This window comes from Scleropages formosus, chromosome 10 (genome assembly GCF_900964775.1).
Source record: "Scleropages formosus chromosome 10, fSclFor1.1, whole genome shotgun sequence".
In the NCBI taxonomy this organism is placed as follows: Eukaryota; Metazoa; Chordata; class Actinopteri; order Osteoglossiformes; family Osteoglossidae; genus Scleropages; species Scleropages formosus.
Genome location: NC_041815.1, coordinates 19,460,182 through 19,578,067, shown reverse-complemented (window position 1 = coordinate 19,578,067; position 117,886 = coordinate 19,460,182). Strand labels below are relative to the sequence as shown.

The 117,886-nt window shown below is 42.0% G+C and overlaps 8 protein-coding genes across 9 annotated transcripts in view; 5 read left to right on the top strand and 3 right to left on the bottom strand.

The window, feature by feature from the left end:
* Positions 1-921: 921 nt before the first annotated feature.
* Positions 922-25,530, bottom strand: gjd1b (gap junction protein delta 1b). Its single transcript, XM_018742785.2, has 2 exons — positions 24,725-25,530; positions 922-1,765 (listed from the first exon to the last, which is right to left on the bottom strand). Exons 1-2 carry the CDS (start codon positions 24,793-24,795, stop codon positions 922-924), a joined length of 915 nt encoding a protein of 304 aa, XP_018598301.1. The 5' UTR covers positions 24,796-25,530.
* A 7,043-nt stretch (positions 25,531-32,573) lies between these two features.
* Positions 32,574-37,990, bottom strand: nop53 (NOP53 ribosome biogenesis factor). Its single transcript, XM_018742746.2, has 12 exons — positions 37,772-37,990; positions 37,132-37,208; positions 36,372-36,459; positions 35,290-35,492; positions 35,029-35,084; positions 34,489-34,584; positions 34,268-34,369; positions 33,999-34,160; positions 33,590-33,765; positions 33,398-33,464; positions 33,022-33,098; positions 32,574-32,669 (listed from the first exon to the last, which is right to left on the bottom strand). Exons 1-12 carry the CDS (start codon positions 37,975-37,977, stop codon positions 32,609-32,611), a joined length of 1,371 nt encoding a protein of 456 aa, XP_018598262.2. The 5' UTR covers positions 37,978-37,990; the 3' UTR covers positions 32,574-32,608.
* A 2,608-nt stretch (positions 37,991-40,598) lies between these two features.
* On the top strand, positions 40,599-43,700 carry LOC114911627 (histone H3.3). The gene is made up of 4 exons (XM_029255547.1): positions 40,599-40,704; positions 41,742-41,885; positions 42,068-42,221; positions 42,401-43,700. The coding sequence occupies exons 2-4, from the start codon at positions 41,758-41,760 to the stop codon at positions 42,527-42,529; spliced, it is 411 nt and encodes a 136-aa protein (XP_029111380.1). The 5' UTR covers positions 40,599-40,704; positions 41,742-41,757; the 3' UTR covers positions 42,530-43,700.
* Positions 43,701-45,505: 1,805 nt separating this feature from the next.
* h3f3c (H3 histone, family 3C) lies at positions 45,506-49,070 on the top strand. The gene is made up of 4 exons (XM_029255548.1): positions 45,506-45,644; positions 47,283-47,425; positions 47,610-47,763; positions 47,949-49,070. The coding sequence occupies exons 2-4, from the start codon at positions 47,298-47,300 to the stop codon at positions 48,075-48,077; spliced, it is 411 nt and encodes a 136-aa protein (XP_029111381.1). The 5' UTR covers positions 45,506-45,644; positions 47,283-47,297; the 3' UTR covers positions 48,078-49,070.
* A 22,907-nt stretch (positions 49,071-71,977) lies between these two features.
* LOC108928716 (homeobox protein otx5) lies at positions 71,978-75,536 on the bottom strand. 2 transcript variants are annotated; one of them, XM_018742780.1, is made up of 3 exons: positions 75,427-75,536; positions 73,169-73,331; positions 71,978-72,616 (listed from the first exon to the last, which is right to left on the bottom strand). In XM_018742780.1, exons 1-3 carry the CDS (start codon positions 75,534-75,536, stop codon positions 71,978-71,980), a joined length of 912 nt encoding a protein of 303 aa, XP_018598296.1. The 2 variants fall into 2 exon arrangements, with proteins under 2 accessions (XP_018598296.1, XP_018598297.1); XM_018742781.1 differs by having other exon boundaries at positions 73,169-73,320; positions 75,440-75,536.
* A 17,486-nt stretch (positions 75,537-93,022) lies between these two features.
* Positions 93,023-96,745, top strand: dmac2 (distal membrane arm assembly component 2). The gene is made up of 6 exons (XM_018742745.1): positions 93,023-93,056; positions 93,616-93,809; positions 93,924-94,004; positions 94,121-94,260; positions 94,687-94,849; positions 95,708-96,745. Exons 1-6 carry the CDS (start codon positions 93,039-93,041, stop codon positions 95,889-95,891), a joined length of 780 nt encoding a protein of 259 aa, XP_018598261.1. The 5' UTR covers positions 93,023-93,038; the 3' UTR covers positions 95,892-96,745.
* A 2,256-nt stretch (positions 96,746-99,001) lies between these two features.
* Positions 99,002-104,288, top strand: sirt2 (sirtuin 2 (silent mating type information regulation 2, homolog) 2 (S. cerevisiae)). Its single transcript, XM_018742722.1, has 16 exons — positions 99,002-99,158; positions 99,388-99,434; positions 99,651-99,705; positions 99,807-99,917; positions 100,286-100,327; positions 100,480-100,586; positions 100,768-100,824; positions 101,130-101,198; positions 101,291-101,420; positions 101,723-101,782; positions 102,228-102,283; positions 102,423-102,499; positions 102,624-102,675; positions 102,778-102,845; positions 103,220-103,286; positions 103,452-104,288. Exons 1-16 carry the CDS (start codon positions 99,143-99,145, stop codon positions 103,593-103,595), a joined length of 1,158 nt encoding a protein of 385 aa, XP_018598238.1. The 5' UTR covers positions 99,002-99,142; the 3' UTR covers positions 103,596-104,288.
* A 920-nt stretch (positions 104,289-105,208) lies between these two features.
* The window catches only part of rinl (Ras and Rab interactor-like), a 15,974-nt gene continuing 3,296 nt past the window's right edge, over positions 105,209-117,886 (top strand). The window contains exons 1-10 of the mRNA XM_018742686.1: positions 105,209-105,524; positions 106,451-106,595; positions 107,240-107,393; positions 109,993-110,101; positions 110,630-110,702; positions 111,096-111,184; positions 112,873-112,949; positions 113,103-113,343; positions 113,828-114,475; positions 117,732-117,886. The exon at positions 117,732-117,886 is cut by the window's right edge and continues 163 nt beyond it. Of these exons, the coding sequence (XP_018598202.1) occupies positions 106,546-106,595; positions 107,240-107,393; positions 109,993-110,101; positions 110,630-110,702; positions 111,096-111,184; positions 112,873-112,949; positions 113,103-113,343; positions 113,828-114,475; positions 117,732-117,886 (1,596 nt within the window). The 5' untranslated portion in view covers positions 105,209-105,524; positions 106,451-106,545. The remainder of the gene's footprint in view (positions 105,525-106,450; positions 106,596-107,239; positions 107,394-109,992; positions 110,102-110,629; positions 110,703-111,095; positions 111,185-112,872; positions 112,950-113,102; positions 113,344-113,827; positions 114,476-117,731) is intronic.

The window sequence follows — 117,886 nt, the reverse complement described above, 5'->3', positions numbered from 1 at the left end:
AGTCTTTCTTTACTTTCCCCTTGCATGGTAAATTTCAGACTCATTAAAACACTCTTACTGCAGCAAGAGATCAAAATTCCAAATTCAGGGGAAATCATCGGAAGAGAGAGCAGGCTTGAGAAAGGGGGCACAATTTGTGCTGAGGTATGGATTTTCAACCTTTTTTCTGAGTTGCTTCAACCTGTTTTTGTTTCCATCTCATGTTGAGTCAGAGGAGGAGAAAAGAAGTGTCTCTACTGTTCAAGTGCCTCATTGCAGGCCCTACAGTGAGACCACTGGGAAAAAGAAAAAAAACACAAAAACAAGGAAAATTGAATCCATGTCTGGTTTTGTGTACGCTATCATTTTTTTCTGGCAGTGAAAGTGTTGCTACCATTAGCCAAGAGGTGCATGTAAGCAATGTTTTTACTGGAGCAATTAAAGACTGTGAAACTGCTCAGGGGTTTTACTGGAATAAACTTCGGCTCCTGCCTGGGGTTTTTGACATGTTTGAACCGGCAAATGACAACAACTGTGTTTAAGTTCTCTTCCGAAGGCCAGGGCAAGAGGAAGTTAAACAAATTCTTCCCTCTACCGTATGACTTCACCACTTAGAATCAACATCATTCCACTTATAACAGCTCTTTGAGTCTTTTGTTTCATTTTGTGCTTTTTAAGTTCTGCAGAAGCAGATCCTGAATAATTGCACCTCTGGAGAAGGAACCTCCTTTTGAACCCGAAAAATTGCATTCTTTCAAAGATCTTCCAGAGAGCCCTTGAGAACTGAGCAAAAAATTTGTGGTATTTACTTTTAATCCTCCTCTGTAGATAGTTACCTGCTTGCAAGGTAGAATGACATCACATATGAAAACAGATGGCTCCCACGGGACTATAAGTCGAGTACTCCATAGAAGCCTAACTGGCTGCCCTAGCAGATGGGCGTTAGACATAGGCCGACTCACTGGACTGGGTCCTGCCCATGTTAGGCACCTGTGAGAGGTGAGCCATGTCCTTCTTGCGCACCTCGCAGATGGACTTGCGGCGAGCCTGCACCCCACGAATGGCGGTCTTGATCTTGCGCCACCCAAGGTGGTTGAGCTCTGCCAGGTTGAGGACCACGCAAATGCCGCTGACCGCAAACATGAAGACGAGGAAGACCGTCTTCTCAGTGGGACGCGAAACATAACACTCCACCTCCTTGACACATGGGTAGCGGTCACACTCAAAGATGCTTGGCACATTGAAGCCATACAGGAAGTACTGGCCCGCCAGGAAGCCAATCTCCAAGGCGTTGCGGAACACCACTTGTATGATGTAAAAGCGGGAAATGCCTTCCTGCCGCCGTACCTTGGAGCTCTTGGAGTGGGTGAGCCCACGCGGTGCATTGGGGATCTCCTTCACCTCGAGGCAGTCTGGCTCCTCCTTGCCCCCGCTGTCCGGGTTCTGGACCAGGATGCCGTTGATATTGCGAACCTTGCGGGCGCCTTCGCTGCGTCCGTAGTCCTTCTCGAGCAGTGGGTACAGGAAGGAGTAGCGGCGGTCACGCTGCTTGGCTGACTGGTGCACTGAGTAGGTGATGAAGCAGAGGCTGGGCGTGCACACCAGAATGATCTGGAAGACCCAATAGCGGATGTGTGAGATGGGGAAGGCCTTGTCGTAGCATGCCTGGTTGCAGCCTGGCTGCATGGTGTTGCAGATGAACATGGTCTGCTCATCCTCATACACTGTCTCACCCACAATGGCCACGATCAGGATGCGGAATATCACTACTACTGTCAGCAGGATCCTAGAAGACAAGTACCAGAGGTTATTGATCAGAGGCTGAACATTATTGATCGGAGAGAAGGAACAGCAAACAGAACTATAGATATCAAAGAGGAGCCAGAGTGAGAGAAAGAGAAAATCCAGGTATGTGCGCACAGTCCATGCAGTTAATGTACATCAAAAGGATATTAAGAAAAGTCATCATGTGCATCACATCATCAACACATTGAACTGCATAAAAATAACTTCACATAAATTTGGAAAAAATAATTCCACTGAAGGCAGCACTGTGGAGCAGAGAGTAGCACTGCTGCCTCACAGCTCAGTCCATGTGGAGTTTTCATGTTCTCCCTTTGCTCTTGTCAGAATTGGAATCAGAATCAGCTTTATTGGCCAAGTATACCTGAGCATACAAGGCATTTGTTTCCGGTTTGGAGCAAACCTACAGTGTACATTCACACATACAGGCTACATACGCACATCCTAAACTAGACATAGACTAATACAAACATGATTACCGATAATGCAGCAAACAAGAACATAGTATAATGCAGACGGAAGACAAAACCATGCAAACATAACACAACTAAATGACCAAGCATAGAAAAAAAGTACGCGTTGACCTGTAACATGAAGTGACATTTTAATGCCGTGATTGTCAGTTATTTAGAGAACATATTGCACATGGGTATGATATTGCACAAAAGATATAAGGAAACATATTGCACATGATGTTGCACAAAAGAAGTGAAGTGAGTTTCTTTTGGGTGCTCTGGTTTCCTCTCACAGTCCAGTCCTTGTGTTTCAGGTTAATTGGTGACTGAATTTCCCTTAGGGTGTGCCTGTGTGAATAAATGTGTGTGTGTGTGCGATTGCCATGTGAATGAATGGCATCCCATCCAGGGTGTACCCCACCTCATACCCTGTAGTGCCAGCAGAGCCTCCAGACCACTGCAACCCTGCATTAGATGAGTGATTACTGATCATAGATGACTTACGGGGCAGGGGCAGCTGGTAGTATAGTGGTTAGAGCAGCTGTCTTTGGACCCCCAGCTGTAGTACCTTGAGCAAAGTACTTACCCTAAATTGCTCCAGTAAAATTATCCAGCTGTATAAATGGGTAAATAATGGTGACTAGTTTAACACTGTAAGTTGCTTTGGAGGAGATGATGAGCTAAATGTCAATACATCCTAGCTTGAAATAAAGGCCGGAGAAGTGACACTTTCCTCTTCCTGCGGAATGACTGTTTTCACTTCTCATTGTCTAATTTCAGCAGTGTTCACAGAGTCAACTGGAAGCATTTATTTTTAAGTGGATTTTCTAACATTTGACATTCCGTCTTTCCATTTTTATCTTATTCCCTAGCAACAGATGATTGCGTACCCAGAACGTGCAGCCTCACAAGCATACATGTTCTATTTAAGCGTGCGTGCGTGTGTGTGTGTGTGTGTGTGTGTGTGTGTGTGTGTGTGTGTGCACTTGCATGTAATTATGTGATGCAATCTCCTGTAAACACAAAGCGTGTTCATCCCTGGGCACGCAAGCTTGCGTTTCACTGGGCTGAACGCTGCCAGCGAGGTGTGGAGGAGCTGTGCTCTATAGATAGCTCTCCTGCGTGAATTTATTCCTGTCTAATGGGGATCCGGAGGGGGAGACGGCCGTGTTGTTGCTCGCACTAATGGTGCGGGCAGAGTTGAGGTGAGGGAATGATGTGGGTGCGTGTGCGGGGCAAGGTGTAGCTGGGGGGGCTACGGGTCTACGGGGGGTGTCTGCGAGGGATACGGCAGAACCGAGACAGGGATTAGCCCCTGCGCCGTTCTGCTCCTCCGCTCATTCCCAGTACCATCCTCCCAGTACAGCTCTCCCGCTCAGCCCTGGTGCCTTCATTCATTGTTACTAAAAGCGAGGAAGACCTCTCGCTCATCAGCTCTCGAGTGTAAAAGACCTGTTCCTGCCCGCGTATTTAGTCCCTCTTACACAAAAAGTGCAAGTACACACATGCAGGTTTCACCTTTGAAATTTAGTCTTGAAAGAGTAACACATGCTGAAATTGTATTTGTGTTTTCTTCGTTCTGTTTTTCAGTGTGCCTTATCATTCCGAAGCGCTAACATTAGAACTAACACTAATGAACTCTGTGAACCCTTCCCCCAAACGCTCAGATTTACCCCTGGGCAAATACATTGTAAAGGATTTTGTACGAAATAAGATTTGATTTGCTTAAACTTGGAAAGGATGCTCTCGTTATGGTCTCATTTGCATAAAGCTGTTATCAATGTAAAGGATCAAACACTATTTAAATGAATCTAAGTCTGCGAGCGATTTGACTAATTTTCAAATAAAGATTTTCAGCGGTAACCAAAAATGTCTTTTATGAAACCAGTTTGAGTCCCGTACAGCTGCGGAGGAACAAAGCACATGCGATACAGAAGGCACGCGTGATGAAACACCACTCGGATGCTGGAACGAGGGAGCCTCTGCCCAAACAGGGTGTCTGTGAAAAGCTATTAAATGTCAAACCTGTCAGGGAACGTGACGGTGAACTTGGAAAGCGTCAAATTAGTTGTTCAGAAGTGCTTAGCAACACAGTGCCGAGCCTGCAGGCACTATTTTCTGAAGATTTTCCTTAAATTAGAAAATGCACAAAATGTAAAATAAAAAAGCGATGAGCAGACAATCTCATCAGAGAGAATGAATTATATAATATTCTCCACACGCAGCCCGTAGCCTTAATCTGCACAAGGGCCAGTGGAGGGATTCTTGCATTAGCAGTTTTTTAATCTAAAGCCTTTCGATGGCATTATCTACTGTGCCAGCCAGTCCCTTACCCTCTCCTTCCTTCATCTCTGCTCCTTTATATATTTCTTTATATATCCACCAATTAACCTTCCATTTGACCCCATTATCCCTGCTTTCTGCACATCTTCTCTCTTTCTCCTCTTTAAAAATTTATTTTCATAAATCACAGATTCGATTAATCACAAATAATTTACGCTCAGAAACGACCTTCATGGAATATATTAAAGAAACTTAATTGAATGAAAAGAATGAAAAACGAAGTCGCACATTTTGAATAGCCAAACCATACACCAATAAGTGGGGTTTCACTAAACCCTAATATTCAAACGCTTTTTTGATTTTCAGATTGTAGCTATTACTGTCCAAATGCATGTGTACTTCTAGAGGTCACAAATATCACTTATAATAAAGAGCCAATAAAAGTCTTGATACCACTCAGCAAGAACCAGCTTAAATCCTCAGGTATCACACACTTGTACAGCCATGCTGGCTGATGTGAAAAGGGAAAGCTCTTTGTTTATTCACTGTAACCAGGGCTGCCACACCCCCATTCCTCCTCCTAACACAGCCACATGTAGTCCTTTCCTCTCACACCCATCTCTCACTTGCTCACCACTGGTTACCATGGCAACCGCATCCTTAAGCATCCCCACAGAGCAATTCACAGAGAGAGACAGGGAGAGAGAGAGAGGGAGGGAGGAAGGAAAGGAGTGTTTACATAGGTTGAGTAGAGAGATTTTGCTTTGTGTTTCTGATATTGGTACAAAACAGTGATTTATCCTATTAGGATGAATGCTTCAGCTAAACAGTTAAATAAAGGAATGTAACGTGAGAGACAAAGGAAGGAACAGGTTGTACAGAAGGTGAAAAATGAGCAAGAGAAAGAAAGGGCAGAAAGAAGGGGAAGAAGAGGGGAAATAAAGACCTAGGAAAAGTTGGACATGTGCAGAATAAAAGAGACTGGGGAAGTGAGGCTGAGAGCGATGACTGAGAGAGGGATACGAGGGAGAAGAAGATACAGAGCTTACAGAGAAAAATGAGGCAGCGGGAAGCAGCTGTGAACAGTGTGAATAGCAGGTCTAATCACAGTAGGTTCATTTCGTACTCACGCCATCAAAGTCTGACACTTTCCGCTGACTGCGCCTGCATCTGTATGTGTGCGAGTGCCTACATTACGCTTGGCTTTAACGTCTCCAAGTAACCGTTTTTGCGTGTCAGTATGCGCACGAGAATCTGTGAGTCTCAAAGTCACATTCGTACATAACATCATGCACTTGAGACAAAATTCATCCTTCAAATGAAAAATTAATTCCAGGACCACGTAGACAGACAGCACTGACATGGTCTTTCCCTTGACAGTCCTCATCAGGAGGACTGCCAACCAATTCATTCTCAGAAACCTGTGATCAGTACATTCAACCTTTGTTTCTCATGGCAAGGGCTCTTTCTGCCTTTTATGGCTGATAGTAACTGACCAGCAGGAGGCCAAGCGTTGACGTCATCTGCAATCCAAACAATTTAATGTGCTTATACCTTGCAGTCAAATATGCACTGGGTACCCAACCAGTTCTGTCACAGAGAAGGTTGAATCCCCATTTTGCTTGCTGTCATCAGTATTGTCTTTGATTTCTCCATGCCCTTCAGTGCTTTAGCTGTCTTTGTCTTCCTCCTTGACAGCAGGTCAGGTATGGTCTGTCTTTATGCCACCACAGAACGCAAAATCAACATTTTACTGCCACCGCAGAAAATTGTTAAGGCTTTCAGCTAAAGTATTATTCTCCCACAAGCCCATTTAAAACACAAGCATGTGGTTTTTTGTCACTGGGCCGGTTACATTTTATTCAGAGAGCCATCAGACTGGTCCCATAATGCCTTCGAGCTGTGTGGGACAATGGTCATCGTGAACCGCATCAGATGCTGGATTAATTCCAGTGAGTTATTAATCATACATCCTGTGTTGGGATTTTTATTCAAAGCATCAAATGATTCCTGTCTCATTAACCTGATTGTGTTAGATGTCATTATTTTAAAGTGGAACAGTATTAGTAAAGGAATATCTGTATTGCAATGAGAAAAATGTAACGTTGCTGAATATTTCTATTTTCACCTCTGAAAATGCATAACATTATCACTTCATCTGATCAGCAATTATTGCACTGTTCTACATTTTTGCGCTATTAAATAGTAAATGATTGATTAAATAAACTTTGTTTAAATTTCTTGGCTAAATGAAGCATTTTACAGCGTAAATGCATCGGACTGCTATTTAAATGGTAATTTGGTTGAACGCAAAAATATCAGTGTGTTCTCATTGAGTGCATTTGGATTAATGCATTGTGAGTTCTGCCATTCATTCAGTCAAAATCAAAAAAAAAAAATTAATAATTGGCGCAATTAAGAACTGAGCTGCAACCAAAACTCACGTACCCAACAACCTCTCGAAACCATGATTCCTCCCTCCTATTTAAAAGACTCATTCAACAATGCAACAGACATCGTGAAGTAGCCGTACATGAATGTGCCGTTTTGAGACATAATTACTGTTTTTAAGGAGGGAAAATAAGAGATGTATCCAAGGTTACGCCTTCAGATGCTCTGTTCATTTTTATTTGAGCATTGAATAGTAGCTTCACAGCTTTGTAACTAACTGAAGCCTTGTTTCAGCACCACTCACATATTCTCTTCTAGTTTATATGAATTTCTCATGGTTCCTTTCTTCACAAGCTATTCAGCTTCAGTTGTGAGTCTAAGTTACCATGAAAGGACCATGTGCTCCTTTCAGTGTCAAACTTACCTTATACCGTGTTTCACAGGACTGATTCAAGTCATCACAATCATAAAAGGATAAGTGACAGAAATCAAATGGATGCAAATGGACACTGTACAGCTGTGGTATATAGACTAGTAATGAGTTTATTGCCACTACGGAGTAAAGCATCTGCCAAATGCATAAATGTAATTTTGTTAATCTATTTTTCAGTGATGGCTATTATTGATTCCAGTTCTTTGCATTTTACTGAGCAAAGAGCGTTTTTTTCAGAATGATAAAAATACTAAGTGAATTGCATTTTATTGAGGTCTTTATAAATATTTTAGTTGTTATGAATGTTAAAAAACCACTCTCGGATGCTCCTGTGATGATAACCTTCTCTGATCAAATTTGGTGCAGATTTATGGTCTCCGAGAAATCAGTTCTGACAGTTCATTTTTATGAGCTGTGAAACAGCCATTGTTACAGAAATATAAGTAATTGTTTTTGTAAATGAGGCACAGGTGTTTGCACTGTTTATTGGTGACATCTGGGCACATTTCCATTGTGTTCTCCATAACTTCCCCTGGGAATCTGTGTATGTGACCATTTAACAAGTCAGACAACTCTAACTTGGGCCTTCTTAGGCATGAGTGTGTACCATGAACAGATCATGCGACACACACTGCTGGTCATTAATTCCTGGATGCCATCATTTCGAGGCGAGGGGAGGTGGCGCTTGCTTTGAGCTGGTGGAAATGACAGTCACATAGCTTTGGCATGCTTTCCACAAAGCCGTTTGGCAGCCCTCGACATAAACGGGCCGATGTCCTGTTTCTGGAGTTGGCTGAACAGAACGTCAGCATTAGCAAGTGAAATAAATCCAAAAACAAATCGAGTTCCATGTACTCAAACAGTCACAGAAATCCAGCCACCTCTCAAACCTTTGTGGGATTAAAGACATCAATGTGTGAAATTTGTGGGAATTGCTTGACTGTCTTTGCTCGTGATTTTTCTTTTTGAAAGTAGTGTTTTCTGTCAAATTGTGAAAGTTTCTTTACACCTGCAATATGGAGACTCCATACTTCTCAGTTTCGAAGTCCTCTCAATACTCTATACAGGTGGTCCCCGACTTACGATGGGGTTACGTTCCGCGAGACCCATGGTAAGTCGAAAATATCGTAAGTCAAAAATGCGTTTAATACATCCAACCTACCGAACATCATATCCTAGCATACGTGCGATGACCATTACAGGCTTGCCACCTTTATGCTGAGCAGTTATCTTGAGTTTCTCCTTAAGAGTAATTGCCCTCCTCTTCTTCTTCCCAGCAGTAGCAGGAGTCACAGATGGGTGTTTCTGTGACATTATGGATGCACAAAACACAACGTAGATACAGGGGGGTACCTGTATAGGAACCGCGTGAAAAACTGGGAGATGCACTGCCCAGCATCGCTCACCCAGGAAAAAAAAAAATCGAAGTACAGTTTCTACTGAATGTCTATTGCCAGCTCACCATCGTGAAGTCAAAAAATTGTAAGTCGAACCATCGTAAGTCAAGGAGCATCCGTACATTACTGTAGCACCAAGGTTGAAAAGCCTTTTTCTGGAATTGTTTCTTTTTGTCTAAGAAACAGTACACAGGAAGAACTGCTGTGATAAAATGTTCAACATTTTAATAAACTAACCCAAATTGAATGAAAAAATTACACGAATTCTGTTCCCATACTTCACATGCCTTTCGAATGTATCTGTATTTACTGGTGAAACACAACTGTTTGACAATCCAGGCGAACTTCCCATTTGTCTTGTCTTTGGAAATCTGCTTGTTGTGTTAATATGAACCCAGCACCTTGCCCCAAACAGTACTTCATACTACATACTACAACTGTCTCGTTGTGTATGTTTCCATTCCTGGGTATGTTCAACTCACTCACTCACTCACTCACTCACTCACTCAACAAGGACAAGGACAGCGGTGGGAAGACTGGTGCAATCCGGATTAAATCTGCAATTTTGGGACATCCTAGCCCCAAGAGTCTCACCCAGCCAAGCCCCTGCTGGCCTCACACCTTCCAGCACATGCTCACAGTGCTGTGGTGCCTGTGCCCCCTCCGCTGTCCCCACCCACACCACCTCACGCATGCTGAATCACCCATCATCATAGGAAACGTCCACTCTCTGCGTTCCAAAGACTACTGTGGCCATGGAAATGTATAATCCTAGAGGAACTTTATTTGAATATTAAAATATTGCTTACAAACACCTATTTGTCCATAATGCTAATGTGTTGTTTTAATTTGAAATTCTCATGACATACTGCATTTGAATATTAATGCCTATTGGTGAAATTTTATCTGCACACAGTGATGTCAGTTTAGGTGGTACACACACATTTTCAGAACCGCTTGTCCCATACAGGGTCACGGGGAACCGGAGCCTACCCGGCAACACAGGGCATAAGGGACACACCCAGGACGGGACACCAGTCCATCACAAGGCACCCCAAGCAGGACTCGAACCCCAGACTCACCAGAGAGTAGGACTGTGGTCCAACCCACTGCGCCACCGCGCCACTGCGCCACTGCACCCCCTTAGGTAGTAAGTGTTTGGTAGTAAAATATCCAAAGTATTTTCCGTGGGATACAAATACACTGATTTCCAAGCACAACTTGGATCAGAAATCTGTAACTCCAAAGTCAATTGTACCACATAGTCATAATAAGTAACAGCAATACAATACAGATGTCTCTCATTTTCTTCACAGTGTAGGTTCTGTAAAAAATGTTCCCATGGGTGTTTATTCCATGTTTGATTTGTTGTTTTTGTGTTGTGTAACTGTTCCGCGCTATTAACTGGGTCTGGTAGTTTTGATGTTGCTAATCACCTATGCAGTGTTGACTCCATAGTGTGTTGTATTGTCTGTTGTGTCTTAGTCAAGATGACATGCAGGACAAAAAGATGGAAGGAGCAGGTGGGTTAAGGAGGGGTTAATTGTCTTCAAAGAAAGTTTATGGAAATGGACCATGTGGATTACACTACATAGGACTGGAGCACTATGGAGTGTTTTTGTATGAAAATTGCATAAGAGTGAATATATTTTTCATGATCTGTCATTTGGGGGAAATTTTTGGTTCTTTCTTGTACTTAAGTTCATTTATGTTTTTATGTTGTGACTGTGAACTGTTTAATTTAATTTAAAGAAACACAGGACATGTATTGAAGAATGACCCCATAAGAGGCAAACATGCCATTGTACTGAATAAGTAACCGTGTTATGCAAACATTGGCATATATTTACAGAAGCCATTGTAACAGGTTATTTAATAGAGTTTAAAGATAGTAAGTGAAAAGGTCTATGGAGCAACTTACATCCAAATAATGTAAGGTCATTATGAAGTGGTTCTGGAAAACTGAGAATCTACTCAAAGTCCAGAGGTGGTGGCAATGTGAATTTGCAATGGAATCTCCAACACAATAGAATGGATTCATGAGAAATATGAGGCCAAAGGTATGGTATGAGGTATGCACTGAAGCAATGATGTGGAAAACCCTGCACATCAGTGAGTACCACCTTTTGTGCCACGGTGTTGCAAGAATTCACATGATCACCAAAGAAATCCATAAACCAACATGCTTGTGACTTAGAAATTGGCAGAGCAAGTGCACATTGGATTCTGAAAAGAGCTATGTGGAACGTTTACATTCCATAGCTGTTACACACCATGAATGAAGATAATCATGATCATAGAGTGGAGTTTTGTGAATGGTTTCAATAAAATAGTGTTCAAAGAAGTAGAGTTTGTAAAGAAGCTTTTTTGTCTGGTGAGGCTTCACTTAGGCTCAGTGATAGTGTGAATTTTCTCTTATGTTTACTGGTCTCCTAAAAATCTACACTTCTATGAGGACAAGGCGATGATTTTAGCACAGCTCTCAGTCTGCTGTGCAGGGCTTTCCTTGGACTGTTCTTTTTAAATAGAACAGTTTCTGGCCATGCACACCTCCACATACTTTCTTTGTGCCTGCCTTTAGTCATCAGTATGGTTATGAAGAATTTTTCTTCCAAAAAGACAAGGTACATCTACTTTACCATTGAGATATCAGGAGTTACTTCTATGAAGCCTTTCCGCACCAAAGAATAGGATGCAGCGGAAATGTTGAGTACCCCATGATAGCCTGGTCAAACCCTTTTTGGTTCTGGTTGTATTTGAAGGAGGCAGCAATACTGGAAGAATTAGGGAAAGAAACTGAAGGGTCGTGTGCAGCCATCCTAAATGCAGCAGACTTAGCGGATGGTTTTGGCACTCACTTGCTACTGAATTCACAAATGCCAAAATATTAGTGGTGAACATTTCAAACACCTGGCCTTTTTCAACATTTATCACAAACCCTCCTTCCTTTGTACATCAAATATCTGCATCCAATAAATTAAGTAAGGACCATTTTTTGTATGTTACTGTATGAATACATTTTTGAGGCACAAAATTCTGTCTTCATTTTAACATTTTTGTTATCTTTGGGCTACATTCAACTCAGCACTACTGAAAACAAAAATATCTTTCCTCTACAAACCCCTGCTCAGTGCTGATTGTTGACGGATTCATCCGATGAACAAGTGCACTCTTTGTCTTCTTATTGACCAAAGCTTATGTTGAATTAATCAAACTAACAGTTGATAGCGGATATGAAGGTCAAAAAGACAGAAATTTTAGAAAATGCAACATTAAATAAAGTACATTTAAAAATAAACCCTGCCTGGGACAAGTGGTTTTAATCAATGTGTGTGTGTGTGTGTGTGTGTGTGTGTGTGTGTAGAGTATTAAATTATTATTTTAATATAAACCAAATTAAAAAAAAAATCTTTGAAAATACATAACTCATATGTTTGCAACATGATGTGCCAGTGGATTAGATGATATTTTGTGTCTTTCTGTGTAAAAATACTTATGGTTTCCTTGAAATGTTTGCTGTTCTGTGTTTATGTCAATACAAGATATACTGTAGGCACCATACATATGCAAAATAATAATCAATGTTCTCTGCGGAGTGGTGGGGGTGCAGTAGCGCAGTGGGTTGGACCGGGTCCTGCTCTCCGGTGGGTCTGGGGTTTGAGTCCCGCTTGGGGTGTCTTGCGATGGACTGGCGTCCCGTCCTGGGTGTGTCCCCTCCCCCTCCGGCCTTACGCCCTGTGTTGCCAGGTAGGCTCTGGTTCCCCGTGACCCCATGTGGGACAAGCGGTTCAGAAAATGTGTGTGTGTGTTCTCTGTGGAGGCACACCAGAACAATTTACTGCATTAGCTTTTTTAGGGTTTTTGTTTTGGTTTTTGAGTGGCTCCTCATCACTGTTTTTTTGGCTAGGTGTCTTCCAGCACTTTGGTTATCAGAGCAAGGAATGACCTTGGAATTCTCTCCTTGGTTGGCAAGACACAACATTACAGTTTTAGGGCTTTATGTTTGCACGCCAAGTATTTGTGATCATGTATACTATATAACATTACATAATTTCTGGTATAATATCTGCATAGTAATGCTGAAAGGACACCACATTTGGCGCAATTTATTTATGGGAACTGGATGGAAAAAGATGTTAATTATTACTGCAAGCTATGTTGGCAACATGCATTGGTCTCTAGTAATGTGTGCATAATCACACTTTTCCCATGGCGAGCTAAACACATTTTGGCAGTGTGGATATGTGGGTGACAGAAACACTCTCCATTGACTGTACATTTCAGTTTGTTTAAAAACGGGTGCTGTGTGTGTATGTCTGTGCCTGTGAAAGAGGATGCTGAGATCACTGGTATCTGTAACTGAGTGGTAGTCTGTGTGTGTGTGTGTGTGTGTGTGTGTGTGTGTGTGCTTTTCGGAACAAACTTAAGACGGGGGAAGACCAGGCATTCAGTTAGTGGGTAGTGCACCTAGTGTGAATGTCTGGCAGCATGCGGCTGGTGAGTATTGAACCCAGCATGGACTGCTTGCAGTGCGTGTGGTTGTCGGTTCAGGTGGAGAACTGTTGCTTATTTCACTCTGACTCATCCACACAGCAGCTGCTACAACCAGGCCTGTGAGATCACAGGGCCAGGCTCCAGGCACACAAACAGATAACACACACACACACACACAGAGAGAGATTCAACACACTCTGTCAAAGATATCTATATGCACAATGTTCCACAACTGCAACAATGATACCTCAGGGGGACAAGCTTCAGTCAGTGCAGGTAGCATCCATTGTGTCTTGGATGCTGGACTACCTGTATGTCAGAAAGAACTGTAAGCAATTTGGAGAGCCCTCAAAGAACAGTCTGGGCTTCTTTCCTGTTTATCTCAGTACACCTTAGACTTCAGGCATGATACTAGGCTGTAGAATCTGCCAAACATCTGCAGATGTTCTCAGATGATACATTAATACTGTAGCAGAATGTACTAGGGAGCGGCAGGATGATGAGTACAGAGGTTTGGTGAAGGACTTTGTCAACTGATGCAGAAGGAACAAACTGTAGCTCAACACTGGAAAGACTAAAACGATGGTGGTGGAGTTCAGGTCCAGGAGTCCAGAGTATTCACTGGGAATTGATGGAGAAGAAATGGAGGCGGAGGAGACGAGTACCTGGAGTGAACTTGGGCAGTAGACCAGAGTGGTTGAACACTCATGTTCATGTGTAAGGACAGAGTTGTCTTTATTTTCTTAGGGTGAGGCCCTCGGCGTATGCACGTCCCTGTTGATGTTCTACTAATGTGTTGTAGCCGGTGCAGTCTTCTGTGGAGCAGTATGCTGGGCCAACAGCATTTCTACAGGTGGTGCCATTGGACTGAATAAACAAATCAGGAAGGATGGCACAGTACAGGGACTTAGGTCAGGCTTTTTGGAGTTTGGTGTATGGCAAAGGTCTCTATAATAAACATTATAATAAACCCTTATGCTGTCAGGGTAGTAACCTCTTAATGACTGACTGAGTGGTGCTGAGCTTCCTCTATATGTTTCCTGCAAATATATGCTTTTATATATTTATTTCCTTTGTGTGTTATTTTAGTCATTCCAGTCTTTGTCTAGTATCTCTCTGTCACTGTTTTCTTTTTCTTGCCTGTCATCACATCACAATATATTGTATGTTTCTTTAACCCCATGCTGTTTACCTCTGGGATTCATTCATTCATTCATTCATTCATTCACACTCAGGCTAACAAATGCCATTTGCTAGCATATATTAAAATATAAAGACAAACACTCATGCACTAAAGCTGACAAGCATATTTCTGCTCATCTGCTCTCTCCAACCAGCCAGATTTTTTTTTCATTCAGACCAAACTGACATAACATCCAAAAATGGGAAGAGAAAAAACCATCTGAACGATGGAAGTGCAAGTGAAATAATGTGTATGTAATACTGTGAAAGGTCTTGATTGATCGTTGCTTTTTTTACTTGAGCCACTGGTTGAGATTCTGGTGGTGTGGGAATTTAGGAGATTTAACATTAAACACTGAACAACAGGTTCTTTGGCAGGATGAGTGGTTCACATAGTTCACCTGTCAGAGGTGATACCTGTTTTAGCATTTTGTCTGCATATTTTCCATTGCTATTCTTTCCCATTCATTTGTTGTACAAGGGGACCTTTCACAACTGAACTAAACAAAGGATACTGATGTATGAGCTGCACCAAAGAGTGCTGAGTACAAAGTGGCTGAAGAGACCAAAGTTTGGGTGGACTTCATTTATTCTGTGCTGTGGGTGGTTCTCCGTTGGTGGTCTGGTTGCTGCTATTAATGTGATTTATTACATACACATGCGTCCTTACAGCCCTGGTGGAAACGCTGACCTCAGACAGTTGCTCTTATTTTTTGATATTTAAATTATTAGTAAAATGAAGACACATACTACATTCCTGATAAGATGCAGAATTTTAATTTTGTCACTTTTTTTCCAGATCTGTAGGTCCTGCTAACTTATGCAAAATGTACACATGTCAATTTCATCTGACAGCAAAATTCAATAGACCGCATGTGCCTTGAAGGGGCGCAACCCAAATGATAAAAACATGCAATATTATGATTAGTTATTCATTCATTGCTTAGCTGATACTTTTATTCAAAGGTACTAACAGTGCTTCGCCTATTTAAACAGCCCGATATATTTAGACGAACAATTCAGGTTTAATATCTTGCTCAGAAGTAAGTGGGAACATCAGCCATGACCTGCTACGCTGCCTTTTTAAGATAGAAAGGATATGAGGCAGTATGTAACGTTTACACAGCGCTAAATGTATGCAATCTAGAACCGACACACATTGAGACACACGCACTGGCTGAAGCCACTTGTCCCAAGCGGGGTTGCGGCGAGCTGGAGCTCAGCCCGGCAAGACAGGGCGCGGGGCCAGAGTGGAGGGGACACAGCCAGGACGGGACGCCAGTCCGTCACAAGGCAGCCAAAGCGGGACTTGAACCCCAGACCCCCCAGGGAGCAGAACCTGGCCAAAAATGCTGTGCCGCTGTGCCACCGCACCCCCCCTTCAGACACACTACAGACACACTACACCTCACACAACATCATGGTGCCGTGTTCTGCTACGAGGCTTTTTGTAACACTAGACTGAAATAATGGGGGTTAATGTTCAGAAAACAGCAGAAAACAGACAATTGCTTCTCTTATTGAGGCAGAATATGCTATCTTTATGGAACGGAATGGTACAACAACTTCTGTACCTGGAGTTTCTAGCACGTGTGGATACAAATCAGTGGAGGGTGAGGATAAAACGTTCTGGTTTTCTCTTAGCACGCTTTGTTTTCTCTGCCTGTTTAATATCTCTCACCCATTCACATCTTCATCTCCGGTTTTGTGCCCACCTGCTGGATGTTACGTTAATCATGAGTTTCATATACACCCGTATCTATGGTGACCGCTGGTTAGCGCAAACCTGCATGGAGGGGTATGCCTGTACGTCACAGACGTGTTTGTCTCTGCACGCTATGCTTCTGGAAGTTTTTTCAGCGTTACATTATAATGTAAAGAGCATTAATGTTTTCGGTTTACTACCCTCCGTACCCGTGTATCTACGTAACATTTTTTGTGACCTATCACTATGTTTATCACAGTGTGTTTCTGTCGCTATGTTTGAAACTGAGACATTGCTACTGCTGCAGTATCTTGTAAGAACTGTCAGCAAAACCCTCAGACTTTGCCGTTTTCATGGTCACACAGTGAATGCCTACAGCGCGCGCGTTTGGGAGCGTAAGGCGACATGAGCGAGTCATTAAGAAGGACTCGTATCTTTGCTGTCGCCTGCCATGTTTCCGGTCGACTAACCGCGGCCTGAGAAGTTCCTGCACAACACGACCCCACACGATCCTCTCCCTTAATATGTTTATGCGCACATAAGACTGTACAAAAACAAGGGCCACCATTTTGGATTAGAAATGAATGCCCCTCCCCCGCCGCAGCTTCATTCCACACGCAAGTACTCAGCTTGAGCCCGTCACTGCATGTGTAACAACGATGGTGCGCTGGATGACTTGATAATGGATATAATGCAAATTCATTAGCGTTTACGTTGTTTCATAATAAGCCGCAGTGCTCTTGATGTAAGAACTGTTTCAGGATAATAAGAGCAAAGAACAATGTTCTCAACTCCAGTAGTCGGTCTTCAGTTTAAGAGCAGGTATTAGGGATAAAAAAGGGCAGCGCTCGCAAAGAGAGAATAATTTTAAATATATCTTGCGGAGGCACATTGTACCAGTAGAACACACTCCCTGTTCTTTCTCTACTCTTCCAGAAAAGCTTCCTTGCATTGGTTAAGACCCAGACAGCCTAGTTACATCAGCCCTTGACAGGAGAACACTGTGCATTTGCACAGTACAATTCTTCTCCCTTGACCTTGTAAGGCTTTTTAATACAGCATTCATTTAGCATGCAGTTCATCTTAGGGTCCTCCCTCATGCACCAAGGAGCAGTTGCTGAGAACTGCAGCGTGCACGGTGAATCACGGAAGAAACGTCTGTGAGGTGAGACACACTAAGGGCTGTTGGAAGCATAGCGTTAAAGTCCTGGATTTGTTAACTCAAGTCCCGAGAGGGATTCTTCTCCCATACTCTTGAACGAAATGTTTACTGCACATTGCCTAAGTGAAATGTCCTGCTTTACAAATTCGTAATGAGCTGAGCTGGTTTCAGCAAAAGTGCACACTCAACCGCTGAGAAACCGAAGACAAAACAGAAGACAAAAAGGGACGAAAGAAAAATGAAAGGGCAGAGGTCAGCTGAGAGATAGAGGAGAAACAATGGCAGAAACATAGAATTCAGCCACAGCTTTCTTTCTGCTGGAAGGCTGAAGAGTAAGCCAAAGTACCAATTACATGCATCGCTTAGTAATGTTTTCACTTAAGACAACTAGATAACGTCTATTACTTTTGTCATTTTTACTACCACCATCACTTGCCCTCTAATATAACAACTGGTGTGGGTGTGCACAAGTGGTCATGTTTCTTCATATGGTTTCCACATAAAAATTATAGTCATTGAGTGATCACACTCAGGGTCCTGTTGTGGAAAGTCTTTGATTCTTCCTAGCCTTATCTGTTTAACTTTATAATATGTGACCTTGATTCATGTACTATATATACTGGTGTTTAAATGACTAGCTGAACATCTGGTAATGTAATGGTTAGAGCTGATGCCTTTCAACCTAAAGGGTGTGGATTGGATTCAAATGCTAACTGTACCCTTGAGCAATTTCATTACAATTTCATGGAGAAGACTCATTAGTTTACTTTTGCAATAGAGAAGTGAGCCACAAAGGAACGTGCCTTCATTCCCAGCTGGTGTGCCTGACACAAGTGACACTCAAACTTTGCTCTGTTTCTTTCAAACTCTAAATCACCTGACCTTATGTTGAACAACCCACAGTGCTAAGACTATAGAAAGATAGCTTGCTCACCTTTTTGTCATGGAGAAATGTTCATTTGCTCACTGTTTCCCTTTGCTAACAAATGCTCTCTGACATGTTAAGACAATAGTCTGTTTTTCGATACTGTGCAATGAAAATTAACTTATGAAAATATTTTGCCTTTTCAATAATGGTTATAATTGTTCAACAGAATTTTTTTCCCATTATGCAGTCATTTTACTTCCACAAAATGCGGAAAATGAATTGATATAAGAATGAAGTGACTTGACATAAGAATGTCAGTGGCCAGTAATTTGTGTATGTTTTAAAACAATCAATTCAGTCCTCAGTACAACACAGTTGCTACATGGCTTTCAGGCTATATATTGCATAGTGGTTCAAAACAGTTCAATGAGCAAAAAAAAAAAAATCAGAAAAATTAATAAATTAATTTAATGAAAGTCAGTTGTACATATTGTGTTATTTTAACCAGCAGTTTTTTAGAGAAACCAGTTCACCCCACTAGAAGCGCAGTTGCTGAGCAGCTTTCAGGGCAGCTAAATAAGGACAGCTGAATAAAAACAAAGTTAAAACATTAGAAGTGTAGTCTTTAAAAAGAAATGTAAGAACCTTTCTCTTTGTGCTTTGGTACATTTCTTCTGCTAATTGTGTCTGTAGTTGTGTTATTTCGTTTACAAACACTACATTCTCCTTGGACGGGTGCTGAAATAACGTTCCCAAAAATTCAGTTTAAAGTGAGTTAAAGGGGGTGTTTAAAAACCAGATAATGCAGATACTATGTTGTACAGAAAAGGATTCTTTTGATAACATTGCATTTGTAATTCAAAAAGGAGGATAACAGAATGCTCACAGGCAAAACAGAGAATATCCCAGTTAAAACACAAGCTGTCCAGGAACAGGTTAAAACAGTTTTCTTCAAAAAGTAGAAAATAGAAAAAGGGGATAAAAACCTAATGAAAGAGGCTTTAAAAAGACACTTGTTTGCTGCATTGTCAGTAAGGGATTTCCTCAGTGGAGTAGTTCTTTCTTCATTGTCATTCAGACCATGCTTAAAATATCCTAAAAATATAAATATTGCACAAACAGTAATTGAACAAAAATTAACAAATTAAAATATAATTTTAAAAAACAAGTTACAAATAAATTTTGTTAGAAATATAAAAAAATATAGAAAATGTAAAATATATCAGTGTTACCACTGTCATGAACAAAAACATCTTTTATTTTTGTAATTTTAATGGATTTTAGGTTGTATTTTTTTCATTCAGGAATAAGTTATTTTTTCCAGAAGAAATAATGTAATTCACCTCCATTACAACAGGTTGATCACTGAACTAATTAACCATTTTTTTTTCAGGTGTGTGTGTATTATATAAATGCATGTAATATCTGACTGGTTCCCCTTATTCTTATACAAGTAAAACTACCGTAGGGTAGTTTCTGTTTCCGCAACAAAGACTATTTGACCTAGCCCAGCCTGTCTATCCCTATGCTAACGAAATTAATTTAGTACTCACTTAAGCCGGGCAAAGTCATTTTCTGTCAATGTCCTTAGCAATGTTGGCCCTCCAGTCCATTAGATGATTGGCCAGCATAGGTCAAAAAGATTCCCTATCACACCCCTTGGAGTATTTTTACAACATCAACAGAACTTGACTTTAGTGATGCTGTGTACTCATGTTGGTTAACTCTGTGATTACAGTATATATGCTCAAAACTTAACACTCTGGCTATAGCTAACAAGGCCATCAACGGATGTGCTCCCCAATACCTACAGAAGCTGATCGTTCACTAGACACCGGTCCGATTGCTATGCTCCTCCACCTCTGGCCTTTTGGTAGTCCTACACACAAGAGGTCCAAAATCAAAAACCCTAAAGTCATCAGTTCTGGCTCAATTGTAGCGGAATGAGCTCTCTCCTTCGGTAATGCTGGGTCCCTATTGACTTTCAAGAAGGGTCTCAGCACACATCTCTTTGAGAGCCCCTTTCTCTGAATACCTATCTACTCCATTAACCTGCACTATCTGTTTAAAACATGTGCTCCCACCAATTTTATATGCAGCCACAAGCGTAAAGTACGCTGCTTAAACTGCGGCATCAGAGAAATCGACTGTTTGTCAAGAATCACGTCTGCATGTATTTCTCCATCTGTTGGTGAAATGCACTTCTGTTTTCTTGAAGTTGTACTGGTGTCAGAGAAGTGTCAACTAAAAAAAAGCTGTAAATGTACTCTCACTCACCTTCTCCCTAGTTCTACTATCCAAATCCAGAGGTAAATCTAAAAAAATTAAACATAACTCTAGGTGAGACTCTTGAATGTTGTACGGACACAGCTAGGTGAGGAAACAGTGATTATTCAGGAAGACTACAGATCCAGTAGTCAGAATTAATGTCTGTGAGGTGAGACAGACATTACAGACTAATCCCTCTTAGCTACTTAATAAACCAATTGATTAATTTATAAATAGGAGACAAATGGGTTCATCTGCAAGCACAAATTAATTAACTTAAAATTGCACTGAATGTTAATATTCCATTCAACGAAACAGAACAGGAGTGAAGTACACATCGACCTGATATGAGCTCCATGGAGAAAGTTAATTTTGGTGGCCCACAACTGTCAAGAGTTGTATGGGTGGAAAGCATTGCTTTGCACATCAAGTCAGCTCCCGAGCAAGCGGACAGGCCACCGCTCGTGCCGTCCCCTCGTGGCCCTCTGTGTGCAGGGAACCTCTCAGGATCACGGCCCAGTTTAATTTTAGCCTTGTTATTTTCGGTCCTGCTGGGAGGGCCAACCCAGGCAGAGTGGAGCATGTTGGACAAGGACCGGAGGGTACAGAGGAACAGAATAACATAAAAAAAAACTTCCAAATATTACAACACATGCAGCTGGATACATGGACTCGCACAGTGACATACACAGAAAGAAAAATACCCTTACACAAACTAAATCCCCAGTATCATTAATAATAACCAACATTCACAAGTTTGTGTCACGATACAGTAGGCCGTTCCTACTAGTGGAATTTAAGAGGTCAAATCTGGTGTAGAGCAATACCTCAGTGTGTAAACCATCTATTTCCACTTCTGCATGATATCCATTTAATTTGTTTTTTTAGATCTTCCGCAAAATTATCAAAACTGACATACCTGTCCTGATCCAACAAGTGGGTTTGTACAAAGAATATGGTCGAACTCTGACTCCCTGAGGTGATGTGATCGGTACAGGACAGAAACAAGTGTATCACTGCTCTTCTTAAACACTACAAGACTCCAAATAAAAAGGCCTGCAGCATCCATAAAATGTGTTGTCAAAGTGACAAGGACGTGCACTTTTAAGAGTGAAAAACTGCTATTTGTTTGAACAGCCATGCCCTGAACTGAAGGTCCTGACGGGGCTCTATTCTTAAATAATCAATCATGTGACACCTTCAAAAAGTAAGACAAAACCCACAAAAATTAAATTCAATGAAATTCACTGCTAATATGCCACGGTACAACTCAGGGTCTCTGTGAGAGTGAGATATGGTCAAAGAGAAGGGGACAGACAGAAGTAACTTCTTACAAAATCCCCTGTCTCTATGAGATGTACGTCGTTTTGAAGAAAAGTGTCTACTAAATGAATAAATGTTAATGTAATTATTGTTGCTTGAACAAACTATAATTACGAGCGCTCCTTTCTCTAAAACTGTGAATTAATTGGACATTATAATCTGCACATCTGTCAGCTGACCAAAAAAAAAAATCAATGCTAAAGACCTTTTTAGAAAATCATCTCATGAGCTCGATGGACTCCGCGAAGAATAATACAAGATTCTTCTTCACTGATCAGCCCAATACAGCTTTTCCTGTCTAATAAGTCACATTTCTCTTACAGGCATTAGGTGATTAACTGAAACAAGTGAGAGGATTTCTGAATGATAGGCTGTCATTTATAACAGAGCCTGCTGCCAGACTTTGAAAATCTACATGTGGGAGTACGAGTGGTGTGTCTTAGTTCAATAAAAACAGCCATGCAAAACAGAAGCCTCACTTGCAGAAAACAATCACAACAACACATTGACTTTTATGTTTCTTTTTTATTTTTTTTTTTCGTAGAGAGGAAATTTGAATCTTGGCTCCAGAACTTCCTCATGGCTGTCCATATGCCTGCGCCATGCCGAAAAGCCTCCGCACATGCCTTTTGGAAGCCGACCCAAATGCCTGCTCAAGTGCTTGTCCAGACTCCTATCCAGGAACCTACTCCAAGGGGGCTGCCCAGGTGGGACTTTCATGCCCGTCACTGCTGGCAACCCAGGGGGAAGACAGCTCAGCAAGCGGTTGCCCTGACTCTTTGTAAAAACCTTGGTGAAGAAACCCACTATTTCCCTTGTTGAGCCAAGGCTGAACACAGCTGGCCAGGTTGTCTCCATAGAGAATTCAGTGGAGTGACCCAGCCAGTTGTGCCCATTATTCAACTTGATGCACATGGAAGCTATTTCAAATTAAATACTGTGGTCAGTATACAGTAGAGAATTAAGACCTGTCCCAAAACATTCTGAGTATCAGCCTGGTGCTGTGATGTACCACTGCCCACTTCCTGTAATAACAGCAATCCACCATGGTAAAGGCCAGCACAGAAGAGTTCCGTTAAAAATGTCCTGTATTCATCATAAGCAGCACTTAGAAACTATTTGGAGACACTGTATCGGTCATTTGTACATCGGTCTAAAGCAACAGACACACATATGGAGAGACCATCAACAAACATGTCGTTATTGGAATAAATACTACTGAGATTGTGGATGTTGCTGAAGTAATTAAATTTTGATTGTCCACCTGCACAGTTCTTAAGACAGTGAATTCTTAGTGAAAACTACAGTGATTACTCTTGGTTGTCACATGTTACAGATTATTGTGTTACTATAACGTTATTTTTTTATGATGATTAAGTATTATAACTATACATTCTTGTATAAATTGTTACCTGTGCGAATTCGTCGTGCATTACTTTATGTCTCGGAATATCCCATAGCTCCTGACTATGTTTACAAGATAAACTCTCTTTATCTTGTCATATGTGCTTGGCTATACATACACATAGCCACATAATACAGTGTGGACTCTACTTTGGGGCACTTGACTGGTATTTAATAAATCGCTACAGTAATGAGCAAAAGGAAAGGAAAACCGATGCATAAAGATGAGTTGTTCACATCCAACATTCTTTTCATACAGACTCTGTAACTTAAATGTTGTACTTACATTTATTTAACAGATGCTTTTCTCTAAAGCAACTTCCAATGAACTCTATGTAGTGTTATCAGCCCACACACCTTATTCACCGTGGTGACTTACACTGCTAGATACACTACTTACACTGGGTCACTCATCCATACATCAGTGGAACACACTCTCTGTCACTCACACACTATGGGGGAACCTAAACAGCATGTCTCTGGATGGTGGGAGGAAACCAGAGCACCCAGAGGAAACCCATGCAGACACAGGGAGAACATGCAAGCTCCACACAGACTGAGCAGGGATTGAACCCATATCCTCTCACACCACCCAGGCACTGTGAGATAGCAGTGCTACTCACTGTGCCACCCATTTACAATACCAATAAAATTTTGTATATAATTACATCTTATATCTTGTATGTCTGTTGCAACCTATACAAGTCTCTTTATTTTTCAAAATAACATCATATAAGTTATTCTTGCTGATGTAAGAAGTAAAATTTGCATCAGTTTTCCCATACTGAGTTTTTTATTTCATTACTGACATTTGATCAATTCAGCGCAAATTTTATGACAGAGTATCTGATTACCTTTCCACAAGCAACACACCGTGTTTACAAGTGCTCTCAAAAAAGCGTGGACATTACAACATTCCTTTAATGTATTATTACCATGTCTAGCACTAGCTGCAGAGAAGAGGGACTTGCTATCTTCTGCTCATGGACCAGAGCTGACCTGCAGTATATACAGCGCAAGATTTCACTTTTCTCTGCAATCAATAGAGATAATAATTTAGACAACATGCCATCTGAGCTGGCTTTTACTAGTTGTGAGCTTAGTTCAAAGGTAATCCAAAAACCTGTAGAACACCATCTCTCCAGAAATGGAATTGCTCTTTGGGCTGAAACTGCTTGCAACGAGCCCAGCGCAGAGAAAATTGTTCCTGATAATGATGGGGATATTATAAAAATAAAACCCTCATGAGAAATCTGTATGACAGAAATTAGTTGTGGAAACTGAGTTGTACCGCAGCGCTACTGTAGTTTGCAGTGCCACGGTACAACTCTGGGCTTCTGTGAGAGTGAGATATGGAGAGAAGGAACATCCCACAAAGTCCCCCGCCTCACGCTGTCCAGCAGAGACAGCTGGTGTGCTGCTCAGCCAATAGTGTGGCCAGGATAATCCGTTGCCGGCCGTTCGATAAGAGATTTGGACCAAAAGGAAGGTTCACTCCTGCGTGACCCATAACCCCACCGCGTGCAAATCCCGTATCCCACGGTGCCACTCCCCCGCGTCTGAAGAGAGCCCGTTACCTTCCGATCATGGTGGAGTGCTGCTGGACTGCAGCTTCCAGCAGCCGCTCCAGGATGGTCCACTCCCCCATGGCTCAGCGCGGAATGCATCCACAGGCGCAGGATGCTCGGCTGAGTTGGACACTCCTCCTGGGGCTCCCGGCCCCTGAGCTGCACGTGGGTCTGTTGTGGTGTGGGGCTCGGTTACCAGTCAAGAGAAAGCCGGAGTACAACTCCTGCCCGGCCGCCTTTTCCTGACCTCGGGCTGCGGATGGAACCCCTTTCCATGCAACTCACTGGACCCCCACGATGCCGTCTGTCTCGGCCTTGCTGGAACCCCTCCGACCTGCCTGGGTTTGCTCCAGCACCGAGCTGTGCAGTTTGCAGTTTTCCGCTTCACCTTCCCTCTACCACTGTCCTCCAGCACTGGGAACACTGTACCTCGCCTACTGTAAGCCTTGCACGCTGCTTCCACGCACACGCCGGGACACGTGCTCAGGCTTCCCCGCCTCTCGAGCTCTTCCCCTCTCCAAGCCCGTTCTCTCCCTCGACCTGCGGCACACCAGCTGCTCTCTGAGAGTTGCTCCTACCTGATTCTTGCGGTACCCTCTTTCCCGCTGCCTCTTGTACCGAACTGTTCCTCCTTTCCACACCTTCTATCACTCAATCACTCAAACCAACTGACCAGCTGCAGGTCCCCCTACTGCTGTCTACCATACACTACACACTACGTGCTCGCACTGTCATTCGGCACATCCGCACACTCCTCACACCGTAATCCGCTTGCCTCATTTACTGTACCTGTTCCAGCACTGACCCCTGGTAGCCCAACCAGCCTGACCCACAGATGCTCACAGTGAGAGCTACACGGCACTTGACTTGATGCGTATGTGTGCAGCGATCCCTCACTTATGTACACTCGCACACCACAGCCCGGCCGTTCTGTGTTCTTGCTCTCTTAAATCCCCATGTAACATGTCTATCAACACAGTCCTATGTTCCTGATACAGCAGAGATCAGCCTCTATCATGTCTCTCCCTGTGACCATCGCTCTCTTCCATCTCTGCCCCTCTGTGACTTCCCGGTGCTACCGTCCCTTTGCCTCTTGCGCTGATTTTCTGCTTTCCTCCCTGTCTCCTCTCTGCTCACGCTCTCCGTCACCCTCTCCAAGCATGCCACCCTCCCTCACTCGGCTTCCCCCTCTCTCTCTCTCTCTCTCTCTCACTCTCTCTCTCGCTCCCCCGTTTGCTGTCGCTCACTCTCCCCCCGGTAGAAGCGTGCTTGGTTCCTCCTCCACCGATTGCTGCTTCATTGGTGCTTGGCGCTTACAAGATACCTCCTCCCTGGCTGCTCTCCCTCTCTCTTGTGCCAGGGAGTCAGAGCAAGAAGCTCCTGCTGACCTGCCTCCTTTCTCCTGCACTCATTTCCTCCCTCTAACACTCTGACTCTCTCAGTCAAGACCTTCTCTACCACCTGGTCTCTCCCGCTCGCTCTTTTTCTCTGTCACTCACACACACAGGCACGCGTGCACGCACAGGCTCCGGCGTGTGCCAAGAGGATTACAGAAAAATCATGGTTCTGCCCCTCCTTCCGTCTCTCTCTTCCTTTATCCCCCCTTTTTCCCATTTCCCTTATACTCTCTTTCTGTTACAGTCCAGAAACTAGACTTTGACCATTCATCTCTCTTTATCCCCTCCTCATTTTCCTATTTCTGTCTCTTGGCTAAATTCCAGAGACCTGTCTTTTACCACGCATCCCTCTTTATCCCTCTGTTCCCCTCTTTTTCTCTGGTTCTCTTGTCATCTTCAAATCAAGAAACCGAATTTCCACCATACATGCCGGTACATCCTTCCACTCTTCCCAGCCATCCTTTGGTTCAGTTTGTGTGCCTCTTAATGTTAATTTCCCACCCCCACGACCCAGTGGCTGTAACACAGAGAGCCACCTGCTGAGTGTCCAGTGACTGTCCTTCACCAGCAGCTCAGCGAGCACACGCATCCCCTGCCTTGTACACTCATGATGAGACAAGAAAAGAAAAGAAGCGGAAAGCGGGAGACAGAAAGCCGGATGCTTAGCGTCAAAATATTTTATTCACATTTTGCTTGTTTGAGACACATACAAAACAAAAAAATAAGAAAATTATAATAATAAAAGAGTAGGAATACAAAAAAAATCTCCTGGTGGTTTCTTCAGGTCTCTCTGGGGTTTCCCTATGGAAATCTGGGCTTCTTTTGTGGGTCTACATATCACCCCCCAAAACTCTGTATTGCCAACATCCTTGAATCTTCACTCTGAGGTGAAGCAGTAACACCTACACGTGTTATTTATTTTCGTTCCTCCACATAAATCCCGCTAGGGTCGGAAATTTTTGCACTATGAAGGTGAGGTGAGAGAAGCGAAGGTTCATGCCTCCACTTCACTGAAGGTTGGTCGATGCCTGATTAAATCATGCACCTACTCAGTTTCAGTTTGGAGAGGGTGAAGCCTGTAGACTCCATTGAGACGTTAAGATGAAAAGTGGGGTCTTTAAGACAAATGGGCGGTAATCTCATGGAGGTATAAAATGATCAGAGCCATTATCTCAGTCCTACAGACCATTTTCTAGACCTGGTCACCAGAGGAATTCCAGTGGGCCATCCTGCTCAGCTGCCACAGCCTTACATTCACATCAAATGTGCCCGGCTCCTTGAAACAATGAAGGAAGGTAGACTGACCAGAGATTTATTCAGTCCTAAAACCATTTAATCAGGCAGGAATATTCAGGGGTGTGGTGGCACAGTGGGTTGAACCAGGTCCTGCTTTCTGGGGGTCTGGGGTTCAAGTCCTGCTTGGGATGCCTTGCGATGAAGTGGCATCCTGTACTGGGTGTGTCCCCTCCCCCTCCAGCCTTACACCCCGTGTTGCTGGGTTAGGCTCCTGCAACCCCTGAATGGGACAAGTGGTTCAGACAGTGTGTGAATGAGTACTGAGTGTTTGTTCTTAGACTGAATGGTGTCACTGTCAAACTTTTAATGACAGGGAAGTGTGTGAAGTAGACACTGAAGCTACACTATAAATCTCTACATTTAATGCTTATTCGAGATACTGTTAGTATCATGCAACTGCATTGCTTTTAGTTTGTGTATTTTTGTGATGGCACAACACAATTTAAATATTTTGTTTTGTAGACAGTGAGGATGACTGTTACAGACATAAGAGGGAATTGACAGTACGCATGTGCCATTTGCCTGTACATAATGACACTAATGGTCCGATGAATGTTTTTGTTCCGCAGACTGACCGTAGTGAATAAACACCACCCAACCTTAGCCTTTAAGGGCTGGAAATGGGAGTGTGTGTATTTCAGTCGCAGTCCCGGAACAAAGGGACCCACACAATTCTGTGATTAAAAGACCTGCCATTTAAGATCCTAATGAAGAATGAGCTCCTACTCAAGTCTCAGTGGAACTGGAGAGCACTTGATAGTCAACAGGGTCTGAATTTTTTTCAGTAGGTCTCATCTGTTCAGTTAGTGTTGTTTATAAGAGGGCCGGTGGCACGTGGCTGACAGGATTAGCAGGTGCCTGGAATTATCCCACAGGACTGGCACAGGGTCAGATGCGGTTACGGGACGGTCTTAAGGTAAAGATTACATTGCTTTGCAGATTAAGCAATAATCAGCTTTGGTAGAGCATGGTGAGCAGGGAGAGGCCCATCGTATTCCCCCAGACAGGGGTAATTAAAGATTAGGCTAATGGGGTGGAATCAAACTATCAGACAATGAGCCTGTGTCTGCCGCTGACTCCACCACCAAACCACTTCTTGCACCGATGGATCTATATTGTCCCCCAAGCTTTATGCTTGGGATGTGGAGAGAAGGGAGGCAAAGGGATGGTGCAGTACTTGCTGTTTTTCATCTTCAGCCCACGTGAGAAATGATTGGATCAGTCGGTGTGATTGATTTGTGAATCTTTTGTGCCCCGGGAGACAGGTTGTTGGCAGCGGCAGAAGACAGAGAGGGCACGTGTTGAAAATCAAAGCACGGTATAGTCACAGAACAATTCAGAGAAAATCCACTATGAGGACATCCCAACCCATCCCACCTCCAGGGAAAATTGCACAAACTGGGATTTTCTCCATGAAAATCTTATTTAATCCCTATTCAGTGACCGTGGTTATTTAGTCTCCAACCAGTGGCGAATGGCACGTATGCTAAGAAGCTAGCGCCTTTCTTCTATAGTTCAAATAAACAGCACTTGTTACCACAAATATGAATGCCTACCGCTCATAGTTAGTTGCATTCTTGAGTGACCTCGGAACACTAACAAACGGACGTCATAAACGTTACAAGCCCCAGCTTGACTCGGGAAGCTATGTCCTTTCAGACGGTAGCTCCCATGACGAGGATTTGGCTCTGATTGCTTTTTTCGAGTTCCCTGCTGTTGTCTCTGAGAAAAGCTCATGAGTCATTCATCTCTGTCCAAAAACACTCTGTGGTGCTCACCAAACTGTCTGTTCACATACTTTTTACAGCCACTGTAATCATACATTGCATCTTGCTCTAGAGAAAAGACTCAAGCTGGAGTCCTTCAAAATAGGTGACTACCATGATCTGCACTGGGCCTGCAAAAACGTTTGCCTTATAGCATGAGCTCTTCATTTGTATCATCTTGTATTTATAACTGATAACTTAAATTATAGCATACCTGACAAATTAATAATTTGTCAGGTATGCCGGTGAATACTACGATAGGGTAACCTGCCATCATTCTTCACTAGCAGGCACAGGTGCTCTAAATAACTACTCCAATCTAACAGATTCAAGCTTTTAGTTCCTTTTTACCATAAATATATTAGACTCATAAGATACTCAGGCAACATAGCTTTACATTTCTTATCTGTTTCTTGTGGAACATCGCTTTATATCTCACCAGAAAACCCACACCAGCCCAAAGGCACCATTTCATATAATCCCTAATCTGCCGGAAAGATACAACATTTCTGACCATGTGCAATGTACAAATAGGATATATTTATAAATAAAATGCTCATAGCAATATGGCAGAAGGCCATTTTTGGTGTAGATTAGTGCAAACACCTATGGCACTAGTGTGCAAGCAGTATGCAAGCAAAACTACGGTGGTGTAGTTTGCATTTCCACTACAAAGACTATTTGACCTCTCCCAGTCTGTCTGTCCCTGTGCTAATAAGATTCATTTAGCACTCACTTAAGCCTGGTAAAGTCATGTTCTCTCATGGTCTTCTGCAACACTGGCCATCTAGCCCACTGGATCATCCCAGCACAGCTCAAAAAGATTCCCCATCAGATCACCCACCGGAGCATTTCTGATTAAAATAGAATTTGAACAGAGCACACTGCCAGTTTGGGCTCTACTGTTAGTCTATTGTGGGTATTTCATTGTCAGAAAACACAACACACTCTGCATAGCCATTAGGCATACGGTGTATTTACGTTGATTGCCTGAATGACCGCAGAATATACTGTACATTCTCCCTATCTTCTCACCGGTACTTTCTCTCACTCCCACAGCTGGAAATGAATGAGTGAAATTGAAATTTTGGAAGAGTAAAACAAAACGTAGCTCTAAGTGTGTCTGTTAAATGTTACATGGCGAGGAAACACTAATCACTCACCGCTAGTCAGAAATGGCGTAGGACAGCAGCGCTATCTGCCGTGCCACCTCGTCAGCCAGGACACATTCATTCTGTTTTTCCATGCTCATTGTTGTGCTTTTTCCATCTCAACTGAAAATATACACAAACGCTAAGCCATCATAGGAATCCATTGCTGTTTGGTAAAATACAAATAGTGCCAGCTTTCCCATAATATCAGTACTTTAGGAAACATATTAGTGACATACTTCTCAAAAATCTATTTCTACAAATTATATAATGAGGGAATACAGGGCCAGTTTTTCTCCTAATTTTTTTCTGTTTCCAGCAGCTTCTTAGATGGTTTTTGGAGTTATCAAGATTACACCGCTCCAGGATAATTACCTCGTAGAGAAAAATTCATGTGGAGTGAAGTAAATGCAATGCAATGCAAAACGCATTACTAGAAAATCCCTAATGCAAACATCAAATACATTTTTACTTTTATGCAAATGTAAAAATTAACTTTACATGATACCAGTGCAATGGACTGCCATTGCACCCAGGGTGTTCCCCCTCCAGTTCCCCCAGTGATACTGGGATAGGCTCCAGACTGCCACAACCCTGACCAGGACAAGCTGTTAACAAAAGTGAGTGAAGAAGTGATGATACCATAAATAACTGAAAGTGCCAAAAATAATAAACTTTCTTTCTATTGCATACTGTAAAATTTTTATGTGCTTGATGCCAGAAATTGTCTGTACAGTTGTACTTATGGAAGAAATTTGACTTACATCCAAACCGTTCAAGCACTTTAATGTTATTGCAACCATCGTTGTTGGTTTAACGCTAAATTTATAGTAGCATTCAGTTTTCCACAGTGTATACAATTTCTTAGTTTCAGCATATTCAAAAGATGAAGGTTCTGCTTTTGTTGAAAAAGATCAGCTAAATTTAGCCAAGTGACATTTAGCTAAAGTTAACATATAACTGAGTACATAACTGGTATGATCTGAAGTTCCACTGTGACACCTGGTCCTGTCAGTGGTGAAACATTTTCTCAATTTCTGAGGAACCACCCTGGCAACTTCAAATATGCATTGTCAGAGGACATACATTAGTTGTGATACTTAACACAAATGGTGCTTGTAATGACCATATAGGCATTTTCCTACTGCATCACTGAAAAGATCAGATGCTGTGAATAAAAGAGGGGCATAAGAGGCTGTTTGGAGTCCTACACAGCCCCTAGTCCAAAAGCCTTGACAGAGCCCCCTTTCTGACAGGTGATCACAACCCGAGGAGAACCACTGAGGTAGACTGTCTTTTTCACTAACAATTCAACGATACCTCTCGCTAAACCCTCAGAGTGGGACAGCGTGTCAATAGTTTCCATCTGTCCACCATTGCTCACACTGTCCAGAGTCCCTGTATGTCTTCTGACAGCAGCCCTGTTGACTGACAGCTAGGTACCCAAAAGATTGTTTCATGGCTGTGCATTCCAGAGAAAAAGGTCAAAGGATTTGTAGTCATAAGTTTGATTAAATACTAACGCTTTTAGCATAATTGTTCAGTCATTGCTGTTTCATAAAACATACAGTACTTCAGTGGTAAAGTTACTGAATTTGCAATAAATTGTACTGTAAGTTTCAAGTAAGACTCCATTCAGCATACAGTAGGTTTATAACTTTGACCCAGTAAAAACTGATCATCATTAACTGTTTATCCATTGTAGGGTCATTGTGGTCCGTCCAGTTTCTACTCATATAACCTCACATCTCCGCAAATGTGCCCCAATTCATCAACCAGTGAACTAATGGTAAACATTTCTTAAAATCAAATAATGCTGTAAGAAATTGTCAAGTGACAGCAATTTTGATTTAGACTTTGATATATATTTTTATAATAATGCTATTACATCTTACTTTAACCTACATACTTTTTTAATCTGATGTAATGACTATATTTAGCTTACATTTATTCATTTAGCTGATGCTTTTCTCCAAAGCAACTTACAGGGTTGAGGTTACTATTATTTACCCATTTATACAACTGGGTAATTTTGCTGGAACAATTTTAGGGTAAGTACCTTGATCAAGGGTACTACAGCTGGAAGGGAGGCTCAAACCTACGACCTTTGGGTCTAATGACAGTAGCTCTAACCACTATGCTACCAGCTTAATTTCACCTTAAGGCTGAATCCAGTAAAACAGAACACAAAGAAGAATACTTAAAGAAAGCAAGAATTTAAATGTCTTTCAAAATAGATATCTGATTTTTAATAGGGGTATAGTCCAATCAGCCAGCACCATCTTATGTTATTGCTTTGAATGCTCTCTTCTCCACATATTTCAGCTTGTATTTCCTCTTGAATCTATGTGAGGGGTAAAGTTGCATACTTTAGATTAATTCAAAAGGCACCAAAGAGGGATAAACAGCTGAAACTCCCCTTTCTGCTCTATGAAATTCTTTAACAAATATTACAGCTAAGGAAAGCGTTTACAACAAATGTAGACTGCCTAGATCTCTAGCATTATATGAATACAACTTTACATGAAACAGTGTGGGTTGGGGAAAAAAGTTGCAATACTATAATAGCAAGAGCAAACTTTAACAAAGCATATAGTTACATGGCCAAGTACATCAAGATCTACGAAGACATTCAAAGCTGTCAGTTGTTCAGAACTCCTCGTGTGTCAGACTGCAAGGTACGAAGGGATACTTACTTGGCTCGTTCTCTGGGTTCAATAAGATTCCTCTTCTGTAGACTTTTGAATCGATCTTTGAGGATACTGCCCTCTGGCTACAGTACAAAAAATTACATGTTACAATCGATTACTGCCTTTACGAAGTGACAAGAATTTATTTAAAAAAAAAAAAAAAAACACTTCAGTAGACAGCAGGTTGTAGCAAAAGCCAAAAAGGCCTGCATTCCAAAGACATGAGAAAGACTTCATATGATATCCAATTTAAGTACAACAAATGCAAAGTCTGCTGGAATGTAATGTTATCCTCAGTAATCATCCAACAAGCTTCCATGTACTGCGAGTTGCAAAAAGTTTTAATAGACACAGCAAGTGCAGCACCATAAAAGGGACTCACTTTGAGTGTGCGCAAGGAACCAGAAAGTTCATCACTCAGCTGCACCTCCAGGTCTGGAGTCTGGAATCTGTCACATAAGACAGATAAAAGAGTGAGACAATCACATACAGGAGAACTTAGTCTACTATAAATGTTTTACTATGGTAACAGCAGATTTCAGTATGTAAACTTCCAGTAATACAGCTGACTAACTTTAATCTCCCAAGACGCCGGGGTTGGAACTTCTGGGCCTCCTTTTTGGCCCTTCGTTGGGCTTGTCTCTGCTTGGCTGTAAGATCACGCTTGCGTAAATCTGCCTGAATAGAGCGCAGCTGGAACAGCTGTTGCCGCCGGCCCACTAGTTCACGCTGGACACGTTTCTGCTTCTCCTGTAGAAGAAGGAAAAGGTAACTAGGTTGAAATTAAGTATACAAGCATACAATTCATAAAGTAATCTTTATAAATACATTGCTGGTCAAACAATTAGCACAATAGTTTAAACATAAAAAAATTTAAAAGTCAGTATTAAAGAACAGAATCAGAACTGATATTAAGGTTAACTACCAGCACACAGAAAGCAAGTCAGGAGAATATTAGCCAGGGTTATTTCATCATTTCATACCTTTTGTTTCTCAGCTTTTTCTTTCTTCCTCTGTCTCTCTGTTTTCTTTTGAGTTGCAGTTTGGTAGGCAGAAGTGTTCTCTTTTGCCATTCCTTCTTCTGTAGGCTCCTCCATCTCATCTTCCTCCAGTAAGCCCTCAACCTGCTCCTGGAACACTGTCTCCTGCAAGCACAGGTAAGGGTGCAGGGATGTGTCAAAGAAAAGCCTAGTCAGACATTGAAGGAAAGCAACAAGATGACTGGAGATAATTAGGGCGCCCTGGACAGTACCTCTGTGGCAATATCCTCCTGCTTTACAGCCAACTGTCGCTCCAGTTTCTGCTCCTCTTTTTGCCTCTTCTCCTCCACTGTATGGGCCTGGAGCAGCAAGGCCTGTAGACAAGACACTTGACATTACACAAACACTTTTCCTTGCTCTGTGCAAACACATACATCAGACTGGGATATAGTCTTAAATTTTTAAAAATTTCAGAAAAATGGTTGAAACTTGCCTGATGGTCAAAGAAATCAGGGTTGTAGGAACCCCCTGGGGCAATGACTTCGACAGCAGGCAAAGCAGAGGGCTTCTCATTGAGCCTGTCTGGACGCTGAAAGATTATGCAAGTTTCAGCATGGAAAGGTTTTCATTATATCTGCAAAATCTTGCTCAAGAAAACTTCCTTGGTTCAACAGAAATGCATGTAGGAATAGATATTTTTTTTTAAATCCTTAGTTATATTCTTAGCTTTTAAGAGTGCCAGTGCAAGAACATTTCTTTATGCCAAAGACTATAACCCACCTCCAATGCACCCTCCTACTTTTTTCATTACAGCCTGGCATAGTTTCCCCTTCTCTAAAACACTCATTACTGAATGATAAAATGAAGAAATTGCTGGCTTGTGATGACCTAGATGACAGAACCTGCATATTATCTACAATATATGAGCTGCCACAAAGTAGCATAGTGCCTAAACAAGCCAGGATTGTTCCATTTGGGACATTCCAAAACAGCACTTAAGTATTCAGTGTCATTTAAATATTGCTGTCCTTACCTTTACCAACTTCTTCTTTGTTTGTTCCAGGAACCAGGGGTCACTGGTTTGTTTTTCTGCCACAGAGAGCATTTAAAAAAAATATATATATATATATATTTGTACTTTATTTTTAACTGACACTTTTCTCAAAAGCAACTTAATGTTAAGCTACTTAGAATTATTTTGAACCATTTGTACAGCTGGGTAATAAGGCAGCAAGACGGATATGAAGGTGAGCTGCCCAGAATGTTCCCTGTAACAAAGTCAATCTTAACTCACCCTGTTGACTCCATAAGTCGTAGAAAGGTTGTTTGGGGTCATTATTCGGCAAGATTTGCTCATTGGAACTTGTTACAGCTACTGCTTTCCGTTTCTTGAGCACCTTCTGTTTTTGAATGAGTTTGCCCTTGGTCCCCAGTTTCTTGGTCATTTCAGACTTACGACGCAGCTTTTTGGCATTGGGCTTCTGATGAGCAAGAATGCTAAGAAAAGTTGAGAACAACTGTCAAACAGATGGACAACCTAACTGTTTGGTCAAGCTGAAATTCACTGCAGATCTGACTATTACTGCAGATGTACACATAGAAACATTCCTATAAATATGTCAACATGAAATGTAAAAGGAAGATTAATTTGGAATGTCAGTTTTAATTAATAGAAGCACTACATTTCCTTGCACTGATGACATATTACATACATGAGTGCTTTTTACCCAACGAACACTCAACCCGAGACCAGGTAAGATTCATTTACATCCATGCATTTGTCAGGTGCCTTTCTATAAAACAATACATAGCTCAGAGTAAACAAAAGTGCATCTCACAACAGATACAGGGCTTAGATACATACTCATTATTACTGAGGCACAACTTATTTGATACAGCTATTGCCTTAGCGCACATATGCCAGTATCCACTGACTTAACTGTTGGTCGACCTATAAAGTACATGGTCGGAGACCTTGCATGTTACTGAACTGCACAATATAAAGAGCTCTGAGTAAGAACATTCCCTGCCAAACCAGGCTACCTGGTGTGCCAATATCTGATTCACAGTGTGAGAATTCATGCCCTCAGTTACCCAGGCACTTGCCCACTTGGCAGTGCCTAAGGCACCTTAAGTGTCTTCACATTCCAGTAGGAATACTGTGAGCGCAAGGATGAAATCATCATTGGGCAAGGGCTAACAAAGTTCAGACACTGGGACAAGAATTATGAATGCATTTGAGATGCAATGCACCACTGACAGAAGTAAAAGGTGGACAATAATAATCAGCAGAGATCCGGAATAATATTCGAGTGCTAAACAGTGGGAAAAAATAGGCTTTAGGATACAAAGCAGGGATCAGAAGCTGACACTCACTCTTTGGGTGGAGGGACAAGGGAGTCATGTTGCAGGATGAGGTCAACCCTCAACGGCCAGGACGCTCTCTTTTTCTTCTGTACATCCTCTGCAAAAACAGAAAACATATCAATACGACCAGCACAGAAAATATCAATAGGAAGACAATTTATGCAAAGCAGAAGCTGATGATATAGCAGCAGACATAGGAGAGCCGTGTTATGACATCACTGATTTGAATCTCAAGAGTGGCGGTATTGTAACTTTCACATTCAAGAATGGTCTCAAAATACATCTTTTCTCTCACAAGCTCCTAGCACTTTCAGAAATTATCCCAACATCAGCTACTAAGGTTATTTTCATATTCACCATTTCAATGTCACTTCTACAGACAGCTACTAGTGAAAAACATACTCAAAAAAGTGGTAGCATCAAACAAACAAGCTGTGCTTCACTAACTGTGTGCATCTAAAGCTTTTCATTCGATGTGGGATACTTTACTCAGTTGTATATCACTCTGCAGAAAACTAGGTAATTTTCAGTAAAACATAAATTTATTCTTTTGTGTATATTTTGAGCAACCCAAATAGTCACAGTCCAAGCTCCTTTTAATATTTATTAATTTAGCTGACAGACAGTTTTCTCCAAAGTGACTTACAATGTTAAGTGACCTACAATTATTTACTCATTTTTATACCTGCGACCTCCGGGTCCAACAACCCCCCCCCTTTTTTTCTTTTTTAAATTTCAATGAAATTTTAGGAAAGGTAACAACTCTTACTCTCTGGGATTTCCTCCTGCTGGTCTCCAGTGTCGACAAAAAACAGACTGTCATTTGGTTTCTCCGATACAAGCCCCCTAATATTTGAACACACAAGATGAACAGAACATTAGATTACGATGAACGGTACGAAGACGGTCATTCGCACTTGAAAAGATGCATTATGCACCTCTATTGTCAAAACTGTCATTTAACAACAGGACCATTTCACGCATGTTTTGACACAAGGTTGAAAAATATAAGCAGTAACATTTATGTTGCAGCACATTGATTGACAACTTACCTTTATTCATTTAGTTTCTCAAAGCCAAATTATGTGTTCATCTTATTAATTCATTTTGTTTTTTGGTTCTTTTTTTCTGCTGCTGCTGCTGCTGATTGAGGGTTGCTACATAAAATTTCATTGTACTTATTATATATGTATAATATATGAAAATAAACTGTATCTTAGTACACAATGATGTGAATCATGTTAAGCTAATGATTTCCCCATACACCTAGGTAACTTTGCAACTCTCAGTAGGTTAGGCTCGAAAGTGGACTTATTATACATGATTTCATATATTCTTACAGATAAAAGTTCAGTGTATTTGGTTTTTTAACGATTGGCTGGGAGCAACACCACGTCTGACTCACTCACCCTGTCGCTCTCTCCTGTAGTCTAACGTCTTCCAAAAAGTCCTCGACGTCCTGAACGTTGCTGTATTTGTTCCAGTTCTTTTTCTTGTTTTTGTTGACTCGCTTTCTCTTACTGACACTCGGCTCACTTTGCTCGCGTCTCTGGTCGAAGCGCAAAAAACCGGGCTGTGAAGCGGCCACGCGCTTGTTTCGCCTTGCCGCCGCCATGCTGGAAGCTCAAAAGAGTCGCACTTTAATTGCGTCATCAACTGGCGCGCGTGTAACAAAAGTGTAGGTTAAGTATGTCACGGTATTAGCTTGGAAGTAATTGTACTAACTGGTGTGTGCCAAATATATATATACAGTTGTGTACATATATATACAAGTGGTAATTATAACAGTAATACACTTACTTACTTCCCCCTTCCACCCCTCCTGGGGCATAGGCCTTGTTGGCATTTCTGTAGCTGGCAAGGTTTTTACGGTGTTGGGTAGCTAGCCCCACACCCAGCCCTCCTCCTTTCTCAGCTGGGCTTGGGAACGTCCATGGCGGATTTAACAGTAATACACATGTTCAGTTAAGAAAGTTTCAGTTTGGGCAAACTCAATGGATGAAACGAAGTTTCTCAAGGTTGTTTCCTCAAGATTTTTCCATGTACATATTTAAGTGAAACAGTAAGAGGAACTACGTGTGTCAATTTCAATGAATTAATGAATTTGAACATCACTTGTAACTAAACCTGTACTACACAATGATCCTAACTGGATGTGCTTTTATGTCAGCTTATGAACACTACTGGGGCCAGAACTCGGTTCATAATTTCTATCACGATCAATAAAAGCTTAACAAGACAACTACAAACTTTTATTTACGGTTTTGTTAAAAATATCAGATAAAGCTAATAATGAAACCGAAAATGTCTGTATACTTTAATTACGTTCATTCTGTTTTTGTGAACAGCTCATACAACACATGGTTTCAGTATTCTTGTATCCTGGGAACACTGGGTGTGAGACTGAACTTGTGGACGGGTCACCAGTTCATTTTATTATCATTCAGTAAAATTAAAATGACTGAAAATATGAAATACATAATCTACACAACTTTCTAACCACTGTGTTCTGGTCCCTCTTACACATGAGACAGAGCTGTGTTCCTCCTGTGCATCATGTGCCAAAGAAAAATAAAAATGTGGCATGAAGAAAGCAGTGAGAGTGAGTGAATTAAAGAACATATTAAAAAGTGTTTCACTTAAAATATCGTGTCTCTTTTTTAACACAAAACTGGCAGAGTGTATTGACTATTTTCAAGAACCACCCATCTGCATCCAAATCACTCCTCCTGTCGATGTAATGCACTTTTTCATTTGTTCTCAGTGATCTATGCTGTTTTGAAGAAACATGTCTGGCTAAGGGGGTGCAGTGGGTTGGACCAGGTCCTGCTCTTCAGTGGGTCTGGGGTTTGAGTCCCACTTGGGGTGCCTTGTGGCGGACTGGCGTCCTGTCCTGGGTGTGTCCTTATGCCCTGTGTCACCGGGTAGACTCCGGTTCCCTGTGACCCCGTATGGGACAAGTGGTTCAGAAAATGTGTGTGTGTGTCTGGCTAAATGAAAAAAATCTAAATACTATTAATCACAAAAACATGTTTATTAACCTTTTAGCTTCAAAAAACCATAACAATACACACATACCACTATTTTTTGCTGGGTATTTTCTGAAAAAGTTTCAGATGTTGCTATAATAAAAATATGATCATTGAAATCTACCTGGAGAAATTAACACTGTCTACAATAATCTGCCTCCAGCTACCTGCTTCCTTCATCTTTCTTTCTTTGCTACTTCCTTTTCCCCTTCCCTTTATGAAAGTGTTTTGCTGCAGACTAGTTTTCCATTTTTAAACATCAGAATGGTGAATTTGGTGCAATGAAGTAATAAATTTAGAAACATTTGTATATTCAAAAATTCTTTACTTGGATATTCATAGTACAAACAAGGAACAAATGTAACTGGTAATGGACAGAGTGAAGCGATTCCTATCGAACAGGGAAGGCTAAATCTAAGAAAAATCTCAAAATTAGAACTCAGTGATACTTAAGACCATTGCATGGAATTGGAGCAGTTACCTTGGTTGAAAACCCTGTCCAGAAGTAAATACAGTACAAAGACTGATGTAAATATACAATCTAATGAGCTTACAACTTCTGTAAAAAGGGCAACTTCAGCTTATATGGTCAGTAGTCTTCTGTTAATTTGGTTTTGATTTTAAGGAATTGTTTAACTTTTTCCATTAGTTCTGATTTTGTATTTCGGGTGTTGGTACTTCATTGGTTTCAGTAAAGTTGGGAGAGGGGTGAAGTCATCAAGTGTCCACAACCCCTGTAGAATATTAACAGTAACTCCAAAAATGCATGGAATACAGGAAAATTTTATTTTCAATTATCAGTTTAAAGACAGAATGGATTTATTAGGTTTTATGCATATAAAGTATGACATAAACTCACATTTTACATATTTATATGATGCTTGGCTAAATTCCAACACAAAACATTCTAATCTAATGGTTTCCTCAAATAACGTCTGCTGCAAAGTTAAGTATTAAGACCTGTTGAAGACACAAACTGAAGTACCCAAATGTTTCAGTCATTACTTTTAGGAGTTTTGTGGGAAATAATCCAGTTAAAATGGTGATTATCCCAATGCGTATATGCTGCTTACATTAAAGAATTCCAGTACATTTGATGCAGGAAAAGCCGACGAGGGAAACTCGAGGACGAAAACTTAAGATTGTAGAAAATGGAGTCTATGGTTAAGACTGGTGCATCATGGGAAGGTGTCTGACACGGCAGCCATTTTCCCGTTGGACGCCTCGCACCCATTGTGTGAACCATACGGTAAATACAAACGGCTAGAGACGCTAAACATAAATTTCTCTCTTCACGACTGTACAAAATACAGGTAAGTTAGTACAAATTACTAGACTGTTTTGCTAGTATTTTCGTAGTTTATTTCAAATATCTAATTTCAATAGTTTAAATCTCTCTTAAAAGCATTCTTATTCGCATAAAATAGAAAACAAACACCGCGGACTGACGAAACGGCTGAAAACAGCCTACTTTCAGAGACCTGAAATCGAATTCATTTTGCTGAAGGAGTTTCGCATCGGCTAAACACGGCCGCTGACAGTCGTTGTCTGTTTTTATGCGGTTTGTTGAAATCCTCAAAGTGTCTATTTTTGTTTCCACCGCTTGTATCTCAAAAAAATGAGAGTCTTCTTTGTGATTTTACAATTTAAAATAGCGGTCGGTATAGCTGGTATTGCGCAGATGTCGCCCGGCTGCGTTTCAAACGGCGGCCATAGTCTTCTCTGTGTTCATGGGCGGTGCTTGGAGGATGGGCGCTACTCAATCCCGCCCATTTTCTTTTTTTTGGATATTTCTATTGGTTATGAGAGGTGGCGGGTTGTATACGATTGGCTGCAGGATAGACTCTATGCCGAAAGCGTAGCCCCGCCATTTAGTTTTGACTGATATTTCTGCTGGTATGGCGGTTGGTGCCTCGCTGGAGGTGTTAGAAGTTTCGTTTTGGTTTTTTGTGCGCAGTTTTCCAAACTTCTGAAAAAACCTCATTTCAGTAGTGCCCTCGAGGTTTATTGTCAAAACTGATGTAGACTTGTGTCTTTAGATTTTAATTAATAGCAATAAAAATTAGAGAAATAATTATTAAATGATATATTTAGGAAAGTGAAAGAAATATGAAGTGTTTAACTCACTGTTTGGGGATGAATATGTTAGTTTTTCTGCAGAAGAGATGTCAAGTATATTTAATAAAAATGGTCAGTTTCAACCGATGATTTTTTTTTTTTCACAAAAATGTGATCCAGTTATTTTATGTTCATATGGCAATAACAAAAAATGATCTCCCTTTGATGGTCGCTTCCTTTTATGGTTTCCCGGCCATACATTCATATATAAAGTGACTCTTCTAAAACTCAGGTGACCTCAAGGTGTCATGGCTCGTACCAAGCAGACTGCCCGTAAGTCTACTGGAGGCAAGGCTCCGCGTAAGCAGCTGGCCACCAAAGCTGCCCGCAAGAGTGCCCCCTCTACTGGTGGGGTCAAGAAGCCCCATCGTTACAGGTGATGTACAAAGTACAGACTCGCTGTTATACGGGGTACTTCCCTGTAAAATTCTATAGGCCCCTATATTATTAATATATTACATGAGCTTTAATACAGAGCTTTTGATTTTAAGGTGTTGGATTGACCTCCAGTGAGGCACTGCTGTTTTATATCATCGTCACTTTTTACATGTCCAACAGGCCGGGTACCGTTGCTCTGCGTGAAATCCGTCGGTACCAGAAGTCTACAGAGCTGCTAATTCGCAAACTGCCTTTCCAGCGGCTTGTGAGAGAGATTGCCCAGGACTTCAAGACCGATCTGCGCTTCCAGAGTGCTGCCATTGGTGCTCTGCAGGTCAGTGTGTGAACTGCTTGCTATGCAAAACAAAAAAAAAAAAAAAGAAAGTTGTAAACTGTTATTGGAGTGTTACCTGTTTGGCTGCTACAATCAGTATCAAAGTATTCCCTTCCTCCAGGTTAGCAACATTGCTTTACCATCTTATTGTGTTTCTGTGTGTGTGTTTGTACGTGCAGGAGGCCAGCGAGGCTTACCTGGTGGGCTTGTTTGAGGACACCAACCTGTGCGCCATCCACGCCAAGCGTGTCACCATCATGCCCAAAGACATCCAGCTGGCCCGTCGCATCCGTGGGGAGCGTGCTTAGAGACCCCCGTGTTTCTCCTCTCTCTTTTCCACCATGTCAGTCCGTCTTCCCTTCCCCCTCTCTAAACCTCACACCCCCTCTTCTGTTTGTAGTGCTTAGACTAACAATGATTATGATGACTATAAAGTGTGTAGTTGTGTCTTTCTTAGTGCTGTCTGCAGCAGACCTTTAGGGTACCTTTTTGTGCATGTACCAGCTTTGTGCTGATCAGACACACACACTTTCACAAGAATGTTATAGTAGGTGCCCTGCTTAGACAGCTTGTCCCTGGTCAGGGGGAGTTTGAGTTCTTACAAGTTCTTAAAAGTAATGTGGTACTCAGTAGTGCCTGGGTTGCAGATGGAGTTTTGGCTGGGTGGGTGAAGACACAGACAGGAAGATAGAACAGGAGGGTAGAGTCAGGCTTTATCTGCTGAGGTGGTGAGAGCAGGGTCCTAGAATCAACTTGACCAATCCTTTCTGCCCCTCACTACCCCTACTACCATGAGTGTAACAGAGGATCCAGGTATAGGGGAGTACACTTGTCATATAGTGCCTGAGGGTTAGTGTCAATTTCTGTCTGTGTGTGTGTGCATAGATCAGCACAACAAATTGTATTTATCTAAAAGCATCTCTTGGTAGAGCAGTTTATTACAATATTGATGATTACTATTGTTACGGTGTTTTTTTTAAAGCATAGATGTCTTTCATAGATGCAGAAAGAATTTTAAGATACATTTTTACATGTTACAGTGCAGAACAATATTTTTATTAAAAGCAAGCCAATAAATCTTTCCCTTCAATTTACTGCTCCTCCATTAGTACTTCATCTTTCATCATAGATCTTTCTTTGACATGGCAATATTTTTGTTAAATTTTATTGGCATAAAATGTTGCCAAATCATTTAAAATTCATAGAAAAGGCCATATGTAGCAAAAGTTTCCACATGCATTAGCTTCATTACTTCTCGTTGCCTCTAAATTTGTATTTTTTTCCTTTTATACCCTTTTCTCTCTATATCACCTGTTCTCTTCAATTTTTGTTAGCTTTCCTTTATTTCTCAGGTTGGTGTGACACTTAAAATTTTGTCATTCTTTATTTTGATTTTTAAATGTTAAAGATGTTTAAATAAACTGATCTTTGTAATTTCCATATTTCTCATACAAGACTGTAATAAATGGATGTTACGCAGTTTTGTCACTGTCTATCTTTTCACTATTTTTTTCATTGATTGACAGTTTTGCACAAAACAGAGTTAAAGGGAGTAATACAGGATAACTACCTTACTAAAAATTCTTATAACATAGTCATGGAACTTATGCCAGCAACCCTTATTCAGCATCACCTTTCATCCCTCCACAATACCTCACTGTTCTGGTTTGTCCTTTTTCTAGAAAATTCCTTCATTGCTTGTGTTTGAAATGGGAATTATGAGATAAAGTAGTGCTCTAGTCTACATGATTTCCAGTTGAAGATACTGCTTTCAGAACTTGTTTCAATAACAGGCCTTTTGCACAGCTATTAGGGATGCTATAGTCCCAGTAAAGTTCCTGTTACGTTACATGTTTGTTTTGTAAATTTTGCTAGATGTGACATATTTTGGATCTGAATCGCAGCAAATACTACATCACTGAGATGTTTCAAACACAAGGCATAGATTAAAGGAATTATTTTCACAGAATGGGATGATAAATAAATTTGATAAAATCTTACAACCATTTTACAACCTTTCCCTTAATTGAATATGTCTGTGATTCCTAGGTATTCATAAAATCACCTAACTAGATTGCTACATGTGTGACCCCCTGGTTTGTAGTGGTTTATATTGAATAGTTTCTAAAAATGATTTGCTATCTATAAACCCACCAAATGTAGGTTATGCATGAAAGCACTATGCATCAATTAAAAACAAACATAATGTAAAATATGTCATGACTACTGAACTTGCTGGTCATGTTAATTGGTTACAGATTTTGTTACTATTTTTGTTGGCATTTGGGGCTAGAGTGAGTTAGTAGGGAACTATAATTATGAACAGATATGAAGTAATGCATCAGTGCTGAGAGACAATTCACTACAGATGGCAACAACAACAAATTACATAAATGCAGAATATGAAAAAAATCTTTTTCCAGTTAATGTGTAAAAAATGAATCTGTCCAGTAAAGCAAATATATTTGAAATTTTAATGAACTTTCTAATTCTATATATACACAACACACACATATCTTATAAGTGTACGTCATGTGCTGTGTGAAAAATCTCAATTTCTGAACATTGTAAATATGTTCTGAAAGACAAAAGGTATTATGTATATAATATGTCCCTTTTCTGATTTGTTGCTCATTACATGAACTGCAAACCTACTGCATTATAAGTACATGTGGCTATATGTGCTTTTCATTAATTTACACATGATGACATGTACTGTCTATTTTTTCACGATCTTAAAGGCAAGTAGGTGCACGTTAGGACAATCGACAACTAAACAAGTGTTATTACTGTGGTAATGAAATGCCGCAATTTTTAATTGTTCACCTGAAACTTTTGCCAAAAAGGCTACTAAGCTGGTCCGCACTTTTAAATCATATTTCGTAAAGTAAATATGTAGTTTAGGTGTTCTGGTCATATACCCTTACCAGATTTTTTAAAATTATTTGATAAGTATAATTTGTCTTATTATTCAGAAACAATCATTAGCCATTTATATATAGTTATTTTAAAATTTACGCAAGTAACTTTTAAAAAAGTGTCAGAAATCCGCTATGCAAGTATACTATTACTAGGCTATATGTATACGTTTCTACCAAATTCAAATTTAAGAATAAAAACCTGACTAGTTTTCTATATTTTAAAATAGCTTTTCCTCAGTCATATTGGACACAAAACGCTGAACTGTTTCGTCTATTAAAATTGACACTACTGTCAAAGACTCAATTTTGATCAAATTCGCTTTCCTTGAAGGTAACAGAAAACGACTGTCGAATGCGGTGCATTGTGGGAAATGGGTGATTGACACGGCGGCCATTTTCCCGCTGGACGCTTCGCTCCCATTGTGTGAACGAGACAGTAAATACTGACACGGTCAGACAAGCTAAACATTTATTTCATCCTTTCATATTGTACTTTTACGAGGTAAGTAGCCACAACCAACGGTTTATTTTGCGCGCAATGTTTTTCACCTTCTTTAAAAGTTTGTGTTTCAATTAATCTCAGTTTAATATATTTTATTTTCGTCGCTGAAGAAAAAACAAACCGAGCGCCGAAACGCAGGAGGAAAAACAGGCTTTCTACTTCAGAGGAGAGCGAGAATATCCGTTTACATTTGATAGGATTTCGCTTCGATAAAACCCAGTTTTTGTACACTCTTACGGGTCTTTAAGAAACTTTTTGGCATCCTTGGACTCTCAGCTTTAATCTCCGCCAGGTGTTTTCTTGAATATATCTACCGTTTTTTACATTTTTTTGAAGTTTCGGACCTACTGCACCGCTCGCAATGCATAGGTCTTTACCTCGGCTGTTTTTCAAACAGAAGCCATAATCTCATGGGTAGGGGCGGGCCTAGGAATGGCAGGAGGGGAGGGCTAAGACCCGCCTACTTGCCACGCCATGTGTATTGTGATTGGCTATAATCGTGTTGTAAAATGGGATTGGGCGTGAAAAATTCTCTGACCCGCCTCAACATAGCATTGGACGCATTGATTGGTTGCATATTTTGTTGCTATGTTTTTTGTGCACATTCGGGCTTTCAGTGAGTTTGTATCGAGCTACATTTGTGATTTAAGAGTAAATGATGTATTGTCAATTTTATATGAAGCATATAGGTTTATTTAGGTAAATTTTCTATAGTTTAAATAATATAATTTTATTTCAAGTGAAGTCGTTGTAAAAGACTTCTTTTCAGAGATTTCAGATGCAAAATCAAATATTTGTTCACGTTTGCAATCATCATGTATTGCAGCTGAACAAGATTCAAGGTTGAGGCCAGAAGTCTATTTGTAATTTGTTAGTAGCTCATTTTGAACCCTAAGTAACAGTATCTAAGATCTTAGTTACTTAGTCCTGCAGATGTTCCTTGAATTGTTCATTGTTTAGGTTTTGTAGAGTTTGATATCGCTATAAATTATAATCAGTAAAACTATTCATTTTATTAATTCTCTGGGCTGTATTTAAATTAAAACTAGGTTAAAATGACTAAGAACTGGGTTCCCTTCTGTTCAGTCACAACTGTTAGCAGTTCACGCCATAAGTATGTGTACTGTTTGTCATCATCTTGCCACTTTCAGCTTTGTTTAGTATTTCCATTTTGGTCTCCAAGGTAACGTCTCTGCTTGCTGGAACTATTAGAATCCATAACACTGATGAACACCAGCTGTAAACACAGTGGAAAGGAGTTGAATTAAGGAGGTCCTACACTTAAATTTGTTTTTTTTTTTTTTTTTTTTTTACAGTTAGCTCAGTGGGTAACTCACAGGCTGCTTAACTACAAACATAAATTTTACAACATGGAAATGTGAAGAAAATATGTAAAAACCTTTTTAGGAAAAAAAAGTTTCAATTTTTGAACTGTTTGTAATCTGAGGAGCAACCCTACTAGAGTATTAACAGAACACATACTATTATGTGCAGTTTTATTTTGTTAAATGACACATGAAATTGTATTTGATATTTCTGATAGTTGTAGATGTTGGTTTTGATACCTACATTTCAGACAGATTTTATTGAAAATATGTATATTGATCATTTGAATTTTGACTGTTCCTGCCATTCAAGTGATCTCAAGGTGCCATGGCTCGTACCAAGCAGACTGCCCGTAAGTCTACTGGAGGCAAGGCTCCGCGTAAGCAGCTGGCCACCAAAGCTGCCCGCAAGAGTGCCCCCTCTACTGGTGGGGTCAAGAAGCCCCATCGTTACAGGTGATGTACAAAGTACAGACTCGCTGTTATACGGGGTACTTCCCTGTAAAATTCTATAGGCCCCTATATTATTAATATATTACATGAGCTTTAATACAGAGCTTTTGATTTTAAGGTGTTGGATTGACCTCCAGTGAGGCACTGCTGTTTTATATCATCGTCACTTTTTACATGTGTCCAACAGGCCGGGTACCGTTGCTCTGCGTGAAATCCGTCGGTACCAGAAGTCTACAGAGCTGCTAATTCGCAAACTGCCTTTCCAGCGGCTTGTGAGAGAGATTGCCCAGGACTTCAAGACCGATCTGCGCTTCCAGAGTGCTGCCATTGGTGCTCTGCAGGTCAGTGTGTGAACTGCTTGCTATGCAAAACAAATTTAAAAAAAAAAAAAAAGAAAGTTGTCAACTGTTATTGGAATGTTACCTGTTTGGCTGCTACAATCAGTATCAAAGTATTCCCTTCTTCCTGGTTAGCAACATTGCTTTACCATCTTATTGTGTTTCTGTGTGTGTGTTTGTACGTGCAGGAGGCCAGCGAGGCTTACCTGGTGGGCTTGTTTGAGGACACCAACCTGTGCGCCATCCACGCCAAGCGTGTCACCATCATGCCCAAAGACATCCAGCTGGCCCGTCGCATCCGTGGGGAGCGTGCTTAGAGACCCCCGTGTTTCTCCTCTCTCTTTTCCACCATGTCAGTCCGTCTTCCCTTCCCCCTCTCTAAACCTCACACCCCCTCTTCTGTTTGTAGTGCTTAGACTAACAATGATTATGATGACTATAAAGTGTGTAGTTGTGTCTTTCTTAGTGCTGTCTGCAGCAGACCTTTAGGGTACCTTTTTGTGCATGTACCAGCTTTGTGCTGATCAGACACACACACTTTCACAAGTGTGACACTAATGGGTGCCCTGCTTAGACAGCTTTTCCCGGTCAGGGAGAGTTTTTGAGTTCATCTACTTAAAAGTAATGTGGTACTCAGTAGTGCCTGGGTTACAGATGGAGTTTTGGCTGGGTGGGTGGAGACACGGACAGGCAGATGAAACAGGAGGGTGGAGTCAGGCTTTATCTGCTGAGGAGGTGACAGCTGCCTCAGCAGGGTGCTAGAACTGCCCTGACCGATCCCTTCTGCCCCCCGCTACCCCAGAGTGAGTGTAAGAGAGGACACAGGTTCGGGGGAGTACAGTTTTTCTAATAGTGCCTGAAGGGTGATGTTGATGTCTGTGTGTGCGTTGTGTGTGTGTGATGATCAGCACAGCAAATTGTGTTCATCTACAAGTATCTCTTGGTAGAGCAACTGTTTATTACAATGTTGATGATGATTATTATGGTATCCTTTTTTAAAAATGCATATGTCTTTTCATATCTGCGGAAAATACTTTTTAAGGAACAACAGCAATATGGGGTTTTGCAAAAGACAAAAGTAATCATTTCAGATTTTAAGATGTTAATTTACACTGGCCACACCCGGGGGTTATTGTATAAATGACTCTGATTTTTTTATTTTAATTTTTTTTTTTTTCCTCCCTCTCTTTTGCCTATAACCATGAAAAAGCTTGTATTCTCTTTTTCATTTATTCTGTTTCTGGTATGAAATTGGCTTTAATGGCATAACCAGTGTGTTGCCAAAGCATTGGAAAGCCTGGAAAAGACGAGCAAAGAGATTAAAATTCATTACGTTCGCTCTGTGTTATAGATGTATAGTCAGAGATCAGACCATCACTAATCGTTTTCAGAATCACTCAGAAATGCATCAAATGTTATACTGTGTCATCAGGTAGTTGCAATTTGTTACATGTCAAAGGGTGTGCTGTTAAAGCCACTGTGAATTTTTGTGAATTGTTCACAAGCCAAGGTGAGTAGTTCATATGTTTCTGTTCCTATTTCTCTTCCACTTCACTGTTCCATCTTCCCAACCCAGCATTCACGTTCCCTCCTACTTGTGGTTTCTTTTTTCTCAGGTTGTGGTGATTACTCCTATATCACTTTAACATTATCATTACTTTTTGATTGAAACATGTCCAGTTGTTAAATTAAGCTGATCTTTGTAATTATCAGATTTCTCATATTAAGATGGTAATAAATGTTACACAAATTTTGTGTTTCTTATTTGCTGTTGTTTTGTGTGTACAGTTTTGACTTCACTACACCAAGGGAGCACAATGAGGTTTTGCTGGGTTAAAATCAACATATGCTTAATCTTGACTGTACAACGTTCTTAGATGTTCAAGCTGTGATTACTTCCTTTAAGCACCCCACATATGGTGTACCTTCTCCTGTGCATCTCCGTAACTATCTGCTTGCAAACATTTCTGACAAATCCTGCCACATTTTATCAGTGTAAAACTGTAATAATCATAATACTCACTCGTTTACTTTGTGTTGTAACCGAACCAACGTCCACAACAGCTTGTCCCGAGTGGGGTCACAGCAAGCCGGAGCCTTACCCAGCAACACGGGGCGCAGGTCGAAGGGGGAGGGTAGGGTATGGCAGTCTCCCACAAGGCACCCCAGGCAGGACTTGAACCCCAGACCTGCCACACCAACACAAGAACAACAACAACACAACCACAGCCTGCCATCACTAGCCGGTGAATGAAAGGTATTTCACACAAACATAACCTGTAGTTTTAATAACGCACAGCTACCTCACCATAGTTTGTTTTGCTTAACCCCATGTTACCACTTTTACAAATCTAGGTCCAACAAAACCTTACCATATTCAAGCATGTTTCACTAAATCATTTTGGTGGTTGGTTCAGGAAAAAACAGCCAGTACAGTAGATAAACTGGCATTGTATAAGCCTTATACACATGTATGTGCTCCATAGGGCACCTGCAAAATATGAGATTCGCAAGAAAAAAAACGTCGAGTAGCATGTTGAACTTTTTAGGAGACACTTTTGTATGAATGAACTATGAAATAAGATTTCTGACCTGCCAAAAAGTTTATATCACACGCTAGACAGAATGTAGCCTATGTACACTCCTCAAAAAAATTAAAGGAACACTTTTTAATCAGAGTATAGCATCAAGTCAATTAAACTCCTGGAATATTGATCTGGTCAGTTAAGTAGCAGAGGGTCAGTGTCACTACTGGTAGCATGAGGCGATACCTGGACCCTACAGAGGTTGCACAGGCAGTCCAACTCCTCCAGGATGGCACATCAATACGTGCCATTGCCAGATGCTTTGCTGTGTCCCCAGCACAGTCTCAAGAGCATGGAGGAGATTCCAGGAGGCAGGCAGTTACTCTAGGAGAGCCGGACAGGGCCGTAGAAGGTCCTTAACCCATCGGCAGGACCGGTATCTTCTCCTTTGTGCAAGGTGGAACAGGATGAGCACTGCCAGAGCCCTACAAAATGACCTCCAGCAGGCCACTGGTGTGAATGTCTCTGACCAAACAATCAGAAACAGACTTCGTGAGGGTGACCTGAGGGTCCGGAGAAGCCGTGGAGAACGTTATGCTGCCTGTAACATCGTTCAGCATGACCGGTTTGGTGGTGGGTCAGTGATGGTCTGGGGAGGCATATCCATGGAGGGACGCACAGACCTCTACAGGCTAGACAATGGCACCCTGACTGCCATTAGGTATCGGGATGAAATCCTTGGACCCGTTGTCAGACCCTACGCTGGTGCAGTGGGTCCTGGGTTCTCCCTGGTGCACGACAATGCCCGGCCTCATGCGGCGAGAGTATGCAGGCGGTTCCTGGAGGATGAAGGAATTGATACCATTGAATGGCCCCCACGCTCACCTGACCCTAAATCCAATAGAACACCTCTGGGACATTATGTTTCGGTCCATCCGACGCCGCCGGGTCGCACCTCAGACTGTCCAGGAGCTCAGTGATGCCCTGGTCCAGATCTGGGAGGGAATACCCCGGGACACCATCCGTCGTCTCATTAGGAGCACGCGCCAACGTTGTCAGGCATGCATACAAGCACGTGGGGGCCATACAAACTACTGAGTACCATTTTGAGTTGCTGCAATGAAATTTCAGCAAAAAGGACTAGCCTGCCGCATCGTTTTTTCACTTTGATTTTCGGGGTGTCCTTGAATTCAGCCCTCTGTAGGCTGATAATTTTCATTTCCATCAAACGATGTGGCATCCTTTCGTTCCTAACACATTACCCAGTCCATATCAGTATAGATATCCAGCATGATTTTTTTTTTTCCCCATTGAGATCTGACGTGTTTTCAAAGTGTTCCTTTAATTTTTTTGAGCAGTGTATATGAAAATTCCCCACATTAGCGCCAGTAGCGCTGTATCGAGCATCACCGTGTGCGCACAACACACGCTGTCTGTGTATCGGAGGCGAGCGGCGGAGAAGCGCTTCGCCCTGCAATGTTGCGCCGCCAGATGGAGACACTGTCCGCGTCGTCAACGGCCGAGCGCGAGACACGTTTCTCGTCACCCGGAAATTGCGGCGCGTGTCAGCGAAGTCTCGTGAATTCCTTCGTACGGAAATACGTTCGGAAATGTTAAAGATTCCCGTTCGGCTGCTAATGATGTCGGCAACTGTAACAATGTAACAATTCGCTTTATCTGACTAGAACAGTAAACGGGCTCGGATTCCACTTATATTAGTACTCTTGAAAGGTACACTGTTAGATTTGGGATAGGAAATTGTTCATAATAACAGAACAAAACTAAATTACCTTAAACACTCCGTCACAAGCAATAAAAGTTTACTAATACAGACGCGGGTCAGTTTCTGTAAAAACCTCGAGCATAACTGAAATTTCCACACGCACACAGATTCCCATAGACACATATATATTTAAGTTGGAGCGGCATTAAAGTTAATACAGATTTAAAATGAGCAAAAACAGAAATATGTCGTTCCTCACTTTTCCGGTCTCAGTTTTGATCTCCACGGTAACGATCAATGTCACTTTGACAATATCTACAGCTGGTAATTGAGTTGCTCCTGTGCAAGCAGAAATTTCACAAGATTTTTGAAAAAAAACTACAAAACTTTCATATTTCGAAAAATGGGCTATTTGTTACCCTGGAACAAGTGTACACAACCTGAATTGGTATATAATACAGTAGAATTCCTTGCTACAGAAAAGTTCATAACTAATTATTAGCGTCTTGAACAAAGACGTCAGAATGATACAAAGAATACACTGTTTACCAGGCCAAGTATTCATAGACTACACAATAAAAATGCCTATTTTGACGTGAGAGTTATTGCTTGCGGTTGCTGAATACTCGGTAATAATTGTATTGTGTCCAAAGTGGACCCTGAGGGGGTCGAACCTGTGTCCTCTACGAATTTCTTCTCCTCAAATATTTCTTCAGATGAGCGCAGATGCAGCACCTTATAATAAGGAGGCTGCGTTTAAAATGTTTCCTTCGCCAACATTTATTTTCACGCGATAAAAAAGTGAGATACATTGATTGACTCGACTTCCATTGTCTCAAGGTATCGTTTTAACGTTTCAAGTGATAAATGTTACCCTCATTTTTAGTACGAACTGGACGAGAACATGAGGAGAACATTATTTCTCATCTTTAAGAAAATGACTTTCACATTTTTAACTACTAACAATCAGAAAAAATGACCAGTGAGGTCTTAACATAATAAAAATTATGGTCTTTATTAAATCATTGTTGCTGTGTATTCAGATTTCACAGTCATGTTTCTAAGTCTGATAAATGTAATGGTTGAGAGACGGATGACATTTTTTAAAAATTAAACCAATTATTTTAATTTTAATGTCTTTTTTTGTTTTCAAATTTGTTTGAAAACTAATTTTACTTTATGGCATGAATAAAATATGTGCATTTTGACTAGACCTTAGCATCCAGCTGCCTGAATGTAAGCAACAAAACCCTCGTCCAGGTACCTGAAGGCTTATACAGTGGTAATTACCTGAGTTTTGATTCTTGCAGCCGGTCTGGGGTGGCACAGTGGTGCAGTGGGTAACAATGGTGTCTCAAAGTGCCTAAGATGCACATCCCGGCAGAGGACTGGCACAGGGTGTGCGTGGAGTTTACATGTTCTCCCCATGCTCACGATCCAAAGACATGTATGGAAGAAGTCAGTTGTTAACGACTTCCATACGTCCCTTACTGTGAAAACCATGCGAGTTATCACCATGTGTCAGTTCCACTCATAAGGACCCTATTCCCCAACAAGTGTCAAGAGTGTTTTCACCTTTCGGTGTTGTCAGCATAAATACTGACCCAAATTAAAACAGCTTTTGAGTGTCATTTAGCTGGTCTTTCTTAAAATGAATGAGTATTGTAATTTGCAATAGATCGAAAAGGCGATATTTGGTTTGAGAAGCATGCAGTGATTTGCTGATACTGGAAAGCATACATGTTCGTGTCCATGTACTGTACACCGGTCAAAGTGTACCTGGTGGACCTCCTGAATAGAGGATGTGTTTTTTGTGTGTTGAGTCCGGATGCTTTTAATGTCTGGGGAAAATCTCAGCAACAGTTTTGCGCACAGGAGTGCTTGTGTTCTGTCTGTGAATACCTCCGCGTTGCAGCTTTTGGCATCTTGAGGAATAGGTTTTTGTGTGTCTTAGACAGCGTGCCGTTGTTAGCAAGGAGAAACCGAGTTTGTGTGTTCTGTACTGCGTGTGCATGTCTAAGCAGGGATGTTGTGGGGCTGTGTTCACCTTCCCCAAGGTCTGCATAGTGCCCGTCCATCTGTGCTGCTCTGGGGGATTACAGCCAATCCGTCTGTCTGCGGCTCAAAGTGCTGACTGACAGATCACAGATTAGTACTGTGCTGCACCCAGAGAGAGAGGGGGACAGGGAAAGAAAGAGAGAGAGAGATTAACAGAGCAATGTACTGTGGGAGGGAGGGAGAGAGAGAGGGAGGGAGGGAGAGAAGAGAGATTAGCATAGCACAGAGGCAGTGAGAGATTAGTACAGCATAGCACACAAAAAGGATGGGGGGGTGTGGGTGGGGTAGAGGGGAGACCGGGACTTGGCCTGGTACAGCGCCTGGGGATTAACCTTGTGCTGCCACAAGCACAACCTGGTTCGCAACAACCACACAATTGCATACGGAACCACACACAGAGACAGACAACAACACTTCGCCTCCAATATATACATTATTATGTGCACATGAAAGCCATTATGTAGAGCTTTCAAGAGCAACTTGGAGATATCACAGCACTTTGAAAGCGCGCCTGCTTTTTACTGGCCATAACTAATTTGTGGAGGTGCATTATAAGACTGGTGCAGTAATTGCATGTAACACCAGCCAAGTATCACACATAGTTTCTGTGTTTTGGATAAAACTGCTCCACTGAGCAGGATGAGGGTGAAGGGTCAAGAATGGCAGTGTGCATGAGCTTTGAGCTGCAGCTTATGGCGGGCTCCGAGGTATCTGCCTCCCTCCATGCGTTCCACGGTACTTCTCCAAGGTTACTCGGCTTCCCTCTCGGCTTCCCTCTTCCTCACAACGCCGAACTGCAGCACTTCCCCAAATGTCAGTGGTGACATTTCAGAAAAGAACAACAAGTGATCGGATGTGTATTGGATGTGACTGGATGCGTATTTCATACAAACTGTGATCCCTGCTAAATAAAGACTACCTGGTTGTGTACAACATAACACTCCAGTCTGGCAACAATATCACTAATCTTTGCTGTTCATTAAGGATATACATTATGAACATTATTAATACATTCAGAGCCTTAAAAGAACAACTATATTATCAAAGATCATTAAGGTCCCAGTAGTTCATATAATGTTATTAAAAATAACTGTTTTTTACTCTTTTTCTTCTAGGGCAGCATGCCTCATTTAAGATATTGCACAAGTAGATGAAAATGAAATTTGTATTCCATGGAAATTTTGTCATTTTTAGCATTAAGAATGATTTTACCTTTTCATATGCAGCATGCAAAATCTCTTTAAAATATGATAGATTTCATTTAAGTTTATTAAATTTAAAGAAGCAGGAAGAAAGAAAGCAAATAAGTTGTTTTAGGTGTATAAGTGTATAAGTTTAAAATAAGTGTATGTACCCCATTATGGGTTGTGTTCTGGGTGGGTTTCTAAGGATTTTTGCAACTAAGAATTTTTCTATAGTTTCTAGTCTCTGTAACTATTTTTCCCGTAAGTAATAAAACAAAACGTCGTTATTGAGGACCTGGAAATGCAGATTTTCCCTGATATGGCTCTAAAAATCTTTACCAATCAGTACCCAAAATCTTAAATTTAAAAAAAAAAATTTCGTTACTTTTATACATTTTTGGATTATTTACAAACTAAAAGTAGTATTTGTGTTTTGTATGAACATTTTCATACCAGCGGATCAAGCACTGCTGTGGCTGTAGAAAACACATTAAGAACAGTGGTTTATTCTAAACAAGCAACTTTAAATAAAAATATAAAAATGTTTTTCATGAATTTTAATTCCTGCCATACATTTCAGTTGGCGTTTTCCTACAAAGAGACTTAAATTTTTCAATTACTTAGAGTTGTAACATAGGTGGGTAATTTTACTAGATATCAGGGTAATACAGTCAGAGGTGGGATTCGAACGTACGACCTTTGGGTCTAAAAGCAGAGGCTCTAAACACGCAATATGTCTTGTAGATACCCCTGAAAACCCTGATTAAGTGTCTTTTGTCCAGACATGGATGGACCCTCCATATACAGTGACGAGGGGGGGGGGGAGGTCCTGTGGCTTAAACTTCTGGTTTATTTAAGTCCTTTCGAGTTCACTTAACACTAAGGATTTTTACGGTTTCCCGGAACAACAGAAGGTTTAATACTAGGAGTTCAACTCATCAAATGAACACTTTAGCTACCGCACGCTGTTAATAATGTCTTTTCTACTTCTCATTAACTTAACGTGCTTGTTTCTCCCTTACTTTTAATAATCGCAATAATTCACTGAAGAAAAATGTCAGAATTTGAACCGTGATTTATTTTTTGGTTTCGTGCGTCCAGTGTTTTAATGGACTATGCAGTATTTTTTTTTTTGCAAGGTGATTCTTCATTCGATCACCTCCTGTCGAGCATTTCATTGATTAATGTAAGTCCTCAATCAATCAATGCTACTGATAGAGCATCACTTTAGTTATTTTCCCTTCTTCGTAATCAAACAGGCTGATCACCTATGGCCAGTTACACCTTTTGTAGCCTATTGGTAGAAATGGAAGAAAATCGGTTTATTAGTGTTTTATCAGTATTTCCACACATGATGAAGTGCAGTGAGTGATGACACGCCGCCGCAATACCGACTGCGCTCAGTCTCACCAGCTTTATGCTCGAACTGGAAATGCTGCCCTTAATTAAAGTAAAGTAACGTAAGTTTATCTGTCGAGTCTTATGTGTTAGCTTTGAAACGTATAAATAATAATTTAATAATTTGATTTGCAAAACACAGGCGACACATCATTCATCGCCAGCCAGGAGACTAAATGAGACGTTACTTAGTGTCTTTATTTAAGTATTTAAAATACTTTATGATGATCGTGTTCGTGTCTCATCCGCTCACATTCAAGAAAGACTTCCGAAGAGAAACCCACTAAATCAGCCTCCGCCCAAACTTACTCCTATGTAAGTATTTATTTACCACAGTAATTTTCCACGTGCATCTTTTTGGCCACGTGTTGGTTTGCCGGTTAAGTAGCCTGGGTTCCACATTAACACTGGCACGTGCTGTGTTTTCCCCTCCGGCTACAAATATTAAGACATTTTTAGTTACAACTTTTTTTTTTTTTTTTTTTTTTCTCCCCCCTCAGATTTAGATTTATTGTCATTTTGTGCAATGCGTTCTCGTGTAATTTACGGAATATACAGTACTGAGCAGCAGTGAAATTGCTCTTTCTGTAAAAAGGAAAAAAAAAAACGGAGAAATTAAAATGCTAAACGTGTCTTGTACTGTCCAGCAGCTAAATGTGGTGATAAGACAGACGTGCTTCTTATTTTTCAGGAGTTTCACATGATTTATTCTTGCTTTCTGTGCGTTGCCACACAGCAATACCGTAATATAAATAATAATGCTTCCAAGCCGGTAATCCGAGGACATACTGACACATTGCAGCTCTCTGTAAAATGACACTGTACTTATCATGTCTTATTTAGATACATATACAGTGAAATACATTTTCTCTCCTGTGTGTGTTTTTTTTTTTTTTTTTTTTCCCTACCTAGGTACAGCTGAACAGGAAAACTTATTTATTGGAAAATAGGGTTATGCTAAACAAAGAGTCCCCCGAGCGGAGCCTTATTTATTCTTCCACTTCGCTCAGTCACTCGCTGTCACACCACTGGTCACAGGCTCACGTGTCACATGTGTTTGCTGTGGAGATACTCGTGTCGTGTTCGCCGTGGAAAAACGACATGACATGATGATGATGAGAAAGTCACAAAACCGCACCCAGAGAGAAGATGCTTCGACACGCTGTGCCGGATTGCGCAGCGCTGCAAACATGCTAGATGACATTTTAATTTTATTATTTTCTGTTTACTTCAAACTTGTCTGTCCTGCCTGGCTGGACTTAGATCGGCCGAGTGCGACCTGCTCGTAGACGGAGCGAAAACGCAGAGCGGAGCAGCGAGGCTCTACCGTTTTCATGCTTGAAATACATCTAGTAAAATACTCAATAACAGACAACGCAGTGCTGCAAAGTAAAAGCGGCATCATGGGTTATGGAGCCCTAAACTGCAAACCAAAGGCTGTAATTGTGAGCGAAATTAAAGTGGAAATGTTTCTGAAATAACTCAAAGGCTAGGGGAGTTACCGCCTCGTTCAGTCCCGTTCAAACCGATTACGAGGGCGGCAGGGTGGCGCAGCGGGTAGTGAGCGTCCTTACAGGCCTGGGCTGTTCCGGCATAAGTTTGAAGGCAGCTCGGAGTGTGTGGCGCGGGTTTCCTTACACTCTCCTCCACACGTTTCAATGGGCCACGTTTAAGTGTGTGTGGGAGTGTGTGTGAGGGAGTGTGAACTGAAGAACAGCCTCTTTTCTTGCTGCGATGGACTGACATGCCGTCCAGGATGTCCCCTGCCTCACTCTCTGTTGAGACGCTTTGTAATTAAATAGACCATCCGACTGTGATACCATGTTTTTAACCTTTCATTATTGACTTTCAGGAGTCATGTTTGTTAATGGTGAAATAATCCTGTAATGTAAATGAACCTGAAGTGTTGGGTTATTTTTCGTTTTTAAATTTGGGAAGGTCATTTTATGATGATGAAGGGAAGTACTGGGCGGTGTTTTTAATTGAATTGATGTGTCTTGCTGGGGGGTGCGGTGGCGCAGTGGGTTGGACCACAGTCCTGCTCTTCGGTGGGTCTGGGGTTCAAGTCCCGCTTGGGGTGCCTTGCGACGGGCTGGCGTCCCGTCCTGGGTGTGTCCCCTCCCCCTCCGGCCTTACGCCCTATGTTGCCGGGTAGGCTCCGGTTCCCCGTGACCCTGTATGGGACAAGCGGTTCTGAAAGTGTGTGTGTGTGTGTGTGTCTTGCTGGGAATTTTAATACTTTAATGACGACCTCAGATGTGCCAACATGTAGCTAGAGATGTGTATAAACATGTTTTGTATAAAAAAATTTTATTCATTCATTATAATTGACTCTGCTATTTGAGGTCCATTTTCAGAATAGGACAGATCAGAGGCATGTGATGATAATAATGGTGAAACTGTAAAAATATATGTGTTTTTCATCAAAATGGCAGAATCACAAAACCGAACTTTTTTAGACCGCCTCCGAAAAGCTGTTAATTTTTACCACCCACATCTCCTGCCATAATTTTATTTTCTGGTAACTAATGCATGGTGTTTGAGTTGAGAAAGGTTAGTGTTTTGGTGATGCAAGTTTTTTTTTTTTTTTTTTTTTTTAAATTCCCACTCCAAAGTTGATGCATAGATTGAATTATTTGTACTACTATGTGCAGAAAATCTCTTGCTCCTTGTCTTGTATCCTTGTTGCTTTCCATATGCAAAATTAAGATCATACATGAGACAGGGATCTTTATTGCTATATGGCTTAGATGGATGAGCTGTTGTCCTACTGCAACAATGTATGTGTTTTACAAAAATTTACACACACACACATTCCCTTACACTGCTAAATGCAGTCAGAGTGTTTGTGTCCATGTAAACAATGTGTGTGGTTATAGGTGAGTATCACAGTCCTCAGAGAACACCAACTCAGACACTGCAAAATGCACAAGTCTTCAAAGAAAATATGCTGGATTTCAGCACAGAAAACTTGTGCTGCGAAGCCAAAATGTTTCCTGTACAGACATTGCAATGAAACAGTAAACTAATGCATATAATATCAAAGAAATGGATATGTCCTGCAGTGCAATATTCTAAATGCACAGATTCATTATGAAAGAAATGGGTTTTGAAATAAAGATGAAAAATTTTACAAAGTATAACACTCTTTATGGATACTTTCATTACAATGACAGCCATATTTACATCCTTGTCCTTTGCAGTTTACATGAAAATGTTACTAAGGTCCAAGTGTTATATTGTTCCTTGTATGCCTAGGCTATGGAAGGATTTAAATTACAGCAAACAGATTAAAAAGCTGAATATTACAGACAGAAAGAATCCTGAAGGTTACAGAAATAAGAGAAACAATTTTAACATTTATTCATTATTTGATTTGAAAATATTTTCTCTCATGGGTTTCAAATTAATTACATTACTATAATTAAAATCACATTGAGAAAAAGAGCAGATATAAAATTAATACTAACACATGGGACTTTGCAAAAACAAGAAAATGTGTTATATGTGGTCTTTTCTAGTTTGTAGTCTTAAACTTCACCAAAAAGTACCAGCCTTCAGTACAAGACTAAAATGATCTATTATGCTTTTGAGTTTGATGGTCCTCTGTGAACCTACAGTTCACTGCTGCCTCAATCAGCCTTGGCTTTTCACATTGGCTTCCTTGAGCAAAAGCCCTCATGCTTACTTTGTGCTTCACAAGTACTTTGCTTGTTTCTCGCTAGCTGTGCACAGAAAAGTATGGTTGTGATGAAAACAACTGCTGCACTTAAGAGGACAAAACACTTTCGCCACATATGTTTGAAGCTGGAGGAAACAGTCCAACCCCTTGTCCACCTTCGATTGGTTCACATCAGTGTAGCAACATAGATTAAGATTTTTTTTCCCTCATATAACCTCCCCTTTCTCCGTTCCCATGTCACATGACCCATTACATCACTTGTTTAGTGATTGAGGTCAGTGGTGGATTAGGAAATTGCCCCTGGAATGGAATTATTGTGAGTCAGGGGAGGGTTGGGGTTGGGGGCAGAAAGAGAGTGGCACACATAGTAGGAAGGCAAGCAGAAAGAGGGCAAAGGGGAAAGATGTAGACTCAGAAAGGGAGGTATTGCAAGCACAAAACCAGAGTGCTACCCAACATGTGTACCTGTAAAATTTTGGGAACATCACCAGCACTGGAGCAAAATAAAACCATTATAGCAACTCCTCTTATGTGTTAATGGACGATAAAAAGAATAAATATGATCCCTTTGAGTATGTGGTTGCATTCTCACCAACATGCTATACATACTGTGTGTAATGGGGATGAGGAATATGGTTTATCATATCTGAGATTAGGGAACCAACCCCTTAGAAATGATTTATGTGTCATCTGCCCTTTTGGTAATACATATAATTCTACATCAATGTCTCTCTTTCTGGGTTTGACATTTTTATTTGTTCATCTGTTTGCTTGTTTTTATTGCCAAATGGTCTATTATATTCTAGTCTAGGGAAGTAGGGATAGTTTGCTTTCTCCTGAGATTTTTATCCTTTCAGATCATTATCCTTTTTTTACTCAGACTAAAACTAGACTGAAAATTGTTCTTGTAGGCAGTGATGCAAAATCCCTAGTATTCAACCATCACAGTGAATGCAACACATTACCTGTGTCAGGCTCAATGAGAATTGCCGGAGGTTTATAATTACCTGGTAAACAAGAAATTGTATAGAATAATTTGTTGAGCTGAGTGTCAGTGTTGCCATACCAAATTTTTTTTTTATGTTATACTAATAAAACCTGACAATTCTTAGGTAGTTCAAAAATTCTTATAAAGCCTGTATATGCATCAGTAAGTTATCATGCACACAACCCTGCATATACCCAAAAATATGCATTATGGCTGCATTAAAGAATGAGATGGTTATGCCAAATTTCCAAAGTTAACCACATTTCAGTGAAATCCTTCCACACAATCTACAAACTCATTACATCCAATTCCATTTAATCTTCTGTTTGATCCTAGAAAGCATATCCCCAATAACTTTAGTTGATTAAGTTCTAGGAGGCCAGAGTCTTAAATCTCCAAAATCAGTGCTAATAATGCTTGAAATCAAATAACGCCAAACATTTGAAATCAAATAACTTTAATTTCACATCTTTGTCACTCACACATTCAATAACAAAAATGCTTGATTAGAGGATCAGGAAGGTCTGGAACCTGTTCTGGAAGACAATGGCAGTAGACTAAGTAGGGCACATGTTGGATAGGATACCAGTCCCTGGATAACAGTTCTTGTTATTGTGGCAGAACCTTTTCCCTCAGAGCTACAGAGGTATCCTCACATATCTCTGCATGCCTCTTGGACATCTCTGCTTGGATGACTGATCACCATCTAGAACTCATCCTTCTTGCTTCTGCTATCAGACTTCTCCAGCTGATATAGCATTCCACTGTATGAGATGTTTGACCTGCCAAAGTGGTCCCATGAATCCACCCTTCTTGTGTCTCGCCATTGGCTTCCTGTAGCTGCCTGAATTGAGTGTAAGACTCTGGTTACAGCCTCCATTCAAGAATCTGCTCCAGGACCTGTTCCCTTGCTACATACCAACCAGACTGCTAAGGTCCATCTGCCTCTGCCATCTTGGTAGTCTTGCGCACAAGAGGTCAAAAATAAAAAAAATTTAAAACCCCCAAAAAAATAAAAGAAACCCCAAAGGCTCCTGCTTCTGGCTCCAGTGTGGTGGAATGATCTTCCTCTCTCAATCAGAATTTCTGAATCTCTCTCCATGTTCAAAAAGGGTCTCAAAACACATCTCTTTCAGAGTCACTTCTCTCGGGAGTTAATTTACATTATATCCATACATCCATGCATTTCCCATAACCACTTGCCTTGAGCAGGGTTGCAGTGTTATGTTGTTTGCCAAAAATAGCTACGTATTGCTGTCACTCATGTAATGCACACACATGCACATTTTCTGAACCGATATCCTACCAGAGCCTACCTGGTAACACAAGGCGTATGGTCAGAAGGGGAGGGGACACACCCAGGACGGGACGCCAGTCCGCCGCAAGGCACCCCAAGCGGGACTCGAACCCCAGACCCACCAGAGAGCAGGACCCGGTCCAACCCACTGCACTACCGCACCCCCTCGCTCATGTAATGTTTACATTTATTTACTTAGCAGACACTTTTCTCCAAAGCAGCTTACAATGGATACTAGGTAGTGTTATAAGCCCACACACACACACACACACACTGACTTAGACTGCTAGATACATTACTTACACTGGGTCACTCATCCATACATCAGTGGAACACACTCTCTCTGTGTCACTCACACACTATGGGGGAATCTGAACAACTTGTCTTTGGACTGTGGAAGGAAACCAGAGCACCCAGTGGAAACCCACGCAGGCACAGGGAGAACATACAAACTCCACACAGACTGTGTGGGGATTGAATCCACATCCTCTCGCACCACCCAGGTGCTCTGAGATAGCAGCACTACTTGCAGTGCCACTATGCCACCCATATGTTGTTATTGTTAATGTTATTTATCTTAAAAATGTTGTTCTCTCTACCAATTCAACATGCAGCTACCCATGTACTCTGCTATAAACAAGACTGTTCTCACTAACCATTCTGACTGTTCTTTGAGAATCAAATGTCTCCATGTATCTCTGTCTGTCGGTGAAATGCCCTTTTGTTATCATTGAGTCGCTGAGTGTTACTTTGAAGAAAAGCACCTGCATTTTAAATGAAAATGAAACTGGAAATATTTAGTCAGATGTTAAAACTAACACACACACACATACACACACACACATTTTCAGAACCGCTTGTCCCATACGGGGTCACGGGGAACCGGAGCCTACCCGGCAACACAGGGCATAAGGCCGGAGGGGAGGGGACACACCCAGGACGGGACGCCAGTCCGCCGCAAGGCACCCCAAGCGGGACTCGAACCCCAGACCCACTGGTGAGCAGGACTAACAATAGTAACAAATAATTACAGAAACAATTAACCATTTATTTTTGTCCCAGATGCAGGTACAGTTTGTGCAAATTGAATATATTGTTATGGTTCTGTAATTTTATGCTAACTGTTATGTAAAGTTGCAGTCTCCTGTGGCAAGCAAGATGTCATATCAGTAAAACCGCACTATCATATTAGGGTGGCATAGTGACTAAGCAGACAGCACTGGTGCTTCAGAGTGATCTGGATTGAATCCAGCTCAGTCTGTGTGGAGTTTGTTTGTGTTTGCATGGATTTCCATGCAAAGTTTCAGGTGAACTGGCGACTCTGACGTCTCCTTGGTACGTGTGTATGTGCGACCGCGTGAGTTACATCGCTTTGCCTTGCTCGAGGGAACTACAGACAGACGTGAAATTGCGAACAACAATTACTTATAACATTCACAAAGCATCATGCGAACAATCTGGAAAATTACACTGAGATGTGTTAATGCTGCTGTATTAGCAAAACCGGCCGGCTTTTCACAAATCTTTGTGGGCTGAACAGTTAGCAAAATCTCTTACAGAAATAAAGAAGATCATTAGGTCGACGAATGAGTTTTTCTTAGATACTTAATGGCATTTAGTAAGAGAGTTAAGCAATTAATTATGCAAACGAAGGTTTTAGATGAAATGTTTCAACTCAAAATTTGATGGTTTTCTAATGCAATACACTATGAATGTGTTTTACAAAAAATCATTTTTATATTCATCATTGTTGTCCTTTTTCATTTTATTTCACCTCAATGTATTAACTGCTGCACTGGCCTCTGTCATTCTGGCTATATATATACAGTATGTTATTAACACAGCAAGTATACCAAAAGCTTACATTGATTGAATGAGTAATACCTCCTGTACAGCCTGACTAATTCTTATAATGAAGCAAGTACTTCAGTAGTTAAATATTAAAACTTGCAAGAACTTTCTTTTAAAATAGCAAATATACCATGTTCAGGTAAAGGCACACACACAGAGATAAAATGAAGATTAAATGTAATAAAATCAGACAAAAAACAAAAACATTTTTTCCTAAAAGCTAATGCAATTATTATAGGACTTGATATAAAATTCCATATTTAGGTATATATTAATTTATTTGTCAATGCCAGACTGACCAGTTTTACTTAATTTCAGTTTATAGCAGCATCCTGACTACCCCTAACTTTTGCGGATCCTAACTAAACATTTTCCCACTAAACCAGTTCTGGCAGCACCACCATAAAATGTGTAACTAATCTTAAAGTACCTCCCGTAACCTACTGTTAAATGGGCTTGTTCTTGCCTACTGAAAAGACCTTTTAATCCCGCATAACCCAACACGACTCCTCTATTAATCAGGAATCGGCCACTGTTTGGAGCCACAATGAGAGCAGGGGCCATAGAGAAAATGTTTCAAAGAGTACCCTGTCTTGTTTTCCCAAGAGTTCTTCCTTGTCACCGTCGACTCTGCTACGCTTGTTAAACAATGTTTTTCTTCTCTAGAGGAACTGTGCAATCCTTCAGTACCATACCATGTCAAAGAGGATCTATTAGCAATGAATAACTAGGATCAACTCATTTGAAAGCAAGCTCACAACAGCACCGATTGGCTTTTGTGGAGCCTATTGTAGACATACATATTGTGTACTGTTATTCTGAATCCAATAAAGAACTCCATCAGTCTTTAATTAATTGGTGTTTGATTCACTTTACATTATTTTCTCAATGCTTTATGCCATTATAGTTGCTAGTAGCCTACGTTACACCTTGCAGTCTTTCTATTATTACAGCTGCTTATACTTTCATTTACATTGATTGTTGTAAATTTCATTATTTCCCGCGCTGTCACTGCATTTTGACTTTATTAATACTGCACCTGCCTGTAATAACTTTTCTTAGTACCGCATAATATGAAGCACTCATCAGTGATGATGAAAGGACTGACTCAAATATATGATGATCTAAAAAGTGTCTTGCAAGCATTAGCAAAGTGCAACCTAGAACAGGAGCTGTAAGAAAGTTCAATTAACATACTGTGAATTACTACAAATTTTGAAGTTTATTTTTCCTTCTTGTTGATGAGGATGCGTGTCTTTTTCCATGCTTGCAGAGTGTAATTAAAGTTTCTTTGCCAGCATGCCACCAGTTGCGGGGGCAGCTGTCATGGCTAATGTTGGAACCAATTTGTCATCTAGAAAGAAAAAGACTGTAATCCTGACTGTGGCAAAGGAGAAGGGCAGCAGAAAGCAGCACAGAGAAGGAGAGAAAAGACAGAAAGAAAGAGAGAGAGAGAGAGAGAGAGAGAGAGACGGAGAGACAGAGAGACTGTAATCCTAAATAATTCACTTAGCGTAGCGCTGAGGGGGCAAGACAGTAAGAGGATTGGGCCATTCTCCAAATTAGATCAGTAAAAATAACAAACTGCAAGGAAGACTGGAAGACAGCAATGGAGGGGGACCAGAAGGAAACAGGACTGAATAGGGGGACAGAGTATAGGAAGACACTTCTGTGATGAACAACTGACTGAATAGCTCTCCTAAAGTGTTGCAGCTAGTAATATTCCATCAGTCTTGCACATTCTTAATCAGAAAATATTAACCATGGATCAGTAACATCCAGCCTAACTCTGATTCCAACTTCAGCCCTAACTCTAACACCCAGCTGACTGTGACCCTAACCTAATGCTGACTAGATGTACAACACAAGTACTTGGATAAACTGTAATCCTGACTCTAATCTACACACTCTCTGGCATGAACCCTGAACATTAATTTGTACTTTTGTAGTTACTTTATATGTAGAAAGTTCCACTGATAATTGCACGGGAGGTGCGGTGGTGCAGCGGGTTTGGCTGGGTCCTGCTCCCTGGTGGGTCTGGGGTTTGAGTCCTACTTGGGGTGCCTTGTGATAGAATGGCATCCCCTCCTGAGTGTGTCTCCTCCCCCTCCAGCCTTGCGCCCTGTGTTGCCGGGTTAGGCTCCGGCTCCCCGCGACCCTGCTTCGGAGAAGAGGTTCCAGCCAATGTGTGTGTGTGTGAGATAAGTGCACTTCAGTTCTGAATTTTAGTTAGTGGATCAATAGAAAGCCACAGTTATAAACAGTATTTCTGATCAGCTACCGACAGGACTATCTGCTGCTCTGAGGGAGTGCACAGTAATGAAAACCAGCGTGTAGGAAATCCACAGTGGAATTTGAAACTCCTGGAAGTTCCTGATGACCAGTTATCAAATGACCTATTTCTGTTGAAATTCTTAGAACGAACCTTGCAGTCAGAAGGTCCCACATTTGAGTTCTTGCTGTAGCACTCCTTACCAGCGTACTTCTCCTAAATTGGAGCAGTGAAAATTTATCAAGCTGCATAAATGGGTGAAACATTATAAACAACTTCATAAACAAAACACAAGTTGCTTTAGACAATGCAGTCTAATAAATAAAAGCAAACTTGTGTTAGAACAGATCACACATCACCCTACTGCAATAAGGCAGATCTTTACAGCAACTGTTAAGCACATTTAACAACCACAGCAATACCCATTTTCGGATTTGACCCTACAACCCTTTAGTCTTCTACAGGAGTATACAACTGAAGGATTAGTGGTTTTCTGTCAACCTCAGCTTGTAATTGCTTCATTGATGTAATTAATTGGATAGTTATTCACCTCACCTTACCATTAACAGGTGCCAATTGTAATCTATTGCCTAAAACCTGGAGGATTTGAAGATCGGCCTTGCGCACCCCTGCTGTAGCCCCAAGCACAAGTACAAAACAGCATTACACAGTTTTCCTGAGATGCTATAAGTTATATAATGTGTGGTGACATGGTGTGTCTGTCACAACAGAGCAGTTCTGTCTGCATGGGAGTGCAGGAAATTTCTGTCTTTGAAATCAAGACAAAAGGGCTACATTATAAGCACATGAACTGCCAGTAAATAGTACATAGATGATCATACAGATGTAATCAAATATATTTAAGATATTTTGCGCTGACATTATTCCTCTGTGTTTCTGGTTCTCAAGTGCCCTGGAAACAAAGCAAAGGCTACCAGAAACTGGGGACCTTTGGAAAGTACAAAACTGTGTAACACCATGACAAAAATAATCAAAATCAAACTCTCAAACACGGTCCTATAATCTCCAGTTTCCTCTTCCATATAGCAACTTGTTTTTGTGGATGAAAGATGTAAAAAAAAAAATAAAAAATTTAAAGTAACTATTGTTTATTTATTTAATTTCTTTTTTTTAATAAGTCTGAGTTAAATTTACTGGCTGTATGGCAAAACTGAAACTGTAACACCGTAATGGTAGGGTGACAGGCAAGGTACATACTGGACAGGGTCACGATTTATTTTAGTTTTCCTTTAAATAACTTTAATATTAAAACTTATTGAAAATCACAGAAAATAAAAAAATGTAATCTCCACAGCATTCTGTTTAACCCTAATGACCGACCGATTCATCCCGTAATTATTTCCAGTGTTATCTATTTTAAAATGATTGCAGATGAAAAATAGTCTCCACAAAACAGTTTCAGTTGTTGACCAATTCAACTGACCAATTCATCCCATAAATATGTGTAACATTTATAATGTTTTTTATTCATCATCAACACAGAGGAACAGCAGACACGGAATGTAAATTCTGGAGTTCTTTCTCGGCACTCCTATTCTCTTTGGGTGCATTTTACTGCCAACTAATGGCTGAGAGTGGAAATGCAGCTTGTTTTTTCTTCACATTAAACAGACATTTCAGAAAACAAGTGAAGAAAATGCAATCCATCTATCCATTGTCAATAACTGCTTGTCCTGAGCGGGGTTGCGGCAAGCTGGAGCCTTCCCGGCAACATGGGGCTCAAGGCTGAAGGGGTTGGGGGGTACACCCTGGATGGGACACTAGTCCATTGCAATGTATCAAGCAGAACTCGAACCCCAGACCCACCAGACAGTGAGGCACTGGACAAATCTGCTGCACCAGAAAATGTCATTTAAAATAAATAAATAAACTATGAAAATGTATTTTGAAAAATTCTTAACTCTGATGTGTATCAAACAAACAAACAGTAATCACTGACAGCTGCAAAGAAAGCGATTCAGGCAGTTTACCCTGAAAATGGCAACACACTAAAAATATTTTTTGTACAGAAAGTGCAGGAAGCTTTGATCGTAAGGGTGTTAATCAACATATTTAATTTGTCATACTTTATCACAGAACTCAAATCTGTGGCACTTTCAAAACCAATTAAATCTCTTGACCATTGGTGGACCTGGTGGATTTCTTGAAAACTGCAGGTCACGGCAAGTCCGGTTACCTGTTTTGAGCAGTCCTTTACCATTTTCTTCCAAAGAGTTTGGTAAGGGGGTCTTCCCATCTTAGGGCAGTCCTACTAGTCTAATTTTAACAAAAGCAAAGATTCAATAAAATCCCCACAGGAATTTTCTCCCTGATGATTTAAAACAAACAATGGATGAAAGTCCACTTGCATTTCCATTCTTCTGTTTTCTCTGTTTTTATTTGCCTTGCCTTATCTCAAGACATGAAGGTCTAACGTCATCTGTTTTGTGACAAAACTACATTCACAAAAATTTCAGTGCAGCTGGAATTAGGAAATTTGATTACTTTTTTAATGTATTTTTTCTGAGAAGGGGAAGGGGTGGGAAATTGGGCTTAGGGATCAATTAGGAGGAAAATGGAGTGGATGATTACAGTATTTATGGAACAGCCCGGTGGCCAGCTTGCTTGCCAGGGATTAGGAAAAAGAAATGAATCATATTTTAGGTCCTGAGTGTATCTGTCTCCCACTCCATCTCTGTGGTTTAGAGTCCATATGTTGCACTCAGGGATTATCGAGCAGCGCTGAAGCAGAAGGGATTCTGTAATTCTTCTTCTTCTTCTTCTTCTTCTTCTTCTTCTTCTTCGTCGCCTCTCTCATTTTCTTTGTTTCACTTTTTCTTGGTTCATGGCTACATTGCCTTATGAAATTAATGCTCAAGGTTATGCTCCACAATGAGTACTAGAAATATATTATACTCTAATTTTATACATTTATTCATTGTAAATATATGACAAAATAACTATACACAGTGTGTAAATTGCTTTGATGGATGCTTATACAAAATCAGATGATATACATTATACCTTGATTGAGTTCAGGTCGGGGGGTGTGTGGTGGTGCAGCGGGTTTGGCCGGCGCCTCCTGTGTGGCGGGTCCGGGGTTCGAGTCGTGCTTGGGGTGCCTTGTGGCAGACTGACGTCCCGTCCTGGGTGTGTCCCCTCCAGCCTTGTGCCCTGTGTTGTCGGGTTATGCATCAGTTCACTGCGACCCCATTTGGGACGAGCAGTTGTAGTGATTGTGTGTGAAAACGATTTTGCTCTGTCACAGGGGTCCGACTGGCTTTTTGCTCATCCTTTCCTGTCGGTCTTCGGTTTCTCATTCCTGCTTCATTCAACCCATTGCAAATAAATGGAGGTGAAAGATGCAGATGTTAGGGTTGCTGGTATAAAGATTAGTACTGACAGGAAAGAGACTATAAAAAATGTGATGATAAAAAGTCATACACAGCGGTGTCACCTATTTTCACTATTTTATTGTTTAAACCCCTGAGCTTGAAAAAACAGTTCAGAAAAGAAGATTAGAAACCAGAATACAGAAAAATAAAAAGTTGGCAGTGTTCTACACAAGAAGAAAATATTCAGTTAGTGTTGTGTCTGTCTGTGTAACATATTGTTGGGTACCAGACATGATTGCATTTTCAAGTAAACTTTAATATTTACAAAATGAAACAAAACAAAATAATAATAATAGTATTAGAATTAATAGTATTAATAGTAACAACGACAGCAATAATGATGATAATATGGACTTCAAACAAATTACCACAATTTTACTCCAAAGAACTCACAATTTTAAAGTAACACAAACTGTTTAAGCCTAAAAAATAAGATTAAATAATACATTAACACAAAATGGTACCCCTCGCTCAATTGCAGGTAGTTGCAGAGAGAAATCACACACTTCCTGTGCAAAGGGTGATGCCATAATTATGCTATCTTGCCCTTTCCCTTTCCATTAGTAGTCTTTTCTCTAGCAAATAATTCAAAACAGAAGTATCCAGCAGTGGGGTAACTTGCGCCATTAAGGATAAACTGAGTATTTAAGAACCGGCTGGATAAAAGTAACGAAAAACACAATGAAACAAGAGTGTATGAAGTGGCTGTATCGTCGTACCCACATATCCCAGGGTGCCTCGCTCCATATTTCTTGTGCCTTTTCACAGTGAGTCGTGTGGAACATTAGGATGCCTACATTTGCTTCCATCAGACGAAGGCAATTCAGCTACCAGCACTCTCTGCCGAAGAGTTTCTCAAATTTCGTTTCAGAGTAGAGCCTGTCCTCCACCACCCTGCACTCCAGTCTCTCTGTGTAGGACCACAAATTTGGCTCAGAGCTCTCTCATTTCAAACAAGCAGCTTATTTGCAAAAATACCAGAAAATAATGAAACACATCAACACATTTTGAAAACTGAAATATATCAAAATGCTGTAGACACTTGAATAAAAGCAATACTGTACTCCACCTACAGAAGATACAAATATATGCTGGTTGTTTTAATGCAGCAATCTCAATCTTACCATTTGCCCTGCTCTCAAAGTAAGCATCTACTGTAAACTTCCGGTTGTTTTGTTGAGCAATATTGTACGAAGAATTTCCTGTGTTCATTTCAATTTTCATAAAAGCTAAACCTGCTTACCAAATAATTTTCCTAATCTTAGCTAGTGAGCTAAAATCTCCCCATCCAATAACTTCATGTTTGTGAATTTTGAGTGGGATCAGTCTTCACAGAATCTGAAGATGTGATTTTTTTTTTTTTTAAATCAATACTTGTATTTATAGCTCTGATCAATAAAAATCCATAAAACCTACAAGAAAAATTCAAGATAATGTTTTTTTTTCTTTTCTGCTATTGCATTGCTGTGTGATTTTTCTATGCAAGCAAAATAATTATACAATTTGCAAAATTTTTGGTCTGTTTTGACTATCTACATAGATTTTGTTGTAGACAAAGATGTATCCAGCTACACACCCCTAACATTCATTGTCCAAGGTCAAAGCAATAATTTGACACAAGCAATCAGTTTGCTCATTTAACGTGTTACTTTCCCCCCCTCTTGTACTATGTCAAAGTTTCAGGCTTCAGGGAGTTAATTTTTAAACTAGCTCACTTAAATCAAAAGCAAACTTGGTTTATAATGTTCTTGGACTGAATCGATTGATAGAGCTTCGCCAGTGTTCCAGATCTTTTCTTCTTTTTTTCTTCTGTAATCATCAGGTTTTGCTTGCCACACCTCTTTCTACAAGACCTGGAACTTCCAGGAGTTCTGGTCTTTGTAGTCTAGGCAGTCCGCCGCGTTGAAGTTGAGCTTCCAGGAGGCAGCTTGGTCCTTGTAGTCCAAGCAGTCGACGGCACCGAAGCCCAGCGAGGCTGCAGTGTAGCCCTGCGAGGACAGGGAGGCTGGGGACTGGCTAAGAGGCCCCCCCATAGAAGAGGCAGTGATGGGACTTAGGGCGCCCCCAGTGGCAGACAGCTGTGGATGCATGGGCGAGAGGTAGGAGCTGCAGTCCAGGCCAGTGAAGTAGGAGGACGAGCCAGCGTAGCTCTGGGTATAGGCTGGTGCCTGGGTGTAGGTCATGGGGTAGGCAGTGGAGCGCTGCATGCAGGGGGTGGTGGAGGCCGACAGCGGGTCAGGCAGCGGGGAGATGGACGCGGGGCTCCAGATGGACACAGTGGCACTAGCACTGCTGGAGCTTGGGGTAATAGCAGTGCCTGGGGGAGGGGGCGCTGGGCTGTAGGACCCATTGGTGTTGGCATTGGGCTCTGCGTTGGCCTCCCGAGCTGGGGAGGCCTTCTTCTTGGGCGGACGAGGTTTGGACTGTCCACTGCTCTGCTGTTGTTGCTGGCGGCACTTGGCACGGCGGTTTTTAAACCACACCTGGAAAGAGGAAAAGAAAATGACATCAGACTTACCGAGCTGAAACTGGGGTGGACAGGCACACAGGAGTCACGTTGATATTGCAACGCAATGCAGATAGTGAGGGGGTGCGGTGGTGCAGCTGGTTTGACGAGGTCCTGCTCTCTGGTGGGTCTGGGGTTCAAGTCCAGCTTGGGGTACCTTGTGATGGCCTGACATCCCATTCTGGGTGTGTCCCTCCCCCTCCAGCCTTACACCCTGTGTTTCCGGGTTAGGCTCCGGTTCACCACGAGCCCACTTGGGACAAGCGGTTTTAGTCAATGTGTGTGTGTGTGTGTGTGTGCAGATAGTGGTGTCCAGTACAATCAGCTACAATATATTACTATATCATCAAGTGAGTTACTATAGTCAAGTCAACATCAATCACAAGAGATCGCATATCACACGAGAATTTACTCGGTTCAACGTGTACTGATGAAATCAGCCATGACAGAGAGATTAATGCATTTGTGGCGTGATAAAAAAGCAATTTGTTTAACATGCTGCAGGGGAGGTGAGGATGCCCGTTTTCACCTGTACGCGGGACTCTGGAAGGTTGATTTTTAGGGCCACCTCCTCCCTCATGAAGATGTCTGGGTAGCGGGTCTTGGCAAAAAGTGCCTCTAGTATGTCCAGCTGGGCCCTAGTGAAGGTGGTCCTCTCTCTGCGCTGCTTCCGTGGTGTATCTGAAAGACACAGCAAATTCCCCAAGATCAGACAAACCAAATACTTCTCTTCCTCTTGTTCCAGATACCTTGCTGCCTTAATGCTTTATATTTTTCAGATAGTGTAGCAATATCTATTTAAATGTCTTTAACATCTGTGAATATTATTTAAAACATTGTCATGGTGAGGACAGGGCAGGGAACATTTGAGAACTCATAAAATGGGTTACTTTTTAGCTGTGCTGAGAAAATATGATTTAACCAAATAGCCATCACATGTTGCAGTTTTTTTTTGTGCAAGATAATGCAAAGTGGAATATTATAGTATAATATAAGAAAAAAATAAAGTAATGTATTATTATTATTTATTATAGTTATGTAGAAGTGATATTGAACTGGACCACATTGGATTGAACTGGCAGTAAAATAATAATAATAATAATAATAATAATAATAATAATAATGTTTTTAACTGGAGTTTGTTAAACTGAAATTGTGGCGAGCACGTTTATATTTGCAAAAGACAAAACACGCAAACGGTTCCACAGCCTATCATACAAGATATGTGTCTGAGCGATTAAAAAATAAAACAAATATTATTTTAAACAAAGTTATTAATATTAACTTTTCACATCCATTTTGCTGTCAGGCGTCAAAAGTTACATTTATGATTTTGCACCTTCGAACACGAAAAGTTTGTTACAAATAATTGTTCCGTAGGACAAAAATGCAAACGTTTTTTTCTGCATAAAGAAGTTTTGTTCTTAAACATTTAATTAATACAAAGGTATTTTATTCGTTGGTTAACTTACCAGACACATGAAATCCGGAATACATTTCAAGGGTCGTTCCACTATAGTAAAGTAATATAGTAATTTATGTAGTTATTGTTATGCTTTTTATCATTTCTCTAACCAAATAGTTTATTCAAATAGTAAAGCTTTTCTTACCGCAGAACTTTTTCCTCTTACATTATTGTAGCGCAAATAGAAGTATATTTCAGTTTTCGTTCTGTTAATTAAAGCAATTTTAATCATGTGACAGAGATTTGTCCGTTTCTCAGGTGCAAATAACATTAGAGAAGTACGTACAGAATGACGGGAAATGAGCAGCCAGCGCAGTGCTCACTTTTTGTGTTAATATTGCTATTCTGATGATTTACATCATTAGAACACATCAACACAATAAGACTGTTCATTTTGCTGAACCACACAATTTCTGGTGAAAATAATCATGAACATTCTGTTATTTTATCTTTTCTTAGATGCAGCCAACTGACTGGACCGTTGTCCAAATTTACACGAGAAAATGATCCAAAACATAAGTAACATAATTCATTCATTTAACGGACTTCATGTTTTATTAAATGCAATAAATTTTGTCAAAATGGAGACTTTTTAAAGATGCAAACTAAGCATTCTTCATATAATGTCGTTCTGAGTTTCCCCTCCTGTTCTTCTCTGTCTCACACACACACTTCTGTTGAGTGTATCTTTCTCACATTGGTTCGTTAGGTTGTAATTTATGCGAGTCGCACGTAAACATAAGTCTTCGTGGACAGGTGCCTAAATAAACAGAGGATGGCAAATAAAAAGAACACATCATTAATTCCAATTGAAATTCATGTTAAGTAGAAACATAAGTTCCCATAATGCTGAAATCAGCGTATCCAGTTTTTCAATGTTCAGATTAAAATAAATGCACAGTTAACAGGCAACGGGCAATATAATGTGTAAATGAAATAAAGAAAAGCAAGAATGAAGACGAACTTATTCTGTCAGGAAACCGGGGCAGCATCACACTCACTTGTGTGTCTCTGTCTCGTGTCGCGACTGAACGAGCCCACGAGCAGCTCATGACCCCCCCCCCCCCCCCCCCCCCGCCCCCCGACTCCTTTTCAAAGCTTACGGATGGATTTATTGCCTATGGAAAATCAATTGACATTTTGCTTGTTTGTACTGAATCTTTTTTACGCGTCATTACTGTACCAACAGCGGTAACGACTTGAGTCGTGGTGGTTTGACAGAGCAGTTCTTTTTGATACAGTTACTCCCCATGAAAATGCAACTCAGAAACGTTACTAAACTTTACTGATGTCGATGATAGTAAAAATGGTAATTTTGGTGAGAAGCGCACTTACTGGGGTAGCCGACGGCGGAGTGTAGCAGGTCCATGCCCGGGCCGGACAGAGTTAACCCGTTCACGGCGTAATGAGGCTGCTTAATGTAGGACATCATGCCTGAGGCGCCTTTAAACGCTCCCTCTCTCTCTCTCTCTCTCTCTCTCTCTCTCTCTCTCTTTCCCTCTCCCTCTTTCCCTCTCCCCCTCTTTCTTTCCCTCTCTCTCTCTCTCTCTCTCTCTCTCCGACTCGCGCTAAGGGGCCGGATCTCCCCGCTTCCTTCGGCAGGAGACTCTCTCACTCTTCTCAGTCTTTCTTTCAGATTTTTTTTTGTTTGTTTGTTTGTTTGTTTTGTTTGACTTTTCTTCCCGTCGGGCTTCAGTCAGGTTTGTCACGCGGATGCCACGGACGCGCTCTCGAGCCTAAGTCTTAGACGAGTGCCGGATCGGATGTGATGCCGCGCGCCGCCCTCCGTCCCCTCGCTGAGAGAGAGGCGCGTCCGCCGACACCTGCAGATTTTCTCCGAAGGCAGATCAGATCTTCGTCGGTCTTGCGCTGCTGCGCGGATCCGTTTGCCGCTATTTCGCCCCCTCGAACGACTTCGCAAACACCTGAGCTGCCGGCTGTCTGCAACGGTTTCGTGCTCTAATGTTCAGAGGCTGGCGGGGGCGCGCTCCATCATTCCTTGCTTGCTGAGGGAGAGAGAGAGCCGCTCGTCCTCCTCCACTCGCTCCCTGAGCGCTCCTGCCCAACTCTGTCCCTTCCTTGTCTCCTGGAGGGCCGGGTTAAGATGCGCTTCCTTCAGCGCGTGCCGGTGAGTCGGGCTGAGACCGCAGGACTGAGCGCATCAAGGAAGGGCTTGGCTAATTAGAGACAAGTTGTTACTGAGAGGACACGCTGACCCCTCCCTCTTGCTCTCCGTGCCCCTCTCTCTCTCTCTCTCTCTCTCTCTCTCTCTCTCTCTCTCTCTCTCTCTCTCGCTCATTCCACCTTCTCGTCTCCTCGCATTCTCCCCCTTGCTCTCCATCCTGGTCTCTCCTCCTTCCCTCTCGATCCTCCCTTCTTTTGCTCCCCTTGCAGTGCAACTTCTTGCGCACACGAAAGGTAAATGTGCGCATTTTTTTCCTGGAGCCTCACTAACCGGGTCAAGTCTCCTGACCAGCCGGCGTACGCTGACATTCCGGTGTGTCAAAGTGTCTACATATTCGTAAACCTAGAAACTCTCTTCCCCAAGTACATTTGAAGAGATATTTCCCCTTCAAAAGGCCAGTGTATTGAGAATGATAAAACTAGGTACCCTGTGGTACCCTGGAAAAAGGCACTCCTTAATTGGTCTTTCCTAAACACTCAGTCTTATAAACGGAGAAACAGTATCATACCTCTAACACTCCAAAATGTTTGGACAGATGTATTCGCAAAAAAAAAAAAAAAAAACATGATAATAATAATAATAAAGTATTATTTCCTTAGGATCTGATACTCAAGACTAATAAGGCTATTTTATACTGTCTGAATACTGTAATACATCTATATATCTGAATTATACAATTTATATAAAAAAGTTGGCCAATATGACTAAATCAGTATTTATGGAAAATAATCTTACTGTGTGTAGCTCTTTGCAGATGGTCTGTGTCTGTGTATGATATGTCTGTATTACAGGCCTAAAAGGGGGGTATCTGTAACAATGCTCAGGCAAGCCTTGTGCCCCCTTTATATATTTTAGTTTGCTCGAGACTCTCATGTCTGCAGCTATGTCTCCTTCTCTTAATGTAATGCATAAATTGTACTTTTGCTGAGATGTACGTCGCTTTGGACAAAAGCGTCTGCTAAATGAATAAATGTAAATGTAAATATATTTCTCTATAACTCCATGTAGTACTATTGATAAAGTTTTTGGTTGCCTGGATTCATTACAACTTACTATGCCCCTGGTTTACATTGTGTTTTGTCTCTGTATAACCCTGTAGTACTTTAATGGACCCTCAGTATCGAAATAATGACAATAACAGACATTGTCAGACAATGTAAACTGAAATGTATTTATTCATTTGAATGTCTAGACAAGTCACGTTTTGTAGCGTTTGAGTGAATAAAATTTAGATAAGGGAAGCTGGGACTCATTTCAGACTCACCTGTTATAAGCACATGTTCCACCCCCCAAAAAAGTGGTTAAAATAGTTAACAGTATTAGTTAATTAACAGCATTTCATAATTTTTGTGCTTCTTGGCTCTGACATGTTAACCTCGATACCCTCATGTATCTTAGAGAACTGGTCATATTCAGTTTGTTTCTCAGATACCTGTAAATGAAAGATAAACACATAGAACATATTACAGACAAATAAACAAAAGAAAATGCAAATGGGAAGAAAAATCAAAGTCTGTTTATAGTAACAAATTTGATTGCGCACACTGCCTGATCTTATATCAAATCAAAGCGTATTAATGGAACTGTCAAAATCTGGCAACACACTTCCCACACACAGAAAAACAACACAACTGAAGGAACAAGTTCAATTTACCACTGAGACCAAAGTTTGGAGTTTGGTAGGTGGTGAATTTCATCATGGGTCTTTAATTAAATGTACCTCTCTTGAAAAATGGAGAAGTAATTGGGCAGTGGAGTCTGGGTGAGAGATCACCGGGCCTGGGAAGGGAGACTGGGTTGGATTATAAACACACAATGGATGCCTTGTTGGGAATGAAATCCCTGACTGATCCTGTCCACACGGTCTACCAGTCTCCCACTCCCCCTCCACTAACTCTTTTCTTTAACTAATAATAATAATAATAATAATAATAATGGGTGGTGCTGTGCTGCAGCGGGTAGCACTGGTGCCTCACAGTGCTTAGGCAGTGGTTTCAGATGTGCATTCAAAGCTCATTCAGTCTCAGCTGATTTTACAAGTTCTGAGTGTTCCAGAGGGTTTCCTCAAAGCGCTGTGGTTTCTTCACACAGTCCAAACACACGTGATTCAAGTGAACTGGTGACTCCGAGTTGCCCCTAGTGAGTGCATGTATAAGTAAATGAGTGTATGCGATTGCCCTGCGATGGACTGGCATCATGTCCTGGGTGTACCCTGCCTCATGCTCTAAGCTTCCACAGTGGGCTCTGGATCCACCATGACCCGACAAGTGGTTATTAATAATGGATGGACACTTATTTAACTTTTGGCCCATTTCGCTTAAGTTAAATTGCAGTAACAAAGTAATGTAGGTGAGAGATAGGAGAAACTTTCTCACATCCATTGCCTAGTAGAGTATATGTGTTCTTCTAACTGAGCTATTTCTGAAGTGTGGTAATCTAGTTTATTTACACAAAAAAGAATACATAGCAGTCAAATAAATCAGAGGACTTCCCTGAACACAAAGGAAATACAGTTGAAATTAAATAATGAAGGCAACAGCTGAAGTTACATCTGTCAGAGGCAGGGATCAGGACTCTGTCTGGCAAGAATAGATAGAAGAATAAAAAATGGAAAGATATTTTGTCAATGCTTTTTACTGTTACTGATTGCTCACTTACTACAGTGGCTTATTCAGTACATGTATTAGTAATATTTGATTGTCTGCCACCAAGATGTCAATTGTTGCCTTTCATGTCTTCTTTGGGTTTGTGTTGCTTTCCAGGGGGAACCAGTGTTTGTACCTGCTGTACACTCTGCAGGGCACGGCATCAAAGCGCAACAGGGGGGGGCAAAACAAATAAAAGAGCAATTGTCCTCCCACAGTATGTTGGTAATGAGTTTACATTTTTACTCATATCTGTAGTTATTGTTTTTGTAAGTGCTCACACTTTTTTGGGAAAAAAAACCCTATGGTTTGCTATTAATTGCTCAGTCTTAGTGCACTGTTTTATATTTCTATATTTCTTATGCCACATTGCCATTTAAAGGTACCTGTGCCAAACAGACACCACATGATTTACGGCAATTTACTGTGGGTCACCTAGTATGGAAAGCGACTTTGCTGCTTCTTTCCAGTGCGTGGGAGCCGGTGTCCGGTGCCCGGTGCCCGGTGTCCAGTCAGTGTCCAGTGGCCAGGCCGTCTCTCCAGGCCGCTCCACGGCGGCACCCAAAGCCGATTCTCTGCGCTTGTTAATTGAATCGGATTTCTTGCAGTTGAAAATCCACGCGGACCCACGTAGGGCCCAAACTGTGTAAGGGGTTTATCGGAATCTGCAAAGCCAAGGCGGAGATATAAAGAGAGAGAGACCGTCGTCTCTATTCGAACATTTTAAATCTCAAATAAATATCTTTACCTGAGGTGCATGCCGGTGTGAAGGACTCGTCGTGTGTGAGAGAGTCAGAGTGTGTGAGTGTGTGAGCGAGTGACAGCGCGCAGAATACCCGGCTGGCGCGCGCGCGCGCGCGCGGCCTCAGGAGCCCAGGCTGCTGCTGTCCCGCTACGCGGCACCGCACAGGTGAGGAGCTGCTCTTTACGCACTTCTTCATTCGCACGGACGGGACGGTCCGGGCCGGAGCAGGAACGCCGGCGGACAGAGAGCGAACCGAGACACAGAGGAGGGCCGTTCGAAGACCGCTCGCTGAGAAATAATATATGCTCAGACGCGCTTCACCGCGTCCGCGTGCCCGTGAGCGCGCGCGCACACACACACACACACACACACACACACACACGCGCTCGCGCGCACACACACACACACACACACACACACACACACTCAGACTGAGTCGCGCGCGCGCGCACAACGCATAGGCGGCGCGTACACAGGCATGTGCGCGTGCACGGGTGCACACAAGTTGGTCTGGCAGAACGTTTGTTTTTTAAAAATACATTTCGAAGTTGGTTTTTGCGCAACTTCGAAATGTATTTTTAAAAAAAACAAACGTGGCTGTGTCCATAGCATAAATATACACAGACGTGTTTATGTATTTAAGGCGTAACAACCTGTCAGGTAACTGGGGGGAGGGGGGGCAAATAATAAATATATTATATTACCAACAGAGTAGTACTCAGTGGAGTACACAAATGTTGGGGTCAAATGAAGGTTGCTTGAACACCTTACTTATTCTGCCTGCCTCCGCGGGTAATCTTGCATTTTTAAGTAAGACCTTCAATTAAAATAAAATTGAAAAAACAAAACAATTATCTTAAAATTTCAAAAGCTATACGACGCAATTTTCTTTAAATCTTCAAACGCTAATTGATTATTCACAATTAATTCAATCAGATTTTATTTTCACTCTGGCATCTTTCTATGTTTTCTGGTACAAATGCCCAATTTTTACATATTCCTGATGACCTGTATGTTACAGTGTTACGACTTGTTGTTTCAACTTTATGCGTCGTTTGCGCGTGTGGGTGTTTCCTTATATAAGAGTTGCACAATGCGGGCGTTTTAGCTGTATTAAAATTATTTCTCTTTTTTGAGTAGAAAAAATGGAGAACATTAAAACAGTTTGTTATTCTCAAATTATGTAAAAACGCGAGCCGTAATTTAGCAATCACAAATATGATATATAAAACTGCCTTGTTATTTGACGAGTTGTATTTTTGTGGAATTTACCTGGAAAACGGTGTTCAGACTGCTGCTGCCCACAACTTTGCAAGAAACTTAAATATCTGAATATATAATGCCAAGACAAGTGCTTTCTGCGACTTCGTTGGCGATAAATAAATAAATTCCAATGACTATAATTTTTAATAACACTTTTTCCCACACACATATCATATATGAGAGTATATGTATGTACTGTATATATCCAAACACCAAATGATGCTGCTGCAACACAGTTGCCAACACTCTCAGTGTTGTTGGACTATTTATTTAAAAATGCAGGAGCTTTGCATTTATGTTGTACTGACAAGGCGACTGTTGTCCTGATGAGGATCACCTTCATTTCCCACATACATTTTCAGTGACTTTGTGAAATGCATATTATGCATCATCACTAATAACTCCTAACCCTATCAGTACTTGTCACAGCATGTGCAATGTAGAGTGTTTAATGGGGCGTCTGCTGTGTGCTGGTCAATTACTTCCGCACTCTTATCTCCATTGTCCCCCTAAACACATCACAGATGGGAGCTCCATATATGGCTTGCATTATGATGAAAGAATGTCACTTTTTGGTGGGCACAAACTATGTTGCCTTTGGCAATACAGACATTGTAAACAGGACAGGGGTGTGAGGTACATTTGTTTTTTTTGCTCAGCCTCAGCTGTGCGTCATAGCTTGGTGACTCTAGGACCCGGTTTGCATCCAAATCAAGGACACAGCAACCCCATAAGAGGCTTAATGCATCTAATCTCCACATGCAGACACAAACTCCAATATACATGCACACACTCACATGTACACACACAAACTCAAACACACTTCTAGTCTAATCACAAAGACATCTATTGTTTCATTCACCATATCTGTGCACTGAAGTTTTTGGTTTTTAATGTAGTTTTAATGTGTTTCAGTTTAATTGTAATCCAATTCAGACCGTACATTGTATAGCAGTGTGAGGGCGATGTTAATATTTTTCAGAAATGTAAACATAAATCCCCTTTGACCTTGACAAGCCGTGATGTTATCCTTTGTATTTTGAGTTTTACGTTGAACTTGACTGACTGATTTGGTAAGTATGTAAAGCCATGTGGTTTAATTCAAAGAGCTCACTTTCATCGCAAACGAGTCTTTAGAAAAGTGATATCTGGGCTTCGGTATCCTAGAATATTTTTCAATATCGTCACAGTAACAGATTCCTATGTCAGCATACATAATATAGGCCAGAACCCTGTCTAGTGACGCAAATATTTTTGCTGGCGCTTATTTATTTATTTATTTTTCCAATGACTTCTCTGAGTTCAGCTCACGATTCTTGTAATTTTACTGTTTTATCATGTCTGCGTATTACACGGAAACATTGGCTTTTTCGAGTTTGAAGCCACAGCCTTTGGGAGACACTGTACGAATGAGTCTTCCAATGACCATGAAATGTTAGACATTATTTATAAACCTTTACTGCAGTTTATATTCAGAATATTTACATTTACATTTATTCATTTAGAAGACGCTTTTCTCCAAAGCGACGTACATCTCGGAGGAAATACAATGTGTGCATTACATTAGCAGAATATAAATTCAAGTGTGTAAAAACACCATTACAGACAGATGTTTAAATCATATTTTATTGTGCTGGAGTTTGGGTTAGGGTTATGATTATCTTAAAGCTTAAAATACAGTTAATGCAGTGGTTTCGATATTATTACTTTGTGATCATATGCTTTCACAGTTTTTGACAACGAATTGTAGTGATGTCATACTTTATTTAAGTTTACTTGATGTCCGCTAAGTGCTTTGCCCAGATTTCGGGAGGAGAAAGGTATGAAAATGGAACACGAGGCCAAAAAGGCCAAAGTGCGGTAAAATAAAAGTGCCCATTGATACCGGTGAGAACATTTCTCCTGCAGGTGTAGGTTGTGTCAGTGTGCGTATAAGCGAACTGATATCAGCACAGTCACTCTCATGGTCGCTTAGAAGTACAGGTTGTCATGATAAAAGTTAGGCCTGCATGTAATGCGTGCTGTGAGGAGTGAGTGAATGACTGTATGAGTTAAGGGACTGCGGAGGGAAAAATACTTGCATTTGGGCCCCTCTCTTCAGCCTTGAGACATCACTTCACAACTGTGAAGAGCAGGCAAGTTGTTAGAAGCCATAGTGTGTACCAACCATGCCAACTGGCCTGAGGTCTAGGGCAGTCTAGTTAGTGTGGCCATGGTGCGGATTCCCACACTGATGTGGGGTTTATGTTACACACACCCAGTGACACTGATACACTCTCACACACACACAGAGTTCAGCCGATTTATCATAATATGCTTTATCTGAAAAGTAAGTATCTTACCTCGGGATAAAGGGAGGAAAGAGAGGTTTCCTGTCAGTGTGGTAGAGGAAGGGAGTACGGAGGGAGCGGGTCAGCGGCCCCTGGGATTGACACCGGGAGTATGGATGGACAAATGGACTTGGGGGTGGATTACTACGGAAGAAATGGAGAATAAACAAGATTGACGGCGCTACACAGAAGACGAGAAAGGAGAACCATGGATGGAGACGGACCAACAGGTCATAGCAGGGGTGTGGACATGGCGTGAGAGCAGGCAGTGCTATGGGCAGATGGGCAGATGGGCTTGGGGCTTGGGGCTTGGGGCTTGGGGAGGGGGGGCAGTCATTGGAGGGGGCAGTGTGTTTGGGATTCACTGGAGATGCACTTTTTATGGAGTGCCACGGGGACTCAGAGATGGACGCAGAAAGTTGGATGTTGGGAAAGTAGAAGAGGGAGGGGCAGGTGAAGGGAGGTGAACATGTGAGCAGGGTTGGTCAAAGTCTATTTCTCTTTACAGTCACCTTGTCATTTCTCCGTCACTGAAATTGTCCGTGGATGAATTCGTTGTTTTTTTCCTTTATTTTTATTCGTGCACAGCTCTTTTATTCATCATGAGGATAATTTGTGCATAGGTATACAGCACACTTTCTTCACACTATTAACAAACAGGGGTTAGTAGTTAACACTAATATCCCTGTTGATGTTTAATACTTTTTTAAATAAATGTAGGGTTACGGAAAGCCCATCACAAAGGAAGGTTATTTTTTAAAGCATGTTTTTTGTTAGATCATGTCTAGTCAGGCTGAATATGAACCAGTCTGTTTGTTAAGTGCCTGATTTTATTTAATGTTCCATCAAAGCATTTCTCCTGCCTGATCCTTGATGAGTTTATGTAGGAGAAGCAACCACTGGCTTCACACTGTTTTATGTGAAATTCATTCCCGCTTTTGGCAGGTTTTATAAAGTGGGAGGTTTGGCTTACAGAGACAGTGTCATGGTTGGTGATGTCATTTCTGTGCGGAGATGAGAGCGTCCAGCAAGGCGCCAACAGGCCTTTTACTACTGGATCGCTCCATCGTCACTGTGGATTTTGTGAAAAAATGTTTTACAAAGAAATCATGAAATCTTGTTTTCAGAAGGAATGAGTTTTTGGCTTATTTATAGTCTATATGTGGCAAGTTATGCACTCATGTTCTTGTGTCTCCTCAGAGCCTTGCTATGCAGTGTTTCTTGAGCCATAGAACGTAAGATCTTCATCAACGGGCTTAAACTCATACGGCAGCACCTTCATGTTTTTTCGACTTCCCGTATCTTTCTTTTTCACTCTGGTTTTTTTACCTGCTGTAGGTGCTGGACAGCCTAGAGCTTCTTGCCCTTACCCACTGTTCGGGGCGTACAGCTCTTGCCCCTCTTGCAGGGTCACGATCCGCAGCTCCAGGCCTTCATGAAGTCAGATAGAAAAGGCCATTTACCATTGCCGAGTATGTTTTCTTTGGTCACTACAGACAGTGGCTTCAGGTTGGTTCCCAGGGTAGGTGTCGTTTTGTTAAACCATTCGGCGTCTTCAGGCAACACAGTATTCAAAAAAGGCTTCAGGGTTACCTGCTCCCCTTAATGTAGGGATATTATTACTGTGTAGTATTGCTTAGCAGATATTCTTTCCAGAACAACTTATACAGCAATGCAGTGTTACACTTTACCCAGTTTTTACAGCTGGTTGTTTACTGACAGAGCCATGGTGTTTTGTGTGGGCCCGGCAATTTCCCAGTACTGGTGCCTGTAGCGTCCCCCAGTTTTGAACATAGCAGCTGTTTACTGTCAACCCCCCAGACACCCTCACTTCATCTGCAGTGTTCTTGTCCGCAGAAGCCGACAGACCTCTAATCCCCGGGTGCAGACGACAGCAGCTGGGGGTCTCCGTGTGTCAGCGCTGTGGCTTACAGGCCGACCCAAGCTGTTTAGGCCCCCAGCTCAGGGCTGCTCAGGAGCTACGCAGTTACCACCTGTATCTGCACTCAAGAGACGGCAGTGTGCTATATAATCAGTCTGTCATGTTCATTTTTTAGTTACTGCCATTTTTCACTCCTCTCCGATTATTATCCCTTATCCTTATGATTATCCCTGCTGGTGAATCTCTACCTAGTATCTCTGCTCGTGATGCGCTGTTTTCTTAACAGTGTTTTTATAACACATTTCAAAATAGTCTGATTGTCCGTGTATGTAATCAGTGGTAGGAGCTGAGAGCTTGCAGTTATTTCCGAAATTCAATGTTTGATCAAACTCACACAAATTTTTAAGCAACTTATACAGAACAAATTTATAAAGCCTATCATCTCCTTTACGTGGAAGCAAGGTGGGCCATTCAAAGCAGAATATATTTACACAAGGGAAAGTCAACAGAGTTAAAATATTATTGTGTATACTCTCTCACTTAAGCTCGTATGTTGAAAACTATTATGAATTCCAACCGTTTTCTTGAACTGTCATAATATAAATAGGGGGTGCGGTGGCGCAGTGGGTTGGACCGCAGTCCTGCTCTTCGGTGGGTCTGGGGTTCGAGTCCCGCTTGGGGTGCCTTACGACAGACTGGCGTCCTGTCCTGGGTGTGTCCCCTCCCCCTCCAGCCTTATGCCCTGTGTTGCCGGGTTAGGCTCCGGTTCCCCGCGACCCTGTATGGGACAAGCGGTTCTGGAAGTGTGTGTGTATAAATATATTTAGAATATATCTGATAATGTTGCCTGAATAAAAGTAGGGTTCAAAAAGGTCGTGGTTGAATTCCTCTATTTCAATACCGGCACTGGGCGGAGACACATAGAGCAGTTCTTAAAAGCAGTTTTATTAAACAAACCACACGTCTCTTGGAAAAATCAGCCGTGATAGATTTCCTGCACGAATTCTCTTGCACATCTATGGTAAATTAGAACTCACTAAACGTTGTGTCATCATGCCTGTCTATTAGTACAGATTTATAAGCCAGAACTTGCCTATTGCTGCTGTTCAGATTTGTTTTTTGAATGCTCAGACACTCATCTTGACAATAATGTCCCATCGGTAGGACACATGCAAGAACAATTAGGTAAAACAGGTGACTGTTTAAGCAACTCTGCCGACCCCCTTTCTGCTCCACGTTTGCCGGAGTGCGGACATCAGCCTTGTGTGGGGTTGTGTGTGCGTGTGGGGATGTGTGGTGACAGAATGGATGCACGGGTGGACAGGATGAGGTTGTGGGGGAGTGGAAGGGGAGGGGGGGAGGCAAGGACAAGGGCGACCCCTCACCACCCCCACCCCTGCCCATATGGCACCAGACAGCAGTGCGGGCACAAGAGTAATCAAGGAAGTGGAGCAACAGGCCTTAGCCCAGTTAATCCCTAGCCACACGCTGACACGTGCCTCGCTAGCGCACACGCTGATGCAGAAAGACACACGCCATCTCATACACGGAGACACACACACAATGCACAAGTACAAAAGGACCCCGTCGGCACTGCAGGAAACGTAACATTCTGAAAGAGGAACGCTTTTAACAAAGAACGTGAACATTCTTCTGTGTGCGGGGCGGGCATAGTTTGAATAAAAGGAGTTGTAATAAATCAGGTTTACGTTTATGAAACATTAGTTATCGTAAGGATAATATCTATGGTGTAGAGAATACTGCAGGGGGTGCGGTAGCGCAGCAGGCTTGGCCGGGTCTCACTCTCTGGCAGGTGTGGGGTTCGAGTCCCGCTTCGGGTGCCTTGCGGCAGACCGGCGTCCCGTTCTGGGTGTGTCCCCTCCCCCTCCAGCCTTGTGCCCTGTGCTGCTGGGTTAGGCTCCGGTTTGCTGCAGTGTGTGTGTGTGTGTGTGTGTGTGTGTGTGTGTGTGTGTGTGTGCGGAGAATACTGTGGTTCATCACTCATGTCATGCTCCATGTAATGTAGAGTTAGCGAAGCAATATTGCAGATTAATCTCTCGAAGCGTGACTATGTGCTACAACATGCTCGCGGTCTTATGTGCAGTGCACTAGAAAAGCAGACGCCGCAGCAGACAATTTAATACTCATTTCAACGCATATTGCTCCACACTGAAACAAAGAATCACGTCCGCAAACAAATACACAAAAACAGGCCATGATTTCGATCATAGCCGTGTAACGTGAGAATATTTTTTGAAAATGCATGGAGACGCTGCGGTATGAAACATGTGACAACTTATACCTCACTAAAGACACACAAAAATACACGGAGACACACACACACACACACACACACACACACACTCTGACTTGCTGACACGGACGGGCACAAACCCCTGCTGTGACGCAAATGCTCACACACTCACAATGGTTCTCTCCTTATTAATTGGCAGTTTAATCCTGAGGAATGTCGCTAATTAGCGCACGCTGGCGATCCAGGATCTTGCACAATCTGTGGCACTAACAATGGAGGGGTTATAATTGTGATCTCACACAACACAGATTTACACATACTGCCAAACACTGTTTCACTAAACCCTACACCTACACGTAGGCCCGTTCGAAAAAATATTCCATCGATTATCCACATATACCGACAGTGAAATATTCTACTTGCTGAGCTGGACAGACGGTGAATTTTGGAATCACCGCAAGTCCTTGGACTTTCTTGTAAGAGGGCATAAGCATTGGTTCACAGTGTTTTCATTATCACACCTCTCTCAGATCCTCACAGAAACCCCGAAAGAATAATTCATCTGGACAACTCCAGCGGCGCCACATTGGCCCAACTAGAACATGCCAGCTGAGAAGTGCATCTGGCACTTTGAAGTTGAGTTAGAGGGCCTGTGGAAGGAAGAGAAGGCCATTGGCATGAGCACCCAAAGAGCTTTGAAGGCCCTCGGTCATGAGCTTCATGTATTTTACCCGAGTTCTTACGTCGGCGGCTTACCATATCGAACAAGAAAGGCAAACTGAGCTTATTCCAGGTTGAGCACAGCTTGAATACATTTGTTCATTTAGCTGACATGTTTCTCTAAAGCATCTTGCAGCACTATCAACAATTATTTACCCATTTATAGAGCCGGGTTATTTTAAAAGGAGTAATTTAGGGTAAGTACCTCATTCAAGGTACAACAGTAGGAAGTGGGATTTGAATCTACAACCTACAAGTCCAAAGGTCATTATAACCACTACACTGCCTGCTGCCCCTCTATACGGGCACTTGTCTTCAGCGTCTCTAGACGAGATGAAGAAAACACAAATAAGATGGATCAGAACACATAAAAGGAGATAAGAAGAGGGAAGGAAACATGGATGTGTAGAGAAAATGAACAAGGACAGAAGGCAGTGGGGGAGAGGTTTACAAGTGGGATGAGCTATAGGTGGGAGGAGGGAGGTTAAAATTGGCCTGAGGACATACAGATGGGGCAGGAGGACGTACCTACTGGAGAGCAGGTTGATGGAATGGTGGCGAAGGGGTTGAGGTAGGGGTGGTGGGGACTGGAGGGGCATGGGGGAGGCTGAAGGAGGTCCGGGCGGCATCACTGCTGACACACTGCGGCGGTAAATCCAGATTAGTGCGTCTAAAACGGGCCTGAGAAACCTGCTGTGGGGCCCATAATACAGAGGCTGCTGTCACCCCCAATCAGTTGTACACACCTAATCCCTCGCGCAGTGACCTGACACACACCATGGCTGCCGTTCTGCACCGGCCCCATTACTCAACACGCCGAGGCCCGGGCCAGCCGGCTGTCCCCAGCACTGGGTGTCACGGGCTGGTCACACTGTTGGAGCAGGGTCTGGTTTGGTACCGCATGCTGGGGTTAAATGGAAGGATGTGTATTATGACCATGCAGTTTGCAAACTTGCTGTCTAACATATCGCAAGTCTATTTTCCTACTGTTAGCGTTTGGAAAATGTAAGCAGAAACTAATCTCCCAGTGACTTGTACTACCCGTCCATTCTCTAAACCAAAAATAACCTGAACTAATGTCTCCAACCTTTTAATATATTACAGTGAAAAAACAATATGAAATCAAATAGCTGTGGATCAATGAATGAACACAACAAAATCCAATACTTTAAATTGTTGTTTTGAAATAGTTATCATCATCATCATTCCTGCTATTAATATTAAATCAATTTAACAGTTATGAATTCATTTTATTTATTTATTCCAAATCTATTTTTTGTGCGACGCACTTAACCTAAATTGATTTACTCGGTATTTGGTTAAACAGCAGAGTATTGTCTAAAAGGTAAACTGTCTGCAGGTTAGTTTCTGTACCATATCAGGAGAAGAGTTTAGGCCTTTGGCTCCTGGATCTGGGAAGTGAGATGGAGATCTGACTGGTTGGTCAGCTTAGGAACTGGAGTGGAAGTCCAGCTATTGAGGCACCCCTACTTAGTCTGTTGCTCCCACACACCCAAAAGTAGGTATCTGTCCCTCCACCAGGCTTAAAATCAAGGTAAATTGTTAAAGACCACAACTCCACCCCAGTTTCAGACCAAGTCCATGTGTTGGATCTCCGCCACCATCTGAAACACCTAAATTCACTGACAGCAGATCAAATTAACCTGCTAAACAATTAATTTCTTTGGGGGGGGTGACAGTAACACTAACAAACTGTGGAAGTTACAGTGCTACGTGTGCTGTTTCATTGACTTTTACTATTGCTTAGAACACTTTTAATGCTTCTACCACACCTTTCAGGGCACTGAATGCCTTTGATGCCAGACTGCGCAAAACTCTTTCGTCAGCGCATTTACAGAAGTGAAGACTGTGCATAATGTCATACTGACAGATGTTCCATACCCCATGCAATATCCGTCATTGGATTGAGACTTCACCGGTACTGAGGCTGGGTCATGATGAGGGGACCGAATTCAATAGGGATGTCAACACATAAATTATTTTGACAACGTTTGCACAGTTCAACCTCATGATTTTTCACCTTGATTTAGTTTATTGTGTTGTCATTCCACACTAGCCAACCACCTGCAAAGTAAACTGAGTCAACACAACAAGGGTATTTGCTGAATCAATTTAACGTTAAGCAACGTGGTTGTATCTATTGTGTAGAATTACCTCTTCCTTGTGAATGCCTGCTTAGTAAATGAGACTTTGTAGAACATGGTAATGCCAGATGTTCATGATGGAAATGACAAAACAAAGCATCGAATAAACCCTTTTTATAGATTTTCATAGATTAGACAAGAGGCAGACAGAATGTGTGATATTCTATGTAAAATTATGTTTTCAATAAAACTGGATTCAGTTTCTCAATTTCAGATTCCTCTCCTTTCCCTTTTTTTTTTTTTAAAGATGTCACATGTGAAATGTAGGTGTTTCTGTTTATGTGTGTGTTACACTCAGGTATAGTGGCAGTAGAGAAGTAATTGAAATTGACACTTATCCCATCAGGCTATTAGAAGGTCAGTATACATGGAAACTGGGAGCAAGACGCAGCTATTTCTGAACAAGGAAAAATTTACACTGGCTGGAATAGACACTGTGTCCCCACCCCATGTAAGACGAACTGGCCAGGTGACAAATTCACCCCATTTCAAACGTACGCACCTGTATTTGTTTATAAGGTCTCAGAAGATGGATCCATTAAACGGTGGAAAAAATACACTGTACGAGATTTTTTTTTGACAACAGAACAGCACTGGGTCACGGCAACATAGAGAGAGAAATATACACCAAGGAATTGCAAACGCATCGACATACATTAAACGAGGGAAAACGTTTCCAGTATTTCACAGGTATAATTGTGTAGCACTGAGAAATTCCAGAGGGGTGTCCAGACATTCAAAAATTCCTCTGAATGATCATGCAGATCAAATGATATTTTTTCTAGTGGAAAAAAGTCAAACACAGGTGTAAATCAAAGCAATAAAATATGTTTCCTTTCCAAATATTTCCGAAGAAAAATACAATGCAAAGAACTTTGTTTGTGGTTTAACAAGAAAATCAAGGAGGTAAGTCAAACTTTGTGCAAAAGATTTTTAGAAGATTGTATTCTATTAAATTGCCAGAAAAAAAAAAAACGCATACGCACTGTACCTGGACAGTGTCAGAAATTAAGGTGAACACCTTCAGAGTGGAAAATATTGATACCGTGCTGGAAATATTTGTCATCTGGTAAATCATAGCACAATGAATCCAGATCTGTCCAGACTATGTTGTTTTACAAAAAGGTGAACTTGGGCCGCTTGACCTGCAGCACTTGCCTTGTCGAGTTAAAGTACTGGGCGTACACAGTGTGTTTTACATTATTGGATTAGTGGAAGACCCAGTAAAAGAGACTTTTTCCATTTATTTCAAGCTATTTTTAAAATTTAATTGTTTCCTTTACTCTCCTTAAAGGGTATAACCCCAGATACATGTTACACAGCATAAGCACAGTACTGTTGGCAAAACTGTTATTATTCACCTTTACTGCATGAAAACCTTGTTAATGAAATAAATATGTATATTATTGATACTTTATATGTGGGGTGTGACAGAAACATCTAAACATTTATTTTCGGATGTTACCTGCAGTGCGTCAAGCACGGCGGCTTTCACAACATCTGGGGCACAATGATTTTCTTTACAAAAGCAAAATACTGACGACACTTCGCATAAAAAAAACAGGAAACGGAGATGGGAAAAACATGTTTTCTTCTTCAAAACCTTTACATAAGCCGTTTTCTGTCTATGAACATCGGACGGTACAGCGCAATCAGCGCAATCAGCGCACCGAGCGCCACAAGAGCGCTTCTCGACTGACTCTTTACTGACATCTAGAGGCCAAGACCTGCAACGTCTGGAGCATTTTCTTGCAGTACAAGCAAATTTTAAGCTAACATAACGTTGTTTTTTTTCTCGTGTCAAATCGATGCAGTTCGCGAGAATCAAATGTATAATATAATATAATATAATATAATATACACACACACACACACATTTTCAGAACCGCTTGTCCCATACGGGGTCACGGGGAACCGGAGCCTACCCGGCAACACAGGGCGTAAGGCCGGAAGGGGAGGGGACACACCCAGGACGGGACGCCAGTCCGTCGCAAGGCACCCCAAGCAGGACTCGAACCCCAGACCCACCAGAGAGCAGGACTGCGGTCCAACCCACTGCGCCACCGCACCCCCTTATAATATAATATAATATAATATAATATAATATAATATAATATAACTTTAACTTTAAAAGCGTACTTCCAAAGTGCTGAGCTTCCAACCCTTATTATACGTATTCACTCAGAGTTCTGTGAAAATATGCCATGGCAGATATTTAGGAAAGGCTTTAACTTTGTGCTGGTTCTGGCTAGGTCGTTCTTCTTTTCTGTCAGCTGTATCATTATCATGAAGTGTGATTCAGTTCACGACGAGTTACGTCTTGTAATTAACCCTTATTTAGCGGACGCCTTTATCTAAGATTATTTCTGATGGTTTTCCTTTGTATACAGTATTTGTACTATGTGAATTCACAGTAAAGACTTTATCGAGGGGGAACAGGCTTCGAACCACTACCCATCGGTTTACAAGACAACAGCCCTAAATGCTGCCCGATCTGTTGCGAACGATAGTTTACATTGCTGGTTGTACGTAAGGGTTTTCTACGGGGATTTGTATAATAAAAAGAGAGATAAGGTCACTTTTTAATTCTGGCGCACACACCTTCCAAGCATATAAATCGCGAAATGGGCGGAGATCCGCCCTAACGTTGCTGCTTACGTGCTCATGCTCTAGGTGGCAGTATAGTCAAGAAAATGAGCCTTGTCCCCTTCGACTTGCCGTAGCGGTCACGTGATCTCGCCGAACATGGCTCTCTATAGAACGGTGAGTTTATCCTTCAACAATGCCGCGCGCATTAAACATTGCAGTGCAGTACTCGTCAGTTAAATTTAATTAAAACATTGATACAGGGTTGTGTTTTCTGTGTAGTAATAGCATGTAATCTGCAGAGGCTGTAAAATGTATCATAAGTTTATCACTGAGACATATATATCCTCTGGACAGCAGTGGTTTGCACAGATAATTTGGCATATGAGCCTCATAAATAATAAATGAGGTAGGTTGCAGGTTTGATTCCCACCTCCTGGCAGAGTAGTTATCCTTGTGCAAGGTACTTACCTTAAATTAGTCCAGTAAAAATGATCCAGTTGTATAAATGAATAAATCATTGTAGGTAACTTAACACTGTAAGTTGCTGGAGAGAAGAAGCATCATCATCACCAGCTACATGATCATGAATAAATGTAAATACTGCCTCACAAAATTAGACTATAATGAAACGTGGCAAGGTGAAGAAAGTGAGGAATGACCTGTCATGAAACTAAAGAAATGTATCTCGTCTCTTTCTTCTTTAAGCCCCGGCTTGTCTGTTTCTGCATTGTAGGTACAGTTGAGCGGCTGTGCGCGGATGTGTGTGTCAGTCGCGAGGCCGTACTCCACCGTGGCACGATCCCCGTCCACCCCCTTACCTCTGCGCTCCAAGCTCCTCTTTTTCCTCTCCCAGCATTTCTACGACGTCGAACAGCTGCTCAGCTGGAGCTCCTGGCTCAGGAACTGGACTCTGAGGCGGAAAAACACGTACTGTCACCTTCCTCAGAGAAGAACAATCTGAATCTTGATGTAATAAAATATTGATGGAAAAGCTTATTGAAAAACATGCAATGAAAACCTTCTTCATCATGTCCCCTTCAGTTTCTATAGCTACACACAGGAACAATATGGGAACAATGTAGCCGCTGCCTTCTACATCCTAAGTTTAAAGGGTGGATTCAGGTGAGCATTTCCTTCCATACCTCAGTACCTCTCTGTGAGTCTTTCACTAGCCTGGCGTACGTGTTCGCTCTCTGGTTTGTTTTCTCTTCCGCTGTTGCTCGCTCTGTGTCACATAGGTTTTCGGGGCAGTCCGAGTGGTTCCGGCCAAACGAAAAGGGCAAGTTCAGCTGGGACTTTGTCAATTTCCAGGAGCACCCTATTGAGGAGGTGGATGTCAGTGGCACTGTGATCAACTGCACAGGACTTGACAACCTTGGTACTGCTGCATCTTGTATAGAAGCTTACGTGCACTGAAGTCATGGTTCTGTAAATCATACGTTTAAATGCACTGCTTTGAAAAAGGCTTCTTGAAAGAAACCGTGTGAAATTGTGGTTCCACATGAACATCGGAAAAAATGCCAACCCAAGTCAGAAATGATTGCGTCCTTGATGCTGTCATGTTAAGTTGTTTCGTGGTTAATGATAACATCTAAAAAACAAAATATGACACAGCTTACTTTTTGTGAAATTACTGAAATAAACAAAGAGGAAATAGGAGGGTTACTCAGTATGGCTGCATTTATCTGAATATATTGTTTTGATACTTTTCAGTATGCTGCATAAAATTGTAGCGCACTGGTGCTTGCAAAGCATTCACAGTATGTATTAATGGCAACTCTGGCCGCCTCCTCTTACAACCCAGTGAGTCAGAAGAACCTGCGCACTCTTTCCTTGCGCGGCTGCCGTGAGGTGGATGACTGGTTCCTGTCTCGCCTACACATTTTCCAGGAGAGCCTGGAGGAGCTCAACCTGTCTGGCTGTCCTCGCATCTCTGTGGGGGGGCTCTGTGCCCTGCATCACCTGAGGTAACCCAATCGCTTTCACCCTCTGCAAACCCCACAGTCGATCAAAAGTTGGGTTTTGCTGTTGTACTTGAAGCCTATTTACAGGGCAGTAAAGTACATTGCATCTGTTCCACTGGATCTGAATCACAGAGTTAATTTTGCACTCGCTTTTCACTAGTTCTCCATATTTTTAGGGATTTGTTATTAAAGACTGCAGTAAAAAAAAAAAATACCTCACTACTTCTCGTTTGGCATCCCGTCCTGGGTGTGTCCCCTCCCCCTCTAGCCTTGTGCCCTGTGTTGCCGGGTTAGGCTCCTGTTTGCCGCAAGCAGTTTCAGACTGTCTCTGTGTGTGCTTCACATTTAAATGGTTTGTTACCTGAATACTGATGTCTTAATACTCTTTTTTTTCATTTTTATTTTTTAAAACCTTTTATTCACAGAATTAGGATGTGTCTTATAGCCCTAAGTACTCACTTAAATCATGCAGACTGGCAGACTGACTGAAGGCTTACTTTCATCTAATCATTGTATTTAGACACAGAGTGGATGCTAAGCCTTCTGGAGTTCAGCTGTTGTAAACAAGATTTGAAGACCTCCCACAATATGATTAATCACTGCATTCTGTCAAGAATCCAGAAATCAGAGTTCCTCAAAATTTATCACTGAAACCAACTGCATGCATGCATGTTTGTTTTCATACATGGCTAAAAATGATAGCACTGAATCCTTAGGCCTAGATATTTTTCTGGAGCTACTTAGAGAAATGTACCATCTTACAGCTTGATATTGGGTTGTTTGTAAAGTTTGAATTGTGCAATATTTTGCTCAGTCTGTAGTCTGTAGACATCCTGTTGGACATCTTCCTCTGATTGGCAGGAAGCTGCGGAAGCTTGACCTGTCCTCCCTCCCCCGGGTTCAGAATCCAGGGCTGGTACGCATCCTGCTGGAGGAGGTTCTGCCCCACTGCCACATTACTGGAGTGGAGTACGATGAGGGTCTGCAGGCCTTCCAAGAAGAGAAGGACTCTGAGGCTTTGAGTTCCACGGGAACAGGAGCGTGATACTCGCAGGCAAATGTGACAGTAATGTGACAGCACATGGGTGTACACAGGGTAACGTGAGCAGTCCCAGAAGCCATACCAACAGATTGATGAGAATAGGCTGTGAAGCCAGCAGGTGTAGAAGTACAGAGGAATCCAACTACAACAACATATTCTAATTCTTTGTAGAGTTTGATTTATGCTTAAAGGCTATGGAATTAAACACACTAAGAATAGTCTTGGAAAACACGTATCAGTCAAGTAGTCAGTTTCAGATCTTCCCTGGCAGTACAGAATTTATAGTGCTCAGTTCAGCTCACCTGTTATTTTTCCAGACTGCTGTTTTCTTGCATTTTTGGAGAAAAAGTCTACAAGAAATATGTTGAAAAAGTGCAGTTATAAATATTTATTAACTTCACAGCTTAGTGGTAGCTAGATTTACCCATTACGGTTTTTTGGTTACAGCAGGACAGTTTTCAGGCCTAAGGTTTGTGTTTTGTATGCCCAAAAAATGTACAATTTTCATACAGTGTTACTTAAATACTGTATGTATTCTACATTCTATATGTCATCATTTTTTTTCAAGTTATGCTATATGTCTCTTAAGTTTAATCCAATCCACCACACACCTGTCTCCTTAATTTAGGAACACATGTGGAACCGGCAACCTGTTCATAATTTTATAACGCCACAAAGTCACTTTTTCTGCTTAGTCGAAATCAATAAAAGTTTAATACAAATGTATGCCAATTTGTGTATGGGTTAGGTCTTGTAAAAATCTCCAGTAGAAATATAATAAATATACTTGGTAAGATTTTTAATTTGGAGCATTCAGATCTCTTAAAATAAAAAAATGTTGTTTCAATAAACTTCTATTCAGTGCTGACTTGACCACTTCATAGGATCATTATTCATCTTCTCATCACCTTCGGATTTCTGTATGTACACTTGTGTCTCCATGGTAACAGCAGCCTTCACCGGCGCTGCGCTCCTGAGCAGTTCAGTTAAGTCGGTGTCACACGGCACTCTTCTCTCAGCTTTTTTTGAAAACAGATTTTACTAAGAAATGCCAGTAAGACTAAATAACTGGAAATTGTGGCAAATGTCGTTCAAGATACCACATGCCGCAGGGCTCGTCCCTTAAATTCATGGCAGGATTTGCCCATAGAAACAGTAAAGCCTGTAAGGTATGAATGACCTATACATAAGACCAATTGTAGTACATGCACAAAATACACTTGTGTCTAAAAATAGTGCAAAAAAACATATTAAAAGTTTGGCTTGCAAACCACACATAAAATTCACGTACAACTCTACCTGTCCAAAACTGATCCTGCGCCTCCAGCTTGCCTGTCTTCCTGTCACGATTTATCGATCAAACTGGACAACTCACTGATTTTGCTTACCTCCTTGGCTAAGAGTCTGGGAGTAACAATTGACTTGAGTATCTTTCTCTCAGCACATCAAAGCTACAACCCGGTCCTGCAGATAGATCCTGCTTAACGTTTGTAGGATTGGTCCTTACCTCCCAACAGACACTGCTCAACTACTTGTCTAGGCCGCAATGACACCCCATCTGGACTACTGCAACTCTCTCTCGTCTGGCCTTCCTGCTACTGCCATCAAACCTCTGCAACTGATACAGAATACTGCTGCACAAGGTGTGTTTGACTTGCCGAAGCATTCCATGTATCTCCTCTACTCGTTTCTCTGCACTGGATTCCTGTAGCTGCCCGGATCAAATTTAAGACCCTGGTTATGGCCTACAAATGCATCAGTAGAACTGCCCCCAGCTATTTACAGGACTGGATCAACCGCTACACCCCAACCAGACTGCTACGCTCTTCCACATCTGCTCACTTGGTGGTCCCGCGCACAAAAGGTAAAGCACAAAGGTTCTCGGTTCTGTCTCAGTGGTGGTGGAACGAGCTCCCCCTCTCACTCAGAACTGCTGAATCTCTGTCCACATTTAAAAAGGGCCTGAAAACTCACCTCTTCCAGACTCACTTCGCCCATCATCTCTTAAGTTCATGTGAAGTGTAAATGCTCAGAAACCATAACTTTAAGATCGTGCCCAGATAAACCTTCACAAAGCTACTCCTGTAGTAGCTAATGTAAATGTTGATATATATCTAAAAAAATTACTAGGAAGGTGATTTGGAATCACGCATAACTTGGATAAAGTTTTATGCAGCTACTCATATGATGGACATTGATTCATATGGTGGAAAGAAACAAACTACTAAAGTACCACACATCTGCATATAAGTCTCTCTTCTTACTAATGTAATGTAAAAATCGTATTTTCTATGAGATGTACGTCGCTTTGGAGAGAAGCATCTGCTAAATGAAATGTAAACTCATGACATAATGCAGCTCTCTCAGATTGAAACATAAAACTGTTTAATTTTCAAATATTTTGCCACGGGGAGGGGTGAGGAGAGGAGAGGAGAGACTGGATTTCAGGTGTTTGGATTCCAAAAGAAATCCCATTAAGAGAGTGCGGTAGAGCCCTTAATCCTCGGCCTCCAGTGCTGTGAGTCCAAGAAGACTGATTTGCGTTACAGGTGCCAAAGAAAATCCGAGGGGGGGAAAACTAGGTATGAATCGCACTGTTGAACATACAGTTAAATAACTAACTGGCAACGCAGCTACTGAATACCTTTCAGTTAGTTATATTTAAATATTTCCGCGACCCAATATAAATAAGTATGGTTCACTGAAACACAGCTTAGTGCCGCCTGCCTGCACCACGAGTAAATGTATTATTGTAAGATATGGTCAAGAGCAAAACATCTTGCCATAATGTTGAGGTTCGAGAACTGAACAGACACCTTTACTGTCGAATTTCTGCTGCATTCGCTGCATTTAACTAGACTGTTTTATCAATTATTAACAGCTGTGTGTGGTTTTCATATGCAGAACACGAATTTTTGTACGTACACATTGTCTCTTATTCACATATAACGCTCGCAGACGACCGGTTGTCTGTGAATAAGAGACAAATGTTGAAAGAAATACAGTAATAAACCCGTTACGAGGAACACAAGTCGATCGGTATTTTACAGCCGGAAAGTTTTTTCCAAAGGAACCTCGGCCTCCACTGCTGTTTCTTACCCGGAAGGTTTTTGTCGAGGAACACATACGGAAGTTGTCGCGGACGTGGAAGTGGATATGCGAACAACACACTCACGTTCAAGATAAAAGCATAAAAATACAAGCACGTAAACTTTCAGCACTGCTTTTTATTTTAGTCTCGTGCAGACGGATAAATGTCGGATGCACCAGGTAATGTTTATGCTCCTGTTTTGGGAAAGTGGGTGTTAGCTTGACAGCTGGGCCTATCCGTCACACAGTCACTGTGCTGCACGATAAAACAGTTGCTTTAATTGGCAGCTGGACCAGTGGTGTTTACAGTTGTCATTTCACTCATACTCTCTATAGTCAGAGTCGAATGTTCTCAGCTTGCCAGCCATACAGCTACTAAGAATTGCTCTGACTGTGTATTACATTTCAGAGCCGCCCAGGGAGAAGGAAGAAGACTCCAATCTCTGTGATCGAGAGGTGAAGAACAAGGCCAGGGCCCACATAACTTGAGTTTCTGACTGAGATAGATGCTGATCTATTCATCTGTTATGTAACACATTGGTAACTGAGTTGTAGACAAGTTTCCCTCAACCTGCTGCATACATCACTGAGTACCTTTAAGACAACGTATGGTTGGCTAGGTAATGCAGTTTCTTATTGTTTGTTTACATTTTCCAACTCTTCAATCTATAGGAAGAGCCATCAGAGGACAGCAGTGAGGAGGACGAGGCATCTGGAGAAACAGAGAGTAAGAGCGATTAGGGCCCAGGATGGTACACTGCGGTTAAGGATTTGGGTTTGTCTTCACTTCCTCTTTTTTTCTTTTCCACCTTTTGTTCGGTCTGTCAGTGGACTTCCTACGTAGTCTCTTCTCTCGTACCCTGGGCTTGGGATCAGGAGAGAAGGTTCTGGATGAACTGACACTGGATGGGGTGGCAAGGTATATTCTGAGTGGCAAATGTAAGTTTCACAGCACTGTTGGGTAAACTTATACCAAGTCCCTCAAATCACACAAACTTGTTAAAATGGCACAAGGCAAATATTCTCAAAAGGCTGTATGAATGTTAATAGTAGTACAATATTTAGTGGAAGAAGTGTTTTTAGTGCGCCAGTCCTTTTGTTTCTTCCCTGAAATGTTTTAGTAAATGCTTGTCTGTGATTTAAATACACACGCAAAACTGCAGTTTTATCTCATTGTGTTTGTTTAAGTTCCTTACACCTAGAGAAGTAAATTTCATTTAGGGTCTCTCAAGTGCTACAGTTTCTGCTTGTGTTTACACAGTTAATTCAGTTGAAATACCTAAATTGTTATCTATACTACTCCACAGGTAAAAACATAATCTGCATGGTGGGGGCTGGAATATCTACATGTGAGTTTTCCTTCCTCTTTGTCACTGTATAAATGAAAGCAATTATAAGTGATGTTTTTTCCACTTCTTCTTTCTGCTAAAATGGTCTTTATAAATGCACATGTGAACAGTCTTATCGTAATATGTGATTAGTATTATTCTTTTACCTTCAGCGGCAGGAATTCCGGATTTTCGCTCTCCTGGGACAGGGCTCTATGCCAACCTACAAAAGTATAGCCTGCCTTACCCAGAAGCCATCTTTCAGATCGACTATTTCAAGGTATTCCCCATCTCAGTGTTAGCCAGATCTTTAGAGTTCTACAGAGCTATACATTTCTTGCTCCTTCTTTGGCAATTTAATAAATTATACAATAATGCTCTTGTCTTTGTCTTTACTGAGCAACTGTCTCCCCTGTATCAGACACAGTATCCTCAATCTTCATTTTCATTGTTCTGTTCAGAAACACCCAGAGCCATTCTTTGCCCTGGCCAAGGAGCTGTACCCTGGACAGTTTAAGGTAAGCAACTCGTTTTCTGACAGAGCAGAATGTAAGAGGTGTCCGGCATTTAGAATACTGTTTACAGTTGCTGCCTTCAGATGCAAAGATTTCAGAATTTGAATCCCATCTACTGCTGTAGTGCCCTTGAGTAAGGTACTTCAAAAATGGCTTTACGTTTTAATGTAAATGAGTACTACATGTACATTTAGTTATACGATATTTTGATATTTGTATTTTGATGCCTATTTGACCTCCACTGCTGATTGTTGAATGGAAGTTGCTGTGTAGGGTTCCATCAAACCATGATTGTTTTTGAATGCCAGCCCACAATTTGTCACTACTTCATCCGGATGCTGAAGGATAAAGGGCTTCTTAGACGTTGCTACTCTCAGGTTGGTCAATTTGAAGTCTGTTGTTTGCACAAACTCGTGAGTTTTTCTAGTGAGTTGAGGAATGAACCTCTGCTCTGTGATTGGTGGGACAGAACATTGACACCCTGGAGCGAGTAGCAGGGCTAGAGGAAGATGACCTAGTGGAAGCCCACGGAACCTTCTACACCTCACACTGTGTTAGCTTTCTTTGCCGCAAAGAATACAACCTGGACTGGATGAAAGGTGAGAGGCTTTGGAAATGCATGTACATGAAGCAATAAATACACATTGTTTGTCTTCTGGAAATGCACAGCGTATTCCATGGAACCTTCAGAAAACATGCAATGCTTTTTTTTTTTTTTTTTTTTTTTTTTAAAAAGAAAAAAAAAACTGAAAAGGGTATTTCCATACTTTGTTTTTTTGCTTGACCCAGCCATCATTGTCTGTTATGAAGACACAATGAATGCCCATTATAAGTATTTGCCATACAAGATTTTTAAAAAAATCATGTGTTGACTGAGTGGCTTTTGATAACTTGTCTTCAGCGAGGATCTTCTCAGACGAGGTTCCAAAGTGTGAGAAGTGCAGCAGCCTTGTTAAGCCTGGTGAGATAAGATTCCTCTCCACTCATCTGTATCATACTTTTCAGTTTTAAAGTCTCTCACATGGACTGGGACATTTATTTGATATCAAGAGTCAAGTCTTTACTATTTAATCAGGACTTTTTTTACATCTCATGATCTTGGGGATAATTTTGAAAAACTAAGCATCAAATTTAAGTGGTGTGTAGTCTGCTATGTTTAAATAGGAAAACTAGCCAAATGCAAAGTTAAGGTTAAACAACTGTTTCAAGTTAAGTCACTTTAAACTCCCCTGTTGAAAGCTGTCTGTGCTCTCCTTGATTTCTTAGCACTACTACTATCAGGAGTAAACTTCTGTCTGATCCATACCTGGGTTGCATAAAACCATTGTGGTCTCTGGGTGAACCTCATGCCTAAGCTGCCAAAATGCTATCTAAATCTTGCCTTCTCTCTTTCTTTGTCCTATCAGATATTGTGTTTTTTGGCGAGAATCTGCCAGCAAAATTTTTCACTTCAACAACAACGGTAAAGGAGGGATAATATATTGCATGAGTGGACTCCATGATGATCAGCGTTTTGTAGAAGATGTATTCTGTCTTTACATGTTACTGTACCTGATGATGCTTCTCACATTAGCCTGTATTTGACCTTCCCTCTTGCTCAGGACTTCCCTCGCTGTGACTTGCTTATTATTATGGGAACTTCTCTGCAGGTGCAGCCCTTTGCATCTCTGGTAAACAAGTGAGTGGCTCCATTGATTAAGTGGTTTTTTTTAACTTGGCAATTTTTTGTCCATGTTGTTTGCAGTCTTTTTCTTTCCAGCATCCACATTGTCTCTCCATCTCACATTGAACTCTGTCCACAGGGTTTCAAAGAACACTCCCAGGCTGCTCATTAACATGGAGAAGACAGGACAGGCAAGGACCAAAGCTTTTTTGTTTCATAATCATACTTATTAAAGCCCATTACATTATTTACGATATTGTTTACTCCTTTCTTCCCCTCACCTCCTCTGACAGTCAGATGCTCTGATGGGTATGCTGGGGTTTGGAGGTGGGATGGACTTTGACTCAGAAAAAGCATACAGGTGAGAGATGGCTGACGTCACCATTACTCCTGTGCAAAAACTGGAGCCCAGTACTTGTTTCGGTATATTTCTAAGTTTGTGTCATTGATTTCCTACTCTACTCTGACATTGTGTGCATAGTTAAATTTGTCGGTAGAAAAAAAAAAAAACTTGCAAGGTGCACATGCAAGAGAAAGAGTCAGAAAAAGTAGTTATATGTTGCATAAAGTTTGAGTGTGATTGACGTTTAGGTAGCATACAGTGCACGAGTCATTCTGGGGCTCTAAGATTGTCACCTTAGAGAGGTGAATGGCTGTTGATGTGATGCTTTTTGCATATAGCAGTAGCAGTGATGTTTTGTGGTTATCTGTATAATCATTGGGTGCTATATTTAGGGATGTGGCCTATATCAGCACATGTGATGAAGGCTGCATGGCGCTCGCTGAATTCCTGGGTTGGAAGGTAAGGCATATGTGGCACTGTTCACGAAGACATAAGTCAATCTCATCTATAAATTGCAATTCAGATTTTCTATTGCCAAAGCATACTTTATTTGGATAGCCTTGCAGAAGTCATGCAGCATGTTCTTTTTTTACACAGTGCAGTGACTGCATCTCTGTTTTAAAGGCTGAGCTGGAGGATTTGGTGAAACGGGAACATGCCCTGATTGACAGCAAAGACAAACAGGATAAAGCTAAACTGGCCAATCAGACCGTCAAAGCTGAAGAAAAGACTGCAACAGAGACAGGGAATAGTGACAAGCTAGAGTAGCTCATCACAGAGGACTGCTGAAATTAAAGCAAGTGGCTAACCAGCCTAGGGGCTGCTAGTTTCCTGGTCGGTTACTGTCTCTCTTACAAAATGTGCACTTTCTAATTGTTGGTGTCTCTGCCCTCTCTTACCAATCAAGTCTATTACCCCCTCACTTATTTATTTGGTTTAAGCTTTCACAGACTGAAATGCAGTAGACATAATTTTAAAGAGCAAATTCAGTGAGTAGAGAGGGAACAATAAAACTCTGAATGCTGCAGAAATTTTGCTTTGCTTGGTTTTTTAATTTTTAGAAAATCACATGGAGAGAAAATGTCTGTAGGGCGGAGGTCTTAACCTGTAAAACTGTAATTTACTGACAACGAAAATTATTCGCAAAGGAAGAAATCTTGCCGATGCTGTAAATAAACAGAAACCTCTTCCCTACACTAATATCAGTTGTTCCTAAATATTAATATATCTATTCTGATATTTTCAGCAAAATTATTTTAAGTTTTGCTGAGTTAAGTTTATAGGATTTCCTAACCATTGCTCACACATTTTGTTTCATTAAATTTCTAATGTTGAGGTGTTTGATACGCTGTAATACCTGGTAGATTGAGTGAGATTGAACTGGCTGCTGTGGGCTGTTCCTGATCACGTTGCTGCCGTATCTCATCTGGCCACATAGTGGTACATTTGTTGCATAAGTTTAAAAAAAAAAAAAAAAAAAATGTAAATAAACTGGTATCTAGACTGGAACAGTGGTTCTGTGTTTTTTTTTTTTTTTTTTTTTCATAAGGACTCTGGTTGTACTGCACATATAAGTACTAACTAAGCCCTCAGATAGGAGTACATATATAAATAAACAATAATACTTTCTAGACTATGAATAAATGTTCACTAAATAAAAATTATACAAATAATATTCCTTTATTTTTGTTGACTGAACAACAGAATTTTTTCAGTAATTTGGAGTGCATAATAAGTGCATAATACGTGTAAACGTGATGTGACCATTCGTCACAAAAATTGAATTAGTACTGAGTAGCTATTGTTTATTTGCTGTGACTCAATTTGAATAGCTTAACATTTAACACATTATTTTTAATCCTTCAATATGTCAGTTGTTATGCTGATACGGCACTTGTCTCAAGGGTACTATTGAATTTGTGTCATCAGCTTTTCGACCACAAGATCAGTTTCTTACTTCAACTCCTGCTGCTCACACACACTGCTTTTGTGAGCAAAATCATAATAGATGTACCTAGAAAATATTTTTTTCCTGTGGAACTAGTTACAGAAGTGCAGTTTGCTCACTGTTGCTTTTTCCTTTACGCACATGCGTCCGTGATTAAAAGGCATAACAGAAGCCCTGATGTTCCTGGCTTTGAACGAGAAGCAAGTGGCTGTAAACGTGTGCATGTGTTTGACGAACGCACCCATGAACGGTGGAACTCTGCCTGTGTTCTGCACTACAAAACTCAGTTCATGCTTCCCTGCTCAGCTCTGTGTGTTAATAGTGGCGTGAGGTTAACCGCACATTAGAGAAAGAAAGCGGAAGACATCATAGAAAAAGAAAGTCGAACATCTTGCACAAGAACACTTTGTAGAGAGAGAGAGAGAGAGAGAAAAACACTCCGAAAAGTGAAGTGCAGCAGAAAAGTGAACAAAGCTACCCTTTCGGACGCACAAAAATTAACATGCCGAACTGTGCGCTGCATTAATCTATTCCTGCAGAACGGGATGTATTGTGAAAGAGAGGAAGAGAAAAGACGTTAAGCACTAGGGGAGCGTTGCGAGACGAGAGGGGAATGAAACGAAAGGGTCGAGCCTCACGAGAGATAGAAGTCGTACAGGCAGTTGGTGTGGTGGAGAGGCGCCCTTCTGCACGTGCCTCTGGCACATAGAAAGAGCACGAGGACTAATCTGTTGAACTGCAAAGCAAAGGTGAGTGGTGTCCAAACTTCTCCCATCCTCTCACGTACATGTACCTTCGTTCCGTGAACACGTCTTGTTGAGTCTTTCTACATGTGCTTTCCTCGTTTGGTGGGATATTTGCCCTTTTCTTATGGAACCAAGAAGTGCTCCAGGTGTCTTGACTGAGTGGGTTTATGAGTACAGTTTTTTTTGCTTGAACCCCTACGGGTTAGATCTCCAGATCCCAATCCCTTTTCCAGGTCATGTTTTTGTAGACATTGTAGTTTCAGGTTCTTTCAGTCTTTTAACTATATGCAAAACAAGTAGAAACTCTCAGTGATGTTAATCGAAGATGGTCCAGTTTAGGCGTACGCACATTTTCATGTTAGTAGGAACTCAGCACCTCCTTAGAAGGAACATTTCTGAACTTCACCAGCTCTCTTACACACAGGTTCTATTGTCTTCTAATACGTAAAGCCTAACCCTCCAATTTCGTGGAACTGAATGAACACAAAAGTTAATTCAAGGTTGCAATTAACACTAAAAACTTGTCACTTCCACAGCATTAAGCAGATGTTGTCAAGACCTGGTCTGAAGTTCTGATGCACCTCACTACCTTGCTACAATCATTTTATCTGGTTATTGCTGAAATAGCCATAAACCCATTATGTTTCCTCTCTCTGCTTCAAGAAGCAATGCAACTATTTGTAAAATCTTGATTTCAACAATATTGGTATTAACTCCACATTAAATTGGGCTGAGAAGTAAATTAGAGCTGGAACATAGTGTTCTGAAGGCAATGATACCACATCTGGTTTCACACAAGAAAGTGTCATACATGGTGGGTTGACAGAGCTGTTCTAGGGAGGAAACTAAGATGTGACATCATTATACACCGTTTCACTCGCTTCTGGTCCTTTCCCCGAGTTCCTTTCATTGCCACAATTGTGTTACAGTAACAGCATCGGCATCCATGGGGAGGAACAGGGTAGTTTCTGTGAGACCCAGTTAGATCTTCTGAGCTTCCTGCAGTCGTTCTTCAAAGCTGCTGATGATGAGGGGTTTTGAAGACTGTGAAGGTGAGATGCACAACTCGGACAGGTGAGTGACAACTTTGTAACGTTACACTTCGAAAGTGCTGGTAGCGTAGCGGTTAGTGTTGCTGTGAGCTCAAAGGTTGTGGGTTCAAATCCCACCTTCAGCTGTAGTACCCCTGAGTGAGATACTTACTCTGAATTGCTTCGCTAAAGCTGTGTAAATGACTGTAGGGAGCTTAACATTGTAAGTTGCTTTGGAGGACAGTGTCAGCTGAATGAATAAATGTACTTGGTGTGTTTGTATTTAGGGATGGTGTGCTTAGAATAAATCCAGAAAGGGAATTTATTCATTATTTGTAAAGTAATTGTATGCTATTCATATGGTGAGGGGGCGCAGTGGCACAGCAGGCTTTGCCAGGTCCTGCTCTCCGGTGGGTCTGGGGTTTGACTCCCGCTTGGGGTGCCTTGCTATGGACTGGCGTCCCGTCCTGGGTGTGTCCCTCCCCCTCCGGCCTTGCGCCCTGTGTTACTGGGTTAGGCTCCGACTTGCCGGGACCCTGCCTGGGACAAGTGGTTTCAGTCAGTGTGTGTGTGTGTGTGTGTGTGTGTGAATTCATATAGTCCTAGAATAGATAAGGGGTTGGGAACTGGTACAAAATAACCAATTGATCCCCTATACAACTGCTCCTTCTTCTGCTCGTTTCTAAGGACCTCCGCAGAGATGTCGAATGGGGGCGACGCGGCCTCCAGTAAGACCCTAACCCTGCTGGACAGGCTTCGGCTGTGCCAGCCTGCCTGGGCCCTCGGCAGCCCCTGGACCCAAGAGGCGGTTCACACTGCGCTTTGGGGTCGACAGCCTGGGGTAAGCAGGGCGTCACTAAGAACTGCAAACCAGCCATCAGTTTGTGCACATGATAGAAATGTGTTATATGCTGTACTGTGTGTGTGAAGTATCATCTGTTCGCTGAAAAATAAGTTGCCTGTAAAAGAAACTCATGCAGCTGGTCATGCTGGTCAGTTATGTACTTCCTGTTCCTCTCTGCTAAAGTAGACAACGCGCACACACACGCACACACACACACACACACACTCACAATACAGTGCTTGCACGTCTGCGGTAGCTCAGCAGGACGGTTTGAGTGGCTTTGAGGTTTAAAGTCTGAATTCAGGAAAAGAAGTATGCGTTCGCATGCACTGATGGTTTTCACAGCCTATTTTCTCACTTTTCCACCATCCCGGTACCTTAGAGTCACCGATCGTTTTTAATGTCGCATTTTTCTTTTCCTTTGTCGGTACGTCGGACTAGTATGAATGCAAAGGTGTTGCCTCTTTCAAGCGCGTTCTCAAACATCGCTGTCCAGCAACGAAAGCTGCAGAGTAAGAGGTGCTCGCTACGCTATAGCCGTGCTTTCACGCACATATAGGTTTGCATGAAATTAGAACTTACGGAGGAACATAGTGTGTCAGAAGTGTGTCTGCTGTGTCATCGGGCTGGGTTTCTTCTCTGTCATTACTGCAGTGGTTATTTTAACTGATCACTTAAACAGGAAATAGCATCTTGTAGCACAATTTATTCTCTTCTTGACTCTATGGCTTTTTGAAATCAGTATTTAACTGCTGCTGCCAGAGGCAGGCGATTCTATGACGGTTAATTACTGAATTTTGAAAGGGCGTCATCGTCCAGCGCACCTATGACTTTGGGCTTATGTGTCTACAACCGATCTTCGTTTCGCAGACAGACCCCTGGCAGGTTCACACTTTGACGGGGGAAGGTCCGTCATTCTTTGGCGCTTGTGAGCCAAAGGACCGTGCTGAACGTTAGGGGCGTGAGGGCAGGGTCTCGAGCCCTACGTGCTGCTCCTGAAGAAAGGGCAGTGATCAACGTGCCTATTTCTCACAGCCTATTCCAGCGAGTGAGTCCCGGTCACGTAAAGAAGTCACCGATACGGACATTTACTTGTAGATGTTGCCCAGGTGCTCATTCGATCGGTTCCTCTTCCCCTTTGCGTGTTGGCAGTCAGACAGCGTGTCCTTTCTTTGGCTGTTGCAGAAGTGGCGTAAGGTACGGGAGATCTACTACAGCCGAGGGTGTTTGCGGGAGGGAAATTCAGGAAATGAGAGCAGCGGAGTAGGAAGATGCTGGATGAGAGATGATGGAAAGGTGCTCCATTGTCACTTGGGTACAGAGAGGTGTTTTGGCCAGGGTCAAGCTGGAAAATGAGTGATTGGCCTGACACGCTCAAGAAACTGACCACCAAACAGGATCCAGTTATGAAAATAATTCTTTTACACCTTGACCTCTCCCTGCCCCCTGGGAATAGAGTAGACTGACAATGTGAATAAGAAAAAATTACTGACTGACTTTCCAGATCTTCGTTTAGTTTTACTCTTTTCGGTTGGACGTGTAGTTGCCGAGAATTATTAATTGTTAAAAACGAACTATCATTGTTCAAAATCTGAAATTTCACACTGCATCGACGAAAGAGCGACTAAAAGACTTGGGAAAAAAATGTGAGAAAAAAAAACAATTCTTAACAGCGTGAGGTGAACTGGAAAACGAAGTGGAAAGTAGAGGTGTTTAATAATTCTGTAAGAGGTGGACGATTAACGCAGCCCAGGGAAATTCCTGCGCTCGGTGACTTTAGATTTTCCTGGTGTGGAGCAAAGTTTCGGTTGGTATGTGGTTTGTACCTGGAACATCATGCAATTTGACTTCCTGCTCGAAAAAAAATAACTTGAAGCGGCAAACCTTGTAGGTACCCCTGCCCTGAAACGAGGGCACCTCTCTCACAACATCATCCTTTGGCTGCTCCTCAAGGTACGAGACACGCGGCACCAACGCTCCTTGTTTTGAGGGTGCACATCCAACGGCATGAAAAGAAAACAGCGTAAACATTTAACCGCAAGCACGAGAAGTGCCACTACATTTTCGCTTTATTAAACGTTGCCACTTTGTATTTTCAAGGGTAATGATTTGTTCTGAAACGGTTCCAGCAGTGTGGCTAGATGAGTTTAGAAATGCAAACATGCAGAGCAAACAAAGTAAAGCCTTTAGGGATTATGAACATGTATAATCGTTTTTTTTTTCTTTATACATATGTAGATGCGCTGTGTGTGTGTGTGTGTATTTTTTTCTTTTGCTTTTTTTCTCTGTCACATGCTGAAGGTTGTGGTAACTATTCTTGTCTAGCAGCATTGCCCTGATGCTTTTGGCTCAGACTTCCTGTAGCGTTTGTGCGAAGGCTGTCAGGGTTCGAGAGCGGAGCTGGGGGGGACGTTAGTGCTCGGTAGTCCCCGAATGACTCAACGGGTTCTGAGTAAATCTGCCCATTTCTTCTTTCTTCTCCATCCCTCAGCCTAGAGAACTGTCCCCCATCACCTTTTCCAGGAACCCCTGTACTATCAGAGATGACTCATTTTCAATTCTGTTGCCCTGACGTGTTTGTGCCACCACTCTGTAGAGCTTCCTGGTGCTTCTAGACTCGATGTCCCGCCCACAGCTGTTATGCATGTCTGTAGGAGGCCGCGGTGAACCCGTGAAGGACTTCCCCATCCGCAACACTGGTGCAGGTACAGACCTCTGCAGTGCACTGAGTTGTGTAAAGGTTACAGTTGAGCAGAGAGAACAGTGATTAGAGCTGTTGCTTTGCAATCGAAAGGAAGCAGGTTCAAAAGCCTTCTCCTGCTGCAGTACCTTAGAGCAAGGTACTTACCCTGTATTGCTCTGCTTAAAATTATTCTGCTGCATTGATGGGAAAATATACTGCATGTATATAGCTTGATATACGAACCTCACACTGCGCACGGCTCTGGAGGAAACCTTCGGTTACATGAATAATGAAGTAATTTTCGTCCAGAATAATGGAAAACGTTGCTCTCGAATTATTGCTTTTCAAAATTTCAAAGCGGATATTTACAGAAGTAAATAACGGAGTGGCTTACGGACGCGGACTTTTGTAACTCGCGGTCATCGGTTCAAGTCCTAGCGGGGGTCCTGTTGTACAGCTCATCCTCCAAGCGAAGTGGGTAAAGCTCTAAGTTGCTTTTGATAAAAGCATCAGCTATGACACTAAATATTCTTGTCTCTCTTTCTTTTAGTGTTGCACCTCTCAGAGTCCCACCTGGGTTTCTCAGACCTGGACCAGCTAGTGGCCTTCTATTCTCTGAGCAGGTGAGAGCAAGATTAATCTGAAACAGCCCGTGGTTGAAGAATCACACCTTCGGATGTACTGCTCTGCACTCTTCGCGCTTTCCTCCCTCTACATTTTGCAATGTTCTGCAGACAATAGCAGTCATGCAGCTTATGACATGGATTTCTGGGAGCTGAGCTCATGTTGAGACCGAGATGTACGTTGTTTCACTCATCCAGACATTGGTGGAACACACTCTCTCTGTCACTCACACACCATGGGTGAACCTGCTGGGTTGATAACGCTACGTAGCGTTCAATGGAAGCCGCTTTGGAGAAAAGCATCTGCTAAATGAATAAATGTAAGTGCAAATGTTGGTGATATTAAGTTGCTCTGGTCATTTCTTGACAATGTGTGCTCTCTCTCTTGCGAAGGGATGTGCTGCCGGTTTCTTTGTTCATCCCTCCATGTGTCTTCGGCTTTACTGAGCAACCAGAGCAAGTGTTGTCCACCCTAGGCCCCAGTGAGTCTCTCGCATCACCCTTGAGTCTTTTCATACTTCTTTACTGTGTCAGTGATATCGCGATGCTCAGCATTCTCTCGTAGTCATTAAGTACGCCTGAATTGCGGCTATTTTAATTTCAGTTCTTTGTTTAGATGGAGGGGGGTACAGTGGCACAGTAGCACAGTGGTGCAGTGGGTTGGACCAGGTCCTGCTTGCCGGTGGGTCTGGGCTTCAAGTCCCGCTGGGGGTGCCTTGTGATGGACTGGCGTCCCATCCTGGGTGTGTCGCCTTCCGCCCTGTGTTGCCGGGTTAGGCTCCGGCTCTCCGCGACCCCATATGGGACAAGTGCTTTCAGATGATGTGTTTAGATGGAAACTGTTGAAATAACTATGATCAGTACACTGGATCCTCAATTAACAAACACAAGTGGGACCAGAAGTCTGGTTGTAACTCAAATTATTTGTAAACCTCAGTCATTTATATCTCTAATTCACATTCATTCAAATCTGAATTATACACGTCCCTCATTTTAGTGATATACCGCAGTCAGTGAAAGTTTAATAATACCGAGGTCCCTCAGTTTATTCACGTGCTACGTTCTGTAAAAACCTCACAAAAAACTGTAATGAATTAAAAATTTGCCGCCAGACTTTTCCGTATTCCACTTTGATCAACCGCTCGTCCTGTGCGTTGTTACCGTGTTCCAGAGTCTATCTTGGAAAAACAGCGTGTGAGGCAGGGAACACCATGAATGGGACCCCAGTCCTTTGCAGTTCTACTATTTTATTATCTTTTATTAACAAGAAGCAACATGAGCAATAATCCACAGCTTTTGGCCATTTTCAGTTTGCCTTGTTATCCGTACATTCAGTAAAAGAGTATTAACAGAGATGTGCCTGGAATTATTTACAAAGTAGTTTCAATAAAGGTCTCAGATACACCAATGATAAGAAGAATTAACTTCAAGCTACATTAAAACCAATGTGAAATGACCGAAAATAAAAATGTCATCTTCATAAATTCGTATTTAATGCAGGTTTTTAACTGATTTATTCCATAAACATGTGCGGTGTTTGCCCTCTTGTTATTGTTCACTGATACTTAAGAAGACCCAGAATGAGTGGGAAGTGGGTGGAATGAAGGCATTTTTCGTTGGTGGCTCTTAGTGAGACTAGGAAACACAGGTGACCTTCGCTCCACAACATTTTTTTTAAATAATCAAGTCAAGCAAGTAGAAATAAAATTTAATAAATAAATGGAAAAATGTTCATATCTTTGGAGTGTTTGTAACATGAGGAACCAGTGTAAACTGTATACACAATACATGTAATATGTTGGCAATAAGTCATAGGAATGACCTGAAATGAAACTAAGTAATTAGGGGGGTGCGGTGGCGCAGTGGGTTGGACCGGGTCCTGCTCTTCAGTGGGTCTGGGGTTCGAGTCCCACTTGGGGTGCCTTGCGACGGACTGGTGTCCCATCCTGGGTGTGTCCCCTCCCCCTCCGGCCTTACGCCCTGTGTTGCCGGGTAGGCTCCGGTTCCCCGCGACCCCGTATGGGACGAGCGGTTCTGAAAATGTATGCGTGAAACTAAGTATAATCCCGATATAAATAGAATGTAATGAAATTAACTGAGAGTTTCTTGTAAAACTGCTTATTCCCTGTCTTTTCTCAGTTCTTTTCCTCTCTATTTGTTTGCTCGACAGAGTCTTGGCTATGCTCCAGCCTGGACCCAAGTCATCTGATCCCAAATCCATCTGGACTCAGCATGTGCTCCATACAGGTAAATTTGAGTATTTCACTTTTACTGTAAAAATTGTTTGGTGATTAAATGTCATCTGTTTAAATATTGACTGCAGAGTACAGTACAGTGCAACAGAGTACAGTACTGTTTAAATCTTGCCTGCCACAGTACTCAGACCTTCTTGATTGACAGGTGACCTCTGCAAATGGAGCGCTATGCATCATCAACCCGCTGTACCTCCACGAACACGGGGACAACTGGCTGATGGAGCAGCCTCCTTCCAAAACCGGCTCTTTGCTCGCCAGACAAACAGCCAGCCACAGGAGAGAGAGACGGCTGAGCACAACTAGGACCTGGCAAGGGGCAGGCTTACGCAAATTTCGAGGGCCATCGCTGGACCAAGAGCCTAGCAGCATAGGATGTGATGGTTCGGGTAAAGCAATCCACGCATTTGCGTTTCCGTTTCGACATTAACCACACCGACTGCTTTTCATCACTGCTGTTGGAATGACTGGGAAAAATATGTTTATGAGAAAAAAATTCTGCGTAACTCAGTACAAGCATCTATTATTTGCATGCATCAGTTTTCCCAAACGATGCTGTTTTAACCTCTGGAAGAACCGTTTCCAGGTGTAATGTGTTGTTGGAGTGTATTTGTTTTTTCAGTTTTAGTATTCTACGGTAATTACGTATTATGATTATGTCTTTTATCTTCAATTAATCCCCGATAATTCTTCGTTATATTATTCACCGTATGGCGTGCATCTTTATGTGGTTTTCCTCGTACGCCTCTGAGATGACCTACTGTGAAGTTTCTAGAACACCACATAGACAGGTTTTGTGCAAATTGTTCTCTCAGACACTCATCCACATGGTGGAAGTCATACTGATGGCCATTCTCCCGTCCTCTCCTTCAGCGTCCCCCGTGACCCAGCCTCCTGCTTCCCCCGCTGCTCCTGTGGTACTCAGGAGGTCCAGCCAGCCCACCCTTGACTCCTTCAAGAGAAGAGGACACAGGGGATCTGCAGAGGATATCGTGACCTCCAGGGAGTCCACGCCGCTAAGCAGCCCTATCCCACAATCCCCACACCGTGTGTCTTGGATTGAAGACGGGGTGTGGATGTCCCCCCCTCCGCTCATTTCTCTGCTTCACCCTCCCAGCCTGGAGCTAGACTCCCTGTCCATAAGTAGTCTTGAGGACGAGTCTGAGTCCATCCCAAGCCCTGCCCACACCCCCACTCACCGCCTCCCATTGGTCCTGGCTGACAAGGTAAAGCACCGCCTCTCAGCTGTGGGACAGGCTATAGGTGGCCTCATGTCGCCACAGAAGCGACTCACCTACAGGGTGCAGGAGCTGAGCGAACGGAAGAGCGGGGCCTTTGCGGAGGGTGTACGGGCTTTCGTGGAGAAGATCCAGAAAGGCGGCGCTGGCCTCCACCCCTCCGCAACCGAACTGCTGCAGGAAGTGCGAGGCACCCTCACGAGCCTCCGGGAGCTCCTACTGGACAGTCCAGAAATACATGCCCTGATCGACAGCATGGGGGACATGGCCGAGTGGGACATTGGTGAGTATGTAGCAGAGACCTTCACGGTGCTACTTGCTGACATCCTCTTGCCGAGTGACTAAACCGCAGCTCTTCTTAAAAATTGAACTATTCGGCAAAAAACATGAAATATGCCACAAAGCGAAGGCCAGAAAAGCCTGTTCCGTCAGCTGGATGCCTCAATGGGGAAAATGCTTTAGCCTGTCATGTGATAGAAATGACACCAGCACAAGCAAGGCCTACATGGAGCATCATGACGGAACACTGTGATAGACCCGTTCAGTTTAGTATGAGAACCATGGCTACTAACAGTTTCACCTTATACGATGACCTCTTATAATTAGTGAGAATTTTAGCTAACTATGAAGAGCAGTGATTCACGACTGAATTAGGCCATCATTAAAAATTAATTACAATGTATGAATCAAAATATGCAGAAAAAATCCTAGAGGAACAACAGTGGATATGGAGTATTTTTCATACGTGCGTAAAACATTTTATTAGTAATGGTTGTGGTGAGTAAGGGGCCTGAAGTGTATGTTGTTTTATTGTTCACCATATAAATCGAATTTCCTGCTCTCGCATCTTAATGTTTCCGTGGACGAACTGGAAATCTAAGCTGGAACGATTAATACATACGATTTGTTCATAAACGCGAACGAAAACGCCATAAAAATTATATATGACTAGGTATTCAACCATTTTTGGTAATAGGTCTGGAGCCTTTAGCTAATGCTTTGCACGGCCTCGGCTTTTCCTGTTCCGAGCTCAGGGTTCGGAACTAGGTGCTGTTGGCTACAGCCTCTATATTGGTTTCCGGTTGCCCAGGTGAAATGCTACCCACAGGAAGGTATGCTGATCTCGTTCTCGCGTGGAGCCGTCTGCTCTAGCGGGTTTTTCTGAAACGGAAGCGATGTCATTTTGCGTGCGAAAGAAGAAAAGAAAGCTTTCTTAGCTCTTAACTCCAGCTGAGGCTTGTTTTCAGACGTCGAATCGTAGCAGGATATGCAACGTGTCAGTGCTGAGCAGCTTCCCTCCGGTGCGCGCGCACACACACTGGCCGAAACAGCCCGTCCCATGGGGAACCGGAGCCTAACCCGGCAACACAGGGCGCAAGGCCGGAGGAGGAGGGGACAAATCCAGGACGGGACGCCAGTCCATCGCAAGGCACCCCAAGCGGGACTCGAACCCCAGACCCACCAAAGAGCAGGCCCCGGCCAAACCTGCTGCGCCCCCCTCCCTTTCCCTGCAGTGCATCTGTGAAAATGTTTCACGACATAGGTGTACCAAGGGAGCATGGGATACACCTGCAGCACTAGCCCAACACTTAGACTCATACTCTGTCGCTATCTCTCTATGCTCCCCATGCGCTCGTCTATTCGTAGAGCTCGGTGCTTCCGCTCACGACTTCCACGACCCTCCTCTCCACCCTGCGCACGCGAGCGGTCCGAGCGAGCTCTCGGTTCTATTTCTGACGTCCGGCAGCGCTCCCTCCCTCAGCCGTGTACACAAAGGTGCGATGTTTTTAAGCTTAGTGCTGATTTTATCACATCGCTTGACTTCTCTACTGCTGTATTCTGATTGCCTCCGTCGGTAGCTTTCCCGGCGCCATCGGCGTTACTTTTTACCGATGTGACGTTAAAAGTATCGGAGAACACGTGAAGCGGTGCAAAAATTTTACTCAACAGAAAGCGATGCATTTCATTACTGCAGCTTGCACATGATGCGATGTTACTGTGCAGCGACCTAGTACATTACATTGTGATATACTGTAGTACTTACATTTACATTTATTTATATAGCAGATGCTTTTTTTCTCCAAAGAGACTTACAATGGATACTGTGTTGTGTTATAGTACTTACCCTGTGCGGCGTGTTCTCACCTGCTGTCCTTCTACTCATGCATCTACACAATTACTACAAATACTTTGCAGACTTGCCTTCCCAGAAGATGCATATTTTTCTATTTGTGGAAAGGGTTTTGAATGGGGGGCGCGGTGACGCAGTGGGTTGGACCGGGTCCTGCTTTCCGGTGGGTCTGGGGTTCGAGTCCCGCTTGGGGTGCCTTGCGACGGACTGGCGTCCCGTCCTGGGTGCGTCCCCTCCCCCTCCGGCCTTCCGCCCCGTGTTGCCGGGTTAGGCTCCGGCTCCCCGCGACCCCGTATGGGACAAGTGGTTTCAGATGATGTGTCCGTGGGTTTTTGAATGAAAGTGTTCTTTTTACAGCTGTTCAAAGTTTGTCATGTGACTCTTTTATCAGTTTAACTCAGTTTTTTTTTTTCGTATTTGTTGTATTGATCAGGCTGCGGGTTGTGCGTTTGCTTTAAGCGACAGATTTGGTTCGTGCTCTTTCTGAAAGACTTCAGCGGGTTATTTTTATGGGGGTCAAATGGAATTCGACCATGATGTTTAAACTAGTTTCTCTGAGCTTGGGATATAGTCATTTTGCAGGCTACATGCATTTGATTTTTAGTTATATAACTGTTTACGTGGTTAAATTAAAGCTCAGTGATTCATTCAATTGGCTCAAACACTCAAGTGTTGTAAGGGTTCTGTAGCTTGAGCAGCTTTGGAAAGAACATGTGTTGTACGAGAACTCATTTGCCGTGGACCAAATGATGTCATTCTATCCGTGGAAGGAATGCAGGAGATACACGTCCAGGCCACAGCGCCAGTTAGTATTTCCTGCTCCGCAAAGATCGTGCAGGACATCTGCGTAAAATTTTGGATGGAAACGCCGGGCCGCGTTTGAGGCCGAACTCTTCCCCTTTTGGTTTGCGAGCCGATTCCGGTGATTCATTCCCACGGAGCGCGTTTAGTTCACTCGCTGTTTGTCCGGAAAACCGTACTGTACAGACAGCTCAAAAAAGTTTGTTCGGCTAAAATCTTCGAAAGAAAATAAAGTCTTTTAGTTTAGGATCAGTCGATAAGAAAAAAGATTTCCGCAAAATTCGAACATCTTTGTCTAGTACTGCAAGCCCTGACAGCTCAGTTATATATTTTGCTCCTCTGTTTCAGCCTTAAAAAAGGGGGGGGGGTGCAGCGGTGCCGTGACACAGTGGGTTTGACCGGGTCCTGCTCTCTGGTGGGTCTACGGTTCGAGTCCTTCTCTGGATGCCTTGCAATAGACTGGTGTCCCGTCCCGGGCGTGTCCCCTCCCTCTCCCTGCGACCCCGTACGGGACAAGTGGTTTCAGACAGTGTGTGCGTGTGTGTCTTTCATCCTTTTCCCGATTTATTCCTGTTCCTGTCCTCCTCTCTTTACATTCTCACTGTAGATGCGATGCTTGAGCTCGCCATACACAAGGCGCTACTCAAGCCGGTTCAGACCTACCTCTACGCCTCTCTCCTGGACTACCGTAACCGTGACGGCTCCATGCAGCGCTTAAAGGAAAACCAGAATACCATGGGGAAGCAAAATCCCGAGGCCCTC

What these genes read in the sequence shown, in the direction of transcription:
- LOC108928716 (XM_018742780.1), bottom strand. Translation starts at nt 75,536, where the DNA reads ATGATGTCCTACATTAAGCAGCCTCATTACGCCGTGAACGGGTTAACT. An exon ending in TACCCCAGTAAGTGCGCTTC is followed by an intron (nt 73,332 to 75,426) that starts TCACCAAAATTA and finishes GGGGAATTTGCT; the next exon opens with GTGTCTTTCAGATACACCAC. An exon ending in TTCCAGAGTCCCGCGTACAG is followed by an intron (nt 72,617 to 73,168) that starts GTGAAAACGGGC and finishes TCCTCTTTCCAG; the next exon opens with GTGTGGTTTAAAAACCGCCG.
- h3f3c (XM_029255548.1), top strand. Translation starts at nt 47,298, where the DNA reads ATGGCTCGTACCAAGCAGACTGCCCGTAAGTCTACTGGAGGCAAGGCT. An exon ending in AAGAAGCCCCATCGTTACAG is followed by an intron (nt 47,426 to 47,609) that starts GTGATGTACAAA and finishes TGTGTCCAACAG; the next exon opens with GCCGGGTACCGTTGCTCTGC. An exon ending in CTGCCATTGGTGCTCTGCAG is followed by an intron (nt 47,764 to 47,948) that starts GTCAGTGTGTGA and finishes TTGTACGTGCAG; the next exon opens with GAGGCCAGCGAGGCTTACCT.
- dmac2 (XM_018742745.1), top strand. An exon ending in ACTCTGAGGCGGAAAAACAC is followed by an intron (nt 93,810 to 93,923) that starts GTACTGTCACCT and finishes TGTCCCCTTCAG; the next exon opens with TTTCTATAGCTACACACAGG. An exon ending in AGTTTAAAGGGTGGATTCAG is followed by an intron (nt 94,005 to 94,120) that starts GTGAGCATTTCC and finishes TGTGTCACATAG; the next exon opens with GTTTTCGGGGCAGTCCGAGT.
- LOC114911627 (XM_029255547.1), top strand. Translation starts at nt 41,758, where the DNA reads ATGGCTCGTACCAAGCAGACTGCCCGTAAGTCTACTGGAGGCAAGGCT. An exon ending in AAGAAGCCCCATCGTTACAG is followed by an intron (nt 41,886 to 42,067) that starts GTGATGTACAAA and finishes CATGTCCAACAG; the next exon opens with GCCGGGTACCGTTGCTCTGC. An exon ending in CTGCCATTGGTGCTCTGCAG is followed by an intron (nt 42,222 to 42,400) that starts GTCAGTGTGTGA and finishes TTGTACGTGCAG; the next exon opens with GAGGCCAGCGAGGCTTACCT.
- gjd1b (XM_018742785.2), bottom strand. Translation starts at nt 24,795, where the DNA reads ATGGGGGAGTGGACCATCCTGGAGCGGCTGCTGGAAGCTGCAGTCCAG. An exon ending in CACTCCACCATGATCGGAAG is followed by an intron (nt 1,766 to 24,724) that starts GTAACGGGCTCT and finishes CTTGTCTTCTAG; the next exon opens with GATCCTGCTGACAGTAGTAG.
- nop53 (XM_018742746.2), bottom strand. Translation starts at nt 37,977, where the DNA reads ATGGCGGCGGCAAGGCGAAACAAGCGCGTGGCCGCTTCACAGCCCGGT. An exon ending in GCAGGAGGAAATCCCAGAGA is followed by an intron (nt 36,460 to 37,131) that starts GTAAGAGTTGTT and finishes CTGTTTTTGCAG; the next exon opens with AGGATGTACAGAAGAAAAAG. An exon ending in CAAAGAAGAAGTTGGTAAAG is followed by an intron (nt 34,585 to 35,028) that starts GTAAGGACAGCA and finishes ATAATCTTTCAG; the next exon opens with CGTCCAGACAGGCTCAATGA.
- sirt2 (XM_018742722.1), top strand. An exon ending in GGGGGCTGGAATATCTACAT is followed by an intron (nt 100,328 to 100,479) that starts GTGAGTTTTCCT and finishes TTTTACCTTCAG; the next exon opens with CGGCAGGAATTCCGGATTTT. An exon ending in TTTGCATCTCTGGTAAACAA is followed by an intron (nt 102,500 to 102,623) that starts GTGAGTGGCTCC and finishes CTCTGTCCACAG; the next exon opens with GGTTTCAAAGAACACTCCCA.